Below are 125,439 nucleotides of genomic sequence, written 5' to 3'. Positions count from 1 at the left end.
AGTTTCCTGGAAAGTGGATTGGTCGTCGTGGGCCAGTTGAATGTCCCCAAGGTCTCCCGATCTGACCCCCTTAGACTTTTATCTTTGGGGTCATCTGAAGGCAATTGTCTATGGTGTGAAGATACGAGATGTGCAGCACCTGAAACTACGGATACTGGATGCCTGTGCTGGCATTTCTCCTGCGGTGTTGCTACCAGTGTGTGAAGAGTGGGAGAAGAGGGTTGCATTGACAATCCAACACAATGGGCAGCACATTGAACACATTTTATAAGTGGCCAGAAACTTGTAAATAACTCATGAAAGAATAAAGTTACGTTGAAACTAAGCACACCATTGTTTTTCTTGTGACATTACCAATAAGTTTGATGTGTCACATGGCCCTCTTCCTATTGAAAAAAACAAAAGTTGTATCCAAGATGGCCGACTTCTAAATGGCCACCATGGTCACCACCCATCTTGAGGAGTTTGCCCCTCACATAAACTAATGTGCCACAAACAGGACTTTAATATCACCAACCATTCCCATGTTATTACGGTGTATCCATATAAATGGCCCACAGTGTAGAACATCAATAACTCACTTTACTCTCATTTAAACAGCAGAAATTTTATGTTTCTATTTGTTTCTAACTGGATATGTTTCTGTGAACAGTTCCCAATAAGCCCAATGTGACCCTGCAGCCATCCTGGACTCAAATATACAGAGGAGAGACGATCACTGTCAGATGTGAGATCCATGGAGGAGACACTGAGTGGGATTATGAGTGGGAAACAAACAGCAGGATAAAAGCTCCAAATCAAAATGAATACAGGATTAGATCTGCTTCATCATCCAACAGTGGAAACTATCGCTGTAAGGGCAGAATGAAAAGTTCACAGCATAAAACAACAGAGTGGAGTGATTCAGTCACACTGACAGTTTCTGACAGTAAGTAGAGTCATAGTTCATTTAAGCTGGAAATAGAAACAGTTTGTAAAAATGTGTTTTTATTAGTACATGTTGAGATATTTGACATGTTTAGATAGTCTCACTCTTAAAGTTCATCATAAATATTTGAGAGTCAACATTTTAGTGACATTGAATTCAGAGTTAAGAGACGAAACATTGAGAGAAAATCTTTGTTGAACAGATAAACCCCGTCCTGTCCTCACTGTGTCTCCATCATGGCTGAGTCCTGGAGCCTCAGTAACTCTGAACTGTGAGGTTGAACATCCGTCTGCAGGATGGAGCTTCTACTGGTATAAAGCTGTTCCTGATCTATCAGAGAAATCCTCCAGTTATGAGCTGCTACCTGATGGCAGTGGGACTGCACAGGACTCCTACATCATTCATGGACAGACACACACAGCAGGATATGTGTGCAGAGCTGGAAGAGGAGACCCAGAGTATCACACTGATCACAGTCAACCAAAGTTTGTCTGGTCTGCAGGTCAGTTTGAGGAATTTTAATCTTCATGTTGATGATTTGAAAGTCTGTAAATCTGGCTGCATAACTAGCAGGACTCCTGTGAACCACACAAAAGTCAAACGTATATTTCCACTGTGATATTTTGAATCCTAACATCTGTGATCTTTGTCTCTTCACTGCATGTTGTTTCCAGATGTTCATTCAGCAACGTCTCTCACAGTGAGTCCTGACAGAGTGCAACACTTCACCTCTGACTCTGTCTCACTGACCTGTGAGGGAAACTTCACTGAGTGGAGAGTGAGGAAGTTCTCTGAGGACGGCCGACTGTACTCTGACTGTAGGAGAATGACTGGATCCACATGTAACATCAACACATCAAAGTCAGATACTGCAGTGTACTGGTGTGAGTCTGGATCAGGAGAGTTCAGCAGTGCAGTCAACATCACTGTACAGAGTATGTTATTATACATTTACTTCTTGGATTTGAATGATTTAAATATCACATGAACATTTATCCCAGTTTTGCTGTATGTGAAGTAATTTCATGTGGGAAACATAAAACACATACAGCAGTTTTTAAATACACAAGATCAGATCTTCATGATAAAAAGCATCTGTACAATCTGTTCTTATTATTGTTTGTCAGCTTTTTCTAAAAGTGTGCACCAGCTGATGTGACTGAAACAATTGTGTGTGATTGTGTCACAGATGATGGTAATGGTCCTATCCTGGTGAGTCCTGTTCATCCTGTGACTGAGGGAGCTTCTGTTAGTCTGAGCTGCAGTTTGAGAACACAAAAAATACTTTCCAATGTGTTTTTCTATCACAATGACAAACTTATTCAAAATGATCCCCGAGGGGAGCTGAAGATCTCTGCAGTGTCAAAGTCTGATGAAGGTTTCTACAAGTGTCAGTACTCAGGAAGAGAGTCAGCACAGAGCTGGATGTCAGTTAAAGGTGAGCAGGATCAAAACATGCGATGGATTTAGCTTTTATTTTGAAGTACTTTGCCATTTCATCTTATTTTACTGGGCTAAATAATTTATTAAAAATTAGACTTTCTTCTTTACAGTAGCTGTGTCCACACCTGAGAGCTCTTCCTTTCCTGTTCTGATGATCTTTAGACTAATTATTGGATTCATATTTATTTTCCTTGCACTCCTCTTGTTTCACTACAGACAGTCCAAAGGTGAGAACTTTTGTTCTGTTTATTTATTTTGAACAGAGAGATTACAAATAAAGTGGAAATGGGTTACACTAATCTGAAAGACATGACCACATGAAAACAAACATCAAACATTTTTAATAAAGGTGCTGCTAATGAGCAGACACTCAATGAGGATGAAGATCAGCAGCAAGTGTACTCCTCTCTTATTCATGGTTAGTTTTTCATGTAGTTTTAAATATTCTGATGCTGTTTGCAACAAGACTGTACTTATTACATCTGCTGCAGCTTTTAATATAAATGTTATTTGCAAGAATATTTGTGTTTAAATTAGTATTACAGACATGAGGTGACTGATTTTCTCTGACCTGCAGGTGATCGTTGTGTCTATGAGACAGTCAGAAGATGTGAAAACACTGAAAATGGTAAAGTTTACACTTTCATTAATATAGAGCTTGTGGAAGCTGGATGATTATACAATAACTGTGTTTAACATGAAAGTCAATCAGATTATTATTTCAGGTCCAGCAGAAGGTGATTACACCAATGTCACATCTGTGATTCAGCTCAAAGTCATTAACAAGACAAGTGAGTGCACAAAATGTGAGATTTGAAATGCAAAATATACATTGGTAATTATTCTCACTGATAATAAATGCATTTGTGGACAAAACAGAGGGAGTTTGTTTTGAAATGCTTTCATTTGATCACCTCAACAGGGCAACGTGGTGACCCAGAGGAGAGCTCTGACTACAATGATGTCAATCCAAATTCAGCCACAGCTCTAAAATCTTAACAGCAGCTCTTTAGCTGTTTTTCTCTTTTAAGTCTCTTAAAAACTTGAAGTCACTTTGAGTGAAAAGGAGAAGATTTTGAATTCAAAGCAATGATCCTGACAGCCTGAGTTTATATTGTCTTCAGAAAGAATCGCTCTCTGTGTTTCGCTTGTTTCTCTCCCATTAGAAAATAATTTTTTGGAGACACGTGGTACGCCCGCCCAAGATGGCAGCATAGGTTGGAGTTGCGCTCTCCACTCCCTCTAAATTTTGTTAAAAATAAGTTAGAGCCGGTCATTTGTCTTACTTTGGGTCTGCCCTGGCAAATTCTGTGGAAGGAGTCAGAAGAGTCATTACTTTACACGTAACGACCCGACTATGCCGCGAGGGAAAACACACAACACTCAGGCTACTTCGCTAACTACTATGGCGGAGGCACCTGATGGTGCGGATGCTAGGTGCTCCTCCCAAGATGGTGTGGCGGCCGAGCTGACTTCTATAAGATCTCTGCTTGAGCAGGTAGCGCAAGACATGACGGCGGTGAAAGGTGGAATTGAGTCTCTCAAGGAAGCTGTGAATAGCCTAGGTGTGAGGGTGGACGAAACAGAGACAAGAATCTCTCGGTTGGAGGACGGAGAGGCTAAAGCTAGCTCAATAAGTAAGAACTTGAAGATACAGAACCAGCGGCTGCAGGAAAAAGTAACGGCGCTCGAGGGTTTCTCACGGCGCCAGAATATTAGAATATCGGGTATTCGAGAAGGAACCGAAGGCCGTAATCTGGAGGACTGTGCGAAGAATCTGTTGTCTGAGGCTCTGGACATTGAGATGGGAGATTACTACGAAATAGACAGAATTCATCGGGTGGGGCCAGCACCTCCGATGCCAGCTGCGGATTCCAGACCGAGACACATCATAGTTCGCTTCCTACGGGATAAAGCTAAGATGTCCGTACTGGCGGCCGCCAGAAAAAAGAAGCAGATCATTTGGAAAGGCATGAGAGTCCGTTTTTTCCAGGATTATGCGCAGGAGGTACAAGAAAAACGCCGAAAGTTTGACGAGGTACGTCGTCTGCTGCAACAGCGCAATATTGTCTATTCCCTTCGCTTCCCGGCTGTTATGACTTTTACAGTGGATAACCAGCTTCATCAGTTTTCCAACCCAGCAGAGGCTAAGCACTTTCTGAGCGGCCTGGATTCGGCTAACATTCCGGGTGATGTAGACTAAGAGGATTTCTAAGTTAAGGGTCAGTTTATTTCTGTGGTTTATTCCTGGATCGGGGTTTCGTTACACCTTCCGACCCTGGGGGAGGGGGGAGCGTGAGGGGGGACGCCATTATGGGAATTTTGAGTGCTACGGTCCAACGATTTTGGGTTTTTTTTTCTCTCTCTCTTTCTTCTTTTTTTTCTTTTTTTTTTTCTTCTTTTTTCTTAATTGGGTTTTGTTTTGTTGTTCTTTTTGATGTTATGGTGCCAATTGTACTGTATAGACCTATTCTTTGGACCACTGGGTTGTTTCATGTAACTGGCTTTAAGATTTGTTATATGGGTATATGGGATTTTCTTCTGGATAAATCTGTACAATAACTTGGCTCGTGTGGTGTTATGGAGTTATGTAAAATAGTGTCGTGGAATATAGCAGGTTGTCATAATGTTATTAAAAGGAAGAAAATCCTTACATACCTGAAGCAGAAAAAGACAGACATAGCCCTGATTCAGGAGACCCATCTCGATGAGGCGGAATCATTAAAACTTAAAAGAGATTGGGTGGCTCAAGTTTATTTTAGTGCATTTTCTGCTAGAAAAAGAGGGGTGGTCATATTGATCAGAAGAAACCTGGATTTTCAGGTTTTTAAGCATTATACAGATCAGGAGGGTAGATGGGTGGTTTTGGATGCATGTTTACAGGGGCGGAAAATGACATTAGTCAGCATATATGCTCCCAATTCTCCTCAGCCACAGTTTTTTCATGAAGTCTGTAACATTGTGCGGACTATAGGTAATACAAATATTGTAATTGGGGGAGATTTTAACCGGGTCAGGGATGTATTGTTGGACAAATCCTCCCGTACTGGATTAAATAAGGACCCAGTAAATGCGGCGGTGGACGTGATGTCAGAGGAACTGAGCCTGGTAGATATATGGAGACTTCTTCATCCTCAAGAAAGAGACTATACTTTTTTTTCGCATCCTCACTCAACCTACTCCAGGATAGACTATTTCTTGGTGTCTCGCTCTCTGGTGAGTCAAACTATTGGGTCCTCTATTGGTAATATTGCTATAACGGATCATGCTCCCATTGACCTTGTTCTTTCTGGTAATGATAATATTAAACCGTCACCTAGGTGGCGTCTGAATAACTCATTATTGAAGAATAAAGGTCACTGTGAATGTATAAGGGAAATGATAAAGGAGTTTTGGTTGCACAATGAGGGCTCTATTGACGATGTTGGAATGACCTGGGATGCTTTTAAGGCCTACTTGAGGGGGCGCCTTATCCAATATTGCTCCTTGATTAAAAAAGCTGAGAGGGACAAGCTGATGAAGCTGGAACAGGACATCAAGGAGCTTGAAAAACAACACACGCTGCACCCAGAGAGGGAACTATGGAATAAATTAATTAAATTTAAATTTGAGATGAATAATATTCTGGAGAAAAAAGCGGAATATGCAATGTTTTGTTTAAATCAAAAGTATTTTGAACAAGGGGAAAGAACAGGTAAAATGTTGGCACACAGGGTTAAGCAGATAAAATCTAGCAACCTTATACCATCTATTTTTGTTCCTAGTAATAATAATAAGTTGACCACCAGTAAAAAAGAAATTAATGACGCCTTTACTAAATTTTATCAGGAGCTTTACACCTCCAATGGATTGGTGGAGGAACAGAGGCTGTCAGATTTCTTTTCTTCTATTAAAATTCCCAGCCTGTCTGAAGACCAAAGAACTGTATTAGAAGGTAAGATTACACTAATTGAAGTTAAGCAGGCAATTGGCAGTCTTAGTTTGGGCAAATCTCCAGGCAATGATGGATTTCCATCAGATTTTTATAAGGTGTTTGTGGGTGAATTAGCTCCAAGACTACTGTCGGTATATCAAGATGCATTTCAAAGAGGGAGACTACCATTTAGTATGCGATCGGCAGTGATCACGTTATTACATAAAAAAGGGAAAGACCCACAGTATTGTGGGAATTACCGCCCAATTTCATTAATTAATGTGGACGAAAAGATTATTTCCAAGATATTAGCTTTTAGGCTTGAGAAAGTTCTTCCTTGTTTGGTTCATAGGGATCAGGTCGGTTTTGTGAAAAATAGAAGTTCTGCAGATAATTTACGTAGGTTATTGCACATATTCTGGAAGAGCAGGACTAATTTAGACCCTGTCGTCGCATTTTCCTTAGACGCAGAGAAGGCCTTCGATAAAGTTGAGTACCCCTTTCTGTTTTATACGTTGAAGAGATTTGGTTTTGGTCCCATTTTTAGGCAGTGGATCCAGGTGGTATACACAGATCCAATGGCTACAGTTACTACCAATGGGATAATGTCACCCTCCTTTTCGTTAAGTCGGGGTACTAGACAAGGTTCACCCTTATCACCACTCATTTTCGCCCTGTTTTTGGAGCCTTTGGCTATTGCATTACGTGAATGTAAGCAAATTAGAGGGGTGGATATGGGTCAAGAAGAACATAAAATTTTTTTGTATGCAGATGACATTTTACTGATCTCAAGTAACCCAGAACAGGCCGTTCCTGCAATTTCCTCAATTATTGATTCCTTTTCTGTAATCTCTGGCTACACCATAAATTGGTCTAAGTCGGAAGTTATGCCCATTTCTAAATTGTGTCCTCCAGTTACGAGGAGCTCATGGCAGTTCAAGTGGATGCCCGAGGGTTTGACTTACTTGGGGATTAAACTGACCCCTGGTTTAGACAACATAATGCAAGTAAATATCTCCCCAGTGATTGAAAACATTCGTCCGTTGTTGCAGAATTGGGCTAAAATAAATCTGTCCCTTTTGGGCAGAATTAATTTGGTGAAGATGATTATTGCCCCTAAACTTCAGTACCTTCTTCACATGTTACCGATAGCAGTCCCACATAATTTGTTAAAGCTTTATAATACATGTGTGGAGGGTTTTGTGTGGGCAGGCAAAAAGCCATCTTTTAATCGGTCCAAATTATATGCTCCAAAAGATAATGGCGGGTTGGCATTGTCCAAGATGGTTTGGTATCACTATGCTTTCTCCCTCTCTCAGTTAGTTAAGATATACAATTCCCTTACGGAGAAGCCTTCATGGGTTGCGATTGAGGAAAGTCTTGTGGCTCCTTCGTCTTTAGAGGCCTTCCTCACTCAGAAGGGAAGACCAGTACCGTTTAAAGATCCTGTATTGGCTTTCATGCAAGAGACCTGGTCTAGAGCTCACCAATATATCAATGTTAGCCCTTATCTAACCTCTAGAGCCTCTATCTGGCATAATAAGAAAATATTAATTGGTAAGAAACCAGTCAGGTGGGAGGCTTGGGCTAGGACAGGTATCAATCAGGTGGGGGATTTATTTGGGCAGACTGGCATGAAATCGTTTGCAGAAATCAGACGAGAATTTAATCTGGATCCAAGGGAAATTTGGAGGTTTTTTCAAATAAGACACTGTATTAAAACCATTTTGAATAATAACCCAGACCCTCCATCTAGTATTCAGGAGATGTTTGCAGCTCCTGGCATTAATAGAATCAGGGCATCCAAATTCTATGGGATGTTCAGAGAGGCGCACTCTCCCAATTTGGGGGGATTGAGGCAGTGTTGGGAGAAGGATCTGGGTATCCAGATTTTAGAGGACACTTGGAAGCAGCTGGTTTCATCATGGTATGTTTGCTCACCTGAAACACAGTCTCAACTTATCCAGTACAAGTTGCTTCACAGAAATTACTGGACTCCCAGTAAATTAGTCAGGCTGAAGCTTGTGGATAATGACACCTGTTGGAAATGTCAGGAGGAAGCCGGGACTCTAGTTCATATGTTGTACACATGTCGGAAAAATGATTATTTGTGGGATGGGATCATTAACTTGGTGAATGATATTTTTAAACTTAATCTCTCTAAGTCTCCAGCTGTATGTGTCCTGGGCCTGTTACCTGACAACAGTATTCTTTCAAAAAAACAGAGACTGTGGATGCGTCTGGCTTTCATAACAGGATGCAGGATAATACTGAGGCACTGGAAGTCATCCAGCCCCTGTTCTCTCAGGGAATGGACTGAACAAATGTCTAAGATGGCATCATATGAACGGGTTATGTACAGAATTAAGGGGAGAGAAGATATTTTTGAGCAGGTTTGGGGTCCTTTTTTGTTGTATATCGACAATGTCTCTTAGATATTGTGATAAGTGTTTTTTTTGGGGGGGGGTTCATGTGTCGTTGGTATTCTGGTTGTTGTTCTTTTACTTTGAAAGTCAGCAGAGGGAAGAAATTGTCTAATGTTATCAGTGGTCAAGGTTATGTCTTATTTTTTTTTTGGCACCCGGGGGTTTAGCCCCCATTGATTTTGTTTTTGTTGATGTTTCCCAGGAGGCGGTTTATCTTTTTGTTTCTCCTGGAGTTTTTTTTTTTGTTTTTTTGTTTTTGTTCTTTTTTTGTTTTGTTTTTTTGGTTTTTTGTTTTTTGTTTTTTGTTATTGTTTTGTTTTTGTTTTTTGTTTGTTTGTTTGTCTTTAGTTATTGTTAGTCTTTATTTGTTGGTTGTTGTTAAGAAGCGGACAGAGAACTGACAGTATGATTATTCCTGTTGTATATTTGTTAATGTTTCTGTCCATTTAAAATATGAATAAAAAAAAAAAAAAAAAAAGGAAAAAAAAAAAAAAAAAAAAGAAAATAATTTTAATGAACTTTGATGTTCTGTAGATCTGTTTTTAAGTTTTTAACTATTTTTGATTTTTAATATATTATAATTTTCTTTCTGGGTACGCACTTTGTAACTTTAAGTTAATAATAATAATAATTGTCCTCTAGACAGGACACGCCCACCAGGCCTACCTGAAACCCAGGACTCAGCTACACACACTCACAGACACACCCACTTGCCTATACATACAAGGATGGGGAAATCACAAGAACAGCAGCAGTGCACACAACACACACAACACATCACAAAACAACAGCAATAATTATAACAGTAGTCCACACTGCTCACGGACCCTGAGTCCCTGGAGCTGGGTCCGTGACAGTTGTTGTTGTTGTCAGTGTAAATGTTTAAACACAAACAGTATAGAAACAGTTTCATTCAAACTTTAATGCAATTTTATTTTTACACCTTATTAATGACAGTTTCATGCAAAGCTTGTATCAGTGTATCATTTTAAGTGTTTGTGAATCAAACATGTGCTCATTGGGTTAACTGATGAATGTAAATTGATCTTTGTTCTTCTGAGTGGTCTGACATGTGCATAAAAATGTAGTTTCTAACTTTCTCTTCTGCTTCATGACTTTTTTTATGCACTGAAATTGAAGGAACTCATGATTTCTGGCTGAGCCACATAGAGAAGAGGAAACACAGGCTGTGGTTTGAGCCACAAGTCTTCAGCAGATTTATGACTGATTCATGCTTCATCAAACTTCACACAGCAGAGAGGAAATAAGAAGTTCAGACAAAGAGCAGGGCAGGGCAAAGAGCTGTGACTTGTGCTGCTTCCGTGCTACTTTTGCAGTCCTCATGTGGTCCTGTTACATTTCATGGCAGCACTGCCATCATGTGTCACTGTTCACACTGTTTAGTCACATCAGCGGCAACAAACTCAGCTGAAGAGTGTTTCGTCAGAGCAGTTGCACACCAGAGCAGATTTGTTTTCTGTAGGTGATGTTTGTGTCATGGTACTGGGTCGTGTGACCCAGTGTTTGAGTTTTATTGTAATTTGTTCTCTATTTGTGCTCTAGTTTCAGTTTAGTTTACTTTATACCTAGGCTTCCATTTGTGCTTCAGACCTTGGGTTGTGTGTTTTGTGTTCAGGTCTCCATATCTGGATATGTAAAATAAGGATCATTTTTAAAGTAATAAGACCACTTCTGAGCCGTGTCTTTTTGGCCGTAAAGAATGCAAAGAACTGGGATTTAATAGCTACAATGCCTAGATTGCTGTGTTAGTCCTTTGCTTTGTAGATTCTTTTGTGTCTTCTCCCCTGTTCTAAATCTCCCAGCTTCATGTCTACCTGTCATGCTTTATGTCTCTGTGGTGCTGGTTAAATTTATGTCATGTCTGCGTCTCGTAATGTTTCCTGTTTATTTGGAAGTCTTGTTTCCATGTTCTATGTACTTAGTTTTCACTTCCAATATGGCTTCATTATGTTTATTCCAGTCAGCTGTTTCCTCATGTGTCTCCACTTCCCCTGATCACCTCTTGTGTGTATTTAAGCCCTCCGTCTTCCTGTGTTCAGTGTGGTGTCGTCTGTGTTCCCTTCCCCATGTCTAGTTTTAAACTTCATAGTGTCCCTTCATGTTTCATAGTAGTGATGGCCAAATGAAGCTTTCTGAAGCTTGTATTGAAAAACGGTTCATTACTCGAAGCTTTTCAACACAGTCCTCTCTGGTGACATCTGGTGGCCAAAAATATGAAGAGCAGCTTGAATCCACAAAATAAAACCAACTGCTTCATAATGATTGCCCACTCTACAGAGTGGAATTCTGTCTGATATTGGGCTGCTGTTGTGTTGCTTTGAACGCGTATTTTTTGGTGTTAAAAAAAATGTAGTTTATTTGTTTAATAAATTCTGACCAGTAAACCTTCCTTGTTTAAACATGCACCATGGTTTGGTCTTTCTTTGCTTGTGACTTCTTGATGTTGGTAAATACAATAATTGAAAAATACCACGTTACATATAATATACATATAATAATGCACATTATGCAGTATGCTTCTGCTGTGAGGTCCTGCCTCCATGTACTTATGCAGTTAATCGCCGGAGGGGTATATTTATAAATAATATTATATTAGGGAAATTTTCCTATACACATTTGTGACCTGGGAGTAGAATTGATTGTGAAATGGAAAGGGAAAATGCTTATGAAATTGCAAATTAAAAACATGATGCATTTAAGGAAACCCTTTTTCATTTTTATTTAAGAAGATAATTTGTTCCGATGGCCGAACCTGTTCCTTTTCGTGGAGATAATTTCTCCTGCCTTAAGGAAAATCCCTTCACATGGAACAGAAGAGGCTGGAGTGCAGAGAAACTGGTAGAGATGCAGTTATGGCTCCACAAACTATCAGCTAAAGAGAATAAATAAATAAAATTGCTGCACATTTTGTAGACTAACATTTTAAGATTATTTTTTAAAATAATATATATATCTTTTTATAACATTAGATGTTACGAGTCAAATGGAAAGTTTTCTAAAGTTATTTAATGATAGTTATATTATGAAAAGCAGATTTTTGACATTTTACGTTTTTCCCGTTTTCAGATAAAATAAAGACGCACAAAACAAAAGCAAACACCCAGAACACAAAGCTGGAAAACCCACCGACCAAAATCAACTCAAAATACTCCCACACAACAGAATCAAATCTCTCAGTAGAATGATCAGTGGTTCGCTATCTGCCACCATCAAAACACTCCACAAATCCCACAAATGATTCACTTCCTACCATTTGAATCAGGTACCGAAGCAGTTACGTGCGTAATGAAGCTTCGGACGTCACTGGTCACGTGACTTTTGCCAAACGAAGCAAGCTTCGACACAGTGCTTCTGAACCAGTGTGTTGTTTTTTTCGACACACGCTCCGGAGCGTCAGCTTCAAGCGGGCCATCACTATTTCATAGTATTAACAGCATTTATAGCCTCTCTAGTCTTGTCATAGTTTATTAATAGTGTTCTTATTTGGTCTCAGCCTGTTTGCTTTATTTTTGTATGCTCAAGTGTCAGCCCCGAATAAAGGCCCGTTTTTCGTTAAAGTGAAATCTCCCTGTCTGCCCCTCAGTGTCCGCACTTGGGTCCTCTACTCATTCTCCTTTCGGTCTGCCACCTACAGATCATGACAGTTTGATGTGTGTCAAATAATTGTGGCGCTTTTAAAAATGTAGCATTTTCTTCAAATTAATATCACACAACACTTCTTTGTTCCTCTGAGTGACCTGTGATGCTTATATGTGTATAAAAATGTTGTTTCTAACTGTCTGCAATATGCTGTTTATTAATCAGCTGAAAATGACTGTTTTATGATTATTTATGCTATGTTCATTTATTTGTTCTGTTTTCACTTCATTGCTACCTGACATTTTGCTAACAGAACATTTCTTCATCCCTGAAGAAATCTCCAAATCCACACACCTCTCAAATCAACACGTTCTCACTCCCAACTCGTCAAATGTGTGACGCATGGTCAGGCTCCCTCTGCTTCACTTATGGACGCGCAGGGTACCCCCCTCGCGTCGAGAATTGACGTGCAGGGTCTTCCTATTGAATACTATGCTGCTCCCTAATCGTTGTTTATCGACGAAAAGAGATTTCCGCGCAAGAGCCTGTTGTTCGTATATTTATATATTTCCGAAATCACATTGTAGTGACGTATACTGAACACAATATATTATATAATGTAAACAACTACCTGAGAAACAGCAGATACAGCAGATAAATTAATTATAGGCTATTACTTTTGCATTTATGGAGGGAGTGATGTATGCTGGGTAATGGCACAGCTAGCGACTGGGTGACTTTATTCACCCGCTTCGGCTGTTATCAGTCCATACAATGGGCGTTATTAGCACAAATCAGTCCCATAGATGTGGGCCATCCACCTGCTAGATTGTTCAGAAGCTTGTTCTCATCCATCCAGATGGAGGATCACTGACAGGAGCGTGGGAAGACTCCAGGATCCACTCTGGCTGGAATCCGGTGGATACAGCAGTGTTACAGGTAAGACCATTTAAACGGACGGCATTTATAGAATAACTATTAAAATTCAGCGAGTGTCAATAATGTTAATGTGGTTATGTTAGTAATACAGCGAGTGCTAATATAACAGCTTTAAGATGCATTTGTAGATATTATTACGTGTTTTACCGTCTTTATGGTGCTAGCTTAAAGTTACGGTGTAAACGTTAGCTTATATTGTAGTAAAGCTGTTACTGTTTAAACGATGTTAGCACAGAAATATTAGCTTCTGTCATGACTGATGAAGTTACTAGTTAATAAAGTTTCCAGTAAAGTGATTAATCGCAGCCACAGATTGACAGTAAATATGCTGATTAGCTTCAATGCATCTGTTATAAATATGTGCAAGTTTCAGTGCTTCGTTTAAACTGTATGATACTTAGACTGACCCAGGGTCAGTGTAAAATACAATCCTAGCTGTGTAAACAAAGCCTGGCTCCTTTAATCCTGCATGACAAACCTCAGGATGCAGGTTATTATGACTCTTTCCTGCTGGCACACCTGTCACACCTGAGAGTCAGCTAGAAACTTACAGTGACGTGGACATCATGCAAAGACTGCCAGACTCTGTAATACTGTAAATGATCAGTGACTCAGGTTAACACTAAACTTTAAACAGTACCTCTGTGTCTCTGTGTGTGCTGAACATCTAGGATTGAGTCAGGCTGCATTGACTGTGGGACTTTAATGTGTTAAAAGCAGGTTGAAGACGGCTCAGAAACATTTGACGATTAAAATTTACATTTATTTATTAATTAATTAATTTATGGCTGCTGGTGATTTGTAAAGCCTCTACTCAGCTGTATTTTTGTTACTAATTTATGTTTGTTGTTGTTTAACAAAGATTTCAGAAGAGCAAAGATGAGGACTCCTACTTCATCCTTAATAGTTTAACCTGATTTGAAATCAAAAAAATCCTGATTCTTCTTCCACAGAAGTTTCATTTGTCAGTGTGGGACTGCTGAGTCACCTGAAGAAGTCATTTCATTCATTCTCCACGATGTTGATTTACAGAAATGTTTCACAGGAACTGATTCCTCCCAAAGGGTGAACTAGTGTGTTTCCATAGATTATCTCTGTATGAATGTACTTCTTAAATGAAGGCAAGTGTTTGTCCTGTTTTGTTCCTCAGGTACAGTACGTGATATTAAGGGCAGGCGGTCAACACTGGGGGAAGACAAGAAGCAGACGTACTTCCAAGAGGGAGCTGCAGTGAGGACACAGCCTGGTCACTGAGGTCAGAGGTCAGAATCTGAAACAGCTCAGGTTTATATTCTAGGGGTTATAAAAAAATTCAAATGTATTTATAGAGAAACCTTTAAATAATATTTCAAATAATAGTCATAATTATGATTATTATTAGAAATATCAAACATCTAAGTGGATTTTCTGTTACACGTATTGTCTTAGCCCTGCGATAACTAGCAGCCTGTCTTTGTCCTGTATCAGCTGGGATAGGCTTCATCCTCCCGCAACCCTGAATTGGATACATGAATTGTATTGAATTGTATCCCAATTATGTAATCTGATCTTTTACAAACTCAAGGTATCCAATCAAAATGTAAGTAATAATGATAAAAATGAGAAAGCAGAAATAAGTGTGACATGAATGTAAATGTGTGAGCTGACATAGAAGACAGCTACATGTAGTCTGAAAAACCTTTGTTGTCAAGTTTGCAGGTCTATCACGAGACATTCTTACATAGAAGAGACTGTTAAAGTCTCTAACTCAGTGAAGCATTATTGGTCCCGTCTGTTTGGATAAATATAGTAAGCTGATGTTTGTCCATTTATTGACATATTTTCTTAAGCGCTTATCCAGTTCAGGATCACAGTGGAGCTGCAGCTGGATGTGTTCAGTAAAGAAACCTTACAAAAGTTAACATAAACCTGCATCTCTGTACGTTGTTGTCCACAGGATGAGAAAATCAAACTGGAAGACTGTGGAACATGTTAATAAATGTTTGTGTTTATGCCTGTGTCTTTCACAGGAGGTGCTGAAAGGTTTCCCTAATAGTTCCTGGTGAATCAAAGCAGGACCATAAAGGTTGCTGGACTGCATGATGGCCTTACCCCTGAGTAGTCATCCTGTTAAAGGAGGAACCAGTTAGAAGCTGTTTTCAAAGTAGCTGAGCAGATTTCATCTCAAGTAAGCGATTAACTGTTTGTTCATTTGTTCTGCCACTTAAAGAGCATTTAAGGACGTCTTTTGAGTGTTTAGTTGAATTAATTCTACTGGCTCTCATGGTCATTTGTGATTATGGACATATTTTTCATGTATATCAACCATTTAGTAAATTCTATCTTACAGTCTGAGAAATGACAGTGTTGATATTCAGCACGAAGAGAAAAGCTCACTTGTTTGAATTTATTTACAATCATAGTTTTTATACATTCTGACTCTAAACAGCTTTTACAGCTTTGATATTGTTTGACACTCGATATCAGGTGATGGTATCTAATATAAAGGTTTCTTTGTCCCAATGAGCCATTTACACTGACCAGTTCAGTTTAACTGTAACACATTCATTATTTAGATCCAACGTTTCTAAGAGAAATAACTGAATGTAAAAAATGGCAGCACTCAGACCAGGTTTATAGAGATATATGCTTGCATTATGAAATTTATGTATCCCAGATCATTTTTATTCATCTAGTCCTGGCAGATCCACCCCTTCCTCCCAAGTTAACTGCAACCCAAAAGAACTAGTGGGGGTATTTACACACTCACAACCAGTGTGGGGTAGAAAGAGCCACCAAAAACCTGTCAGCCTGCACAGCTACAGATGTGCTAAAAGCTATAAGACTTAGAAGCTCTGTTTATGGAGAAACCTAAGCCTAACAGGGGACAGGTACTCCTGCCCAATTAACATGATATAACCCCACATACAGCCCAGCCATAAAGTGAACCAAGTCATTTGGTTAAAGACAGCATGGGAGCAAATGCATGTAACCAGCCTGCACCAACCTGACATTTCTTCCTCCTGAATTAAATGAATGAATGCATGAAAGTTAAATGACTATCAACCTAAAGCCACTAGTTCCCACACTGGAGTTCCCTGTGTTAACTGTACTGAGCTTGTATCAACAGTTGCAGCAGGCTAAGCTACGTGAGACACTGCATTGAACGATTGTTTCTATCTTAATGGTTTCAGCTCAGATGTTCTGCTTTTTCCTTTCAGTAGATCAAAGCAGCTCGTGCTCTGTCTGCTTCCATTCTGATGGCAAGAAGAAGAAGAAGGAGAAGAATGCTTCAGCGAAGTGGCGTTCATGGTCTCAGTGGACAGTCATGGTCACACACTGCATGTGGTTTTAAAAGCAACATATCTGTTCACCACAACAATGGAGATGTGTAATATTAGTGCAGCTACAGTTTGTTCTTGAACATCAGTTCTGTTGTCTGCTTTGACCACTTAGACCAAAAAAGTGTTGTTTTCAGATTCTTTCTTTTAAATCTGTAAATCACCTGCTCATTTTTTATTACAATTAGTTTCACATAAATGTTAGTGTTTCCTTTATGGTCTTTTAATGCTTGCACTAGACTGTACACGTCTACATTAGAGACATTTCTGTTACCTATTTATGAGAGTGGGCTGCTTTACTACAATTTGGAAATGGATGCAAAATCGTGCTATTGTTTGTTTTTTAATATGATTCAATTCAATTCAATAAAACTTTATTGATCCTGAAGGTTGACCCCGAGGGAAATTTGGGTTAAGGCCAACACAGGAGGTGTCTGACTAAGCAAAGATTAATCTGATCCCATTTCTACCTGTCGCTACTGTTTCAACTGTAACTGTCAGGATATATATTTATTCCAGCTCTCATAGGGCAAAGGAATGACTCAGACTTGTCAAATGTTCTTTGATTTGATACACAATTTGAAGTTCACAATTTTCTTACAAATAAAACTTTAATGACAAACATGAACAGCTGTGGTTATTTCTGAGACATGATTTTTTTTGAATGTGTTCATATTTAGACAGTGTGCATTTGTATGCTGAAACTGTAATGGTGAACCTGAGGTGATGGTCAGCAGAAGGCAAACATATATAAATAGAAAACAATACTGAAGTAATGTCTTTACCCTGTGCAGCGTGTGGACGCTGTGCACACAATCACCTTATTCACTGTAGTAAACATGCACCGCTAGCTCACGTGACTGACTGTCTCCATGGTTACATCGTATATTGTTAGCTATGTAAACAGCTTCCAAAGATACCGCCATAGCTCTCTGCAGCTGTAACACTTTCATGCTTTACAAATCATTTCACGTTTTTGATAGTTATGAAGACAGAATATGTTTTTAAAGTCATGCTAGGCTGTTGCTATGGTGGTTGCTGTGGACTAGGGTGGACCGCGCGTCCGATTCCTGTTGTTAGCTGTCCGCCGTAGGAAGGCTGCGTTCCGTTTAGAAGTAGCGACAGTCTGCCGTAACTCGAACTCAAACCCCGCTTTGTTCTTTAATTAAAGGGCTTTTACAGCCGTTCATGACCCGCACAAACACATAAAGCACTTTGCCTCACTATGACAATGCAACTTTACTAAAACCTTTAAAGTATCTGATATAGGATAGAAAAATGAAGCAACCAGAGATTTAATGATGAAGACTCTGGGTTCTGTAGTTCACGTTTTACAGTCCTGAATGACTCTCTGCACATCCATATAATTTATTGAAGAGGAGTTTAGAATGCACTTTAAATTTACACTGTTGCTGTTTAATTTTTTACATTGTTACTGTGTTATGTCATGAATAAGGTTCACCTACTGGGGGTTTGATGGATCAGCTGGACAATACAGTCAAAGACAGACTTCATTCATCATATGCAAGAATCCTAGTTGGATTTTTGTTTTCACTCATATTTTAGAACCAAATATTGAAAACAATTCTGACAGACTGGATACCTGGTCAGGGTGTGCATTACCTTTCTCTCAAGCATCCCAGGACAGAGCCCTGCCCCACCATGAGCCTGGGTGGATACGTGGTTATAATATAAAATGACTGATACTGAATATGAATATTTCATGAAAATCAAATTATAATATGAATTCCTAGGTGTTTGTTATATCCAGCAAGAGATTGATTACATATGTCTGAATTCCTAACCCTAGCTCAACAGACCACAATGCACTGGACTGTCAGTATTATTACATGCTGTGAACATAAGTAGCTTTGATCACAGTTTATGTTGTAAAAGGAATATTGAAAAAAAGATCGACATTGTGATATTATTTCTTCCAAATTGACCAGAAACATGCTTATCAGACTCTCACAGCACAGGATCAGACTCACTGTGCATGACGGCTCAGGCCAGTAATGTTTGTTAGATTGTCAGTTGTTTAGTATACTTCTGTACAGTTAGGGTCACCATCTCTGTGTCAGTATAATTAATATGCAGAAAACACTAAAAGCTGATTGTCTTCCAATATTCTAGCATAATTAAAAAACTTTGACTTTGTATGTACATATTGTTACAGTCCTAACGCCAGTATGATTCTTCATAACTCCTGCTTTGAAATACTGAACTTTAAAATTGACCTGATGAAAGATAATTTACAGTGGGAGTCTGTCAGGATAATTCTGACTGTAAAATCACTGTATTAATCTGAATCCTTCTGAAATGTGCTGTGAATGAATGCTGATGCAACTCACTGTGGGAAAGCTGTTAATAAAATGAATCTGTGACACATGCAACACATTCACAGAGGAAGAGGACACAAAGGGAGGACACGCAGAGGCTGTGTTAAAGTCAGAAATCCAAATCTTTTAGTCAAAAACAGGCAGCGGTTACAAACAGGAAGACAAGCAGTCCATTAAACAGTCTACAGGGTCAAACATACAGAGAATTCAAACAGCAGTAAAAAATAACTGAACACTGGAAAAACTTAAAGCAATGTGAGACGCAATTAAAGGAAGCAGCGCAGTATATTCACTGAATTACAAAATAACAAAAGAGAAAAACGACAATTTCTAAGGACTATTTTCTTAATTGCGGGTAGAGTGTGGCTGGTAAAGATGGAAACATACAGAATGTAAACTGTGTGAGTTTGGTGAACTTTGTTAGTAACAAATGAGGTAAAAAAAAACAAAACAGACAAAACACAGAAAGAGGCTCTCAGTATTCATTAATAATTAGAAAGCATCTAAACATTCTGATTTTTACAGTCTTAGTTCCGCTCGCTGTCATCATTAAAATCATCATGATCAATGGCGAGGTCCTGAGGTGGGCGGGGCCGTCTCTGGTGATGTCACCATGAAGGAACAGCGTCTGGCACGTGTTGGTGAAACATCCCAGTACACTGGTGTAGTTTCCTCTCCAGCTGTTGGACATTTGACACCTCAACATTAAGGGGAAGAAGAAGAAACAGTGTTAGGTCAGGTGACCACATGGTTTCTAAAATAACTGACAGGAAGTAACCAGGCTGTTAGAAATGGATGGCATGTTTTTAAAGTTACTGTAGTTAGGTAACTCTACTTACCAAAAGCAGAGCTGCTGAATGTTGCAGGAACTGATCATGTGTGGTGGTCATTCAGTGCTGCTCCGGCAGGTTAGACAGTCTAATAGTGATATCCTGCCCATCTGAGAGTTTGAAAACACACATGCAAAGATTTAATTGTATTACAGCCAAAGTTGGATGTTCGTTTTTGTCCTTTAAAAATGTTTTTGTATTTGAAAGCACTAACATTTAAGGATGACTCTGATCGTCTCTCTCTAAGAGTGTCTCCTTTAAAGGGGAGACAAGTGTATCCACTGATCAACAAGTCAAGGTGGTGAGAAGGACTCGTGCCCTTTGTGACTCTGCTAGTTCTTCTGAGGAAACACCACCGTCTCTCCACACCGTCACCATCTGTGAGCACAAACTGCCGCTCTGCTCTGTCAGCATGTAGGAAATCACATATCACACACACAAGGGTGAAGAAACATTAGAGCTCGAGTTTGGATACATTAGATCAAAACTAGCTCTTAGTTTCAGCAATCAGACAAACAATGATACCAAACTGATTCTGTATGAATACAATATGGTATTTTCAATACAGGTGTCAAATTAATGTATAAAAACTAATACAGATATATGTATATATATTTTTGATAAATTAGTTTGCTAAATTAGAATATTTATTTATTTTTGATTTAACAATTGCAACTAAAAGAAATTAAATACTGAACAAAAATATATTGTCACATTCTGCATTCTCAAATACAAATTTCACAAAGTAAATTTTTGATTAACAGAAAAAATATGAATTACAAAAAATAATTGTATATTATTAAAATATTATGCAACTGTGACCAAAGTCAGAATCATCATTACAGTATTGTGGACTTACTGCTTGCCTAATAGTGATAAACTTCAGGGGAGATCATGATGACAGAAAACTGTAAACAACACTCTGAAGCTGCTTTTCTTGTTTCTGTGACCTCAGCACGCTGACGGACCTGAAGTTGCTACAGATTTTAAAAAGTGATAATTACGGGGAAGAAACTTCTCTTTTTCATCCGTTTAATCAAACATTTGATGCCTCAGTTGTCTCAGTCCTAAAGCATTCTGCAACTACAACTAACCTGAGGAGGCTTGGATTTGGCTGCAGGTGCCCCTGTACATCCTTCTCAGCAGCACACATGTGGGTACCATTTAATCACACTTCTTCCTGAGCTTTGCTTCATCACAAGACTAAAGGTGGCATCCCGTGTCACAGTCTTATCATCATCCAATTGGAGAAGAAACATTTACGGTCATCCTGGTTTTGTTTTCTGATCCTGCAAAAAGACTGAGGACAACAAAGCCCAGAGAACAAGAGATACACAACATCCAGCATTCAGACTCAACAGCCTCCATAAATGAAGAGCACCATGTTGGTTATACTAGATATGAGCATGCTTCACATTACTGTGTATGAATAATAATCAAGAGACAAACTGTGAAGATGCACAGCATGATGTCCCATTATCAGACTGTAAACAAATATCCATCAGGCTTCTTTGTTGGCAGAGGTGATGATTCTCCCATCAGGGATCAGTAGCGTGTATTAACCTGTGGTATAAGCAGCAGTCACTGAAATATTACTGTTTCAGATAAGAAATCTGCCACATAAAAGCCAGGGTGGGAGGGATCTCTACAAACTGACTTACCTCTGCAAGTGTGAGGCTGTTCCTCCAGCCTCAACAAAAATCTGACTCTCCAGTTACAGACAAACAAAAAACTCCAGCTGGGAGATAGAAAACACTGCTTGGGTCTTGCTGAATGTTGCTGGTCAGAGTCTCACATTAGCAGAGTGCTGCTTGGTCCCACTGACCCATGTGGACAGCGACTGTGGCGAACTGTTCTGGAAAACAGAAAAGAGAAGTAAAATGACAAAAAGTCAAACAGGATTTCCACACAGACTCTCTTAGAATCAGCAATCAGAAAATCATTGGTTCATATTACAATTAAATATGACCAGGCTCCTTAAATGTAAGCAGTTAAGATCTGATTTGATTTACATTCTTCACACAGCACATTTCTCCAGGCTGTCAGGTAAACATAGAATTAATCTCAGGTAGCATGACTCAGAGTAAAGATTCAGTTAGAAAGATTGCCAGCTCTAATATTATTACCACACCAACAGCTCAGATTTCTAGAAGTATTTAAACAAATGTCAGTCTATCCATTCATTTTCTTCTGAATATTCAATTCAGGTTCACAGTGGGAGGGTGTTGTGGAATTTTGTAAATAAAGTCTGCAACACAGAAAGAGCTGTGATCAAGCTATTTATTACTGCGCGCAGGAGAGCCAACACACATCAAACATCTAAGTTCACAGTCATGTCAGCTCTGCCACAGAAGTGGTGCTCACACTCCTCTTTGCATTCCAAGAAAGAGGGAGGAAGTTACAAACTGATCATACCACATTTCACGTGCCTTGCTATGAAACCTAACGGATCAATGGTTAAGCTGTTTTGTGCCCTTGGCCTTATCAGCACCTGTAAAGGGAGTTGTTTTCTCAAACTGCTGATGCTGAAGTAAGTTCATCTAGTTTTAGAAACTTTCACTGAACAGTCTATAACAGTGTCACAACTAAGCATATGCATAAGCACTTAAATACTTTAAATGAGAATAATAGAAAATTTCTATTACAGGAGCAAGAGCCTGTCCCAGTAGTCATAGGTAGAGCACACCTGGACAGGTACCAGTCTGTCAGAGGACTAACAGAGAGACAGACATCAGAGTAACAAATCCATTTAAAATTAATGTAAGCTTGCTGCAGCTGTATGTATGAACATGTGTTTCTGTGCTCTCAGTCCACCTCTCAGGAACCTGGAGTTCATTTTTAGTCTACTTTAAACAGACCTCACAAAAGGCTGATGTGGCTGGATCAGTAGTCTGATTTAAGTACGATACCTTTGGCCAGGGATTAATCTGGTACATCGCTTCACTGCAGTCTTACATATTATCCCAACACCTGAATAAAAAATATTGATATTTACAAATAACAGATTCAGCTGATGCAGCCTGACTCAATCTGATTCTAAATGTTCAGCACACACAGAGACACAGAGGTACTGTTTAAAGTTTAGTGTTAACCTGAGTCACTGATCATTTACAGTATTACAGAGTCTGGCAGTCTTTGCATGATGTCCACGTCACTGTAAGTTTCTAGCTGACTCTCAGGTGTGACAGGTGTGCCAGCAGGAAAGAGTAATAATAACCTGCATCCTGAGGTTTGTCATGCAGGATTAAAGGAGCCAGGCTTTGTTCACACAGCTAGGATTGTATTTTACACTGACCCTGGGTCAGTATAAGTGTCATACAGTTTAAACGAAGCACTGAAACTTGCACATATTTATTACAGATACATTGAAGCTAATCGAGATATTTACTGTCAATCTGTGGCTGCGATTAATCACTTTACTGGAAACTTTATTAACTAGTAACTTCATCAGTCATGACAGAAGCTAATATTTCTGTCCCAACATCCTTTAAACCGCGGTCAAGTGAGCCCTCACTTACGAAGTCACAGTCAAGCTAGCCGCCCCGCCAGCCGCACCTAAAATGTGGTTGCACTACTCTTACGTATATTACGGTACGGATGAAGACCTGCTTAGAAACGCAGTCTTTTGTGTCCTAACACTATTTTACTTCAATATCCACTCCCAGTTTTGGTTCATCTCCACTTTTCCCCTTGTGATCCACAGCCAAGATTACTGTACGAATCAGCGAAAATTAACAATAACATTTACCCAATATACAGAACTGTATTTTTAATATCTTCGTCTTTGACCTCAGATTACATAAAAACTGTAAGAGGTGACACAGATATCTCACTGGATTCTGACTCTGGGTGACCCCCACTCTTCACCCTGTGGTCCACAGACAAATTTACTGTACGGTTTTCCTGAAAATTGATAGTAAACTTTGCACAATTTACTCTACTGTACTCTATATATTCCCATCTTTGACCTCAGATTACAGGAAAACTGTAAGAGGTGACACAGATATTTCACTGGATTCTGACTGTGGGTGACCCCCACTCTTCACCCTGTGATCCACAGACAAATTTACTGTACGGTTTTCCTGAAAATTGATAGTAAACTTTGCACATTTTACTCTACTGTACTCTATATATTCCCATCTTTGACCTCAGATTACAGGAAAACTGTAAGAGGTGACGCAGATATTTCACCGGATTCTGACTCTAGGCCATCTCCACTCTTCACCCTGTCATCCACAGACAAATTTACTGTACGGTTTTTGAGAAAAGTGATAGTAAACTTTGCACATTTTACTCTACTGTACTCTATATATTCCCATCTTTGACCTCAGATTACAGGAAAACTGTAAGAGGTGACGCAGATATTTCACCGGATTCTGACTCTAGGCCATCTCCACTCTTCACCCTGTCATCCACAGACAAATTTACTGTACGGTTTTTGAGAAAAGTGATAGTAAACTTTGCTCAATTTACTCTACTGTACTCTATACATTCTCAACTTTGACCTCAGATTACAGGAAAACTGTAAGAGGTGACACAGATATTTCACTGGATTCTGACTCTGGGTGACCCCCACTCTTCACCCTGTTATCCACAGACAAATTTACTGTACGGTTTTCCTGAAAATTGATAGTAAACTTTGCACATTTTACTCTACTGTACTCTATACATTCTCAACTTTGACCTCAGATTACAGGAAAACTGTACGAGGTGACACAGATATTTCACCGGATTCTGACTCTGGGTGACCCCCACTCTTCACCCTGTGATCCACAGACAAATTTACTGTACGGTTTTTGAGATTGCTGTGTTAACAGAGTATGACAGAGGCTAAGAAAATATACGGCCTACAATAATATGAAATTTAAGCAACAAATTAAAAAATTTCCACATTTGCTGTCATTGCCATGTGTTCAGTAGAGCATTAAGTAGTCATAAAAAAAAACCATATCTTTGAAATATCATCAGTAAAAGAAATACTCTCACTATGTAAGACATGTTAGCAAATTCAGTTAATAAATACTGTATCAAATCTATACAGATGTTTAAAGGCATAATGCAAAGCATGTTTGTTTCTTATGGCTCACAAATGTGTTTTCCTTTAACATAATTTACATTTCATTTGTACAGTTTCACAGACGAAACAATAAAATAAGTTTCCTGAACTGTTCTTCATGGCCAAGATTTTGAATCCTTTTGAGGGTGATGCATTATCCATGAAGGTGGGCAATTTGTTCATTGACCTCTGACCCTCGCTGACTCTGATGCCTCCTAATTCTGCTTCCAGCCTTGATGATTAATTTGTTCTTCCTTTTGGCATCCCTGTCACTGATGCTGTCACCAGTTGTCCACCAGTCTAATCTGCAATTCCGGTGAACCCAGAATTACCTGTATCTTTGTAATGTTTCCAAAATATACACTATATGTTGATGGGCATTGTCCCACTTTTTTTTCCTTTACAAGTAATAATCTCTATGGTTTTAATGACAATTCATATACAGATTGTGGAGGACTTTTTATTCAACACTAAAAATAGTTCCTCATCAGCAGACTGTAGTACAATTTCAGCCTACCGTTAAAAAACCCATCCAATGCAGCGTTATCAGAGAAATTATGCAAATGATATGTTTGCATGTACTAGTAATCTATTTATCATTTACCATGATTCCTGCTCTGATGATTACTTTCTTCTCCTTCTGTAATTTTAATAGATAAAGGATGTTGAACATTAAGCTCCAAACAGGATGAATGAGGAAGACCACAGAGGAGAATCATGGATGTAGTGAAAGAATACATGCAGATGGTTTTTTTCATGGTCGAGGAGCAACTTCTGATACTATCTTAAAGAAAAAACATAAAATTGAAGATTAAAAATAATGACAACAATATGTCTAAAATTTTTTATTAATTTCTTAGAGCAAATGCAGTCTTGTCATGGTCTGAGTTGCCCACTCATATTTAACTAATTCAAATACAATTACTCCATTTAAATGCTTATGTTCTAATAAAAGGCATTGTTTAACACTAGAATTACTCCGGTCCGGCTCTGTTCTGCGGGCTTGATGTACCGTGCACTCTCTGATGGTCTGCAGCATTCCCACGTCTAACAGGCAAAGGAAGCTTTGGAGCACACTTGTAATCTTACGCTGTCGGAAGATAAACAAATAGAAAATGGTAAATTTAGTTTATCAACCTAACTCTAAATGGGTTTATATAAATATCATATCTACTATGGCAGTGACAAACCTCAGCAGACTCTGTGGACCCAGCTTGCGCAGTGAAGCACGAACGATTTGCTACTGCAGTGGGCATTCCAATGTCCTCCTCAACCCACACAGTGCCGTCTTTTGCTGTGTGGCTCTGGCTGGGCTTCCCAGTACCACGGGGCCTCTTCCGTGGAGGCATGTTGGGTTCTTGTTCCGTCTCCTTTTCAGCTTCTTCTGAGAAGGCATCAGTGGCCTGCTGGACAAATGAAACCTCTCCTCCATCAGAATCTGCTTCGTCCATTTCCTGAAGTGTTCTCAGAAATGCAAACAAGAAATGATTCTCCCGCCTGGATCAGTCTGCTTTTATGCACAGCACTGTGCTGTAGTCAAGCAATGCCACTCCCTCATATCCACAGTGACAATGGAACAATGGAAGATCTGGGCTAAGAGTAAAGGAAGCTGTGAATGTGTGTCTTTTATATTTGCAGGTCAGCACGGCAGGCATTTCGGAAAGTTGTAACACAGAGGTTTGGCCTGCCTTGGGTCTGAGCAACTCTGAGTGAGCAAATGCAAATGTGCCAGGCCTCGAGGATAATGGGTGGTTTGCACAACAAAAGCTGGAGGAGAAACGAGCTGACGACCTGTGAAAATCTCAGCAGGGGTGCTTAACACCTCAGGACTTGCACCGGAAAATAAAAAACCCAGTAATTCTAGGGGGTGTTGGGTTTAGGGAAGTTACGCAAATTTGCGCAGGTTTAGTAAACCTAGTGTTAAGATAGTATCAGAAGTTGCTCCTCGACCATGAAAAAAACCATCTGCATGTATTCTTTCACTACATCCATGATTCTCCTCTGTGGTCTTCCTCATTCATCCTGTTTGGAGCTTAATGTTCAACATCCTTTATCTATTAAAATTACAGAAGGAGAAGAAAGTAATCATCAGAGCAGGAATCATGGTAAATGATAAATAGATTACTAGTACATGCAAACATATCATTTGCATAATTTCTCTGATAACGCTGCATTGGATGGGTTTTTTAACGGTAGGCTGAAATTGTACTACAGTCTGCTGATGAGGAACTATTTTTAGTGTTGAATAAAAAGTCCTCCACAATCTGTATATGAATTGTCATTAAAACCATAGAGATTATTACTTGTAAAGGAAAAAAAGTGGGACAATGCCCATCAACATATAGTGTATATTTTGGAAACATTACAAAGATACAGGTAATTCTGGGTTCACCGGAATTGCAGATTAGACTGGTGGACAACTGGTGACAGCATCAGTGACAGGGATGCCAAAAGGAAGAACAAATTAATCATCAAGGCTGGAAGCAGAATTAGGAGGCATCAGAGTCAGCGAGGGTCAGAGGTCAATGAACAAATTGCCCACCTTCATGGATAATGCATCACCCTCAAAAGGATTCAAAATCTTGGCCATGAAGAACAGTTCAGGAAACTTATTTTATTGTTTCGTCTGTGAAACTGTACAAATGAAATGTAAATTATGTTAAAGGAAAACACATTTGTGAGCCATAAGAAACAAACATGCTTTGCATTATGCCTTTAAACATCTGTATAGATTTGATACAGTATTTATTAACTGAATTTGCTAACATGTCTTACATAGTGAGAGTATTTCTTTTACTGATGATATTTCAAAGATATGGTTTTTTTTTATGACTACTTAATGCTCTACTGAACACATGGCAATGACAGCAAATGTGGAAATTTTTTAATTTGTTGCTTAAATTTCATATTATTGTAGGCCGTATATTTTCTTAGCCTCTGTCATACTCTGTTAACACAGCAATCTCAAAAACCGTACAGTAAATTTGTCTGTGGATCACAGGGTGAAGAGTGGGGGTCACCCAGAGTCAGAATCCGGTGAAATATCTGCGTCACCTCTTACAGTTTTCCTGTAATCTGAGGTCAAAGATGAGAATATATAGAGTACAGTAGAGTAAATTGAGCAAAGTTTACTATCAATTTTCTCAAAAACCGTACAGTAAATTTGTCTGTGGATCACAGGGTGAAGAGTGGGGGTTGCCTAGAGTCAGAATCCTGTGAAATATCTGCGGCACCTCGTACAGTTTTCCTGTAATCTGAGGTCAAAGTTGAGAATGTATAGAGTACAGTAGAGTAAAATGTGCAAAGTTTACTATCAATTTTCAGGAAAACCGTACAGTAAATTTGTCTGTGGACCACAGGGTGAAGAGTGGGGGTCACCCAGAGTCAGAATCCAGTGAAATATCTGTGTCACCTCTTACAGTTTTCCTGTAATCTGAGGTCAAAGATGAGAATATATAGAGTACAGTAGAGTAAATTGAGCAAAGTTTACTATCAATTTTCTCAAAAACCGTACAGTAAATTTGTCTGTGGATCACAGGGTGAAGAGTGGGGGTCACCCAGAGTCAGAATCCAGTGAAATATCTGCGTCACCTCTTACAGTTTTCCTGTAATCTGAGGTCAAAGATGGGAATATATAGAGTACAGTACAGTAAATAGTGCAAAGTTTGCTATCACTTTTCTCAAAAACCGTACAGTAAATTTGTCTGTGGATCACAGGGTGAAGAGTGGGGGTTGCCTAGAGTCAGAATCCTGTGAAATATCTGCGGCACCTCGTACAGTTTTCCTGTAATCTGAGGTCAAAGATTGGAATATATAGAGTACAGTAGAGTAAATTGTGCAAAGTTTGCTATCACTTTTCTCAAAAACCGTACAGTAAATTTGGGTGTGGATCACAGAGTGAAGAGTGGAGATGGCCTAGAGTCAGAATCCAGTGAAATATCTGCGGCACCTCGTACAGTTTTCCTGTAATCTGAGGTCAAAGTTGAGAATGTATAGAGTACAGTAGAGTAAAATGTGCAAAGTTTACTATCAATTTTCAGGAAAACCGTACAGTAAATTTGTCTGTGGACCACAGGGTGAAGAGTGGGGGTCACCCAGAGTCAGAATCCAGTGAAATATCTGCGTCACCTCTTACAGTTTTCCTGTAATCTGAGGTCAAAGATGGGAATATATAGAGTACAGTACAGTAAATAGTGCAAAGTTTGCTATCACTTTTCTCAAAAACCGTACAGTAAATTTGGGTGTGGATCACAGAGTGAAGAGTGGAGATGGCCTAGAGTCAGAATCCAGTGAAATATCTGCGTCACCTCTTACAGTTTTCCTGTAATCTGAGGTCAAAGATTGGAATATATAGAGTACAGTAGAGTAAATTGAGCAAAGTTTACTATCAATTTTCTCAAAAACCGTACAGTAAATTTGTCTGTGGATCACAGGGTGAAGAGTGGGGGTCACCCAGAGTCAGAATCCAGTGAAATATCTGCGTCACCTCTTACAGTTTTCCTGTAATCTGAGGTCAAAGATGGGAATATATAGAGTACAGTACAGTAAATAGTGCAAAGTTTGCTATCACTTTTCTCAAAAACCGTACAGTAAATTTGTCTGTGGATCACAGGGTGAAGAGTGGGGGTTGCCTAGAGTCAGAATCCGGTGAAATATCTGCGGCACCTCGTACAGTTTTCCTGTAATCTGAGGTCAAAGTTGAGAATGTATAGAGTACAGTAGAGTAAAATGTGCAAAGTTTACTATCAATTTTCAGGAAAACCGTACAGTAAATTTGTCTGTGGACCACAGGGTGAAGAGTGGGGGTCACCCAGAGTCAGAATCCAGTGAAATATCTGCGTCACCTCTTACAGTTTTCCTGTAATCTGAGGTCAAAGATGAGAATATATAGAGTACAGTAGAGTAAATTGAGCAAAGTTTACTATCAATTTTCTCAAAAACCGTACAGTAAATTTGTCTGTGGATCACAGGGTGAAGAGTGGGGGTTGCCTAGAGTCAGAATCCAGTGAAATATCTGTGTCACCTCGTACAGTTTATATGTAATCTGAGGTCAAAGATGAAGATATTAAAAGTACAGTTCTGTATATTGGGCAAATGTTATTGTTAATTTTCTCTGATTCGTACAGTAATCTTGGCTGTGGATCACAAGGGGAAAAGTGGAGATGAACCAAAACGGAGTGGATTGTGAAGTTAAATAGTGTCAGGACACAAAAGATTGCGTTTCTAAGCCAGTCGGCATCCATACCGTAATACGCGTAAGAGTAGTGCAACCACAATTTAGGTGCGGCTGGCGGGGCGGCTAGCTTGACTCTGACTTCGCAAGTGAGGGCTCACTTGACCGCAGTTCCTTTAAACAGTAACAGCTTTACTACAATATAAGCTAACGTTTACACCGTAACTTTAAGCTAGCACCATAAAGACGGTAAAACACGTAATAAATAATATCTACAAATGCATCTTAAAGCTGTTATATTAGCACTCGCTGTATTACTAACATAACCACATTAACATTATTGACACTCGCTGACTTTTAATAGTCATTTTATAAATGCTGTCCGTTTAAATGGTCTTACCTGTAACACTGCTGTATCCACCGGATTCCAGCCAGAGTGGATTCTGGAGTCTTCCACGCTCCTGTTAGTGATCCTCCATCTGGATGGATGAGAACAAGCTTCTGAACAATCTAGCAGGTGGATGGCCCATATCTATGGGACTGATTTGTGCTAATAACGCCCATTGTATGGACTGATAACAGCCGAAGCGGGTGAATAAAGTCACCCAGTCGCTAGCTGTGCCATTACCCAGCATACATCACTCCCTCCATAAATGCAAAAGTAATAGCCTATAATTAATTTATCTGCTGTATCTCAGGTAGTTGCTTACATTATATAATATATTGTGTTCAGTATACGTCACTACAATGTGATTTCGGAAATATATAAATATACGAACAACAGGCTCTTGCGCGGAAATCTCTTTTCGTCGATAAACAACGTTTAGGGAGCAGCATAGTATTCAATAGGAGGACCCTGCACGTCAATTCTCGACGCGAGGGGGTACCCTGCGCGTCGATAAGTGAAGCAGAGGGAGCCTGACCATGCGTCACACATTTGACGAGTTGGGAGTGAGAACGTGTTGCTCAAATATAGTCACAGGGTTGTGTTTAGAGCTGGTAGCCAACAGAGGGCGCAGTTTAGTTATTTATTACGACAAATTCATCTGCTTGGCTGGGTTTTGATTTTTCCCCAGAGATGTTAAGAGTCTATTATTTACATCATGGTGTGTTGCAGAAGGAAAACAGCTCCCTTTGTGTTGTAAATATACCCGTTACTCTGCCTAAACACACACACACACACGCACACGCACACGCACACGCACACGCACACGCAAAAAGGTCTAATGAACAATGGGGTGGTTATGAAGTATATCAAACCGCTCTTACCTGAGGCCTTGGAAACTGCAAAGGAAAGACTCAGTCTTGGAACAATATGAGAATAGAGCCACCAAGGCTCGAGATGGAGTAATACTGGGGGAGCATCTGGGAGAGGATGCAACCCATAACAGCAATGCTCAGTGGCTAGTGGACCTAAGAGCAGACCACAGCAACCTCCCTGAACAGGCTCCAGAAACAGTTAAAATGGCTGACATCCAAGAAAGGGTCTCCAGTATGAAGAGTTGGACAGCACTAGACCCCGACATGATTCACGCCTAATGGTTGAAGAAGCTCCAACTAGACTCCATGAGCATCCTGCAGCACCAATGAACCAGCTGATAGATGAATCGCACCCAGAATGGCTAAATGAAGGCCAGACAGTCCTGAACAGAAATGGGCAGTAATGCGTAATCAGTTACTTTTTTCAAGTAACGATTAAAGTAAAGAATTACTATTGCAAAAAAGTAATTAGATTACTGTTACTCTACCGTAAGCATGCTGCATTACTAAACCATGATTTTGTTTGTGAGAGCGCTACAATGACGTAAGCGCGTGTGATGTTTGTGGTAACAGATGTGTGCAGATCAACAATGGCTATTGTATAGAGTGGGGGAGAGAGTATGACTGCAGTGTTTAAAGCGTGGAAGTACTCAGCTTACTTTGAGTTTGATTCTGTAAAAAGTGACAAAAACATTAGCGTCCGCTGTAAACTGCGTAGGAAAATGTTCTTTTTACAGCAAAAAACCCCCTAAACTTCTGAGCAAGTACCTAGTACGCTGCCACTGGAATGTGAAATTCACAGAGAAACCCCCGGATCTCCTCACTGAGATGACCGCTGTGGTAACAGGCAAACCTCCGCCTGCTCCACTCCTGCTAAATAGGTGAAAATAGATTTAAGAGCAACAGAACTCAGTGCCGCTGAGTCTTTGATTTTATTTATTTTCTGCTGTGTTTTACTTGCACATATTTGAAAGAGTGAGTGTAAACACAAAGAATTATTTCATTTTATATGCTGTAATATGCAGAAAATAGGTTTAAATGTTAAACAAATTTCTTCAAGTCAAAGACTGTTGCACATAATTTAATTTTTGCTTGATGCATAAAGTTAAAAGATTAAAACTAATAAAACAAGTTTTATAAAGAGACTTTTCCATTCAACTACATTTTATATGATGGATTATACAGAAAAAATAGAATTGGGCTGACGTGTCTCTTGCTGTATTACCTGTTCAAGTTATGCATCATGTTTTTAAAAGTAACCGAGTAATTAACTAATTAATTTTGAGTAGTAATCAGTATAGTAACTGGATTACTTTTTTGGAGAAGTAATCAGTAATTAGTTACTAATTACTTTTATCAAGTAACTTGATGAACACTGGTCCTGAACCCCAAGGATCCCCATAACTGTCACGCTGGACGGAGGCCAGCAACTTGAACAGAACCCAAGCGCAGACACACGGAGCGGAGGCAGGAGGGCGTTTTAACACAATTTATTGGTGAATATATAATATGGGTGAAAACACAAGGACGTGGCAAACTGCGGTGTGGAAACGTAGCCGTGGAATTATTAGCGTGGCATGAACGTGAGGAGAACTGGATCTAGGCAGGTAAGTATTGGTCACACTGGGGAGAGCGGAGTTAGAGCTGGGTTGAAGTGGATTACTAAAGAGGGTAAGTATGAGAGTCTTTTCAGCTTACTTGCAGGAGGTGGAGGCGTGGTATCAAGGGGGAGGTGAAACGGCTGACTTGGGGTTCGTTGGATCCAAAGTGGTGGGTGAGCAGGAGGGCAGGCAGGTGAGGTTTGGAGATATTTCCCAGTGAGGTGGAAAGAAGCTGAGATCCAAGTGGTGAGCAGCTGTCGACACTGGAGAATAGGTCCTGAAGCACAAGAAACAGCGCGAGTCAAACAACTTGAGATTAGCAGCATGAACGTGAGAGCCGGTTACTAACATCAGGTAGCGGACGAACTGGCAGGGAGGAGATGACAGCGCAGAGCTTAAATCCCTCTTTGGCCTGATTGCCCCAATTAGCTCCAGATGCGCGAAGCTGAGGAAGTCCTGCCCACGGGCGGAGCCAAGGGTGCTCTGGCACTGATGGAAAATCCCAGCTGCTCACCCAGACCATGACAATAAAGGTCCGGTCCCATCCAACTACAGCCAATAACCTGCGTCAGTACCAAACGGATTCTCCTGTGAGGCATCATAGCAGCTAACATGAACAGAGATATGGCTCAATACATGACTAGTGGTCATAAAGGAATTAGCAGGAATACCAGAGGGGAAAAACACCAGCCACTGGTCGACACAGGAGTTGCTTGAGACTGTAAAATCGGCTGACTAAACTGTGCACCGCCTGGATTGACTACAAGAAAACCTATGTCTCGATGCCCAACACATGGCCTAGAACTGTACAAGATCAAAAGGACCCTAAGAACATTCACCAGGAATTCAGTGGGTATGTGTTGAACAATACTCCATGATCATCTTAGGGGTTGTACAAATGTTTCTCAATTTAAAATCTGCTATAAAAAGAAAATGATAAACCAATATAAAGAAGCTGATAATAACAGAATTAAATTGTAGAAAGACTTATCCTTTTAGTTTGATATTTAGTGATACTGCTCATTGTTGAGTATATTGTTCTGTTTGTTTTGTTTTGTTTTGTTTTGCTGTGTGCAGAATAGTGTCAGAGTGTATTTTTGGTTGTAAGTGCGTACTTGTACTATCACAGATAGGGGGCAGGTGTCAGTAAGAATTTATTCTTCTTCCTGCTCCTTTTCATGCATGGAAACAGTGTTACTTTAATTGAAAGGAAGGTTGTGTATAGGAAATGAATTACTGCTGTACCATGTGTGAAACAAAATAAAAAATGAAATGAAATGTGTTGGACAATACCAGAGGCCAACTTCAAGCCAATTGCACTAGTTGCCATCAAGGGCAGGATCTACCAAAGAGAAGCCCTGTCCCCACTGCTGTTCTGCATAGGCCTGAACCCCCTCTGTGAGATCATTGACAAGACGGATACCACCTACAGAATGGAGCAATTTTAAGCTACATGGATGACATCAAGGTGTATGCCAGGATGTACAGCAGCTAGATCAGAATGTCATTTGGATTGGAGAAGAAGTCAGTAGGTCATATCCGGTCGTTAAGTGATGACGTGACGAATCCTACTTCCGGGCCTAAAGTAGTCTGCGTTTAATATGGCTTTTGTGTTGTTAACATGTTTAATGTTTTGTATTTTCTTCTATTTAATCTCAAAAAGCTCCTAAAAACAGTCAGTGATCACTGTTGACCTCCCTCGGCTTTTATTACCGCTAATCATTTATTTAAGCTCAGTTTTTAAAATCTTATGTAACTACAGCCCAGCCCATGCAGCAGTATATGAATGACTAACCCAGGGGTGGGCAATTCCAGGCCTCGAGGGCCGGTGTCCTGCAGGTTTTAGATCTCACCTTGGGTCAACACACCTGAATCACATGATTAGTTCGTTACCAGGCCTCTGGAGAACTGCAGGACATGTTGAGGACCTAATTTAGTCATTCAAATCAGCTGTGTTGGTTCAAGGACACATCTAAAACCTGCAAGAACACCAGCCCTTGAGGCCTGCAGTTGCCCACCCCTGGACTAACCTCGTATTGTGGATGGATTATCTCAGTTGTTCTCCTGGCTGAAGTTTAGTCCTTTTACAGCATCCTGTCATGCGATTTCATTTGTTCCTGACCACTGAGAACCCTCACGTTAACTTTTATCAAGTGGAAAAAAAGTTAGCTTGTTTATATTATGCTAACATAGCTGTGTCGCTAGCGGTCAGGTAGCACATCATTATATACCAGCTAGCCAAACTTCAGCAACCCTACAAATGTCACTGCTGTTTAGTTTTCTGTCTTCATTTATGTTGGAAGTGATAACAGAGCTGTACGTTTTAATTTGTTTCCAAAACCCCGCAGTCAGGACATGCTATACTGTATTTAGATGGAAGCTAGCGAGCTAACTTGCTGCTAACTTCTAACTCCGTTAAATGTCATAAATTCCGTTTTCATGGATGCCTGGATGTTAAACTCAATTGTTACACCTGGTAGAGAAGAACGCTGATCATTTTATTACAGATGAAAGACTAGACAGTTTTTCAACTCTCAGTAATGCTACAGTGATCATTTTATATATGGACCTGGAGCAGAGTTTAGGCCCAGACACGGCTAGTGACGTCAGACTTAACGACCGGATAGAGAAGGAATGTAGTCAGAACTAAGAGGATTGCAGAAGGCAACATTGTAGACATCAAGGACAGCTGCAAGTACCTACGGCAGTGGGAATCACACTAGGAAAGCCATAACCACCAAATACCTGCAGAGAATAAGGCAAGTCCTGTGGAGTCAGCTGAATGGAAAGAACAAGGTCCAGGAAATCAACACCTATGCCCTGCTGGTGATCAGATAGCCTGTTGAGATAATAAGCTACCCAAAGGAGAACACAGAAACCACTGACATCAAGACAAGGAAGCTCCTGACCATGCATGGAGAGTTTCACCCCAAGTCCAACACCCTGAAACTATAAGCTAAACAAAAAGGAGGCAGAGGACTGCCAAAACCACTGATGAGGCAACAAACCTCCATGAGTACATCAGGAAGATGGCTACAATGGATCACATGCTTAGTGAATACCTCAGGCAGCAGAAACCCAAGAATGGAGTAAGACGAGGAACCATCATGGAACGATAGGTCCCTGCACGGTATGTACCACCGGCAGATAGAGGAAGTGGCTGACATTCAGAAATCCTACCATTGGCTGGACAAAGTTGGACTGAAAGACGGAACAGGGGCACCAATCATGGCAGCACAGGAACAAGCTCTGAGCACAAGATCCATAGAAGCTGGGGTCAAAACGGGAGACACCCCCTAGTGTCATGAAGTGTCACCCCCAGAAGTCCTATTGTATGTCCTATTTGTCTCAGTAGAAGTTCCATTCATTAATAAAGTATTTTGAAATTAATTGAATTATCAAATTCTTAATGGATTGTGAAGAGTTTGTGTGTGTGTGACTCTTGTCCCTTTGCAGCCTTCTTTCTGCCTTTTCTACTTTGCAGCACTATATTTGCAGCACTGCAATCATGTGTGAAGTACATAGTGTATGGTCAAAATCAACAACCTCAACTGCTCACATGAAGAACTTTGGAGCTGTTGAGCACCAGAGCAGACTGTTTTTGACCTCTGGTTGTGTCATTGGACAAATCTCTCAATATAAACTGCAAATACACAATACTGTAGACTTTTTCATTAATGCAAAACTTTTAAAACAATGAAACGAAAACATATTAAATTCAGATCTACAAAAAACCACAGTGATGAGAAGCAATATCAAGCAGTATTAAAAGAGTCTTTGTTCCTCTGAGCAGGCTCCAATGCCTGCATGTGTGTAAAAGTGCAGATTAAGATCTATTCTGCCACAGGCTTATTTTTAATCTACTGAAAAACATCATGGTTTCGAGTCAGGCTACCGAGAAAACAGGAAGTGCCGCTTGTGGTTTCAGCCAAAAGCGGTCTGTTAAAAAGAGCATAGAGCAGCGTGCAGCAAACAACAGAGAGCTGACAAAAGATACAAAAGGCACAGTGGAAGTTTCACTTTGATCTCTGTGTGGATTTTTATATGATGTATCTGTAGTGAAATAATAGTAATAATTATCACTGCTACATTTAAGTATGCATAATATTCTGTGTAAACAGATAAAAAAAACTGTTGTCATGATGACACATGATGGATTACTGAAAAACAAGCTGTGTGGGCATCAAGAGAAACTGTGCAGAGCTTGTTTTCCACACTGAAAAGCAGCTGCCCTCAAGAGTCTCTGCATGGACATGCTGTAAATGCTCATATATCACTCAGTTACATGTGTCTGTGTTCTTGGATCCATCAAGATGAAGTGGTGGGTGAAGCTGTGGGACTCCGGAAAGAAGTAATAGTTACCGACGGGCCAAGTGGTGTAAGGCTCTGGCAGTGGCTGAACAAAAACAATGAGGCTATAGAACAAGACATATGGTCATCCCCATCAGTTAGGTAATACATCACAGCATCTTCTGATGTGGTGTTCTACACATAATTAAATAGTTTGGACAGAGGGCTGGGCTTTGGTTTTGTAGAAGTAATCAATGTCTTTGTAATCAATATCAATGTTTAGTTTTAAGGAGGGTGTAATTCAAAACATTTTGTAAATTAAATACTAGAAATGCATACATCAAATTTACACATAGTTACATAAACTTGATCCACAACATGTAATTTTCAAAATAAACCTTTTTTTTTTAATTGCAGCTTTTAAATAACTTTTCACATCCCCTATTTGGATTTTCTTTCCTTATTTTTGATATTTAGGAAGTTGCTCAGGTCTAATCTGTACATTGATGTCCACGCAAGACAAATAATTGTTCTCAGATCAAATGTGTCAGTGCTTAATGTTACTTTGATATGTCGTCAGATAATAAATGTAACTGTGAATGTAACTGTTGTCTTTAGATTTCGTGTCAAGCCTTAGCTACAGTTCAGCCACACAGTGTGTCATGTCCTGTGTTTGGGGTCACAGCCACATTTAAACAAATTTCCAGCACAAAGTGAGAACATTCACAGATCTATTCTGAGGCTTTTTCACTTTAGTGCTGTATGAGAATATTTAATCTAACAATGGAATACATCATATATGTTTTTATCAAGTATGGAGGAAAAATCTTAACATATTTCTTGTTATAACCAATCAAAAGCAAAAAATACAAAGCTGTAAATTCTACAAAACTGTGATATTTAAACGGTAGAAACCCTGTGACCATTTAAACAACAATAAAAATGCACCTATGTTTTCCATTATCCACTGGACATTAAAATAACTAAATGAATAAATAAATAAATAAATGAAAAGACAGTATAAATGTGAATTCAGAGAGAGAGAGAGAGAGATACATCTGACTGACAGTTACTTTAAAAAAATAAATAAATAAAATTGAGTTCCAGCTCAGACAGCACAAAGGACACTGCATAAGAACAACACATATAATTTCAAAAATAAACTGTTCTATAAAAAAAAAAAAAAGGATTTGGTTGGATGAATGCTGGGAGAACTTTTGTCCGATCAGACCAAGATATTGTGTTCAGATGGAGTCCAGAACAGGACTGTTGCTGTGATTGCAGAGTCGCTAAGGTAGGAGTATGATTTTTTTTTTTTTTTTTTTAGGATTTAAAAATGACACCATGAATATCTGTAGATATAAAAATACTGGCTGATAAGATGACTCCACGTTTCCAGAGAATTGAGAGAAGAGGAACATTGCAACTTAATATGGTTTCACAGGACACTTCAAAAATGTCGTGAGAGTTTTCACAGAAGAAAATAGCAAAAACTATGAAGTGACTTACTGACTTGAAGCAAAAGAACACATCTGTATATTATAGATCTACTATGATGCATGTGAAACACGACATGTGAAAGAAGCCTATATGTGTTTGCCATGGACAGGAAATTTAATCACGTCAAACAACTGCTGTGGTCAAAGCTACAGAAACTGTTTGAGGTAGGTGTAAAAGCGAAGGAAGCACAGAGAGATGATAGACAGAAATAAAAGTCAGAGAAAAGCGGATCATATCTGGTTTTAACTGCAGCTTCTATTTCTACATTTATTATTCATACAAAACACTTTGTGATCATCTGCATCACATCAGAGTGGATCAGAGTGCAGTGATGATGGGGGACACTTTGCTCTGCATGACGGGGTTATTCTGTAAGTACATTTCTGATACTGTTTGAATGGCACCGATCAATGAAAATATTTAATATTTGTTAGAGTTACAGTGTATCACTGGTTTAAATTGTTTAACTGAGAGTTTAAACTGAGAATATTTGCATTTTTTGATGATTTTCAAAGCAAAATGTTGGTTTGTATCTTGGCTCAGTTTAGTGTGCAGCGTTTTGTTGGATACACCTTTGGGTTTTGCACTTGACTCATTTTTATTGTTTGAAATTTGTTACATTAATTTAAAATTTTAGTTTTTTTGTTTCCTTAAATTTTGATGTCCCAAAATTAGTTTATATGCACAGAAACCTTTTGATGAACTTCACCTTTGCAAAATGCCCGAGGTCATCATGAGTATTATTTTCTGTCAGTTTGAGCCTCATCACTTTTTCATCTTTACTTTAGTGCTCATTACAGTCCTCTATGGAAATACTCAAGGTGAGATTTTTTTCTTTTCTTCCTCTTTATAGAATATGTATAATACTAAAGCACTTATGTATCATTTAATTTAACATATCAACATGTTAAATGAGCCAAAGTGTTTAATCACATGAGCAGATGTTCCAGTCATTAATGAAGCAGACTGTGTATTTACTGAAGAGGTTGTTGCTTTCATCTAGAAGTTTCTTTTCTGTGTATGTATCTAATCCAGATGAAGGCACTCATGTGAAGACCAAAACACATATATCACCTAAATTATTTAGGCTCTTTAACCTTGCCACCATGCAGTCAGTCCTTTTTTAATATTTAATATTAATATTTTAATATTACCCTTTAAAATATATATATATATATATATATATATATATATATATATATATATATATATATATATATATATATATATATAACCTTAAACAGTTAATAGTAGTTATAAAACACTATAAATCAGATGTATGGGAACTTAAAGAAAACTGACAAAACTGAGTCCAGTTTAATTTGTAACAGCAAAATAACATCTATCCGTGACAATTTGACTTAAAAATGTAAAACAAGGTTTTGCTTTCATGACACAAATTAAAGCAATAATTCCTTCGATAACATCAAAGTGACTGCAAAATAAACAGATGCACACAAACCAAAGCTGTTTGTAAGACTGACAGTGAGCACATAAACACACAGTCACTATATGTTATGTGCCTTTGTAAGTAGCTTGCAGCAGGAAGTTTTGTAATCAAATGACAGCTATTTACTTTGACCACTTACTTCTGCATTTTCACGTTAACAAGAAGAACTCAGTTCTTCAGAGTTCTTTAACAATAAAAAAATAAATTAATTAATAACTTAACAACTAATATTGTGATGATTTATTTATTGTACTGTCTGACAACTTTTGAATGTTATTTTCTTGGTTATGAGTTTTGTGTTTGAGCTCAGGTCTTCTGTTAATGTTCTATACTCCTAGTTCCTCTGAGCATTATCATCTTTTGTGCTTTTCTATGTTGTTTCCTCAGTCCCAGTGTCAAGTCTACGTGTTGTAGTCTGAGTCTCAGTTTGTGTGTTTTATTTTGAAAATCTCCAGTCTCTTGTGTATTATGTTAAGTTTCCCTTCCCCTGTCTTTTCAGTCTGACTCTGTTTAGCTGTGTTCCCCAGATGTGTCTACATTGCCTTATATAATGTATATATTGTCTGTGTCTCGCTCTGTTCTTTGTTGCTTTGTTGTTCTTTGTTGCATCGTTCCCTCGTGTTGAGAATTCTGTGTTTTTCCTTGTGGTTTCCAAACTTCGTGGTTTCCTGATCCCCCATTTTTTAATTTCTGTGGTTTTTGTATTTTTGAGTTTAGAGCCTACAACAATAATGCTGCCTCTTTCAGCTTACCCCTTCATCTCTGAGTCCTGCAATTGGCTCCTAATTTGCCTACCACACAGCCGGACTTGACACCCCGTAGTTGTGTTTTGTCTTTCTTGTCCTGCAGACTTCTGACTAAAATGTACTTGAGTTGTAGTTTCTTACTTTAGAGATTGTGATCACTATTTGATCCAACAGCTAATCTGTATTTTATTTCTAGATGTTGTCTGTCTGAAACAATCACATACTAAGTCAGCAGAGCTCTTTACAGCACAGCTCAGTGTAAAACTGCCTCCTGCTGGTATGAATGTGCTGTCTGTTGTCAGGGTGGCCTTGGCATTTACTGTAAGTTCAAAAAAAAAAAGAGAGAAAATTGAGTCATCTTGATGTTACCTGCATTCATTTGTTTTATGAAAGCAACACATCTTTTTTTTTTATATTGGCAGTGGGACACAATAGATTTGATTGTCATTAGCAATAGACATAAAAATCCTGATGCCTTTATAATGACTTTGTTCCACTAATCTCCCAATTTTTATGAGAACAGTTCCCATTAAGCCCACTGTGATCCTGCAACCAAACTCGGTTCTGATACACTGGAGTGAAACAGTCACTGTCAGATGTGAGATTCAGGGAGGTGAAGGAGCTCAGTGGACGTATGAATGGAGAGCAGCCAAGTTAAACACACCTCCAACATCCAATGAATACAGAATCATCAGAGCTACTGAGTCTGACAGTGGAGGATACAGCTGCCGGGGCAGAAGGGACTATTTCTTCTCAGAGTGGAGTGATATCATCACACTGACTGTATCATGTAAGTTCAACAATTTATATCCATAGACTCTTTATAAAGCAGCTTTTAAAAAAGAAAAAAATACACTCACAGTGAAACTTCCAGGACAGAACAAACCATATCAGAGCTGCTTTGCAGCTTTAATACATGAAAGATGAAATACAGAACACATGTTGGATCTGCCTCAGCTGCTCCATCACATCCAGTCTGATTGTTAAACTCTGGAAATGTTTTTCTGTGTCCATGTGTGTTGTTGCCCACAGAAGGAATGTTTTATAGTAGATGTCAGGTTTGTTCAGATTTTAGTTATTCTGGTCACAGTGCATACTGCATCTTTTTTCCCCTCACAGCACTAATTTTATTGGAGACTTTATTGTAGTATGTTAGTATCTCCAGTTGTTGACTTTTCTTCTCAGATTTCACTTAAATCCTGTTCTTTTTTTTCTGGCTTCTCTTGTATTTTGTATAAATTGGTCATTCTGCCTGAGCTGGGTACAAATCTGTAGATGGATGATGAAACTCCAATTCAGGTGAAACTGTCAAACAGAGCAGTTTTCAAAATAAAAAGTTTTATTAAAAAGATTCAACTCAAAGAGACAACTACCCTGCTCTATAACCCAGCACAAAGGTATCAGCAAACTGAAATGTGCTGGTAAAAAAAAAAAGAAGTTAAAGTTAACCAGTGGTCCTTATAACAAACTAGGTTGAACAGTTAGACTTTCTTTGGGTTCGCTGGCTCAATAAAATCTCAAAAAACAAACAAAACAATGAAACAAACATTCCTCCCTCATAAAATCCATCCACCTTCTTCTGCTTATCTTTGTCAAAGTTGCAAGCGATGATAAAATTGTGATTTAACACTATCAAGTAAATAAAATGGGAAAATGAAATGCACCATTTGTATAAATAATACAAGTGATCAATGATTACCTGATTAAAAACAGATCAATCTTGCAGAAAGTCATTGATCGAGTGACTTGTTATACAGAGGTGTAAAATAAACATTTTAATTCAAGTTATTTATTTTACTCATTTATTGCTGAGTGCGCTCTCAGTGCTGCAGTTTTTTCTAAAGTGACAGCTCCACATCAGAGCTCTGAAACTTTTATTTCAATACATCATCAAATAATAAACATTAGTTACTGTCCCACCGCTTAATAATCAAAATCACTTTAATGTTCTCTGCAGATCAAAGTGAAATTAAATTGACTGATTGATAAGGTATTCTTGTTCTTGTAGCTGCAGTTCCAGAGTAAAGAGACTCAGCAGCAGATTAAAATCAAGTTTAAAAAAACCAAAACATTTATGCACTTTAAGCCTCAGCAAATGAATAAACATACATTTCAATGACAATGTGCTGTATGCTTTGTGTTGCTGTAACACTGATGTTAGTAAGGTACAGTTTAACAAGTTGTCCAACAGTGAATTTACATTTATGGCATTTATATCATGTTGTAAATAAAAGAATCAGTGAAAACTTCCAGCCAATTTTAAACCACAACTTTGCTAATAACCTGCTCACAACAAGGTTAAGTTCAGCAGTTCAGATAACAAAAAAGACATTTTGTTTTGTAGCTGATAACAAAAATGTCTTTTTTGTTATCAGCTACAAAACAGAGCATTAACTTTACAATTTTTCTATGCCGACCACGATCTCATATTGGATCTAGATTCAAGAAAAATTCTGTTACAATGAAAAGTTGTGGGTTTTGTTTTTAGTAAATAAATAGTAGTCTATGAAAGTTAAGCAGACTAGTTCCAACTTATAAAAAAAAATTGACAATCATAAATATAAATAAAAGCTCAACGACTTAAATGTGATCAAACTATAACCATGAGCATGATTCCAATAGCTATACTAGAATAAGAAAGTCTGAGGATATAACATAAGAAACCCGACCCAGAGGTACCTGCTGAAAACCACAAAACCCCAAAATGCCATAAAAAAACCTGAGAGTCAAACAGAAAATGTTAAATATATGAACCTGATGAATCTGATAGTCCTGACTCAACACAGTAGATCAAAGAACCTAAAAGAGTTTAATATGTGCATCACAGCAGTGATCTGAACACAAGTGACTTCATGTTGGAGCTCTTTACTGTCAGAAGACTTTTTTTACAAGCTGACAAACTCAGAAATGTTCATGTTTCCACAATTCTGCTGACTCATTAGGATTTAAAAGAACTATTTCAAAGTGTTTAACTCTCATGTTCTCATCACTGATCAATAAACTCTCATATATACAGACTGAATTGTAGCAAAGCAAATATAAAATGTTAACGGTTGTGATCAAAATGAGTATTTTGTTTGACAATAGTACAGCGTGTTTTACTCCATCAACAAGGTTTGCTGTAACATTTGCATCTAGTTGTATAAATTGTTCTGATTCAGTCATTTAGTTTTGTTCTTTTTCTAAACTGGGCAGCATATAAACCAAAGGCCAAACTGAGAGCTGATAACACAACTGTTCCAGTAGGGGGCAGTGTGACCCTGACCTGCTCTGTGAACCCATCATCATCATCTGGATGGAAATACTACTGGTACAGGGATAATATCCCAGTGGATGCTGTCTCCCCATCAAATGGACAGATCAGTGTCTCAGAGGGAGGAACCTACTGGTGCAGAGGAGGAAGAGGAAACCCAGTTTACTACACAGAGTACAGCGAGTCAGTTAAGATTAAAAAAATTGGTGAGTCTGGATTTAGCAACCATGCTGAATAGATTAAGCTTTAGGATTGAACATGAATAGTCATGTAAAATGTTGAGTCTAAAGAATCAGTGTCAGGAATGTGATCCAAAGAGGGGAGACTAGGTGGGATTATGACTGTGAAACAACCACTTTCAGCAAATCTCCAAATCAACATAAATTCACAGCTAGTTCTGTAGCAATTCTACAAGTAACACTGCAAGTAGTATAGAACAGGAGTGCACAATATAAACATGACAGATAAATAGAACAAACAGGAAACACATAGAAAGAAGCCTTCAAATAGAAACAACAACTAAAAGAGCAGTGAGAAAACACTGAAACACAACTTCACAAAAATGATTCATTACTTTCCAACAGGATCTGTCCTCACTGTGTCTCCATCATGGCTGAGTCCTGGAGCCTCAGTAACTCTGAACTGTGAGGTTGAACATCCGTCTGCAGGATGGAGCTTCTACTGGTATAAAGCTGTTCCTGATCTATCAGAGAAATCCTCCAGTTATGAGCTGCTACCTGATGGCAGTGGGACTGCACAGGACTCCTACATCATTCATGGACAGACACACACAGCAGGATATGTGTGCAGAGCTGGAAGAGGAGACCCAGAGTATCACACTGATCACAGTCAACCAAAGTTTGTCTGGTCTGCAGGTCAGTTTGTGTTCTATTTATCATTTCATTGAGCTGATATTATGCCATCATTTAATTCACCAACATCTCTCTAACTGTGATAAACCCATTTAAAAACTATTTTGAGAAGAAGAATCAATCTTTTCATTTCTGACTATGATCAAGCCAAACTGAATTTACTTGTTCCTTTTTTGTTACCTTTTCCCTTTTTAATTACAGTGATGGCATAAAAGAGAAAGGGAATAGAAAGCAATGTGTAAACGTCTTGAGCTGCTCGTCATTTTTTATATTTTGCTTCCAAGTAGTCAGACTTCATTGTCATTTTTAACCCTCATGTTGCATTCTAGTCAAATTTAACCGATTTAAAAACTGGAAATACACACACACACCTACACCTTAACACCTGCACACACACACACACACACGCACACACACACCCACACACCCACACACACTCTCTCTCTCTCTCACACACACACCTGTGTTGGCATTTCTCACAGACAGCTGCAACATTGTTTCGACAGCACTGAACTTTTCTCATAGCTTTGGTGTATAATGCTTTGTTGAGGCCTTGCTCAAAGGTCACTGTGGGCAACATCATGGAAGGTTGATGTACCCCGTTGTGAGGCTCTCGATTACATATTTGATCACCACACTAGTGAGGAGGACCCAGGCCAGGAAGCTGACAGTGAGGATGTATTAGATAAGGAAGTGTCAGAAGCTTAAGATGGAACAAAATAAAATCCAGACCAAGAAATGACTGATGAGGAGGAAGAGGATGGCCATTCTGAGTCTGTTGCTACATTCAAGTAAAAGAATGGGAACTTCTCTCCACCTGAGAATTAAGTTAGCATTCAGTTGAAAATGCCATCATGGTGACCACAGCACCTATAAAATGTGTCTTATCCTATTGATGATATCAAATCATGCTTTGAACTGTTCCTGACTGAGTCCATCAAAACATGACCCCTCTATAGGGCATAAAGTGAGGATTTCTTTTTTTGTTTTTTGCTAATATTACTTTTTTAAAATAGAATTTTGAATGCTAACATCTGTGAGCTTTGTCTCTTCACTGCATGTTGTTTCCAGATGTTCATTCAGCAGCGTCTCTCACAGTGAGTCCTGACAGAGTGCAACACTTCACCTCTGACTCTGTCTCACTGACCTGTGAGGGAAACTTCACTGAGTGGAGAGTGAGGAAGTTCTCTGAGGACGGCCGACTGTACTCTGACTGTAGGAGAATGACTGGATCCACATGCAAAATCTACAGATCAGAGTCAGATACTGCAGTGTACTGGTGTGAGTCTGGATCAGGAGAGTTCAGCAGTGCAGTCAACATCACTGTACAGAGTATGTTATTATACATTTACTTCTTGGATTTTATTGACTTGAACGTCATATGTCCATTTGTTTCAGCTTTGCTGTGAATGTGATTCTTGTTTATTTTGTTCTGATTGTTCATCTCATTTCATTCAGTCTTGCCATAAACCAATTTGCAAAAAAGTGCCAAGAGCAATCACCAAAACGCTCAAATCTATCATCAGAGGGTTATTCCTAAAGATTATAATGTAAAAAGGTGCAGTTGTATCAAAGGTTATGCTGTGCAGAGCAAGACAGGGAGATCAGAGCAGCAAACTTGCATTATTTTACTTGCACTATGCTCATCTCCATGAACTACTCTGCTCCATCTCTGCTCCTGCAGCTGTGCTGAAACCACCCCTCACTGCTACAGCAGTCACATATGAACATGAACATAATCATCTAATTTAGTGAAATGCTTGTTTGTTGTTCCTATTGCACCAAAAATAACCCAGACCTTAAGAGATGAAGTTTCACAGATCACAATTCAAAAACAAGTTTTACAGAAATTATTTGGTAAAAATAGGACACATACAGTAGTTTATAAAAAAAGAAATGTCAGCTTTTTCTAAGAGTGTGCACCAGCTGATGTGACTGAAACAGTTGTGTGTGATTGTGTCACAGATGATGGTAATGGTCCTATCCTGGTGAGTCCTGTTCATCCTGTGACTGAGGGAGCTTCTGTTAGTCTGAGCTGCAGTTTGAGAACACAAAAAATACTTTCCAATGTGTTTTTCTATCACAATGACAAACTTATTCAAAATTATACCCGAGGGGAGCTGAAGATCTCTGCAGTGTCAAAGTCTGATGAAGGTTTCTACAAGTGTCAGTACTCAGGAAGAGAGTCAGCACAGAGCTGGATGTCAGTTAAAGGTGAGCAGGATCAAAACATTTGATGGATTTTTGTAAATTAGTTTAATGACTGAGAAGGAACATTAGATTGTCTGAATTAAGTCTCAAAGTCACCTGGCTCTATTTTATAAATGTATTTATTTATAAAATTATAATTTATTAATAATTATTGTTTGTGTCACAGTAACTGTGTCAGGAGCTGACAGCTCTTCATCTCCTGTGTGGTTGATTGTTGGACTGGTTTGTGGAGTCTCTCTCATTATTATTCTCCTGCTCTTGTTGTATCGCTGCAGACAGTCCAAGTGTAAGAGCCTCTTCTTTTTATCCTGTATTAGAGAGTTTATTTACTACATGGACTTTAATTATTCACACATATACATGTATTCTGATCGAACAATTTACAACACAAACATGTGTAATAACATTTGTCTCTTTCACAGATTCCTGCTTCACCAGGTTGGTAAAATACTTTTTATTATTATTTTAAACAAACATCAGTTACTTTTGAGTTTATTGTGTTTATTTCATGTTTTAGGTGGATCCAGTCTGAGAGTCACAGTCCGGGCTCCTCCACAAATCATGGAGTCAACCAGAATGAAACTCATGAATACAACTCTCTTCATCCTGGTCAGCACTTAAACCGATCTTTATTATCATTATTAATATTGACTTTTCATTCAGTCTCCATTAACAGGAACATTTCTTAGGTTCAGTTTGTGCTCAGCAGTTTTTCAAAGAACATTTATCAAAATCCAGTTGGACAAACATCCAAATAACCAACTGACTACATGCACAACAGATCAGAAACAAACAGGATTTTACAACCTGATTGTATCTTTAACTTGACTGAAAGAATCCACAAATGTTGTTTCATATCAGAACAACACAAACAGTAACACCATGATGGGTTCATGCTCTGAAAATATTTGATCACGCATCACCACAGAAAGTTTTTCTGTTTTTGCACTTATTTTTAAATATGCATGTCAGTGCGCCCCAGGGTGGCGCTTTGGGGTCCTTAAGGACTAGTAAAGCGCTATACAAATACAAGCCATTTACTATTTATGATTTTTCTGGTTTGCTAACCTCTATGAATCGAACAGACAAGTAGCAAACACTAAAAATTATAAAATACATTTTTTTTTAAATTTGAAATATACGTAAGAGCTAACAAAGAAACAGATTTTTGATTTGAAGAAAGTAAGTGCATGTTTACAATTCTGTAACTATAGATTTTTACATTTCAGGTGCAGATGAACCCCAAGATGTCACATATGCTCTTATTGAAATCGCAAATGTCAGAAGGAAGGGTTAGTATGCAAACCAATATAGAAAGATAATTAGAAAATTTTTACAATAAAATTTTTTTTTTATTATTTTCATTAATCTGATCATCTTAACAGGGAAGCATCATAAACCAGAGCAGAGTGCTGTTTACTCTGAGGTGCAGACGGGAGCTGCAGGTACAGTCACAACAGTCTCATTCAGTGTTTGTACTTGAATGTGTCATCACATCATTATATTGCAGGTAATTATAGGTCAACATGGAGTTTAGTTATTCACTTACCAAGCTTAGCTACTACATACGACCACTACACATCAGCAGAGTTGAATCTTATACACATCGAGGGCCGTTCAGAGTTTAGTGTAAGTTTGTCTGCTTCATATACAGAATGATATTGTTATTGTACAGTATGGTATTGTCCATCTATATGTCCCCAAACTAAATAGTTTCTCTCATGTTTTTACTCTGTAGTAATGTTCTTGTCATCATATCTGTGCTGAACAAATGTGTCCTGAGCTCTGACGTCTCTTTTAGAGGACAGTCTGATGTATGCTGAGGTCAAACAGCCCAAAAAAGAAAAAGCCAAGAAAAACAAAGGTGAGCAAAGTCTGCCATCATCTCCACTGAATATTGCTCATCATGTTTATCTGCTCTTAAAATGTAAAGCTGTTTATTTTATAGTTTATACTTATGTATTAACAATTCATCAGCTGATTAAAATCTATGATACTCAATTATTGCATTAGTGGAGACATCCAGTTTCCTCCTGGTTAATGATATTATTGTTTTCAATGATCTTCTCTTCATTCACAGGAAAATCAAGTCCTGCAGCTGATGCAGCAGTTTATTCTGAAGTCACATCAGGAAGCTCTCTCAGTAATTCTGCTGCCATGCAGGCTGATTTATTCTTCACATTATTAAATGTCTTCAGCTCATAATATCTTTACATGTTGGAAATCACTTTGTCTTTTTGTGCTTGTCTTACAGGTCAGTGAGGAGAGCTGTAGCAGCAAAGCCAAGAAGAAGCTTTTTATGAAGCCACTCTTGCTCCTCTGCTCCCCAAATATCAGACATGCTCAGCTTTATGTACAGTTACAATATTAAATCATAATATCAGACATATTACTCTCTTTTAGTATAAAACAAATGGAGGTGTGTTCATGTTAATATTCATGCTCTATATTCAGTTATATTTCATAAAGATTTTGTAATAAACCTTGAATGTATCTAACATGTTCCAACAACAGTGAGAACAAAGTGTGAAATATGTGATCTTTAGTATCTGACAGCACAACTTAAAGTCAGTGTTTGCAGTGTTTCACAAGTAAATACTGATATGGGACCAACAAATACTTTAACTGTGTTTGTCTAAAGATCTCATACATTATATAAATAAGAAATATATGATTGGTGGCATATACATTTGAATATATGAATACATGTGTTTTATGTATCTATTTTGTCTCTGATCTTTTTATTCATCTATTGTTAGAAGGGAAAAAGTAAAATCTTTTTAAAGTTAAACTTTAAATTTTTATGTTTGGTTTTTTTTTCTGTATGAGATTATCCACAAACACACAACACAAACACGTAAACAGTTTGCATCAGCGTTGTCATGGAAACCTGAAATAAACAGATGTGAGTATGATTTGCACAGTGGTCACTAACAGTACAGAGCATGACAGCAGTCTGCATGTATCTGACACAGAGGACTGTGAAGCAGAACATTTACAGAGAGAAGCTCTCTGTGTGCTGCTGTCACAGGATGCAGTCAAAGGAAAAGAGAACTTGTACATGTGGTAAATCAGCACGACTCAGAGAAGTCGCAGTATTATAATTTTCCATAACACTCACTTTTGAGCATTAACTGTTCACACAAGAATTTATTAATATGACACAAATATCAGAGCTAAAAATCCAGACAGGTTCAACAGAGAACAATACAGAAACAAAACATCTCTTTGACCCTGCAGAGTCTCATTCTTTAGTCACAGTAAGGTGGGATCCTGTCAGGAGGAGGGCACAGGTCAGGGTCCTGCTCACTCAGGTGTATATTTAACCAGCTGGGTCGAGCTAGCTTGGCATTTTCCTCTGCAAAATCACCATAAACACTGCTGATCATGTGCTCTAATAACTCAACTGTATGTGCTGTAGATGGGTTTCCCTCTTCACTATCAATCATGCCCTTGTCTTATAAAGTGGGAGAGCAACAAGCACACTGGTGACTTTTTATTTTGTCCTGTCACCATTTGTAACTAATTTGTTGACTTTCAGTTATTTTAGTTTCCAATAAAATCTCATTTTTAATCATGTTCTGATGTTATATGGTCTGAATGCAGTCCTGTGTTCCTGTTGATTTAATTAAGCGGTAAATGCAAAAGTAACAGCATGTTTTATGATGTATTTAATCAATTATAAATGCAACAATGGGAGTGATATGTTTTGGGTTTTTTTTGTAACTTTTATTTATCAAATACCAGACAGTTATAAATACAAAGGTACATACAGAAAGGATGATCTCTTCTTTTCTTTTTATAACATTCAGTGACCCCAACCCTCCCCCTCCCCTGGTAATTGGAAAGTAAATATACTACAGAAAGATGTGTTAACCCACACACTTAAAAAAAAAAATAAAAATAAAAAAAACAGCAAGGTGCTAGTGCTAATCCTTGTAAATTAATATTAATATTAATATTAATGGCTACTTGTTCCTCATTCCGAGTAAATACTAGAGTATCTTAAATGTAATCTTTTGAGATGGGACAGCAACAGCCTGTAGAAACAGAAGAGTTTGTGCACAGTCGTATAATAGACTACAAAGAGATTTCTCTAGCTGGTAGTTCTTCTAAGTATTTAAGCAATGGTTTCCAGTGAACAGAGACTCTATCAGACGAGCCTCTGAGGGAAAATTTTATCTTCTCCACTTTTAGGAGTCCTAGAATGTCACGTAAGCAGTTTTTGATTGATGCCAAAATTCAGGAACTTGTGAGTAAGGTTGCAAGGTGTCTGTGAGCATCTATTGCATTTGTCATCAAATTTGTCTGGGTAAAGTTTTTTTTTTCTTTACTGTAGTATAGTCTGTGGAGGACTTCAAATTGTATCAATCAAAGTCCTGCACAACTGGATGACGAATGAATGGCCCCTACAGCTCCCTCCCAGAACGACTCAGAGAAGCTCATGTGGAGTTCTGATTCCCATTTCATCTCAGCCCTATGGAAACAGATTCACTGTGTGGAGAAACTAGTTTGTAAAGGTAAGCGATATGGACCTTTAACAGGGTATTAGCTTTAAGAACCAAGTCTATTCCGCTGGGAGTTGGGATATGTGGGAATGAAGTTGAGTGGTTTTTTGCAAAATGTCGCAGCTGGAAATAGAGAAGAAAATCAGATTTATTGAGATTAAAGCGAGAAACAAATTGATTGAAACTTGCAAAAATACCATTTATGTATAAGTCACGCAGACTACAAAGTCCTTTATCTTCTAAAACAGAGAATCTTGAGTCCATCTTCGCTGGAGCGAATAACTGATTGTTGCAAATGGTGGTTGCTAGAGGGAGTGTGAGCCATCCGAAGTGGCGTCTTATTTGTGACCAAATTTTTAATGTTCCAGCAACAACTGGGTTGGAAGATAAGCTTAATGAGGGTGACTGTAAGGCATCACATGCTAAAGCACGTAACAACGGGGATCAGGAGGCCACTTTGCTCTGGCACCAATTGGTTTGAGAGGACGTGCACCACGATAATATTTTATGCATGTTGGATGCCCAATAATAACTAATTAGATTGGGCAGCACTAATCCTGCTCTATCCCTATAGAGAAGCGAGCGACTAGCCCTTGGACGTTTGCCGGCCCAAATGAAAAATGAAATAGCTTCATTTACAGCTGTAAAAAATGATTTAGGAAGATAAATGGGCAAACACTGAAAAACATTTAGATATCTTGGTAATACGTTCATTTTTATAATTTGAATCCTACCAGCTCGGGACAGCGGTAAGTAGTTCCATCTTTGTAGATCAGACTTAACCTTTGTTGTTAGTAAGATTCTGTTCTCGCATTGTTCGCAGAGATGATGTAATTGCAATGCCGAGACATTTGAACCCCGAGTTGGCTATTTTAAAGGGTATAGTTGATGTAGGTATGTCTGCAGCCATTTGGTTAATAAGGAAGTATTCACTTTTGGAAATGTTAAGCTTGTATCCAGATAGACGTCCAAAGGAGTCTAATACTGCCAAATGCAAGGGATATTTGATAAAGGATCATTAACATAGTGAAGCAAATCATCTGCATAAAGGGACACCTAATGTTTTACACCCCAACTATCAATCCCTCCGAATCCTTCCACCATCTTTAAAGCTGCTGAGAGTGGTTCAATCACTGATGCAAATAGTAACAGGGATAATGGGCACCCCTGTGTTGTTCCCTGAAAGAGTGAGAATGGAGTGAAGCTTTGATTATTTGTGCAGACAGAGGCACACGGAGAGGAGTAGAGGAGTTTGACCCATGAGACAAAATTATTATTAAAACCAAACTGTCTTAGGGAAAAGAGAAGATAGGCCCACTCTACACTATCGAAGGCCTTCTCGGCGTCAAGAGATATTATGGCTTCTGAATGTTAGAAGATGTTGAAGAGAGGATGACACCGAGAAGTCTTCTTATGTTGGAATGTGAGCGTCTTCCCCTTATAAATCCCGTCTGATCCTCTGAAATAATTGAAGGCATGATCGATTCTAGTCGCCGAGCTAAAATGTTTGCGAGAACTTTTACATCCACTGGGAGGAGTGATATTGGTCAATAGGATGTGCAGTTCAGTGGGTCCCAATGGGTTCAATGGGAGTGATATGTTTTAACAATATACAGGAACACATATGTGGAGTTCCAGATTACTTACAGATTTTTACTTAAATCTGACTCCCAATACTCCAAAGGACCTTCACAAATATACACGTGATGAGTGTAAATAAATGTAATGTATAAAAAAGCAAAACATTGTCTCACATGGTTGATTTCATCATTTCATCATTGTGTCAGACATAAAATCTTAGGCTGCTGACACAACACCTTTATTCTGAAAGTGCCATCATAAACAGATGACAAATTAAAGGAAAAGTGTGTCAGTGAGGTGTGTGTGCATCATGTGCCTCCAGAACAGCTTCAGTGTTTCTTTGCATTGATCGTAAAAGTATCTGAAAATCTGATCTAGGGATGAACAGCATTACTTTAGAAAAAAGCCACTTTTACTGACTCACAGGGACTTTTCCCTGATATAAATGGACCCTAACATGGCATCAAAGTCCCACAGCCCAACTACACCCTCAGGGTAGAGGTCAAAGGTCAGGATATACATGCTTGTCATGACACCATTTACATAATTCTCATTCTGCACAAAAAAGCCTGAAGAACAGTTTGTTTTGATTTATTCAGATGCAGTTTAAGTGCTCCTAGCTTATATAGTTACACTTCAAACAGATTTACTCTATGAAGCACTCTTGCTGCATCCTCACCTGCTGGAGACAAAGGACATTAGATTCATCTCCAAACCAGCACATGTGGGTATTAAATGAACTGAAAGAAGAAAAAAACATTAGAAAAATGGACAGTTAAACATTTTTTTTTGCAGGGGTCAATAATGGTGGTGTGAGAGGACTTTAGAGTTTTTAAAGGAAACAGAAATTCTGCAGCGTCTCTGAGGCTGAAAGACAAACAGTATTTGGAGTCTGCTGTTACCATTCCAGCTGTGTAGGTGGCAGTAATACAACTTTATACTGGTTCTCAGCCACTAATGAAAAAGAAGAAGTGAACTTTTTACAGCTCTTCACAGCTTACTGTTATTAGTGTATTTTTATGTCATTTGATCAGCAATAATTCAGTTCATTAAAGTGTTTGAAGTGTTATTAGTATTATTGCTTATTGTAATTATTGCTGTTATTGGTGTAATTGCTTTAGGACCCAGGGGATCAAAGGGAGGGATCAAAAAGGAAGTAGAGGCAGGTAGACCCATTTGTTCGGAAGAATTTGAATATTTTCTTTTCTTTTACTTTATTTATTTATTTGTTTAACTATTTATTTTTGTCATTTCGGTCCACACTCCACACCAGTTGGTGGCGGTAATGCACCATTTTGCTGTTTGCCAACCGCCAATAAACCCTATATAGAAGAAGAAGAAGAAGTAGAGGCAGGTGCTCTTCTTCTCTCCTTTGTTCTGATGTGAGAATGTGGACTCTGGTTGTGGTTTTGGAAGATTTGGATTTACAAATATTTGGAGTGTGAACATATTATGCTGAGAAGATCTGGTTGCATTTAAGTGATCATACTGTCCTTCAGCAGAGATTCAAGGTCTACACTGAATGTTTTTTAAGTTATATATTTAATTAACTTTGAAATGTATTTGATGTTTATTGCATTCTGTTGTTGTTGTTGTTGTTGTTGTTGTTGTTGTTGTTGTTGTTGTTGTTGTTGTTGTTGTTGTTGATTTTCAGTAATGATTAAGAGGACATTAATGATGTTGCACAGCAAGCAAGCAGTTAGCTGAAGGTATTTGGCTGTAGTGTTTCACACTGTCAGGTATGCTAGGCTGCACATGTGATTGTATCACTGTTTTGTTGTCTCACTCTCTAGTTTGTTTTAGAGTAAGGGTCGTATTTTATTTTAAAACTGATTCTTTCTTTATTCAGTTTGTCTTTATGTCAACTGGGCCAGGTGCAATATTAGCCAAGTAATATGCAATCCCTGAGTGGGGACTAACAGATCATAGGAATCGGCCTTGCGTAAGTGTTTATGATGCACTGATCTGCTGTGTCTAGTATTTTGTTCTAATTTGTTTGCAGTGGTCCCAATTATTCCCTTTGGGAAACATTATAGTTAAAAAAAGAACCTGTGAGCTTCCTGCTGGTGAGACTGAGTTATCAGGTGACATTGCTGGCATGTTGCACCATTAAAGGTACTGAGGGGTCATTGGTGGCCTTCCACTGTGATTTTATTGCAAATGCTTTTAATAATAAAACTGTACAAAGATTTGCTGATACAGACCTGCTGTCTCGATTATCCTGGACTTATAACTAACTGAAAGTTTGTATGACTACACTCATACAAACATCCTGCCAGTTAAAATATTATCCTATAGGATCAAGGCTGTGTGTTTTTGATCACTACATTAGTGTATTTTTGTTATTTGATCAGCAATAATTCAGTTCATTAAAGTGTTTGAAATTAGCTGAATGACTGAATCACAGTTGAAAGGTTTTGTTTGTTGACCCTGAGTGTGATTATTGTGCTGCTGTTACAGCCCCATTTCTGTTTTACTTCTCAGCACTGCCATCATGTGTCTGAATGTGATGTAAAACTTTTAAAGCACTGAAAGGAAAGTTTAATAAATTCAGATCTGCAAAGAAATGCATTCATTATGTTTTATTCAAGAGGCAATATCAGAGAGTATTACAAAATTAAACTGCAAACGATAACGTCTTTACTCTTCTGACTGGCCTACATGTGTGTGAAAGACTGTTGGTGGTCACCATCTATTCTCCCACAGGCTTATTTTTATCCACCGACAGGCCTCATGGTTTCTGGTTGAGCCACCATGAACAGAGGAAATGCAGCCTGTGGTTTCAGCCTGAAGTCTTCAGTGTAGCAGATGTTGTGTTTCATGTTATCAGCTCACAGTAGAGAGTTAAGATAAGACTTTATTGATCCCACGGCAGAGAAATGTGTGCGTTACCAAAGCTCAGGTACAGACAGCAGAAGAATACAAAGGATAGAATATAAGAATATAAAGATTATAAAAAATATAAAGTCAAGAAATACAAAATAACTAAGATGATGCACTATATACAACGGTAGCTGAGGTTCTATGTACACACATGCACAGTATGTGTTCTGGATAGAGGGTTGTGGAAATATGCAAGTAATACATTTCAACTATTCTGCTGCTACTATTATTATATAAGTGACAGATATCTATAAGTATCTATAAATATAGACATGTGCATGCAAGCACATGTAAAAATACACACACACACACACACACACACACACACACAGACAAAGAGCACAGTGGAAATTTGACCTGTCTGCATGACACATGTTTATATGATGTGCCTGTACTGGAATAACAGTGATAATTATCAATGCTACATTAAGTATCTCAACACTGTGAAAACAGACAAAAGTAGCATCACTGTGGTGATGACAGAGTATGTGGGCATCAAGAGAAGCTGTGAAAAGTTGTTCTCATGCTGAAAAGCAGAAAAGAGTCTCTGCATGAACATGCTGTAAATATTCATTTATCTATATAAATAGTCTCTCGCTAAAGAAAGAGATTATTTAGTAAATTCAACATCATCGTTCTTCACTGACAAAAAATCTGTAAATAATAATAATGGATTGCATTTATATAGCGCTTTTCGAGGCCCTCAAAGCACTTTACAGTTCCACTATTCATTCACTCTCACATTCATACACTGGTGGAGGCAGCTACAGTTGTAGCCACAGCTGCTCTGGGGCAGACTGACAGAAGCGAGGCTGCCATATCGCAGCATCGGCCCCTCTGGAAACCATTATTTGCACCAATATTAATTAATTCAAAGCTAATAACTGAAAACAAAATTACATTTCTTCATATTTTTGCTGAGTGTTTAAGAAAGGTTTTATGTTCCACACACTGTGGGAAATACTGTGTTAATATTTGTGTGTGGTATAACTGTTAGTGATGACATAGCTGCAGGCTTTTCTCTACCATCTCTGCACTTAGAAAAAACAGTGACTTCATTTTTTCCATCTGCCTGCAGAACTAAAATGAGGAAGAACAATTAAAGCTAGATATGAGCTGCCTTCCAGATCACATGCTTTAGCCCTGATAGCTGACAGCACAGGCAGATGATGAGGAGACTGTGAGACGTTAAACAGGCAGAATACAGAGCTCAGAGTTTTAAAAGATCAGCGTTCTGGTTTGTTGTTCTCAACGCTTCTTAAAACATGAGAAAATATTTACTGACCAATTTTTTCATTGAAGCCCTTCATTTCACTATAAACAACACCTTGGTGTGTAAATTGTGCTTTGATTGCTAATTTACTGTTTATAGTTATTAATGTGAAAAAGAAATGAAAAAGGACGATGAGTCAGTCCTTTTATGTGCAGGTAAATGAGGATGGAGAACAAGTGTGTCACTCTGAGCTGCCTGTACCAGCTGTGTGTGTGTGTGTGTGTGTGTGTGTGTGTGTGTGTGTGTGTGTGTGTGTGTTCCAAACTTAAAGCTCCTTTTTGTAACAATTATATCTGGAGGTACAGAACAACTTTTACAACCACAAGTCAGAACGGTGCTCTTAAGATGAGGCGAATCTATGACACCATGAATATATCAAAATGCTGGCTGAGAAGATGACTCTCAGTCTGCAGAAGAAGAAAACTCCAGCAGGATCCACAGGACACGACAACAAAGACAAAACTATGACCTGCAACGTGTGTCACTAAGCAACAGAGCACCTTTGTATATCACAGAGAAAGGTAGGAACACAAAACAGGAAGAAGCTTAAATGTTTGCAGTGGACAGGAAATGTGAACACGTCACACAACTGCTGTGGTCAAAGCTACAGGAGCTGTTTGAGGTTGGTGTAAAAGGAAGGAAGCACAGAGAGGTGATAGAAGGAGGAGCTGAATATAAACTCTGGTCAGCTTCTCTTTGTCCTGCATTTATTATCAATGCAAAGTCGAACACTTTGAGATTAGATGCAGATCAGCGTGCAGGGCTGGACGTGAGGATGGGGCACTCTTTGCTCTGTTTGCTGGGGTTATTCTGTGAGTACAATACACACCTTTACTGTTTGAATGGCAGCGATGAAGGAAAATGTTTCTCACTGGTGACAATTACAGTGTATCACTGCTTTAACCTGTTTACCTGACAGCTTCAACACAGCAGACTAGTGACTGTTTAAACTGTTGCATACATTATATTTACTGTTCACACTATTTAAACATTGTTTGACTTTTAATGTTTTTTTAAAGATTTCTTCATGTTTCCAGCCTGTTTGACAGCTGATTGAAACACATAAATTCGGTGATGAGTAATAACTGTGCAATCTGAAGATTTACCTTTAAAAAACAACCTCATTTTATATATTTATTGTGATTTTGTCAGTTGTATAATGTCTGATGATGCTTCATTCATTATTTTAGTGCTCAGTACAGTCATCCATGGAAACACTGAAGGTGAGAAATGTTTTTTCTTCCATTTATATCATACGTGTTGATCTTAACTAGTATTTAGCTTCTCCTGTGTTTCTCTAAATGACGTCCTCTGTGATATATTTTGTATCATAAACCAAACATTTCATTGAGATTATTGGTTAAAATGTTAATATAACCATGTTAAGTGTGTGAGCACTCAAACTGTGAGCACGATACAAACTGTATGTTTACTGAAGAGCTGTGGCTTCATACATGTGGATTTTCTTTTCATGTTTATCTGATCTGAAAATATCAACAGTGTGTGTAGTGCAGATTATCTCACTGAGTTATGTTGTTGGCATGTTTGCTGGATTATATAGTGGGATTTTTTTGATTACCTCTTGGAGTTATAAAACACTGATGACACATTAAAGGAAAATCCAATATCAAACATGGTAACCAAATGCTGCTCTGAGCTCAGCATAGAGTTTGTTACCTTCATCCCTCATTTGGTGTTTTGATTGGAAGCTGTCTAACACGTCACTCCAAAGTCTGTGTAGATGTTCAGTGTGTTGAATTGTGTGGCTGCAACTCCAACTCCAACAGATGACTCATATTATTTAAAATTTGCATCAAACATTCAGAGCATCAATTTTATACTTTTGATCTTTTTCTAAATGACAGAACTTGGAGTGAAGCCCACTCTGACAGCAGACAGATTAACCATACCAGCAGGGGGCAGTGTGACACTGACCTGTGATGTAAAACACTCTGCTGACTTTGAATATGAGTGGTTCAGAGAACCCAGTTTAAACACTGAGAAGACCGCAGTAGTTGGTGAATCAAAGAGAGAACTTGTGACCTCTGAAGGCGGCATCTACAACTGCAGAGGACGTATAAAAGGGACAAATTCAATCACAGTAGAAAGTGATCCAGTCATCATTCAGGAAACTGGTGAGTTTAACATTTTAATCTGGATTAAAACAGTTTGGGTTCTTCAAAGTTTGAGAAAACTCTCTCTAAAAAACTGGTAATGTAAAACGTGAATGATGTGACCTCATCTTTTCTCTACAACGAATAATTATTTTTAAATATGTGAAATCTCTTAATGCAGCGTTTGTGACCTTTAAATTGTTTCAGAAAAATTTGTTCTATGTTTTGTATTTAATTAGTGGATAAATCATTGAACCTAATACAGCTGATTAAAGTTATTGATCTGAACTGTGCAGAAAAGAAAACATCAAACTTCTTCATCCTGTAATGTGATGAAAGATGAGGACACACACACACACACACACACACACACACACACACACACACACACACACACTGTAGCATCTAGTGTTCTGCTTTATTTGTGATTTGTGTTTCAGCTTCATCTGTAATCTGTTTGTTTGTTTTAAATATTGAGTGAGATTATAAACCTGTCTTCAGATGAGTGTTAGTGTTTTTCTTTGATATGCCATCAAAAACATTTTCACTGTAGAACTGTGTGATAATATTTCAGCTAAAGGTGTGGAGGAAGAATTTCAACAAAGTTACTCTGAATACAACAGATTCATAACGATGGAGAAGATCTGTGGTGAAATAAAATTAAAGGAGGATGTTTGGAGGAACAGAACAACTTAAACTACCACAAGTCAGAATGATGCTCTTAGGATGAGGTGAATCTATGGCACCATGAATAGTCCTGAATATGTTAAAACACCAGCGAGAGGGAAGTAAAACTCAACATAAGACACAAGAAACAAATGACTACCTAAATAAAATGTTACATTAAAATTACCACAATAAAACAGGAAGTGTAGATTAATAACTAAACAGGGAAACAGACACAGTAATAAAGTTAACAAATGGGAACTGACACAGGAGGATGAGACAGGAAACACTGATGGAACAAATGAAACTCTGAGACTAAATTATAAGAAGAAGTAAAGGCTCTAAAAATGCTCAAAAATAAATAGAGATCTTTAAAAAAAACTGCAAACATGAACAAACAACGAATTCAACCTCAAAAAACTCAGAAACACAAAGTCAGAACCAGGATCACGACACACTCCAGACTTATATCCTCTTTAGATTCATCAAATATTCTCACAATTAATGTTTTTATGGTAAAACTTGAAATTAGAAGCTCTCTAATATGTAACTCCACTAACTTTTAGTTGTGTTGTGATATTTTTTTACTTTAATTTACATCAAATGTTTTTTGTTTTGTTTTTGTTTTTGTATTTTTTAATTACAGGACATGGAGTGAATATCACTGTAACAGCAGACAGCACAACCATACCAGCAGGGGGCAGTGTGACACTGACCTGTGATGTGAAACACTCTGCTGACTTAAAATATGAGTGGGTCAGAGAAACCTCATCTGCAGTGAAGTCCACAGAAACTGTTGGATCAGATAAAGTGATCAAGATCTCTAAAGGAGGAAAATACCAATGCAGAGGATGGAGAACAGACATAACTTCACTCATAGCACAAAGTGATCCAGTCATCATTCAGGAAACTGGTGAGTTTAAACATTTAATCTGAAAGTAATTTATGGACCTGTCAAGCATCTAATAAGGGCTAATAAAACTGTTGTAGTTTTGTCAAAATTTCAACAGCTGTCGAATTTCTCATAATAATAATAATAACAACAATAACATCTTGTAGCTAATCAGTTAGAAATTTAATGTATGGTTCAGTGATTCATAAACACGTTTTTATGTAAATACAAAAAAAATCCTGTGATAAACTGATGGCATGAGCTGTAGCTGACCAATGAGAAACAGCTGGATTAATCACCTAATAATGACATTGTTCAGGCAGAGGGATACAATAAATATATATGAGATTCTATAAGAAAGAAAAATATCTGAGAAAATATGTTAAAAACAAACATTACTGTGGTTAATCAGCCAACACTGATCAGCCAGACACACATTACAAGCTGAGGCAGGACCAAAGAAACGGGTGATGCATTAATGCAGCGTCCAAACACCTCCCATCCCCTGGAGGAGCAGCTGGCCCAACAATCAGGAGGTTTCTGGGGATCTGCTTTTAATTATAGAGCCAACAAGCAAACACAATATTAGCTATTACAATATTTATTCCTCATGACGAGGCACAAACACTATTTATGGGGGTACCGGCAATCTACGGTTGTGGGTTAGTACCAGTTTTCTTAAAGTTATTCAGATTTGTTGCCCACTTTGCAAAAAGAGGGATTAGGGTAGCATGACCACACCTGAAGACGACCATGAAGAGTTAAGTGTCAGATGTTATGACCCACACTGTCAGTCAACCTGAGCCGACAGAGCAGGAGGGGTCCAGCAAACTGTATCAGCAGAAAAGGACAAAACTCACAGAAGGACCACAAAGAGGCCCCGGGGCCCATGATGATCACGTAATTATTAACGGGCCCAACCAGGGATTAGTAAAGCGCTCTAAATACAGCCAGGTGTGTAAAGACTTTCATATCCTGAATGCAGACATTTTTATCTGTGACGGCCGAATAATAATAATAATAATAACAATAATAATAATAATAATAATAATAATAATAATAATAGTAATAACAATGACTGACACGTGTGTGGTTTGCTATTTTCAGGTATGCACTACAGATGTGAGCAGCACGTGTGTTTTCTGTATATTTTGCAGTTACTGGGTGATCAGACCTCTGTACTGGTGTTAGTGACTCAGTCCTGGTAGAAAACTGGTCACAGGTTTCACTGACTGCACACAGACACTCAGACATGGCAAAGCTCCTGATAAGCTAAGACATGGTCACAACCTGTGAAGCAATGAATTCTTTAAACATTTCATTGATACAATAATGGTGCAAATAATGTGTGAAATTCACATGTATAAATCACCAATCTTAGCCAAGGTAATGAAAGTTTTACTTTAACTTTCTTTCTGAAAATAATTCATATTTATTTACCGTATCCCTCCACCTGAACAATGTCATCATAAGGTGATAAACACAGCTATGTTTCAGGGGAGGGGCACCAGGTCAGGGCTTGGCCTTTCCTGTCAGTAGATTTAGAGTCAGTCAGGTGAAAACATCCAGTTTCCCACTCCGACATCTCCGTTCTGGGTATCAGGCTCCCAGCCTTCACCACTGCATGATTGTGATTTGGTATAAAACTATGTTACTTTTATTATCCCCCATAAATGACCTGACAGGTGGGGCCATAAATGACTTTTTCATATAAATGATCATCACCTTGAGCTCCATTCTGAAAATAAATATGGAAATAATAGTGAATGTTTTCATTAATGCAGTGTTTGCTCACCTTTCCTTGTTACTGGAAACCACTTCATCCTCTTTTATGTATTTGAATCAGTGGATAAATGCTTGAAATGAGTTCAGCTGTTTTAAAGTTATTGATCTGAACAGAAAGGTGAACATAAAACATTCATTTCAGATTTCTGCATCTGTTTTTGTTCTGTTAGGATTTCAAGCTGCAAACTTCTGACTCTTGTTAATCGGACTTTTTATAGAAAATATTTTTCTTTTCAGTTTTCAATCAGCCAGCAGGAGGAGATTCAGCTACAGGGATGATCAAAATGTTCATTCCCTTTGTGTCCTAACTGAGAAATTTTGCTGTGGAAAGTTTCCAACAGGATCGATGTCACGCTGCAGCACAGCTGGTCTCAGATATTCACTGGTGAGACAATCACTCTCAGATGTGAGATTCAGGGAGGTGAAGGAAAGGTGTGGAAATATGAATGGACAGCACCCAACACAAACAGCCCTCCAACATCCAGTGAATACAGGATCAGCAGAGTTTCAGTGTCCCACATTGGAGACTACAGATGTCGGGGTAGCAGTGACTATCTCTTAACAGGATGGAGTGATGCCTTCAGACTGACAGTTTCATGTAAGCTGCTCTACAATTCAAACTGAAGTTTTCTGTTTTCATTTCTACGTCTGTTTAAACTCAACATCAAGAAACAATTCAGACCCTCCAAGAAACTCACTGTGCAAACAGACAAACAGCTGAGTGCACTGTGACTCTGAAATAACTCATTTAAAGGGGAATGAAACGAGATGACAGTTTTAATGAACAAATAATAAATCAGGTGCATCTGTAGTGTAGTTTTCAAGTAAGACAGATCACCTGTGTCACAGAGCCACAGTGAGAGCAGAGAGGACAAACACAGCAGTGATACCAGCAGTTCTTCAGTCTGTCTTTCAGTGAGGATACAAATACCAAGACACCGTTTATGAAATTTGGTGGAGCCAAAGAAAGAAGCCGTTTAATTTTACTGTGGATGCAGATTCGTTTTTAAAAACTCTGCTGACAAATGTTTTTACTAAAGAAAAGCTTTTATCACTCATGTTTAGATTTTCATCCTGTTCCTTGCATTAAGGCTTTGTGTTTCCCTGCATGAATTAAACATCTCTTTATAAAAGTAGACCAGTGTTGCATTCTGGGAAACCCAGCAGAATTTGCAGCTCATGAGCATCATATGCTGCATTTTTATTCACCTTTATTCGGCTTTTTCACCTCATATAAGCTAAACCAAATCCTCCAACATGGCCTCATTTCATTTATCTTATTTTAATGTTGTAGCCAAATCCCAAAGATAAAGATTGACATTAATGAACACTGATGTGGGTGAATAGGCTCGGTGTAAATATGATGCAACTCCCTTGAATTCCCACAGGAATAACAGACACCATTCAGTGTAGTGTCACTTTAGAGTATTAAAGGGAAATGTAGAGAGGACACAAAACATCTAAAAGTAATTTGTATGTCCAACATTTGTCTTTGAATAGATGAAGAATAAATCAGAGAGAATCTGTAGTGTAGTTTTGTATGAAGACAGTCTAATGTGTCACATGCAGGTAAATATTTTGTGTTTGTTGCTAGAAGCTAAATGACTGAGTGAATGTGTAAAGTTTGATCATTTCTATCACAAAGTTCTTCCTGAAGCAAGTGACAATCTGATGAACTTTTTGCTGTAAACTCCACAGCAAGTAAACCCAGAGCCACACTGACAGCACAAAGTTCAGTCATACCAGCAGGGGGCAGTGTGACACTGAGCTGCTCTGTGGAGGGCTCTGCTGGCTGGAAGTTTGACTGGTTCAGACGTGATTCAGTCTCTTCTAAAGCTCAGCTCATGAGAGGAAATGAAGCAAACAGAGTTATTAGTGTCTCACAAGGAGGTCTGTACCACTGCAGAGGAGGGAGAGGAGATCCAGTTTACTACACAGAGGACAGTGCTCCAGTTATGATTGGTGAGTGTTAAGTTTTGTTCTGAATTGAAACAAATTCATGATTAATGTAAAAGTAGTACCTGATAAAAATGGAAGTTTTGTTTCCTGATATTCTTTTATTATCTATTTTTTTTTTATTTGTTTGTTGGGGAACAGTTCAGGCTGTTGTGAAAGTGCAGCAGAGTTGGTCTCAAATGTTCACTGATGAGACAATAACCTTAAAATGTGAAATAAAGGAAGGTGAAAACAGGGAGATGAAATATGAATGGAAGTTACCTCGGAAAAACACCCCCAACACAAACAGCCCTCCAACATCCAGTGAATACAGGATCAGCAGAGTTTCACTGTCCCACAGTGGAGACTACAGATGTCGGGGTAGCAGTGACTATCTCTTAACAGGATGGAGTGATGCCTTCAGACTGACAGTTTCATGTAAGCTGCTCTACAATTCAAACTGAAGTTTTCTGTTTTCATGTTTACATCTGTCTTAACAGGAAAACTGTTACTGCAAACTGAAAGCAAGAGTTCAAGAACCGATAAGTGGGATCGATAAGCAGGCAGAGACTAATGATTCCCAGGACTTAGACTACTGGGAACCAGTTCTCTACTCCCATCACTGCATGCAGGATTACTAATTACTGTTTGTGTTTTTAGATAAATTAATCAGTGTTTAAAGTGTGATCAGTACTGTAACAAGTTTATTCTTTATTATGTTTTAATGTTTTCTTATTTTGTATCTTCAGCAGCAAGTAAACCCAGAGCCACACTGACAGCACAAAGTTCAATCATACCAGCAGGGGGCAGTGTGACACTGAGCTGCTCTGTGGAGGGCTCTGCTGGCTGGAAGTTTGACTGGTTCAGACGTGATTCAGTCTCTTCTAAAGCTCAGCTCATGAGAGGAAATGAAGCAAACAGAGTTATTAGTGTCTCACAAGGAGGTCTGTACCACTGCAGAGGAGGGAGAGGAGATCCAGTTTACTACACAGAGGACAGCAGTGACGTCACAGTTAAAGAAACTCGTGAGATTAATTATTTTATTTCTGCCAAAGTGAGAGATCATTATGTGTTCTGTGCTAACAACTTTATTCAACAACTGTGAGTTTATTAACCCTGAGATGAGAGACAACTCTTGACAAATAGAAGAATTTATTCAGTCTTATTTTTGATCTTTATGTTTCTATTTGTCTCTAACTGGATATTTTCTGTGAACAGTTCCCAGTAAGCCCACTGTGACCCTGCAGCCATCCTGGACTCAGATATACAGCGGTGAGACAGTCACTGTCAGATGTGAGATTCAGGGAGGTGAAGGAGCTCAGTGGACGTATGAATGGAGAGCAGCCAAGTTAAACACACCTCCAACATCCAATGAACACAGAATCATCAGAGCTACTGAGTCTGACAGTGGAGGATACAGCTGCCGGGGCAGAAGGGACTATTTCTTCTCAGAGTGGAGTGATATCATCACACTGACTGTGTCATGTAAGATCTTTCATCCAGAGTATCTAAATAAGGAAAAAGCACTTCTTCTTTCTTACAGCTTTATAACTGTCTTTCATGTTGGTCAGTAAAATGTTTAGTTTTTATTCCAACAACAAAAACCTGAACAGCAGCTTTTTATTCACAGTGAAGAGAACAAAACATATGAGAGTAACTTCTCTGCTGTGCAGCTCTAATACATGAAAGATGAAATGCAGAACAAATGCTGAATCTGTCTCAGCTGCTCCACCACATCCACTAAGAAACATTAAATACTGTGATTGCTTTTCTGTATTTTGCTGCACATATGGAGGTTTGAGGTTTGTGACCAAAGAGTCTGGTCTCATGAGCAACACATGCCGTCTTTTTTCACTGAATGAAAACTGAACTGCAGACTGAAATATGGCCTCATTTTATTGGACGCTGGTCTGTGCTGGTATGTTATTCATTCAGATTATTGAGTTTTATTCTCAGGTATCACTCACACATATTACACTGAAGGATTTTAATTTGTGTATGCATGTGTATCACAACGATAAACTAAACCTAATGACTTCATGTTGGAGCGCATCAGTGTCAGAAGATTTATTTACAAATTTTGAAATTCAGAAATTTTAATGTTCCCACAATTCTGCTGACTTGATTGGAAGTTTTCAACTTCAAATTGAATTCTAATTAACCATCAGATTTAAAATGTTATCTTTTTTAATGCAGCAAAGTATAAATAAATGTTTTTTAGTGAAAATGAGTATTTTGCATTAGTATAGTGCAACATGTTGTATCTGCATCACATTTTGGTGATGTACATCATTTCCATCTAAGTATTTCAAAATTGTTCTGATTCAGTCATTGACTTTTGTTCTTTTTGTAAACTGAACTGCAGATAAACCAAAGGCCAAACTGAGAGCTGATAACACAACTGTTCCAGTAGGGGGCAGTGTGACCCTGACCTGCTCTGTGAACCCATCATCATCATCATCTGGATGGAAATACTACTGGTACAGAGATGATACCACAGTGGATGTTGTCTCCCCATCAAATGGACAAATCAGTGTCTCACTGGAAGGACTCTACAGGTGCAGAGGAGGAAGAGGAAACCCAGTTTACTACACAGAGGACAGCCAAGAAGTTCAGATTAACACAACTGGTGAGTTTGTATTCAGCAACAATGTTGAATAGATTGATGATTGAGGATTACTATGAAGGTCAAACACAATTATATCTCATGGTAACCTCTTTGGCATTGTAATAATATTCTTATTGGAAATGGTTGAATATTAATAGTCATGTAAAATGTGGAGTCCAGAGAATCAGTGTCAGGAATGTGATCCAAGGAGGGGAGACTAGGTGGGATTATGAATGTGAAACAACCACTTTCAGCAAATCTCCAAATCAACATAAATTCACAATTAGTTCTGTATCAACTCTACAAGTAACACTGCAAGTAGTGTAGAACAGGAGTCACAACATCAAACCACAGAGCAGAGTCATGCTCACAGTTTCTGACAGGAAACAGAAAATCTCAATGTAAACATCAGTTTTTGTTTCTTTATATTAAGATTTGACTGTTTGACATGTTTATATAGTAAAAGTTTGTAAAGCAGATTTACTGAAGTCAACATTTAAGGAAATTTTAAGGACTCTTGTCGATTTGTTCATTGTGGGGAGTCAACACATTTTAAGTTTCTTAATAATGAATTCTTGTTTGTGTTACAGTAACTGTGTCAGGAGCTGACAGCTCTTCATCTCCTGTGTGGTTGATTGTTCGACTGGTTTGTGGAGTCTCTCTCATTATTATTCTCCTGCTCTTGTTGTATCGCTGCAGAAGAACCAACAGTGAGACCTTTTTTCTTTACTTACTACAAACACTTTATCATTAAAAGACACAAATACATCACGAGGTCCATGTAAATGCAAAAGTCTTATTTTACATTTTAATAAAGGTGCTGCTAATGAGCAGACGCTCAATCAGGATGAAGATCAGCAGCAAGTGTACTCCTCTCTTCTTCATGGTTAGTTTTTAATCTACATTCACATATTGTGATGCGATTTGCAACAAGACTGTTCTTATTACATCTGCTGCAGCTTGTAATATAAATGTTATTTGCAAGAATATTTGTGTTTAAATTAGTATCACAGACATGAGGTGACTGATTTTCTCTGACCTGCAGGTGATCGTTGTGTCTATGAGACAGTCAGAAGATGTGAAAACACTGAAAATGGTAAAGTTTAACTTTCATTAATATAGAGCTTGTGGAAGCTGGATGATTATACAATAACTGTGTTTAACATGAAAGTCAATCAGATTATTATTTCAGGTCCAGCAGAAGGTGATTACACCAATGTCACATCTGTGATTCAGCTCAAAGTCATTAACAAGACAAGTGAGTGCACAAAATGTGAGATTTGAAATGCAAAATATACATTGGTAATTATTCTCACTGATAATAAATGCATTTGTGGACAAAACAGAGGGAGTTTGTTTTGAAATGCTTTCATTTGATCACCTCAACAGGGCAACATGGTGACCCAGAGGAGAGCTCTGACTACAATGATGTCAATGCAAATTCAGCCACAGCTCTAAAATCTTAACAGCAGCTCTTTAGCTGTTTTTCTCTTTTTCCTTGTAACGTCTCTTTGAACTTGAAGTGACTTTGAGTGAAAAGGTGAAGATTTTGAATTCAAAGCAATGATCCTGATAGCCTGAGTTTATATTTCCTTTAGAAAAAATCACTCAGTGTGTTTCACTTGTTTCTCTCCCATTAGAAAATAATTTTAATGAACTTTAATGTGCTGTAGATCAGTTTATTTTTGTTTTTAACTATTTCTTTATTTTTTTTATATATTACAATTTTCTTTCTGGGAAGCACTTTGTAACTTTGCTAATAAAAGTGTGATATAAGTAAAGTGTGTTGTTGTGTGTCAGACTGAGCGTACATGTTACAGCTGTTCAGTGTTGTGCATGAATCCACTGAAAGAGAGGTTTCATTTAAAGACACTCATTATCATTTAAAACAACTTAACACGTGTGATGATCAGAAGCTGTTAGCTTCCTGCTAGCTAAGAGTGACTAATAAAAGCATGTAGCAGATCATAACAGGACTCATTCTTCATAAATAAGAAGACAAACAAAACATGGTACTAGGAGTAAATCTAAGCTGAGGTGCATCGTGGACGACAAGAATGGATTCTGTCAAACTGCCAGAGAGTTTGAAGCTGAGGGGAAACGTCGCCATCTTTCTGCAAGAAATGTGGCATTACTGTATACGATGAGCCAGGTGATAAAGTTTGACGTTGTCAATGAAAAGTTTCATGCCCTTTGCTCTCCTAAGAAGAATGAGACATACTAGAGATACATTTTTCGCTTGAGGATTCAGCAGTTACGCGAGTCATTTTCCCAGCAAATTGTTTTCAAACCCACCGCCGTCTTTCTCTATGACCAACAAAATCCAACCCAGAAAATTTTGACAACGTTTAGAGACCTGCCAGCATCCAGATCAACAGCAATTATATTAAACAATGACATGCTCTTGGTTTAATATCAGCACCGGAAGACTGATCATATGGTTCATCTTTGTATTAAAATCTTACTGTGTTTATTTTAAATTGGTACAAAACAGTTTTTGAGCCTATTCCACTCAGTTTTTCATAAATTCTCCCTTTTATATTACAAATTTCCAGGCATGTTCTCCACACCCGCCTCTCTGCTCCTTGTGTCATCAATTCTTCCCTGTGATTGGACCGTTTTTACACATGCATTCTAATGATGCAGTGTAAAGTTTTGTAAAGCTCGTCTTCTCATCTTTCAGTAACCATCTGAAATGTCTCTGTAGCCCAACTGCTCAAGGAGATACGGTACTGCGAATCACCCATGGTAAATAAAGGTACGTGTCAGTTGAATATTCGTTGTCCCATATTTCCAATGTCAAACTCTGAACACAGCTTCCAAGTACAATCACTGGACTGTGTTTACAGCTGTTGGCCAACAGAGGGAGACATTAATCCATTTATAATTTGTTGTATCTCTCATGGTCTCTCAGTCCTCCTGGTCAACCAACACATTCTCTCTCCTTGCGAGTATAATGAACTTAAAACTTTACTTTCTGTTTCCGTTCTGTGTCTCCTGTACACACTGCTGCAGTTTCATCAGAGAGGCAACCTGACTGTCTTAAAGATGATTTAAATTCATTCAGAATGAACAACTCTGATGATCATAGCTGGACTGGCCATCGGGCATACCGGGCATTTTCCCGGTGGGCCGATGGTGATTTTTCGTTTTTATGGGCCGATGGGTGTTTTTTTGTAACGGTATAAACAATGAAAGGTGGTGGATTGGCCAGATGCTGGCCGATGTGTAAAAATAACTCAGTTACTTGGTGGTGGCTATGGCGGAGCTCCCACAGAGGCCAGCAGGTGGCTGAGGAGGAGAGACCCGAGGCGGCTGCCGGTCCGAGTGTCAGGTGAACTGGATTTCAGGTAAGAAGTTATGACCTGCAGTCTATCTGGGTCAGATATAAACCAAGTTTAGGTGTAGTTTATTTTCGTTGTGCTGACTTTTTACAGTCAGTTACAGTAACACATACTGCGTACTAGCTAGCATGACGGAGTTTCTATACAGCTGGGTGGGTGCTATGATGTTACTGATAGTGAACTTTACTTTATTCATAAGGTTAGTTAGTAGAGTTGCAAACCGCGTTTCGTATTGAGCTGAAAAGGAACGGTCTGTCCCGGACTTCAGCTAGAATGAAAAAGACAAAGCTGGAGTTATTCTGTCTTTGCTGCACAGCTGCCTCTTCTTCTCTCCCCCCTCCCTCTCCTGTTGCTACTTCAGTCATGAAACTGATCAATGATCAGCTGATCGGCTTTTCTGTCGCAAATCCCGTCTCTTTTGCTTGTTTATCGCCCACTTTGTGCCAGAAAGAGGAAACCAGTGGATGTCGCACTAAAACGTTTAAGCGTGATCAGCTGTTGTTAGAATTTATTTAATATTAATTTCTAGTATCAGCTGATGTTTGCTGGAGCCACAGCTGTAAAGCTGCTGGTCATGATATCGGTTTGGATATGTGGTGAGAGGGAAACATGAAGATGAAACCAGGAGATGTCCTTACTGAATCATCAGAGCTGAACAGGTGATGGAGAAACAGGTTTACCTTTTAGGTGACATGAATGAGTTGAAGTTATGAACTGTTTCTGAGAGACAAATAACACCAGGATCCTTTTCTATGTAGCTGACAGCTGGTAACTGTGCAGGGACGGGTCTAGCAAAGTTTTGCCAGGTGGGCAGGGAGAGCATTAACAGGGAAAAGGGGGCACAAAGAAATACTTTCTTATTTTCATTTAAAATGTCTGGCTTTTAATAAATAATTATCAGAATCTTACAACCAAAGTTTTTATCTGATGTAAAATGTATAGAAATCATACATATACAAACAAGACAGTGTACAGTGTTGTTTTCATTCAAAGGCTTTATGGCTTTAATACCTGGTGGGCCGATTTTGACCTCTAGTCAAAATGCCCGGGCCGATTTTTTGTCCCAGTCCAAGCCTGCTGATGATGTATATTAATTATTAAAAAGTATTGGTACCAGTATCAGTATCATCGATACAGGCCCTGTATTTACTTGGTATCAGAGCGATACCAAATCTTGGAGTATTGCACACGACTAACAAACAGTGAAATATTAAATTCATTATACTGTTATTATTTCAGCACCATGGACAGCACACAAGGTTTTCACTGCATGAGCTGTGCTCTCGAACATGTGACTGCAGTGTATAGATCTCTCGCTCTCTCTCAAAAAAACCCACTGTTGTACTGTTTCTAGGGTCCCTGTCCCTGGGTGTATGTGTACTCTGAAGAGCACATAATGTGGCTGCAAATGTTTATGTATATTTGAATTAAGAAATCATAAGAGAATCTGTCCCTCTCTCTGCCCACAAACCACATATAAATGTATTTTTCTTTGTGTAACTTCAGATTGTCAGATCATTGTCTTTCTCCACCTTTCCAATACAGAAAGACCTGTGAAATATAAACACTGGGTTGTGTTTACAGCTGGTATTCAACATAGGGCACAATTTATTTAATTATCACAATGGATTAATCTGCTTGGCTGAGTATTAAATATTTCCCAGAACTGTGATGATAAAGACTTTGACTTCAAAGTCTATAATTTACATCACAGCAGTTGCAGAATAATAATATCCCCCCCCCCCCAAAAAAACAAAAACAAAAACATGTGTGTTGTAAATGTAGCTGTAACTGTTTCCAAAGAACAAGTTTAGATAAAATAAAAGTTATTTCTTAGAAAGGATGAAACATTTCTTATGGATTACTGGCTGAAAGTGATTAAAATGTTTAATGTTGTGACACAGAGGGCCCACACTCTGAAAGGGAGGGGAACATCCAAAGAGGCATATGCCTGCTGAATGGCCTCCACAACCCTGTGGGACAATCGGGACTTAGACAGGAGTCTGCCCAGAATTCCAGAGTGGAAGCTGACAAACGGCTGTCTTTCTTCCTGAACGGCCGGGTAAGCAAGACATGCTGTGCCAAAGCACGGAGATAGCACAGGGCAACCTGGCTCCAAGCTGCCTCTTTGTCCAGGTCCCCAGTGGGAGATATTTGTAACTCAACCAATTTTGACTCAGAAAACTCCTGCAGCATTCTCACTTTTAGATCAGGCAGCCCTAAAGCATGGAGCCTCTCCCTCTCAGGGTACAGGCTCTCCCCCTGACCGCTACTGGAAAAAGGTGGAACAGTGACCCCCTCACCTGGAATCGGAGGTCCCTCAGAACAGGGAACTCCTGGGGTGTCCTGGCCATGAGTGGCAGGATAACTGAAAGCTAGCATGTGGGGCCAAAGAGAAGCCACCAAGATCAACCTTAACTCCTTAACTCCTCCTTTTGACCCGGTGAAGGAATAAATGGAAGAGGGAGTATGGAGGGAAGCCCCAGAGAAAAGCCTGTGGCGAGGGGTGCACCAGGTCGTCTGCAGGGAGAAGAACAGATAACAATGTGTGTCAAGTCCCTGGGATAAAAAAAGGTCTACTGAAGCGGTTCCAGATCTGGTGGACCACCTCTGGATTGAGTCTCCACTCCTCTTGGATTGGGCTCCCCCTCGACATATTGTAATGCCCACTGTCACGTTTAATGGTCCTGGCACAAAAACTGCTTTCAGTGAGTAGAAGAGGGGGTGACTCCACTGCCACAGTCTGGTAGCTATCATGCAGAGGAGGGGAGACCCTCGGCCCCCTTACCTGTAGATGTAAGCTACTGCGACCATTCTATCTATCTTGATAATAACATGGTACCATAACAGTCATGACAGAAACTGCTTGAGTGCCAGGATGACAGCTTGCAGCTCCAGCATATTTAAGTAGGAGACGCCCAATGACTGATATAACAGCTATTGACCGTAGAGCCCTCAGCCTCAGGAGCTGACCCGCGAGTGAAGCCCAAATGGATCTAGGCACACCCCCAAGGTCTGCTGTCAATTCGGGGTGAGGGACATGGAGGCTCTGATGGACTCCAGGGTCATGCCCAGAAATTATGTGATGTGGGAAGGCTGCACGTGACATGAGCAGAGCTACATGGCTGCAGCACTGTTATTTAGTACAGCAGAAGGATACAGCCCGATGCAGCGGGAGAAACTCTCACTCACTGGGTTAACAGCCAGTCGGCCACAGAGAGGACCCACTAGCCATGTGAACCCACAAGACTGTGGGCAAGATGCCAGAGGGGCTCTGACTTTCAAGCATGTTTCTCACACAGCATGCTGGTGTTCTTGGCTTCTTGGTCTTACGGGGTGCAGATGCTCTCAGCACAATTTACCACACTGCTGGGTGTTATCTACACTAGTGTATTCAGCTTTTCTTGAATGTTTTGATTCTGGGTCTCATCATGATGCACTTTGCTGGTGTTTCCGGGGGTTTTATATAACGAAGATTAAGGATACAACTTCACAAATCTGCATACAAACACACACACAAAGAAAAGAAGGAGGGGTGATAATGCTTCAGATTAATATTAATTGACAGATGCCTCAGCGTGTAGACAAGACTACATATGACATGTGAGTCTAGTGGTTCAGTTCACTCTTTACTTATTTTCTGACCCCCCTTTGTTCTTGTGAGCAGACGGTGATGACTGCATGTGTGTAAAAGACTGTTGTTGTTGTGTTTTTTTATCTGCTGAAAATCAGACACCACAAAATTTCTGTCTGGGCCTCCAAGAAAAGAGGAAATGCAGCCTGTGGTTTCAGCCTGAAGTCTAACGTTTGTCTTCTTTAAAGTCAACACAGCACAGTGGAAATGTGCAGGTATGACAATGTGTGAAAACAGGTTAAAAGTAGCTTTATTGTGGTGATGACACATGCTGGACTAAAGAATAAATAAAGCATGTGGGCATCAAGAGAAACGGTGAAAAGCTTGTTTCTCACGCTCATGTCTTTAAGAGTCTCTGCATGGACGTGCTGTAAATGTTCATTTATCTCTGAAATAAATAAAATCATCCATCACTCTCTCTGTCCACAAAATCATATACAGATATGTTTTTCTTCTTACTGCAACTTCCAAACAGGCCAGTTCCTCACAGTATAACACAAAACTCTAAAGTATAATCACTGCTTTGTAACCAGCAGAGGAGCCAGTAAATCATCTATACCTACTGATACTAATGTGTCTGTTTGGCTGGTGTTACAGAAATGGTTCCTACACCTGTGATGATGACGTCAGTGTTTGACTCCAAACTGTCTGCTGGACTCTGCAGTATCACAGAGTCCACAAGTTTTTAGGCCTTTTTAGACTGTATATCTTGAAGCATTATGAACTCTTGAAATATTGATGTGTACTGAAACTTTTGCACTTATGTTAACATATAAGCTGCAAATAAGGTAAAAACAGGAAGTTACATTTTAATGTATTTTACCTTTGCCACAGAAAAGTGGGGGGATGGAGAAACACACCTGCTGTTAAACAATCTAAAACACTTGGATATCAACATGTTTGTGAGTGTGTGTAGATGATACTGCAACAAACCTTAATCATAACCTTTGTAAGAAAGTGTTTGACAGAATGAAGGATGGAGTTTAGCACTACTCAGTGCCAAAATACTTACAAGGCCCTGAAACGAGACCCAGGTTTTGGTTACGCAAAGAAGCTGATCGATTGTCTGAAGCAGTTATAATAGCACAAAGCTACTGACCTGACCTCATTCCACAGTCTATACCCAGGGAAAGCCATACCAAGTCTGTATGGTTTAATGAAGGGTGCACCTTTAACACCAGTTGTCTGTATGATCCACTTGGTCACCTATAACATCTCAAAGTTTCTGGCTTCGATCCTCAACCCGTTGGTAGGCAGCTCTAAACACCACATCCAGAACATCTTGGATTTTGTTGAGAAGGTTAAAAATAACATTAATGAGGTAGATGAAACAATTGTCTTGTACAATGTTACATCTCTTCTGTTGTCTTCCAGTCACTAAAGAAGGTTCTTCATTAAAGATTACAAAATGACCCCAACCTCAGCATCAGGACCACTCTCAGCACCGACCAAGTGTGTTTGCTCTTGGAACTGTGTCTTCATTCCACCTACTTCACATACAAGGGTCAGTACTTTTATGTGAACCCTTATAAACAGCACTGTTTATAATGTTGAGGAAACCTGCAGTCAGCTGAGACTGAAGAAGTCACTTGGATGAGTGAAGAAAAGTTTTTCTCACTGAAAACTCTACATCCAGATGATCAGAATCAACTTTTTGGGAATGAAGGATGGAGGCTGTGTTTGTGAGCTTTACCTGTGATTGATACTATAGACTGTATATTGACAATGGCCATTGTTATGTGTTTTGATTGAGTGAAAAACTGAGGTACACTGTAGGCTTAGTATCATATAAGTACTCACATGTGACACTGTTGCTAATACAGCTGCACTGGCTCCCCATTGAATTCAGAGTTCATTTCAAGATTCTGGTACTGACCTACATCATTAAACTTCTACAGCCCAATGTGCCTAGCAGGTCTCTTAGGTCATATAATCAGGGTCTACTTGTCATTCATCATACAAGGCTGAGAACTAAAGGGAGACAGAGCTTTTGCCACTGTGGCTCCCAGACTGTGGAACTCTCTCCCACTGAGCTTAAGATCTGTGGACTCAGTAGCTTCTTTCAAAAAACAACTAAAAACACGTTTTTAGAATTGTATTTTGTTAACTGCTGTCTTTTTGTGTGTTTGAAGAACTTTGTGGTTTTTTTTTTATCTAGAAAGGTGCTGTATAAATAAAGTTTTATTTGACTTACTAGACTCATATAGAGAGGACTAACAGAGTAGCCAGAGTACCTGGAGAGAACCCAGACAGGTAGAGGGAGAACATGCAAACTCCAGACAAAAAGTCCCAGCTGGTGGATTCAAACCCACAAACTTCCTCCTGTGAGGTAACAGTACACACCACTGTACCTCTGTGCCACTCATTTGTCTTATTATTTAATATCTGTGTAGGTTCTCAGTCATCCAGGTCATGGTAGTCTAAGGAGTTTGGAAAAAAAGTCACTAAACTTCCTTAAGTTTCTTGAAGACGTCTCACCTCTCATCTAAGAGGCTTCTTCACTTCTAAAAGCAAATGGTGGAGAGTCCTGAGTGTTTAACCTTAGTGAGGATTGTCCATTAAGAGGAACATACACCCGTTTTTAACCATATGTGTAATCAAGGGATCTCAAAACTGCATTGTAGGTGACTGACAGCTGATGCCATAAGTCACCACCTCTGGTCAATGATGGTCATCCACAGTGGACATAGATGGCCTCTTTCACTCACAGTATTTTCAGCTCAAACTGTGAACACGTGCACCTTCAAACGAGTGATATTTCACATGATATTGGGAACAGATGAAAATAAATCAAATATTTGGAGATCATTGTCTGTGCATAATCCTGGAGAGTGAGTGAGTGTGGTGGCCTGAAACTGAGAACAACACATTTTGAGAAGACAGCATTCATGTATGGCACAATAGATGTTTGTGGATGTTCAGAAACATTGGTTGATAAGATAAGATAAAATATTCCAACATTATGATGATCCACAGCACACTGCACAAATCACATAAAAGTCAAAACATAATTATGAGCTGGTAAAATATGTCACCTGACCTGAACCAACAGAAGGTAAGAAGAAAACACAAGAAGCAAGCCTGCATGTTTGCAGTGGACAGGAAATGTGAACACGTCACACAACTGCTGTGGTCAAAGCTACAGGAGCTGTTTGAGGTTTGTATAAAAGGAAAGGAAGCACAGAGAGGCCACAGTCAGAAGAAACACTCTGGTCTTATCTGTATTAAATGCAGCTTCTCTTTTTATTATTGATGTAAAGTCAAAGTGTTTGAGATCAGCTGAGGATCAGAGTGCAGCAGGGCTGGATGTGAGGATGGGGCACTCTTTGCTCTGCATGACGGGCTTATTGTGTAAGTACATTTGTGACATTGTTTGAATGGCACTGATTAATGAAAGTGTTTCTCATGTGTGAGAATTAGAGTGTATCACTGGTTTGAAGTGTTTATCTGAGAGTTTGAACAAAGCATATTTGTGATGTTTATGATAGTTACAGACAAATGTTGGCTGGTTCCTTGGTTCAGTTTAGTCTGGAGTATCGTGTTGGATACATCGCTGCTTGTTGCACTTGATTCAATGTTATTGTGTTTTATGCTATCAATAATTTTTAAATATTTTGTTTATGTTTCAAACTTGTTACTAAATTAAAGTTTATGTGCACAGAAACATTTTGATGAGCAGTAACTGTGTCATGTGAAAATTAATCTTTAAAAAACACTTTTGTTCATTTTGAGTTTGATTTTCTGTTTGATCCTGGTGATGTTTAATCTTTACTTTAGTGCTCGGTACTCTCTTCTACGTTAATGCTGAAGGTGAGAAATGTTTCTTTTTCTTTTTTTTATCACATTTATAAAATATGTATAATTTTGCTCTGATATTTCATATTTCATGCACAATTTGAAATCACATCCTGTTTCTCTGTTTGTGCATCGTTTTATTTAAGATACTAAATGGGTTTATAAACAATGAAGTCAGTTAAATCCTGCAGCTCTGTGCAGTCTCTCTTTTGTTTTATTCAGAATATTAATTAACTGCTTTAATTTGTTTCATGAAAACACATCTTATTATTTTCAAGTCCAAATGTCACCAGGATGCAGTAAATCTTTTGACTCTTAACAGCAGCAATAAAAATCAGGACAGCTTCAAAATGACTTTATGCTTCCATCAATCTCTAACTTGATGTTTTATGTGAACAGTTCCCAATAAGCCCACCGTGATCCTCGAACCATCCTGGCCTCAGATCTACAGCAGTGAGACAGTCACTGTCAGATGTGAAGGAAGTCAGTCGCTGTTTGTATGGAGAGAAGACGAGTTAATCAGACCTCGGACACCTGAATACAGAATCAGCAGAGCTACTGAGTCTGACAGTGGAGGATACAGCTGCTGCACCATGAGTCTTTCAGTGTGCAGTGACATCATCACACTGACTGTATCATGTAAGTTGGACACATTTCATTCAGTCATATTGTTTTCGTTTAGTAACAAAATCAGTGACAAACCGTTTTAAATGTGGTGATAAAAGTACACAGTAATCACAACAGTGAAACATCTGGAATGAAAAAAATGAAAAAAACAAAAACAAAACAACTTTATAACATAAACTACAAGTCAAAAGTTTGGACACACCTTCTTATTTAATGTTTTTTCTTTATTTTTACTACTTTTTACATCGTAGATTGAAACTGAAGACATCAAATATATGAAGCCAGATATATGCAATTATGTAGCAAAGGGAAAATAAGTCTAAAAAAGTTTTATATTTTAGATTCCTGAAGGAAGCCTTTGCTTATTGACAGTGCTGCAAACCCTTGGCCTTCTGTCAGTGAGCTTCATGATGTATCACCTGAAATTAGTGATGTTACGTCTGACACTGAAGCACTGAGGTCTGTGTCAGTAAAGTGGGCGTGTCCAAACGAAGCCTGTGTGGAGGCCTGTATCAGTTTTTTCAGAATATCACGTGAACGAGGCCTCATTTCTCTGATATGATGTCACTGCCTTGTTATGCGATTCGAGCAGTTGAAAAGACACAGACATGATGTTTTTTACATGAACTGGATCTGAGCTGATTCTGAGGATGATCACAGCTTGCAAGGAGATTATTAGCACATTAAGAGCCACCAAAAAAGAAAAAAATATTAGCAGTTAGGGAGCATTGTGACATGCTATTGCCCAATAATAACATGAGTCCTAAATCAATCTCAGAGAGAGTGGTTAGTTAGGTGTGTGTGTGTCTATATTTATATTATCTAGGGCCCCATGCAGGTATTCTACAAGTGACACATCATTACGTCTATATATCCACTGGTATGTAGCCCGTGCGTATTGTCACAGCAGGGCTGCTGTACATTTAATGACCAGCAGATGTCAGTCCTTCCAAATGAGCTGTTAAACGGGGCTTCGTGTGATCTGCCGTTTAATGAAGCAAGTGGCCAGAAAGATTTGACACATTCACCGAGCTTCATCACACCATCACTACCTGAAATGGTTTTCACTTCACAGCTGTGCCTTGTCAGGGTTCAGCTGTGGAATTGGGACCATCAGCTGTGCAGAAGTCAGGTTGGTACACAGCTGACAGATCTATTTGACAACTGCTAGAATTCATTTAATGACAAGAACCAATCAGTTAAGTAAAGAGAAACAACCGTCCATCATTACTTTAAGAGCTGAAGGTCAGTCAGTCCAGCAAACTGCAAAAACTTTGAATGTGTCACAAGTGCATCTGCAAAACCCATCAAACGCTACAATGAAACTGGCTCACATGAGGACCGCCCCAGGAAAGGAAGACCAAGAGTCACCTCTGCTGCTGAGGATAAATTCATCCGAGTCACCAGCCTCAGAAATCACAAGTTAACAGCACCTCAGATTAGAGCCCAGATAAATGTCACACAGAGTTCCAGTAGCAGACACGTCTCTACATCAACTGTTCAGAGGAGACTGTGTGAATCAGGCCTTTATGGTCAAACAGCTGCTAAGAAACCACGACTGAGGAAAAGCAACAAGCAGAAGAGATTAGACAAACATTTACACTGTGTTTATTTACAGATCTGCAACCTGAATTACTGCAGCTCTGTCAACATGTTGAGACAGAAATCAGTAAAAATGTGAAGCATTTTAAACTACAGAGAAAAAAATTATTAAAATGAGGAAATTTGTAGATTTTAATTTGTTGGAATTTGAATGAAGTTAAAACCTGTTTATATCTTTGTAATGCATCAGGTGTACATTTTGTTTCCTTGTTTTTCATAACAGCAGATAAACCCAGGGCCACACTGACAGCAGGAACAACAATCATACCAGTAGGGGGCAGTGTGACACTGACCTGCTCTGTGCAGAGCTCTGATGGATGGAAATATGAGTGGTTCAGACGAACCCAAAGAACCTCTGAAGGTCAAATCAGAGATCAACAAAACAGAGATATCAGAGTATCTCAAGGAGGAATCTACAGCTGCAGAGGAACAAGAGGAAACCCAGTTTACTACACTGATATAAGTGATGATGTCACCATTGAGATAACCTGTGAGTTCAGTCATTTAGTTTGAAATATACATTCACTCATGATTATCAAACATACAATGTTAAGTTTTCTGTGTTGATTTCATGTTTCTATTTGTATCTCAACTGTTAATATGTGAAAACAGTTTCCAATAAAGTTGTTGTAAAACAACAACCCAACTGGCCTCAGATATTCAGAGGTGAGACGATCACTCTGACATGTGAGGTGCAGGAAGGAGGTGAAACCACTGAGTGGGAGTATGAATGGAGAGGACCCAGGACACCCACACAGTGGACACACAATAATGATGTGACATTCAGAGTTTCTGAGTCCAGCAGTGGAGACTACATGTGTAAGAGTCGACGCAGAGATGACTCATATTCTTCAACAGAGTGGAGTGAAGCCTTCACATTGTCAGGATCAAGTAAGTCATGTTTGTTGTGTGATCTCCATTTGACAAATGTCATAATGGTCAGCACAGGATGAATTCAATGGTCTACAAAGCATGTTCCATTGTTAGTCAGACAAAGAGCTGCAGCTGATAGTAGCCTCATTGTAGACAGTTTGTCACCACTTTGTGTCATCAACTTTCAGCTGGTATAGAGACGCCAATGCTGACCTGCTGCTCCATCACCTGAGGACAATAATGATATAAAGATACAGGATGAAAAGATATATTATTCTTCAAACTCCCTCAACAACAAACAACAAATCCACAGTTTTTATTAAAAAAGGGAATAAAAATCATTCTTATGATCTCATCAAATACTGCTGTTTGTTACAATTAATATAAACACACACACATGACTGGGTTTAATACAAGAAAGGAAAAAAAAATGGCTTTTACAATCTAGTTTTTGAATATATTCCTAATAAAATCATTGATTTGCTTGTTTGCCACAAAGTCAGTTTACAAAAGAAAATCAGACTCATTCAGACTTATTTCTGAAAATGTCTCGTTTGTAGGAAATAAAAGTATAAAATTAATGAAACAACATAAATGCTAGAAGATTTTAGTGAAAGCTGTCATTTTAAGTTCTTTATATTGTATTATGACTTTGAGGGTAAATATGTGTTGACATTCATTCTTCTTAACAGTTTCTGTCTTTGAATCAGCTGTTTTTCACTCACTTTATTTAAAAACAATAACAAACAAACAAACAAACAAACACAGGTAAACAGTGGAAGCTCAGATGTCCCAGTTTTACAGCTGGTCTCAGATCAGTTAACAGTGTATAGTTCACCTGTCTCTGCATTTAGGAGTACAGTTTGGTGACAGAGCATAAAAACAGTCTCACCTGATTCATGATTCACTCTGATAAAGTTTTCATCATGTTATATACATCCAGTGTTAGCTCCTGGCTCTCTAGCTGGCTAACAGTTAGCTGAGATACCTGTGCTGTCCTCATGTGCTGCTGCCAGTTGTTGATTCTCATCTAATTTGCTTTGAAGTCACTTTTTTTTCTTGTGCTGTTGATGCCTGTTTGCATCAAGTGTGATGATCACACTGAGATCAGGGACCGACCTACCTGAGAAACCTAAGATCTATTATTGAACTCCATCCATCTTCTTAACTCATTATCCAGGGTTGTGACCTATTAAGCATGTACTGGATTTTTAGAAAAAATACAAATTGATTGTTATAATTGTTATAAAACAAAGTTTGTTTCCGAAGCTGATGTTTGTCTTTCCTGTATCTTCAACAGCAAGTAAACCCAGAGCCACACTGACAGCACACAGTTCAGTCATACCAGCAGGGGGCAGTGTGACACTGAGCTGCTCTGTGGAGGGCTCTGCTGGCTGGAAGTTTGACTGGTTCAGACGTGATTCAGTCTCTTCTAAAGCTCAGCTCATGAGAGGAAATGAAGCAAACAGAGTTATTAGTGTCTCACAAGGAGGTCTGTACCACTGCAGAGGAGGGAGAGGAGATCCAGTTTACTACACAGAGGACAGCAGTGACGTCACAGTTGTGGAGACTTGTGAGTTTTAAACTTTCTGTTATTTAAGTTTCTCATGTGTTTCATACAAATGTAAAAATAAACATTGTGGCATCAACTCCAGAAAAGACTAGAAAAACTGCATATTTATCGCTCATTAGCTGCTGTTAGTCTTTAAAATATTTGTGTTAAATATTTTTGGCCTCTCTCTTTCTAAATGCTTCTTCACATTAAACTGACTTTACGTGGACATGAAAGACTACATGTATGAAGCCATAGAGCCCTAAAAACAAACAAACAAACAAAAATAAAGGTTAATCCTGAACATGTTGCCATCCGAGGTCATCACCAAGCTAACAGCTCAGCTAACATCAGGTCAGATCAGGGTCGGTAACCCGCGGCTCTTCCGCCCCTCAGCTGTGGCTCCCGCAAACTTTGGGTGAAAAAATAAAAGTCCAACCTTGCTTTAAGAAGGTGGCCTGATGGGTAATGTATTCCGTGCCACAGGTTGAATGTTGTGGTGAAGACAGGGAGCGCCTCTCTCTGCGGTGTGTGCGAAGCAGCGAGTGAGAGTAACATCTGCAGGAGGAAGTTTACAGAGTGAGAAAAAGCAAAGTGTGTTTATAGCAGCAGCTACTGCAGCCAGAGAGAGTCTGACAGGCCCAGCTGTGAGCCAGATGTTAGTATCCAGCTGTTCACTGTGTTCACCGCCTCCAGAGGAAGAAAGTGTGCTGCTGTAACCTTCCCACGCCTCTCTCCATCTCTGCACTTTGCCATAAGTTGACCCAGAGCAGAAAGCTAGTTAGCAGCTACGAGCCAAACTCAGAACACTGAGCATCAGCCAGAGGTCTCCGTGGGTCAGAGCTGTGGATCTGGAGATAAACCTGCCATTCTGACACTCATGTCAACATGACACAGTCTGCTTTCATAAGGAGACAAATTTGTCTTGAAAGTGTTACAAATGTGCACGATATGATCAACAAGCAATGATTTGTGACTTGAAAGCAGCTCACATTTGTGGATCTGTGTGAAGCTGGCAGTTAAATTAGACTCAAAACCCCACGTGGGCACGAGACGTGATCTGTGCGTGTCAGGTGATTCGTCCACATGTATTTAAGGTATTGTGACCTTTATATTATCACCAGATATGCTGTTATTGTGCAATAAATATCTTTATATTTTCGACCCTGAGCTGATGTAATTGTATTTTATACTCAGAGCTGCCCGTGGCTGCATGACAAAAACACAGAAGATGATCGCTCATTGAAATGGACTGAAGACATAATTACATACAAATAGTTTTCATGATTATTCTTCTTATTTTACAATTATTGGACCACAGCTACGTTTTATTTACTTATTGTGAACTCAAACAGACCTGCAAAATGATGCTTTATTTAAAGTAGGCCTGTACAGGCCTGTGCTGTTTTTCTCCTCTTTAATGTTTTTGTTAAAAAGTTCTTAAAAGGTAAAAAACCTCTTCTTCTACATCTTGTATTGTATTAAGTATATTTATTATCATCTCTGAATTATGGACGATGAATTTTAAAGAAAGAAATCTGAAAAAACAATCCGGACCTTAAAATTTGTGCCTCAATGATCAGCAGTTACTCAGGTTTGTGTCGACACATTTGTAAAATAGTTTGTGTGAACTGGAGACCTGAAAAGTTGCACACAAATCACTGCACACGTTTGTAAATATTACTTAATGATTGTGAATCATATTATACACAGTTGTACCACTTTCAAGGTAAATGTGTTGCCATAAAAACAAGGATATACTGTCCACCTTCACTCCCTGTCTCTGTAGCAGTCAGTGGTTCTTCAAAGGGAAAATGCAGCTGTTAGCTGTAATGTTAGGATTTGTAGAGCACTTTATAAATGTGGAGTGTGTGGAGAACAGGCTGTGTGAGTCAGATACACCAGTGGGCCACCACACACGTGTACCACACATTAAATAAATGTAAACACTGATTTTTCAATCCAGCTTCATTTACAGTCAAAATGTCACCAGGATGCAGTAAATCTTTCTCCTCTGAACAACAGCAAAATAAAATCAGGCTTCAAAATGACTTCATGTTTCTATTTGTCTCTAACTGGATATTTTCTGTGAACAGTTCCCAGTAAGCCCACTGTGACCCTGCAGCCATCCTGGACTCAGATATACAGCGGTGAGACAGTCACTGTCAGATGTGAGATTCAGGGAGGTGAAGGAGCTCAGTGGACGTATGAATGGAGAGCAGCCAAGTTAAACACACCTCCAACATCCAATGAACACAGAATCATCAGAGCTACTGAGTCTGACAGTGGAGGATACAGCTGCCGGGGCAGAAGGGACTATTTCTTCTCAGAGTGGAGTGATATCATCACACTGACTGTATCATGTAAGATCTTTCATCCAGATTATTTCAAATTACTTATTGTGTTAATCTAACCTTTAATTGGGAAAATTAGTCATCTGCCTATTAAATAAAATCACAAATCAGATGTTAATTTATTTATTTTTTTCTAGTAAACTTTCAAACATGATAACAGACAGTTTGTGTTTATATTACAAAACTGATCATTTAACCATTTGTGGACAGGCTGCAGTCTTCAGTGTCCATGAACAGCATCAACATGCTGGTTCAGACGTTTCTTCTCAGGGTGGAAATTCTTTCTTTTCTACTTGTATAAAAATATTTTTAATGTTAGTTTTAATTCAAAATTAATGGTTAAAAACATGTAACACATATGAGCATCATAGAAAAACCAAGTGAATGTTTCAGTTCAACATGCGCTCCAGTCAGACATTAAACTTCAGTAACACTGTGCAGTTATGAAACTTTAATCTGAGTCAAACTGATTTAATCAGCATTAAATAAATCAATGAAATAAACATCACCCCACAGATAAAACCTCAGTGAATTATGTCCAGTGTTCACTCAGTGTGGGTGTTAAACTGTGTGACTGGAGTCGTGCTTTGTGGCATCGAGAGCTCAGAACAGTCCGTCAGCTAACAGTTAGCAAAGCTAACATCGAAGCGCTTATGCAAATAGACTCAAACAAACTGACCATGGATTAAAAAAGTACACTTGGTGACAGACAAACAGGGTATTTTAAAACTTTACTTATACTCGATAGCACTATAATTGCTGCTTGTGAATTGAAATGCATTCTGGGATACCTGGCTGCCCCACGTCCACAGTACCACCAGTTCATCGCAGTCAATTTTCTAGTATTGATCTGTGCTGACTTACTCTACATGGTAACCAATCAGATGTTAGACAAGCTGCAGTGGCAGCGTTAAACAAGACCCTCCACAGGTTGTTCACATTTTGGCAAGTTTGGTCTCATGAGGTACACAGACTCCATCTTTAGCTGAATTAAACTCAAAGGACTCCTGTGTGGTTTTATTTTATTGGAGACTTCATTGGAGTCTGTCAGCCTCTCTGATTGTTGAGTTTTTCTCTGTAAATAAGGTGTTTACATTATTCAAAATTAAATTTAAGATCATAGAAAACTACCTGAACTTGATGTTGGAACCATGTCAGCGATGGTCACGGTGCTCGAACAATAACAGACACCATTCAGTGTAGTGTGACTTTAGACTATTGTTAAAGAGAAATGTAGCGAGGACACAAACAGACTGACCATGGATTAAACATGGATAAAGTACTTTGTATTTGTAACATTTGTCTTTGAATAGATGAAGAATAAATCAGAGGGAATCTGTAGTGTAGTTGTGCATGAAGACAGTCTAATGTGTCACATGCAGGTAAATATTTTCTGTTTGGTGCTAGAAGCTAAATGACTGAGTGAATGTGTGAAGTTTGATCATTACTATTAAGCACTTACTGAAAAAAACAACCAATTGCATATTTCTAAAATGATTCTTGAATTTTTTACTTTCTCTTTAAAATCTTTATTTATTGTAACAAATTTTTTCCTGAAGCAACTGACAGTCTGATGTTTGTCTTTCCTGTAACATCAACAGCAAGTAAACCCAGAGCCACACTGACAGCACACAGTTCAATCATACCAGCAGGGGGCAGTGTGACACTGAGCTGCTCTGTGGAGGGCTCTGCTGGCTGGAAGTTTGACTGGTTCAGACGTGATTCACAGTTTTCTGGAGCTCAGAAAATAGGAGCTGGAACATCAGAGCACACTATCAGTATTTCAGAAGGAGGCATCTATTACTGCAGAGGAGGGAGAGGAGATCCAGTTTTCTCCACAGAGGACAGTGCTCCAGTTACAATTCAGAAACAAGGTGAGGGTGAAATTTTGTTGTGAAATAAAATGAAAAATCATGATTAAACTGAAGTAACAATTTATAAATATGATTTATGATTTTTTCAGTTTAATATTTGTGTTTATTTGTTTGTTGAACAGTTTTGGCTGCTGTGAAACTGCAGCACAGCTGGTCTCAGATATTCACTGGTGAGACAATCACTCTCAGATGTGAGATTCAGGGAGGTGAAGGAAAGGTGTGGAAATATGAATGGACAGCACCCAACACAAACAGCCCTCCAACATCCAGTGAATACAGGATCAGCAGAGTTTCAGTGTCCCACAGTGGAGACTACAGATGTCGGGGTAGCAGTGACTATCTCTTAACAGGATGGAGTGATGCCTTCAGACTGACAGTTTCATGTGAGTTGGACCATGATTCATGCTGACATTTAATGTTTTCATGTTTACATCTGTCTTAACAGGAAAACTCCAACAATGATCCAGCTGTCTGCAGGCAGCTCAGGACAACAGTTTTTCTCACTGTGCAAACAGAAAGGAGAGACACCATGGAGGCTCTTAAAATATCAGCAATTTAAGGAGGAATGTACAGAGATGACAGTTTGATAAGAGAATGATAAATGAGTGAAATCTTTAGTTTGTTAAACAGTCTAATGTGTCACATGCAGGTAGGGATGATAATTGATAAGAATTTATTGATTCTCATTGGCTCCACTTTGAGAGTCGTCACCGTCTCTAAGCAGAATATCAAAGACATTCATGCAGATTAATTAGAGGCTGTGAGGTCAAATGTTTGTGCATGTTGAAGGTATTTCCCCTCTTTGTTGTGATCAGTGTTGGGATCATTACTCAAAAAAGTAAAGCAAAAAAGTTCTTACACAAAACCAGCACACAGAGACTTTAAATCGGTCGTCATGGTGATTCTAATGTAGAAACATGAACAGGTAGAAACGGAGATGCAGCCTGACTGCTCATCAGTTTGTTACCTGTTGAAGTTCAGCAGCAGCTTTACTGTAAATCACAGCTCATTTCTCGCAGTGCTGGTCTGGGGTCAGCATTCACTCAGCTTTAACATCACTCTGGGTTCTTGGCTAGCTTAGCATTAGCATGCTGTCTGTGCAGGTGCTTTAAAGAGCCGAGGTTGTGTTAACAGATGATTATTTGAATGCAGTTGTTTCTGTCCTGCAGCAGTCTCCACTTTACCATCACTCTCATCCTTTGTGCAATAACAATAAAAGTAATGTCCACATCCACGCTGGAGACTGCGCCACTATTTTCCTCCTCCGAAAGCCAGAGTTCATAAGTCGGATCGATAAGCAGGCAGACTAACAATTCCCAGGACTTGGACAACTGTAATCCGGTTCTCTACTCCCATCCCTACATGCAGGATTACTAATTACTGTTTGTGTTTGTAGATAAATTAATCAGTGAATGGTTAAAGTGTGATCAGTACTGTAGCAAGTTTATTCTTGATTATGTTTTACTTATTGTGTGTCTTCAACAGCAAGTAAACCCAGAGCCACACTGACAGCACAAAGTTCAATCCTACCAGCAGGGGGCAGTGTGACACTGAGCTGCTCTGTGGAGGGCTCTGCTGGCTGGAAGTTTGACTGGTTCAGACGTGATTCAGTCTCTTCTAAAGCTCAGCTCATGAGAGGAAATGAAGCAAACAGAGTTATTAGTGTCTCACAAGGAGGTCTGTACCACTGCAGAGGAGGGAGAGGAGATCCAGTTTACTCCACAGAGGACAGCAGTGACGTCACAGTTACAGAAACTCGTGAGTTTAATTATTTTATTTCTACCAGACTAAGAGGTCATTATGTAATGTGTGCTAACAACTTTATCTAATAGCTGTGAGTTTATTAACCCTTAAATAAGTTTTCTGCTCATTAAGATTACTTGGAGAGGTGGGAAAATACAAACATTTATTCAACTTTGTTTTTGATTTAAGTCCAAAATGGTGAGATTAAGGACTCACCCTTACAGAGAATGTCTCCAAAAAACATCAACAAAACGATTCACACCTTTAAAAAATGTGTTTTAGCTACAAAAGTTCAAATTCCAAAGAAAAATGAGACCTTGCAGTGAAAAGTTTCAGATTTTGTTTTAATAACAAACAACAAAACAAATGTTTCTGTGTTACAGTGTTGATGTAAATACCAGCCGTACCTGCAGGTGTAAACATGAGACTGTGCTGTAACTATGTAAACACTGTATATGAGAGTTGTGTTGGATCTGATTGTTCAGCGTTCAGCATGGTGATGGCTGAGGGATAAAAGCTGTTCCTTAGTTTGTTAGTTCTTGTCTTTATGGCTCTGAAATGTCTGCCTGAAGGTAGACGTTCAAACAGTGCATGACCTGGGTGAGATGGATCCTGAAGGATTTTCTTCATGTTCCTGAGACTGCGGGAGCTGTGCAGTTCTTCAAGTGAGGGCAAAGGATGGCCGACTATCCTCTGGGTGACCTGTATAACCCTGTGGAGCTCTTTCCTCTGTGCTACTGTGCAGCTGTGCTATACAGTTCTTCATGTAGCACAGTATGCTATCAAAAACCAGCTACAGGTCAGGGTGTTGGAAAATATCTCAGTGCATCCTGATGAAGCAGTCCTGCCTCTGGCCTGGTTTTGACTGTCTTTGTGCTGTTTTTAGCTATTTTGCAAAGTGGGATGTGGCCGTGATCAAAAACAGTTATCTGTGGTCAGACTTCCTGAGGTGGTTGGAGGTTGATTTTTCTTTTTTTCACTCACGTTACTCTCATGTTTTAAACAGCAGAATTTTCATGTTTCTATTTGTCTCTAACTGGATATTTTCTGTGAACAGTTCCCAGTAAGCCCACTGTGACCCTGCAGCCATCCTGGACTCAGATATACAGCGGTGAGACAGTCACTGTCAGATGTGAGATTCAGGGAGGTGAAGGAGCTCAGTGGACGTATGAATGGAGAGCAGCCAAGTTAAACACACCTCCAACATCCAATGAACACAGAATCATCAGAGCTACTGAGTCTGACAGTGGAGGATACAGCTGCCGGGGCAGAAGGGACTATTTCTTCTCAGAGTGGAGTGATATCATCACACTGACTGTATCATGTAAGATCTTTCATCCAGAGTATCTAAATAAGGAAAAAGCACTTCTTCTTTCTTACAGCTTTATAACTGTCTTTCATGTTGGTCAGTAAAATGTTTAGTTTTTATTCCAACAACAAAAACCTGAACAGCAGCTTTTTATTCACAGTGAAGAGAACAAAACATATGAGAGTAACTTCTCTGCTGTGCAGCTCTAATACATGAAAGATGAAATGCAGAACAAATGCTGAATCTGTCTCAGCTGCTCCACCACATCCACTAAGAAACATTAAATCCACTGATTGTTCCTCATGTGTGTTTTTAACTTAATGCAGCAAATTAAATATGAAAGATTAGTGTTGTATTTGTGTGATAGTTGTACAGTTTGTTGTAGCTTCACCATTAAAGTTATGTGATATTTATTATTTCCATATTTCCACCAAGTTATTTCAACTGGTTTGATTCAGTCATTGACTTTTGTTCTTTTTCTAAACTGAACTGCAGATAAACCAAAGGCCAAACTGAGAGCTGATAACACAACTGTTCCAGTAGGGGGCAGTGTGACCCTGACCTGCTCTGTGAACCCATCATCATCATCTGGATGGAAATACTACTGGTACAGAGATGAGAAATCCTCTGAAGCCCTGACCACACAAGATGCAGTTTTCCACTCAAATGGACAAATCAGTGTCTCACAGGAAGGACTCTACAGGTGCAGAGGAGGAAGAGGAAACCCAGTTTACTACACAGAGGACAGCCAGTCAGTCAGGATTGGGAAAACTGGTGAGTTTAACATAAAGTCAGATAAATTCCTGATTAAGGAGGAAGATGAAGAACAAAAGGCATTAACATTTTTGACATTCATGTGTTTTTATTGTACTTTCTTGAACAGTAACAGCCTCAAACAGGCCTGTTGTGACTCTGTATCCAAACTGGTCTGAGATATACAGAGGAGAGACGATCACTGTCAGATGTGAGATCCATGGAGGAGACACTGAGTGGGATTATGAGTGGGAAACAAACAGCAGGATAAAAGCTCCAAATCAAAATGAATACAGGATTAGATCTGCTTCATCATCCAACAGTGGAAACTATCGCTGTAAGGGCAGAATGAAAAGTTCACAGCATAAAACAACAGAGTGGAGTGATTCAGTCACACTGACAGTTTCTGACAGTAAGTAGAGTCATAGTTCATTTAACCTGGAAATAGAAACAGTTTGTAAAAATGTGTTTTTATTAGTACATGTTGAGATATTTGACATGTTTAGATAGTCTCACTCTTAAAGTTCATCATAAATATTTGTGAGTCAACATTTTAGTGACATTGAATTCAGAGTTAAGAGACGAAACATTGAGAGAAAATCTTTGTTGAACAGATAAACCCCGTCCTGTCCTCACTGTGTCTCCATCATGGCTGAGTCCTGGAGCCTCAGTAACTCTGAACTGTGAGGTTGAACATCCGTCTGCAGGATGGAGCTTCTACTGGTATAAAGCTGTTCCTGATCTATCAGAGAAATCCTCCAGTTATGAGCTGCTACCTGATGGCAGTGGGACTGCACAGGACTCCTACATCATTCATGGACAGACACACACAGCAGGATATGTGTGCAGAGCTGGAAGAGGAGACCCAGAGTATCACACTGATCACAGTCAACCAAAGTTTGTCTGGTCTGCAGGTCAGTTTGATTCTCTTTAATAAGTTGTGTCATCACTGTAAACCACTAAGATTCAGCTCGTTATTTTTTTTTCTAATAGTAATTTGACATTTTGAATCCTAACATCTGTGATCTTTGTCTCTTCACTGCATGTTGTTTCCAGATGTTCATTCAGCAGCGTCTCTCACAGTGAGTCCTGACAGAGTGCAACACTTCACCTCTGACTCTGTCTCACTGACCTGTGAGGGAAACTTCACTGAGTGGAGAGTGAGGAAGTTCTCTGAGGACGGCCGACTGTACTCTGACTGTAGGAGAATGACTGGATCCACATGTAACATCAACACATCAAAGTCAGATACTGCAGTGTACTGGTGTGAGTCTGGATCAGGAGAGTTCAGCAGTGCAGTCAACATCACTGTACAGAGTATGTTATTATACATTTACTTCTTGGATTTGAATGATTTAGACGTCACATGAACATTTGTCCCAGCTTTGCTGTATGTGAAGTAATTTCATGTGGGAAAAATAAAACACACAGTTTTTAAATACGCAAGATCAGATCTTCATGACGAAAAGCATTTGTACAATCTGTTCTTATTATTGTTTGTCAGTTTTTTTCTAAAAGTGTGCACCAGCTGATGTGACTGAAACAATTGTGTGTGATTGTGTCACAGATGATGGTAATGGTCCTATCCTGGTGAGTCCTGTTCATCCTGTGACTGAGGGAGCTTCTGTTAGTCTGAGCTGCAGTTTGAGAACACAAAAAATACTTTCCAATGTGTTTTTCTATCACAATGACAAACTTATTCAAAATGATACCCGAGGGGAGCTGAAGATCTCTGCAGTGTCAAAGTCTGATGAAGGTTTCTACAAGTGTCAGTACTCAGGAAGAGAGTCAGCACAGAGCTGGATGTCAGTTAAAGGTGAGCAGGACATTAGATTGTCTGATTTAAGTCTCAAAGTCACCTGGCTCCATTTCATAAAAGTGTTTATTTATAAATTTATAATTTATTAATAATTAATTTTTGTTTGTTGTAACTGTATCAGGAGCTGACAGCTCTTCATCTCCTGTGTGGTTGATTGTTGGACTGGTTTGTGGAGTCTCTCTCATTATTATTCTCCTGCTCTTGTTGTATCGCTGCAGACAGTCCAAGTGTAAGAGCCTAGAGCCTTTTCTATTTTTATTTTTATTCATATATTTTATTAGGAATCTTTCAGGGTTAGTAAACTAAATGACAACTTTACTGTAGAAATTAAACTCAGTACAAATCCAAATCTTTTAAAAAGTTGGAAACCACATTTCTACAAATCTTAGGAAAACAAACTATGAGGAAAGATGTGACAAAAATCAAAGGAAAATTGATGCAGTTTATAAAACACATGATAATGAGATGATGAGTAACAGGTGTGAACTCAGCTGGTGATAACCAACACCTCTTTTCCATTAGTAATTACTCAGATCGACTGGTTTTCCATCATGCTCAAGTACCACCCAATGTGCGCGTCGTTATCTTCATACTGACGTGGCCGACCATCCCATGACCTAATTAGTATGTGTCACAAATGATACAACAAAGGTGAACATCACGGCGATGATATACCTGCTGCTCGGTCTGTGGCTTTCTGTAGACTCGGGGACCACTGTGTTGCTTGTGTAACCATTTCTGGGTTGCCAGGTTTCAAAAATTGCTTTTTTGTTTTTTATCAAGAAGACGCTCTCATAACTCATCCAGTGACACCACTGACCAGTCAATCGGTGGCATGTACTCTATTGACGTCACATTTTGGGATCACCTCCGATCACTTGGAACTCGGGCTGAGTAAATACTAAAATAGTGCTATGATCTGATGGAAAACACTGAAAACCGTGTTTTAGTTACTAATGGAAAATAGGTTAACAGAATGACACAAGATACAGGGGAGAATAAAACAGGAAATGACTCACACTGAGACCTGGACTAAGACACATGAGACCGTAGACAAATCATGGAAAGAGATAAAGAACAGAGTGAGAATACACAAGGGGATAAACAACCTCTCATTAACTAAAAAATAAAAAGATAACCATAATGTAAACACAACATTATAAGAGAAAGCCCTAATGTCAACAATAAAAAAAAAAAAACAATACAATGAAACCAAGAATGATCAAAAATATTAAACCAGATAAACCAAAACACCAAAACCCGGGTCAACCATTCAGGGACCTTAAAGGAAGCACATGCAGGAAGACACCTGCTACACACTGTTGCCTGTCTCCCTTCTGTCCCTGCAGCTGATCCTAGGACGCTTGTCTTCCCCACATCTGGTCTTTCCAGATCTCCATTAACCTTCACATGTCTTAGATTCAATTTGTGCTCAGTTTTTTATTAAAATCCAGTTGGACAAACATCAAAATAACCAACTGACTACATGCACAAAAGATCAGAAACAAACAGGATTTTACAACCTGATTGTTTCTTTAACTCAACTGAAAGAATCCACAAATGTTATTGTTTCATATCAGAACAACACAAACAGTAACACCATGATGGGTTCATGGTCTGAAAATATCTGATAGTCCTGGATTTGACTTAAACACCACTAATTAAAACTCTCTAAAAGGTTTTTCTGTTTTTTCATTTATCTTTGAAAAATCTGTCATGTTGGTTTTTATGTGTGAGCCACTGAAACACTGGTGCAGTATATCATGTGAAAAGCACAGAGCAGCTAGAGATGAAACTGTCTTTGAATTTAAGGAAACTGGCACCATGTCATTGGTTTACAATTGTGTAACTAAAATATGAACATTTCAGGTGCAGATAAACCCCCAGATGTCATTTACTCTAATATTGAACTTGAAAACTTTGTTAATAAGTGTGAGTACACAAAACATATACAATGTAGAAGAAAAGTTTTTGAAATGTTTAAAAATGTATTAATTATTTTTCTTTTGTGGATTCGATCATCTTAACAGGGAAGCATCATAAACCAGAGCAGAGTGCTGTTTACACTAATGTGAAGACGGGAGCTGCAGGTACAGTCACAACAGTCTCATTCAGTGTTTGTACTTGAATGTGTCATCACATCATTATATTGCAGGTAATTATAGGTCAACATGGAGTTTAGTTATTCACTTACTAATCAGTGTTTCAGCTTTACTGAATCACAGCATCCACAGATTCTGACCCAGACCTCAATCACAAAACACACACATGCAAAGCTGAAGTGTCACAGACAACAAATGATTTTTACTTTAAATTATTTCACTGTAGTTTAAAAAGTTTAAAGTCCATATGTATCCAACATGTTTGTATGATATCATTGCTGAACAAATGTGTCCTGAGCTCTGACGTCTCTTTTAGAGGACAGTCTGATGTATGCTGAGGTCAAACAGCCCAAAAAACAAAAAGCCAAGAAAAACAAAGGTGAGCAAAGTCTGCCATCATCTCCACTGAATATTGTTCAACATGTTTATCTGCTCTTAAAATGTAAATCTGTTTATATTTAGGTCTTCACAAGTATTCATTACATGGTTAATAAAATCCATCTTACTTTGCATTAGTGGAGACATCCAGTAATGTGCTTGTCTTACAGGTCAGTGAGGAGAGCTGTAGCAGCAAAGCCAAGAAGAAGCTTTTTATGAAGCCACTCTTGCTCCTCTGCTCCCCAAATATCAGACATGCTCAGATTTATGTACAGTTACAATATTAAATCATAATATCATATAGACTCAGTACTCTCTTATAGCATAAATCATATTCCTATTTGAAATCTATGCTCTATATAGTCAGCAGTTTTTATATTCATTCTTAAAGCTTTCTTTATATAAAACCTTGAATGTTTCCTGTTTCAACATCAGTGAGAACAAAGTGTGAAATATGTGATCTTTAGTAGCTGATAGCTCGAGTTAAAGTCAGCAGTGTTACATTAGGAAGTACTGGTATGAGCACCAACACATACTTTTACTGTATTTGTTTAAAGATCTACATTATATAAAACTGATCTGATCAGTACTGTGTGAATTTGAATGTAATGAATGTATTTCTTGTTTTCTTTTTTGTTTTTTGCTTTATTTTAAACATTTTTAACCATTTCATACATTTATAGTTAGAAGTTTGTCCCTGCCAAATGAACTAAATGAATAAATAACAACGGAATTGGTGGTGTGTCATTTACCTGTAACCTTTCCATCGTGTTTATCATAAAATAAAGAAGTCAACATATTTTTGTACGTTTTTCCACATGGTGCAAAACTTAATTCAGACAGAGTAGCAATCTACAAAATTATGAAGATCAGATTTATGTTAATAAATCAAATTAATCCACAAAAAGACACGTTGCCTTTGTTTAGCTGTTTTTAGGCAATTGTAGTCATTAATAACTTTAGTACTGACATGTTTGTTCTAATGAACAACATGTGAAGCAAACTCAACCTCCCAGTGTCTTCTGCAGAGATGAGCTGCTGTGATAACCACTGTTACTGTGGGGCAGTATGTTTGAGGTCAGTTAAATTACACACCTTCCTGCTATGTGATGTTACACCATCCTCACCACCTCACTGAGCCTCATCCTCACATCCAGCTCTGTGATGCCAAAACAGCAGCAAATGATCAGAAACAGTCAGTCATCAGCAATGTCCTATATATGAAGCACAACATGGTTTATTAACAACTGAACGATAGTGAACAATGAACAGACACAAGGAAAAATTTCTACTGTGTCAAAGCTGACTCATCACTCAGTGGAGATTTTATTTAATAACAAACCAATCAGAGATGTTAGAGTTGTAAAAACGAGTGAAAATCTTCTTCATGTGACTTACTTAACTGTGAAGCTGTGGTCTGTTTTCTGCTGAGCTGCTCATGTGCAGTTTCCCGCCTGTTACAATCGGTCTTTTGGATCAACAGCACCAGAGCGCCTTCTACTGACTCAATAAGACATTACCTGATTACTGTTTTGTTTTGTTTTTTGTTTTTTTTGTTAACCATGTCAAACTTATTTTACATCACAGGTCACATACAACCCACTTTGAGTTTATGTGGATGGGACCAGTGAAACTAATGTTTCAATTACACATTTAATCCTGATATAGTTTATATTAAAAGTAAATAAATGAAGTGCTAGTCTTTGTGTTTCAAATTTTAAAAAGTAATTTTGTAATATTACAGAAATCTATTATTTGATTACTCAGGTGCTTGAAGGGCCAAGAAAATCTTCATCAGTTGGAAAATTTTTAAAAGTTATGAAAAAACAACTAAAAGTTCAACATTTCTGTTCTTCACATTTTCCTTCTAATAGTGCCATCTAGTAAGGTGGACTGGAGTCTGGCCCCCGGGCCTTATGTTTGACATCCCTGACGTAACCTGCCACATTGTCACATTTACATTATCACGTTGTATCATGTATGAGAGGTAGATTCATATAAACCACAGCCTAGATCCTTTCTATCTGGAATAGCTGGTTTTGGCTTTGTTGCACTGCTAGTTTTGTTATGATCAGATAGAAAAAAAATATTCAAATTATTTTAATTAAAACAGGTGGCCGAAACTTAGATAAAATCAGTTAAGGGTAAGACTTTAAACTGAATAGAGACATGACCGGTTTGTATATCAAAACCAACCTTTAACCACTGTTCACCAGCCCTCCTTTGTTGGGTATAACATTGCTTTACTGAAGCTCAATCATGATGATCAGAATTTTTCAGTGTCAGTTAAATTATAATTTATGGCAAAGCCAATAACAGCAGAAAGATGCACAACACTTTTTTAGTTTCAGAACCACATAAAGACTGTCCATTTTAATTTAAGTAATTAAAACAGCGTAATTCATTACAGATGTGAAAATAAAAAAAATCACTGTCCCTGCATACACCTTGTTCTTGTGCAGAATCAACATATCAGGTACTTAAATCCAAGAGTGGAGAACAGTTTGTAGTGTGTCACATCAATGTAGTATGATCCATCCAGCTGAAGCCATGTTTACACTGATATGAATCCTGTTAAATGTCACCACTCATATCAATATGTTCTATTTATAATGTTAAACCATCGTCAGTGAATCTGGGTCACACAGAAGCAATCTGGGCTTTATAAGTTTTATTGACTTTGACTACATGTCCACTCTCACCTGTTTCTTTTTGCTGTCTTTGAAAATAATAGACACGTTGGGAAAATATAACATTAGAAGATGCTGTCAAAGCATAATACTAAAATACATTATTATTATTATTACTGTTACTATAGTTATTTCTGGGGGTGCTAAGTGCTTGGCAGCACAAAAAGGGTCTAAACCAATGGTGTCAAACATACAGCCTGTGGGTAGGATACAGTTATATCCAGCCCACAAGATAATTTCATGTGTCGTTAATGGCCTGTCGATATGTTTGACTTTATTTTGATGGTCATAGAATGGGATAACACCATCATGTAAAAGAAGGAAGGGGGGCAGACTTTCTGAAGACAGCAAGTGTTACAACTCAGGTACGCAGAGAGACAGGAGCTGAATTTAAATAGAAGCATGTTGGGGAAAAGTGAAGAAACAAGCGAAACGTAAAATAAGCAGCATCTGGCTGCTTTTATATGATATTAGTTGTCTAATTGTGTCTCACAGCCGTTAATGTGCACTTGAAGTCATTCGTAATTCTCAAATTGTTTGATCTGCTGGTGAACACAAACAAGCACAAGCAGAAATTCTGCACTTCTAAGTGTATTTTCATAATTTTTAAATCTTTTCCTAATAAAAACAAACAAACAAAAAACATATGGCCAGTCATACTACACAAAATAATTAAGCAATAAACACTTAACATGCTGAACCTCAATGCCCCGGGTACACACACAGATAATTAATATTCAGTGGTATGTTGCTGTTTTGAGAACACTCAACCACACGCGTACATGGAAAAACTGAAGTAGCAGCAACACCACAAACATCACTGACAACAGCTACGACATCAGCAAGGTCAGAACTAGATCCAAACTTAGAGATGTGGAGGTGTGTGAAGAGGTGTGAAAAAAGGTGTGAACTGCTGTTGACAGGCTAAAGTAGCTTAAATAGCACATGAGGTTTTCCATTTAGATATGAAGTTAGTATTGCTGCCTGTCGAATGAACGCTGTACTTATTTTTTATTTTAGCTTTTACAACTGAAAACAGTTTATCTATGGACAGCTACAAGTACCTGTGTATCCCACAGGCTAACGCGAACCATGATAAAGATGCACAAACGTCAGCCACAGCCAAATACCTCCAGAAGGTAAGACAGATACTAAGAAGCCAGCTGAGTGATAGGAATAAAATCCAAGCCATCAATGCAGATACCCTACAGGTCAGCAAATACGCAGTTGGAATAATAGGCTGGCCACAGGAGGAGATAGCTGCCACTGATGTCAAAATACAAAAACTCCTCACAATACATGACGGTCACCAACTGAAGTCCTGCACCCTGAGGCTCGATGAGCAGTGGAAAGAGGGAGAGTGAATAATAATGAGTCGCAGAGCTACAATTCAGGATGAAACAAGGAGCATCCTTAAATACATCAGGAAGCTTTGGCCCCACTGGTAACAGGAGCATTAAGAGCTGTAACCCTTAAACTGAAAGAGTTGCTCCAGCTAATTCCAGATGCAACATTGGGTCTTCGTCCAGAAGAGTGCCGTCCATATATATCATGTCAGAATACACAGTGTATGATTCTGTGTTTGACTTTGAATAAATCTCTCTAAATAAACTGCAAATGGAGAAGACTGTTAAGCTTTTGATAAATGCAAAACTTTTAAATTAAAAATAAATACATATAAATCTACAAAGAACTACAGTTATATGTTGTATTCATGAAGCAGTTCAAACAGTAATAAAAAATTAAAAAAGTTCAAACTGAAAACATGGCATTAGAGAATAGCATTTATGTTCTTCTGAGCAGCGTGCAATGCCTATATATGTGAAAGACTGTATAGTTGGTTACTATCTTTTCTGCCACAGGCTTATTTTTATCTACTGAAAAACCTCATGATTTGTGGCTGAACCACCTAGAAAAGAGGAAATAGAGCCTGTGGTTTCAACCATTAGTCGTCCGTTTAGAAAAGCGTGAGTACAGCACAAAGCAGAGTGTTAGGAGGACAAAGAGTAAAGTGGAAAATTCACTTTGATCTCTGTGTGCATGATATGTGTTTATATGACTGTAGAACTGCTGGTGAGTCACAATCACTATCATGATGGCGTAGCATAAATGTATTCTAAGGCAGAAGTTCAGTAGTGTAATATGCAGTATATCTAGTAAACAACATTTATTGGACATTTATTTATTGAGCCACAAAAATAATCAAAAATAATAACAAAATCTGAATTTTTATTACATTTATTTACATTTATGTTATTAAAAACACTCCAAGGTTTGTGTGTCCAAGTAGGATTGCTTGGGGTTCACTATGGGGCCAGGCCTGGGAGGGATGTCAATGGAGAGGGCCCGGTAGCCAGGCCATGAGGCCTAGCCGGGTGCAGCCCTAAGAGGAGACGGAGGATCTTTCCTCCTGTGGGCCCATCACATGAAGGTAATGTAGTGGTCAGTGTCAGATCATACACTCAAAGTCCAAGTGATAATCACCTCTGGATTCAGCCTTTCAGAGCCAATAAAAAGTAAAACAACTCAAAAAAAAAATCTTCTAAGAATGAACAGACCTCATTGAAACAGAGTCACAACAAACAGCAAAGCAAAATTACACATAGCAAAGTAACCTTGGGCTGTAGAGAATTTAACATATGCGCAAGTAGCAGACAAAAACAGACAAAGTTATAGCGAGAAAGAGCAGAAGAAAGAAAGTAAAGAAAAATGACAAAAAGGGAGAAAAAAATTAAACAGAAAAGGTGGAATCAGAAGCAAAAAATAGAGTGAAAAAGTATTGAGAAAGAAAGAGAGAAGAAAAGAGCCCTCCTGGACGCTCACCCTCTATCCATTTGGGGGACAGAGGTTAGACAGGTCATTCAACGCACTATAATAGCATCTGCACCTGGACCAAATTACCTACCCTACAAGGTGTTCAAAAATTCACCTTCAGCTCAGTTCCCCACCAGCCTATTACATTTGCTCTGGAGTTTTTCTATGTACCACCAAGCATCCGGAGGCTGGTAGCAATCTATTTTAACAGCATATCTTTGCTACACAACCAGGGAAATCATAATTACCTGGCACTGGTTGGAGAAGGGGATGTTCAGCAATGGGATGTTCCATCTCCCACCCTCTTCATGGCTGCATTCAAGATCACTTGATAGGTGGGAGACAGATGGTCCGAGTGGTCAAGTACCAAACAGGGCAAAGACTCCCCGTACAGGCCTACATGGATGCTACATACAGGCTACATTCAGACCGCAGCCTGCTCAGTGAAACTTCTCAACAGGCTGGAGGAAGTCCTAGCATGGGTTCACGTGAAAATCAAGCCCATCAAGTCTCACAACTTTTCAATACAGTCCTCCCGGCATGCTCCCTGTAGAATAGGGCTTTTTCCAGTGATCAAGAGGGTTGCTTCCCTGAGTCTTTTTGACTGTTGTCAAAACTGTGAGAGTACCCAGCCTTCTTGTCACTGTGTGCAGGGCTGGATGGTGTCCCACCTGCCAACTCTATTGTCCTACTGGGAGATTTCAACACTCACATGAGCAGTGATATTGAGAGTTGCAGGAACATGACTGGAATGAAGGACCTGTCTGGTGAACTGAAGTGATGTTCTGCTATTAGAGTTTTATGCAAATCACAGTTTGTAAATAATGAACATCATGTTTGAACACAAAGAGGAACAGGAACATCAAAGGTGGCTTCCTAAAAGGTAGCCACCTAAAAGGTGGCTGGCCTCTCACTTAGAGATAGAGGGAGGAGTTCAGTGATTTGGGAGGGACTGGGAATAGAGCGGCTGCTCCTTGATATTGAGAGAAGTCAGCTGAGGTGGTTCAGTCATCTGATCTGGTCAGAGAGCGAGGAGAAAAAGATAAGGAAGAAAACTACACAAACTGAACAGTTTGGTTTTTGCCATGTAATGTTGATGCACCTGGAGCTTATCCCGGCCCCATAGGGTGAGGGGCAGGGTATGTCGTACGGCTAACAGAAAGACAGACAACCATTCACACTCACATTCACACCTATGTGCAATTTGGAATCACCAATTACACTAACCACAGTATAACTGCATGTCTTTGGACTGCGGGAAAAAGAGAACTCCAGGAATATGCAGAGCCCTCACAGGAAGGGCCCAACCAGATGATAGATTTGAACCAAGGACATTCTTGCTTTTGTATCAGTTCAGCCACAAAACGTCCTGTGTTCGGGTAACTAAACTTGAAAGCAGAACTCAACCACAAGGTGAGAAATTTCACAGTTCTATAGAGGAGCCTTTTTCACTATAATGCTGCAGGAGAATATTTAATCTAAGAATAATAAAAAAAAACTGTATATGTTATTATGAATTATGAAAGAAGCATTTTTAACATATTTCCTATAATAAAGGATCAAAACACTTATGATACCTGCCTAATACCTAATATTACATTTGTTTGATGATCTGAAGCAAAGCTTGACAAACATAGAAAAAATATGAAATCAAGAAGACGGCAAGCGTTTTTCATACCACTGACATCAGACTTAGCTGTTACTGACAAAAAAAAGGAAAAAAGTTGGTGAGATGATTTATGGATGGCACCATAAATTTGTAAGGATATATATATATCCTTATATATATATATATATATATATATATATATATATATATATATATATATAGTCTTATGACCCAGTGTTTTGAGTTTTAGTTCTTTTGATCTTTATAGTGTATGTTTAAGCTCTAGGTTTCCTATGTTCATTTGCTTATTAGTTTTCCCTTGTCTTCCAACCCCTGTGAAGTCTCCCCTGCCCTTCATGTGTTTCATGTCTGTGTCTTATGTTGCCAAGTTCTGGTTGTCATGTCTGCGTCTCATGTTTCCTGTTTTATTTTGAAGAGATCTTGTGTTCCTGTGTTCATCGTGTTTAGTTTTACTCTTCCACTGTGAGGTCGTTATGTTCATGTGTGTCAGCTGTTCCCCCATGTGTTCCCACTTCCCTCATTAACCTCCTGTGTGTATTTAGTCTGTGCCTTCTCATTCAGTCTTTGTTGGATTGTCTGTGTTATTCCCATGCCATGTCTTGCATTCAGGTTTTCATATATCCTCCTCATCATTGCCATGTTTAGAGTTTTGTTTGTGTTTCTGTTTGCCAGGGTTTTCATAGTTTGTGCTTCCTTTCTAGTTTACCCAGTTTAGGTTATTGCTTAGTTTGCATTGTTTTTGCCCTTTTATTTTGTACTGTTCAGTCTGCCTTAATAAACAGCTCATCAGTTAAGTTTGAGTTTTAGAATGTCTGCACCTGGGTCCACTCTTCATACTCCACGCTGTTTGCCTCGGCAAACTGTGACAGCTAGCTTCCTAAGACCCAGCAGAAGAACAATATTACAACATGATATTGATAAAAAATTTTAAAGAAGAAAAAAGCAAAAACATGATATGGCAAAATATGTCATCTGACTTTTAGCTTTAGATAACAACATAACATGTGAAAGAAGCCTATATATCTTTGCCATCGACAGGAAATGAGAACACGTCAAACAGCTGCTGTGGTCAAAGCTACAGGAGCTGTTTGAGGTTGGTGTAAAAGGGAAGGAAACTCAGAGGCTGCAGACAGAAGAAGAAATCAGAAACAAACTATGGTCTTATTTGTATTAAATGCAGCTTCTCTTTTTCTGTATTTATTGTTTATTTAAAGTAAAACTTTGAGATTAGCTGATGATGAGTGCATTAGGGCTGGTGGTGAGGATGGGTCGGTCTTTGTTCTGCATAACGGGATTAGTCTGTAAGTACATTTCTTATATGATGTTGGACACACTGCTATTTCTTGCATTTAACTAATTGTTACATTCTTAGTTTTTTAAAACTATTATTATTATTATTGTTATTATCATCAACAACAACAACAATTATAACAATATATTATACTAACTACTTTCTTTGATAATAAACTAATTTCGGAGACAGTTCAAAGCACAAACTTTTTGATGTGCAGTAAGTGTTATGTGAAAATTAATCTTTATAAAATACTTTACTTCATAAAGACAAGTTTGATTTTCTGCCAGCTTGATACTGATGTTTTAATCTTCATCTTAGTGCTCAGTTCACGATTCTGTGGGAATGCTGAAGGTAAGAAATGTTTCTTTTTCATCTTAATTCTTTATAAAATATGTATAATATTGCTCTGTTGTTTGACATCTCACCTACCACTATAAATTACTTCCCTTGTCTTTGTTTAGATGTTATACAATTTACATATCTTTTGAACTTTAAAGAGTACAAATTTTAAAATTTAAGAATACGAAAGGGGTGTTTTTGTATAGCTTATCTATGTAGCCAATGTTATTAAAATTTTCTTTAAAAATTGTAATTACCAAACACTATGTATGAAACAGAAAAGAAATTAAACAAAACACTAATGTCAGTATTTGGACTCTAAAACAAGTAAAATTTTCTTTGAAAATCCTCTCGGGTTAGAAAATCTTAAAAAATAACAGCTTAGTTCATAAGAGTAAAATTGCACAGTGACCTTTTGCGGGCAGTGTTGTATTGATGTTTTTGTGGGAATACCAAATATTGCATTGAGCTTACAGGAGAGTTTTTATTGCAGAGTTTTTATTTCCAGGACCACAGAATGGAAAAGAGGGCAGAGGAATGGATAAATTTTCCAGGCCTCAATTTTGTATTACAGTGACAATTTTGCAAATAAAAGCAAAATGCTTTCATACAAATTATAGCAGGTAATTTATTCTGTTGTAAAGGCCAGGCAGCCAGTGTGCTGAGCTGAACTGAATGGCAGACTCAAAACACAGTTTCTTAACTTTCCACAAAAACACAGGGATCACTAAAGTCATTAAAACAGGGCAGGGGGGAAACTGCACAAGAATGGGGTTCACTGCAACAGAGGGAGAACTGTATTAATTAAGAGCTTTGGATGAAGGTGAGCACAAATGTTGAAAGGAACGAGGAAATTTTGCATACTTTGTATGTGGCTAGCCGAGGTCATAGAGGTTATTGGTTAGCTAAAAAATTGGCAAAAAATGATTTAAACATAAAAAATACAAAAAAGAACATAGTATCCACAACTGCACAGAAGAGTAAAACAGTGGATTACTAAACATTAGGTGTCTCTCTTACCTGTTAGCACATGAATTAATAATTGATAAACAAATCAATTTACTCTGCCTTACAGAAACCTGGTCACAGCAGGATGATTATCTTAATTTAAATGAATCAACACCCCTGAGTCATACTATCAGCACAGGCTGAATGTGTGTTTCTGTCTGATTTCTTTTTTTATCTGATTTAGTGCTCAGCTCAGATAAAATAATTATTATGGGTAATTTTGACATCCATGTAATATTCTAATAATAATAATAATAATAATAATAATAATAATAATAATAATAATAATAATAATACATTTTATTTATAGGCGCCTTTAAGACCCTCAAGGTCTCCTTACAATAACACAATAAAATATAATGAACATGGCAAAATTAAATTTACACATAAGATTAAAAAAAACACAAAGCAAAACAAAACAAAACACAAGCATAAAAATATAAAAGCTGAGCAAGCTAGAAATGGACTAAGATCAGGTGTATGCAGTTCTGAATAGATGGGTTTTGAGACGTGATTTAAAAGTGGTGAGATAATTTGTGGTCCAGAGATCTGGTGGAAGTGCATTCCAAAGTCTCGGGGCAGAACAACTAAAGGCTCTCAGTCCCATTGTAGTCAGGCGAGCAGGTGAAACAGACAGAAGGAAAGCTGAAGAAGAGTGGAGTGTACGATGGGGTGAGTATATATGGAGAAGATCGGATAGATATGGAGGAGCGAGGTTATGAAGCACTTTGAAAGTGAGAAGCAGGATCTAGAAATTAACTCGGAGGTGAACTGGAAGGATTCAGTTGGAGGGATTCATGAGGTAGACGATAGAGAAGAGAATTACAGTAATCTAAACAAGATGTGACAAGAGCATTGACAAGTATGATGGTACTGTTTGAAATGAGTAAAGGATGTAGGTGGTTAATATTACAGAGATGAAAGTAGGAAGACCGAGTGATATTATTTATATGTGCTGTGAAGGACAGAGAGCTATCGAAGATAACACCAAGACTCTTAACCTGAGTGGAGGTTGTGACAACAGAGTTATCAATGGACAGTGAAAGACTTCTGGTTGGGACTTTAGTCAGTTTTGATCTGGTGCCTATTAAAATGAATTCTGTTTTATTGCCATTAAGTTTAAGAAAGTTGCGAGTAGATACCAATAATGACAGCATCAGCATTTAATCTGTTATTAGACTCAATTGGCTTCTCACAAAATGTAGAAGAACTCACCCACCACTTTAATCACCCTCTAGATCTTGTTTTAACATATGGCATAAAAACTGAACATTTAACAGTGTTTCATTAAAACCCTGACTTGATTTCATCAAAGTAGATGTCTCTCTGAAAGTGCTGTAACTAGGTTAAGAATACAGTATGATCAACAGTAGTTAAACTGTTACTTAAAAAGCCATCACTTTACCCAGCTGTCAATCTCAAACCCTCCTTTAGCGCCAACATTCTTGTAAAACAGCTAACTAATCTTCCGCAGAGCAATGGCTAATTTGAAAAGTTTCAGTCACATTTCAGAGCTCATTACAGTACAGAATCTGCTTTAGTGAAGGTTAAAAATGATCTTCTTATGACCTCTGACAGTGGACTAATCTCTGTGCTTGTCCTTCTAGACCTCACTGTTCAATACTGTATTATTTTATTATAGTGATTAGAACATGCTGTGGGTATTACAGGTACTGTGCTACAGTGGGTTGTATCATCTAATAGACTCCAGTTTGTTCATGTAAATGGAGAGTCCTCTTTACACGCTAAAGTCAATTATGGAGTTCCACAGGGTTCAGTGCTAGGACCAATTCTGTTTACATTATACATGCTTCCTCTAGGCAGTATCATCAGAAGACATAGCATAAATTTTCACTGCTATGCAGATGATACCCAGCTTTATCTATCCATGAAGCCAGGTAACACACACCAATTAGTTAAACTGCAGGAATGTCTTAAAGACATAAAGACCTGGATGGCCGCTAACTTTCTGCTTCTAAATTCAGATAAAACTGAGGTTATTGTACTTGGTCCTACAATTCTCAGAAATATGATATCTAACCAGATTCTTATTCTGGATGTCATTACCTTGGCCTCCAGTAACACTGTGAGGAACCTTGGAGTCATTTTTGACTGGGATATGTCCTGGTCCAGTGCACATATTAAACAAATGTGTTAACTAATATGGACTGCTTTCTTCCATTTGCGCAATATGTGTACAATTAGAAACATCCTGTCTCAGAGTGATGCTGAAAAACAAGTTTGTGCATTTATTACTTCTAGGCTGGACTGCTGTTATTCATAATCATAAGGATGTCCTAAACATTCCCTGAAAAGTCTTCAGCTAATCCAAAATGCTGCAGCAAATGTACTGACATGGACTAGAAAGAGAGAGCATATTTCTCATATATTGGATTCTGTTCATTGACTAACTGTTAAATCATGAATCAAATTCAAAATCCTGCTCCTCACTTACAAGGTCTTGAATAATCAGGCCCCTTCTTCTCTTAATGACCTTATAGTACCATATCACTATATGGCTACAGGCTTACTTGTTGTTCCTACAGTATTTAAAAGTAGAATGGGAGGCAGAGCCTTCAGTTTTCAGGCCCCTCTTCTGTGGAACCAGCTTCCAGTTTGGATTTGGGAGATGACACTATCTCTACTTTTAAGATTGGGCTTAAAACTTTCCTTTTTGGTAAAGCATATAGTTAGGGCTGGACCAGGTGACCCTGAATCCTCCCTTAGTTATGTTGCAATAGGTGTAGGCTGCTGGGGAATTCCCATGGTGCACTGAGTATTTCTCTTTTATTCACCTTTTCCACTCACCATGTCTTTGTAGACTTCCTCCAATGTGCCCCATTAGAAGTAACACCTGAGAAGAGAGACAGTTCTACTCATTCTGAGGTGGCAGCTATAGCGGGCCATGTGATCCCAGTGGATTGCAGCAGAAAGGTTAGAACATAGCAGTGGCTGGGGGACTGAGCCTGGGTCAGATTTATCACACAGGGTTCATCAAATTGCTTCCTCCAAGTCCCAAGTTAACTATCCAGTAGTATATGATGTGCGTAGAATCTGCTCGGCCTCTGGCTTGCTGGCATTTTCAGAGTACTGAAGAGAGTGTGTATCTGGCTTAACATTCCTGAAACCTGGAAAATAGCATTAAAACTAAAACGCCCCAAAACCAGACCAGAGCGAGCCTGAGGGGCATTTAACCTTTTGGCCATTCTAAGGTAAGTGAGGTTTTTGTGATCTGACCAGCTAACAAAACGCTGCTCGCCCCCCTCCAGCCAATGAAGTCAATCCTTCAGTGCCAAACACCCCGTTCATATTGGTGGAAAAAATGTACCATGTCGACTAATCAAAAAATGATATGGCAACATGGCATTTGGTTGTTTAGGAAGAGTTTTAGGCAAGTTTTAAGATTGACATTAATGAAAGAAAGAGAGAGGGAGTGAGTTTTGAGATGTGAGAGGTTTGGGAAGTTTAGCGTGTTTGGAGTGTATAGTTAGTGTGTTATGTAGTTGATAGTGTTGTTGTGTGTGTCAGGTGACTACTGAATGTCACAGTTGTTACCAAAAAGCCACCAAAGGCAGACTGCAGTGTAAAAGCTGTCACCAGGTGGAAAACAGCAGGTCGAGTGATACACCGTTCAGACCTGCAGGTATCGGGTTTTTATGTTCTCCTTTATCTTATAGTTGACAGAAATTATTTTTTGGAGTGGCACAAATAATTTTTTGTGGGATCTTATTTGATCTGATTGTTCTGTAAATAGTTTGAAAGGTTTATAAAAAACACCTTGGCTGCATTTTTAGTTAAATAGCTGCATTTAACTTTGTTGTCTGCATAGGTTTTTAAAATTTACAATTTATATTTGCATTTCAATTTATGAATATGATTTGTTAATCTTTGTATTTGGTACAATAAAAAATATAACTTTTTTCTACTATGATTTTATGTTTTTTATCTGATTTTAGATCAGTTGTGTTAATACAGTATGTCAAAATGAAAAATTAACTGTAAATTCAGACCTGTGAGGTTGTCCTGAAAAGAATGATACCAAACAAGGCAAAATAAACAGTTTTTAAAGTTGAAACTTAGCGATAAAATCAAAAGTAGTCAAAAGCGGCCAACTTTACCCTGGACCCCAGAGGGTTAAACTTTGTTTTTTGTTGTTGTTGTATTTTTTTAAGTAACGCAATAGTTAGTTTTCCTAGTAATTAGCTACTTTTATAATATTGTAAGTCAGTTAACAACGCAATTTTACTTTTCCTGGCCTACTTCATATAGTGAATCATATAAGGCTTATGTGATTTACTCATGAAAGTGGCCACTTTCTCATTGCTTTCATATATTGTTTTAGTAAGTATCCAAAACATACAAGTTTCATTTATAGAATTTTTCAAGGGATCTTATATCTGTTTTCACTCTTGTATGCTTTTCTTACAAGTTTCACACAAGACAGATACAAACTTTATAAGATTTATATATATCTTTTCCATATGGGATTATACAGTCTTACTGATTTCCAACTGAAAACACACTTGATCGACTTAATAGTTATAGTTAGTGAATGGTGCACAAATAAAGACAAGTTGCTGCATTTTTAAAAAATAAAATTGAACAAAATAAGAATCTGATTCAGTACAAGGACTAGATGTTACAATCATGTTACAATAATGCATTGCTTGAAATAGAGAAAGTCTTGAGGGATGGCTGTTATGAGGAAAGGCAGCCCAGAAACTTCACCAGCGGGACACCTTGTTGTGTGCCTCAACTTTGCAAGGGGGTTTCAGTCTTTTATCACAAGCTAATTAACATTTTTTACCTTCCTTAGTTAGGTTTAGGGATTAGAGATCTGATCTAGATTATAATATTAAAATTTTGGGACACTTCATCAGTAGTGGACCTTGGATTCATTGGGTGTTTCGGCCATTATCACTGGACACCCTCATCCAAAGAGGCTCTGCCAGGATTGATCAGGCCCTGGAGTGTGTCACTGGTTTATGTTAAATTGTTATTTCTCTTCTTCTTTCTTCTGTTTAGTTTTCTACAATTTATTTTCTTCTATCAATTCACTGCAACTGAGAAGTAATACTTACCACTTTAGTATTTATGGAGCCTCACTTCTTTAAAGGGATAGAAAAGGTGAGAGGGAAGTAAGACAAAAGAGAGAAAACAGGAGAGATGAGAGCCGGAAGGGGGGCACCTGATCTGGCATCCCACACCTCCCCACTGGATCGGGCTGTGCACTCTTCTCCCCACTGCCTCCCAGAAAAGGGAAAAAGGGCAGAGGGGAGAAGAGCGGAAGATATATACATTCCTCCATTAGGTTTCACTACCATGAGGTTAGCTGCACAGCCCCCAGGGGGCCCTGAGACAGCTGTATCAGTCAACCAGCAAAATTGCTAGTGTTAGGTTTTCTACCCTTTTGAAGCCCTCTACTGAGGCAGGCCCACCACGGGTTGATCAATCCAGGGCATGTGTCTCTCAGTGAGCTTACTGCCTTAGCTGCCCAAGTGATATCAGCCCTCTTTAGCCACAGCCAGTGACTGGTCCTCTCGTCAGTGTTAGCTAATTCTCTTATAGCCTGCTGCTGCACCTGTCCTCTGATTCCAATCCCTCTAAGCAGTTTTGCTGTTGAACTGGCAACAAAGCTCCTGCACCCCACTACCACCGGTTACAATCACCTTGATCTTCCAGCCTCAGTCCTCTCGGGCAAATGCTGATGGATACTGATGCTCCTCTTGGTTCGTGAAAGGTTGAGCGTTGATGGATTTCCTCTTGCACTCAACTTTCTTGGCTATACACCTGAGGACCTGGTTGAGTCTCCATGTGTATCTGCCCTGAGTAAGGCTAGTCCTATAACCAACCAAGATGTGCTTGAGTGTTGCTGGGACTTTTCACAGGGGACAGGATGGGCCCTTTCTAGAAAACACTATTTTCTTCTCCTCAGTGTAGATTTACATGGTTTTGTTTTTTTCTTGTGTTTGTTTGTTTGTTTTTATTCCCCAAACTCACCAGTTTTCTGAATTGTGACTGAATCACTTGTTCTGAGTGAGTTATTGAATCATCTCTGCATGAGTTGTAGAGTCTTGCTTTAGAGATCAGATCTCTCTGTCCAACAGCTACTGTGGATTTATCTTTAGATGTGGTAAACCAATGTCCTGAACCAATCACATACTAAGTAGGTAAACTGCTTCACAGGATATTTCAGGGTACCACTGCCCCCTGCTGGTAAGATTGTTCTGTCTTCTGTCAGGGTGGCCTTGTCATTTACTGTAACATCAAAAAAACATGAAAAATGGAGTCACTCTAATATTATAAGTGACATCCTTGTTTGATTGTTTTATGAAACAACACATGTTTCAGTCAAATTGTCTAAGGGATACAATAAATATGATTTCTATTAGCAATAGCCATACAAAAATCTGAAAAAAATCTGGATGTTTTTATAATGTCTTTCTGCTCCCATCAGTCACTTTTTTTTTCTTTTGTGAACAGCTGCCATTAAGCCCACTGTGACCCTGCAGCCATCCTGGACTCAGATATACAGCGGTGAGACAGTCACTGTCAGATGTGAGATTCAGGGAGGTGAAGGAGCTCAGTGGACGTATGAATGGAGACAACCTAACAAAAACAAACAACCAGCATCCAGTAATTATAGCATATGGAGCGCTACTCTGTCTGACAGTGGAAAATACAGCTGCCGGGGCAAAAGGGGATATTTCCACACAGAATGGAGTTATACCAGGAAATTGACTGTATTAAGTAAGTTTCACAGTTTCTATCTATACAATCTGTTTTTTGGGTTTCAGGTTTGTGAAAAGCAGGGCTGGACTGCTAATCTGTCATACAGGGCATTTTCCCATTGGGCCAACAACACTTTTGGGCTGATGGGCTGACCTGAAGAAGTGCTTTGCCCTGGCCAGACAAGCACTGGCAGCAGCCCATTGGTTCATCTTCATTACTGACACTGGATTTCCCAATCAAACCTCTTAAGTATCTTTGCTTTGTGTTGCTGATTTTGTGTTCATACCTAAATACTGAGAGAAAGTGTCAAGTGAAGTCAAAGTTTATTTATATAGCACATTTAAAAGACTAGTGTACATCACAGTGCTTCACAACAAAACTGCAGTGCGGGCAGAAAAAAGAACAAATAGTACAATTATACTTAAAATTCCATTTACATGGTCAAATGTCAAACTAAAATCAAACTAATTTCTTTCAAAAGCTAAGTTAAACAAGTGTGTTTTTAAACAGGATTTGAACGATTAAATTGATTCCGATGTACAGATCTCTACTGGGAGATTATTCCATAGTCTATGGGCGCCAACCTTGGTTGATTAAGGAGCAGTTGGCTGGAGGATCTTGGTGCTATCTTTGGCTTGTACGGATCAAGGAGATCAGTTAAGTAGCTAGGGGCCAGGTTATTTAGAATTTTAAAAGCAAGCAGGAGGATTTTGAAATCAATGCGATATTTGACAGGAAGCCAGCGAGGACAGGAGTGATGTGCTCATGCCTTCTGGTGCCGATTAAGAGGTGTGCTGCCGCATTTTGGACTAATTGCAGGCGCTGAAGGAGGGAGAGTTGCAATAGTCCAATCTAGAAGTGATGAAGGCATGGATACGTTTTTTGAGTTCTTTATGTGGTAAATAGGGCTTAGCTTTGGAAATTTGAGGTAATTGATAAAAGCTGGTTTTTAGCACAGTGGATACTTGCTTGTTTAATTTAAAATAACTATCCATGAGCACTCCGAGGTCTCTGGCAGAATGAGAAATGTGGTTGGCGAAAGACCCCATTGTATCAGTTAGCTGGCCCAGGGGAACGTGGCTATCAAAAACAATAATTTCTGCGTCCTCATTAGGATAGGCATTTGTGTTGGTGTGTGGGGGTGCAGCCTAAAGATCATTTTGTTAAATGATAATTATGAGACCATGTGTTTCAGGTCGTTTTGTGGAGAAAGACAAAAGTAAATGTAATGAGTAGTATAATTAATTTTCTAATGTCACCTACTGTAGTTGAGTGACAACCCCAACACTGATCACAGCAAAGAGTGGAAATACCTTTAACCTGCTCAAACATTTAACCACACAACAAATCTGCATGAATGTAATGTCTTTAATATGCTGCTTAGAGTGATTTTTAAAGCGGAACCAATGAAAATCTTGAGAAATTGTGTTGGAGCACATTAGTGTCAGAAGACTTTTTAAAAGAAAATTTTACCAGCTGTCAAATACAGAAATGTTCATGTTTTCACGATTCGTCTGTCTCTTCTGGATAAACCCAGTCATACTTTAAATTAATCACAGCTTATGAAACACTTAATTATTTTTTAAATACAGCAAAGTACATATGAAGAGTTAAAAGTGCTGATTAAAATGAGTATTTTGTGTGACAATTGTACAGTGTGTTGCATCTCCATCTTCAAGGTATATCCTTTATCCTTTTTGTTCTTTTTCTAAACTGAACAGCAGATAAACCAAAGGCCAAACTGAGAGCTGATAACACAGCTGTTCCAGTAGGGGGCAGTGTGACCCTGACCTGCTCTGTGAACCCATCATCATCACCTGGATGGAAATACTACTGGTACAGAGATAATACCCGAGTGGATGTTGTCTCCCGATCAAACGGACAAATCAGTGTCTTACAGGGAGGAAACTACTGGTGCAGAGGAGGAAGAGGAAACCCAGTTTACTACACAGAGTACAGTGAATCAATTAAGATTAAAAAAATTGGTGAGTTTTGTAATCAGCATGTTGAAGAGATTGATAATTGAGAATTACTATGAAGGCTAAACAGCATTGTATCTCATGGTAACCTCTTTGGCATTGTAATAATGCTCTTATTGGAAATGATGAACATGAATAGTCATGTAAAATATGGAGTCAAGAGAATCAGTGTCAGGAATGTGATCCAAGTAGGGGAGACTAGGTGGGATTATGAATGTGAAACAACCACTTCTCAACCACACAAATCTCCAAATAAACATAGATTCACAATTAGTTTTGTAGCAATTCTACAAGTAACACTGCAAGTAGTATAGAACAGGAGTCACAACATGAAACCACAGAGCAGAGTCATGCTGACAGTTTCTGACAGGAAACAGAAAATCTCAATGTCAACATCAGTTTTGTTTCTTTATATTAAGATTTGACATGTTTGACATATTTATATAGTAAATGTTTGTAAAGCAGATTTACTGAAGTCAACATTTAAGAGGAAATTTTAAGAGACTGGACTTGTGTTGATTGTGGGGAATCAAGTCATTTAAACACAGCAGGAGCTGATTCAAAGTGATTTCTAGTCAAAGAAAATAGATTAACTTTCCACAAAAACACACAAAAATGTAAATAAATATAAATCCCACATAAGCATGACAGATAAAAAGATCAATCAACAGGAAAACATGTAAGAAAAAGGTCTTCAAATAGAAACAGCATACAACTAAAAAAGCAGTGAGAAAACACTGACACACAACTTAAAAAAAGATTCATTACTTTCCAACAGGATCTGTCCTCACTGTGTCTCCATCATGGCTGAGTCCTGGAGCCTCAGTAACTCTGAACTGTGAGGTTGAACATCCGTCTGCAGGATGGAGCTTCTACTGGTATAAAGCTGTTCCTGATCTATCAGAGAAATCCTCCAGTTATGAGCTGCTACCTGATGGCAGTGGGACTGCACAGGACTCCTACATCATTCATGGACAGACACACACAGCAGGATATGTGTGCAGAGCTGGAAGAGGAGACCCAGAGTATCACACTGATCACAGTCAACCAAAGTTTGTCTGGTCTGCAGGTCAGTTTGATTCTGTTTATCTTCTCAATAAACCAATTTATGTCATAACCTTTGTTCACCAATATCTCTCTTACTGACTGAGATAAACCCATTTAAAAACTAATTGGATAAAACAGGGTTTGCAAGGGTGCTTGAAATCCTTGAAAATTGTTGAATTTTAATATTGTCTTTTCAAGGTTTGAAAAATGCTTGAATTTCAGATGTGGTGCATGAAACTGTAGCTGTATTTCATTCACCACAAATAACTATTGGACTGAATAGGTTTCTTATGAGATAGAGAAATAAAAGTCCTAGTAAATAATCTTCGAGTATGTGTAGATAACATATATGGTACTCTATTATCATTATTATTATTATTATTATTATTATTATTATTATCATTATTATCACTATTATTATAATTATTATTTTGCTATCTATCAAACTCGCTGGAGAAATTATTGAAATGCACTGAATGTGATGCAGTACAGCAGCACTGTTATGGCTTAGTTATGACATGGTAATATTTGGAATATGCCGTGAACTTGGCTAACACTACGAGTTACCTTCCTCAAGTGAAAGCTTTAAACATTAGCCTGATACATAACTAGCCAACTGAAGACTTTCTGATTAAAGTTGTCACCAAGTAAATAGAATAGAATAGAATAGAATAGCTTTTTATTGTCACTGTTACAAGAACAGTGAAAGGCAGTTTGACATCTCTCCATGTGTGTGAAGTACACAATAGCGTAAGTATTTACACAATAACAGACAAGTTTACATTTACACAAGAAAGATATGTACAAGTTATACATACACCTGCAAACATACACGCACATACATACATATATGTATATATACATATTTGCATCTATACATGCATACACACACATATTTCCACATACACGCTTACATCTATATACATACACATACATGCCATCTAACTAGCAGGTGCATTGAGAGGTGCAGTGTGATCAGTGATATTGCACACTGAGTGTGTGTGTGGGGGGGGGATGATATTGCACATTGAGTGGGGGGGTGCTGTTGGAACTATACTGAATAATGTTATAATAAATACAGTTTAAAGAGGTAAGGGTGTTGGTTGCATTGAAGTATAAACAGAAATACGATTTATAAATACGGTGTAATGTCCATGAGTGTTGGCAGTGCAGTTATCCTCCAATCAGGGTGGAGGTAGGGCATGTTTGACAGCCTGTGGGTAAAAACTTCTGTTGAATCTGTTCGTCTTTGACCTGATGGACCTGTAGCGTTTACCAGAGGGAAGGGGGGAAAAAAGTGAGTGTCCAGGGTGTGAGGGGTCTTTGATGATGAAGCTGGCTTTCTGCTGAAGTCTGCCAGTATAGATGTCTCTGAGGGGAGTTAGTGAAGTGCCGATTGCCCGCTCTGCTGCCCTCACCACCCGCTGCAGTTTCCTCTTGTCCTCCGCAGTGCAGCAGTTGAACCAGAGTGTGCAGCAGTAAGTCAGAAGGCTCTCAATGGTGGAGCGGTAGAAGTTTACTAGCAGTCTTTGGGGTAATTGGGCCTGACGTAGTTTCCTGAGGAAGTACAGCCTTTGTTGTGCTTTCCCTACCTGGTGGGAGATGTTTGTGGACCAGGTAAGGTCGGCCGAGATGTGGACTCCGAGGAACTTAAAGCTTTCTACCCTTTCTGCCTCCTCCCCATCAATGTAGAGGGTAGAGTGCTCAGATCGCTTTGTTCTTCTGAAGTCAATTACCATCTCCTTGGTCTTGGCTGTGTTCAGATGCAGGTTGTTGTCGTCACACCATTTGTTGCTCAGGAAGTCCAGTATCCAGCTGCACAGTGAGCTGCTGAGTCCTAAGTTGCTTAGTTTATTAACCAGTTTGTGGGGTTGAACTGTATTGAACCAGAGCTGAAGTCCACAAATAGCATTCTCACATAGGTGTTACTACAGTCCAGGTGTGTGAGGGCTGTGTGAAGAGCTGTTATTATGGCATCCTCTGTCGACCTGTTTGCCCTGTATGCAAACTGGTATGGATCGAGGTTTGCAGGGATGGCAGCTTTAATGTGGGACATGATGAGCTGTTCGAAACATTTGGCAATTATGGGTGTTAAAGCAACTGGACAATAGTCATTCAAGACAAATAGAATATTGTTTATTGTTTTGTGTATTGCTGCAGGTTTTTCAAGTATTAACTTGGTGCCTTTGGCAACACCTTAGGGCAGGGGTCTCGAACTCCAGGCCTCGAGGGCCGGTGTCCTGCAGGTTTTAGATGTGTCCTTGATCCAACACAGCTGATTCAAATGATTAAATTACCTCCTCAACATGTCTTGAAGTTCTCCAGAGGCCTGGTAATGAACTAATCATTTGATTCAGGTGTGTTGACCCAGGGTGATATCTAAAACCTGCAGGACACCGGCCCTCGAGGCCTGGAGTTCAAGACCCCTGCTTTTGGGGGGAAATAGCTGTGGGACTGATCCATATGAGCACAAAGAATAGACACGTTTTTGTGCTGCCGATGTTCTCCGACTTTCATTCAAAATGTATTTATTATGAGGACATAAACATTAAACAACTTCACACAGCTCATGTTGAGGTCTATGGAGCACCTTTAGCCACTGAGACAATAGAAATATATATGTGTATTGTTACGTCCCTCTGCAGCCTCTAATCTGCTCAGTGTGTTCAGCTGGTGCTAATTGGCCACACCTAGTCAGGTGTGGATAAAACCATACCTGAGGCAAGCTTCCAGAGAGATCACTTGTCTTTGCCTTGGTGGCACCAGTCATTTTAGCTAACCTGGTATTCCATTTTAAGATTAAACCTCTTCTCACCCACAATCTGGTGTTCATCTCCTTTTATGTTGCGGCTTTTGAGCCGGGTCGTAACAGTATATATATACATATATGTGTGTGTTTTCGTATATGAATATTTCATACTTTAAGGCTGCCTGTTTATTTAAGGGAGATGAACAATACATTATAATTGTACATAATAATATCACCATTGATAGATTAGATAAATAGATTTTAGATAGATGCTTGTGCATTCTTAAAGTCTTTAAGGTTGAATTGAACGGAGTGTGTCATCTATTCAAAGCCTCTCCCTGTCAGTGCTGTTCTCCATGCCTGTCTTACTGTGCATGATGTTAATAGCACAAACACTTTAATGGTGATAATTATGACTTCACCAAGAATACTGACAGCAATGTAGTTAAACATCTTATAGTTTTATTGGGAATTAACTTTAAAAAAACAAACAAATATCTGTCTCCTATTTTTTGTGTCATATAATAAAGAAGCATCAATATCTGATGAGACTTATTCATTTGGCCTTGCTGTGTATTATTTTGTGGTGTTTGGTGCAGTTTTCTTGTTTTGCTGGGTTGTTTTTTTTCTCAAGAGGACATGAATATCTCTAACAAGTTGATTTGTTAACATTTGTACACCTTAATTTTTAAGTTTATGTGTGTTTTGAGTTTATACACTATATGCATATAAGGCAACCTTTTTCTTGTGCAGTGTTTTTTGGGGTGTGTTTTTCTATGTTTTAACAAAAGAGATACAAAGGCGTTTAAATCAACCTTGGATGATTTGTTTTTATTTTCACATGGTCTTACTGAAGTGATGCGAAGGGAAACTGTCTCGGTTCACTGAGGACTCGCACGCAGGACTCTTCGGTTTAAGGAGACACAGTGGGATTTATTTCACAATCACCAGGTGTATTTACAGACAATGCAGGGAATTGTGCTATATACAAGTGTGACAGGGGTCCAGGCTCCAGGGAATCCAAGGTGGGGAGGACAGGGGCAAACACTTGCTCTTCTTTTCCCACTCACTGCTCGCTGCCAGCCACTCTCCAATCATCGACTAGGGATCTTCACCCAGAAAACAGGGACGGGTCCAGGGGATGCAAGTCATGAAACCATCCAGCGATGATTGGCCGCCATCCCTCTGCTTAAATGCTGGACGCATCAGTGAGACTTAGATGTTTCCACTTCACAGGTGCTTGGGCCGAGGGCGTGAACCCGCAATGAGTTCTGGCCCACCAAGAGAGAGAGAGAGAGAGAGGCAACAACGCATCTGATCAGCTACCTGCTGATCCATCAGGCTGTGACGGAAACATGCATTTTTGGGGGGAGAAACGTGCTGGAAAAGCTTGAAAATGGACCTTGAAAGTGATTAAAAATTTGATCCTGAAAACGGCGTGTGAACCCTGAAAGAAGAATCAATCTTTTCATTTCTGACTATGATCAAGTCAAACTGAATTTACTTTTTCACCTTTTGTTACCTTTACCCCTTTTAATTTCACTGATAGCATAAAAGAGAAATGGAATATAAAGCAATGTGCAATAGTCTTGACCTACTCCTCATTTTTTATATTTTGCTTCCAAGTAGTAAGACTTTATCATTTTTAGCCCTCATTTTTTTCTGGTTAAATTAAACCAATTTAAAAATGGAATGCACACATATACACACACACACACACACACACACACACACACACACACACACACACACACACACACACACACACACACACACACACACACACACACACACACACACACACACACACACAAACATCTTGCTCTTCACTAGAGCCTTTCATGCACAGAAACTACTCCTGTGTTGCCATTTCTCACAGACAGCTGCAACATTGTTTCAAAAGGATTGAACTTTTCTCATTGCTTTGATGTATAACGCTTTGTTGAGGCCTTGTTCAAAGGTCACTCATGGTAGGTCGATGTACCCTATGTGGGGCTTTTTAATCCATATTTGATCACCACACTAGTGATGAGGAGCAAGACCAGAAAACTGACAGTGAGGATGGATTTGATACGGAAGTGTCAGAAGATGGAATAAAATATAATCCAGACCAAGAAATGACTGATGAGGAGGATTCCGGTGATGAAGAGGATGGCCATACTGAGTCTGCTGCCACATTCAAGTAAAAGAATGGGAACTTATCCCCACCTGAGAATTAAGTTAGCATTCAGTGGAAAATGTCATCAGGGTGACAACCGCTTGCCTTTTTCAGGCGTACGCTCCGGGATGCCGAACGCAAGTACAGTGTTATTGACAGGGAATTGCTGGCCCTGCACCTCGCGACACAACAGTTCAAAACAAAATGCTGTTTTGAACTGTTCCTGACTGAGTCCATCAAAACATGACCCCTCTATAGGGCATAAAGTGAGCTTATGTCACGTTATGCTCTATATGTTATGTTATGTGAGCTTTTTTTTTTTTTCAAAAAAATCAAGCTCATCAAAATCTTTTTTTGTTTTTGCTAATTTTATTTTTTTTAAATAGAATTTTGAATCCTAACATCTGTGAGCTTTGTCTCTTCACTGCATGTTGTTTTCAGATGTTCATTCAGCAGCGTCTCTCACAGTGAGTCCTGACAGAGTGCAACACTTCACCTCTGACTCTGTCTTACTGACCTGTGAGGGAAACTTCACTGAGTGGAGAGTGAGGAAGTTCTCTGAGGACGGCCGACTGTACTCTGACTGTAGGAGAATGACTGGATCCACATGTGGCATCTTTACATCAAAGTCAGATACTGCAGTGTACTGGTGTGAGTCTGGATCAGGAGAGTTCAGCAGTGCAGTCAACATCACTGTACAGAGTATGTTATTATACATTTACTTCTTGGATTTGAATGATTTGAACATCACGTGTCAATTTATTTCTTGTTTTGTTTTGCTGTGAATGTGATTCTTGTTTATCTTGTTCTGATTGTTCATCTCATTTCATTCAGTCTTGCCATAAACCAATTTGCAAAAAAGTGCCAAGAGCAATCACTAAAAAGCTCAAATCTATCATCGGAGGGTTATTCCTAAAGATTATAATGTAAAAAGGTGTAGTTGTATCAAAGGTTATGCTGTATGTAGGTTCTCAGTGCAAAGCTCGACAGGGAGTTCAGAGCAGCAAACTTTCTTTATTTTACTTGCACTGTGTTCATCTCCATGAACTACTCTGCTCCACCTCTCCTCCTGCAGCTGTGCTGAAACCACACCTCACTGCTACAACAATAATTTATATAACTTGAACATAATCATCTAATTTAGTCAGATGCTTGTTTGCTGTTCCTGTTGCTGCAAAAAATATGCCAGACCTTAAGAGATGAAGTTTCACAGATCACGATTCAGAAATTATTTTGTAAAAACAGGACACATACAGTATTTTATAAATAGGAGATCAGATCTTGATGATGAAAAACATTTGTACAATCTGTTCTTATTATTGTTTGTCAGCTTTTTCTAAAAGTGTGCACCAGCTGATGTGACTGAAACAATTGTGTGTGATTGTGTCACAGATGATGGTAATGGTCCTATCCTGGTGAGTCCTGTTCATCCTGTGACTGAGGGAGCTTCTGTTAGTCTGAGCTGCAGTTTGAGAACACAAAAAATACTTTCCAATGTGTTTTTCTATCACAATGACAAACTTATTCAAAATGATACCCGAGGGGAGCTGAAGATCTCTGCAGTGTCAAAGTCTGATGAAGGTTTCTACAAGTGTCAGTACTCAGGAAGAGAGTCAGCACAGAGCTGGATGTCAGTTAAAGGTGAGCAGGATCAAAACATTTGATTAATCTTTATACATGGTTTGCATGACTTTATAAAATTATGTTTTGAAATATTCAAATAATTATAGTTTATTAATAATTAATTATTATTTGTTGTTACAGTAACTGTGTCAGGAGCTGACAGCTCTTCATCTCCTGTGTGGTTGATTGTTGGACTGGTTTGTGGAGTCTCTCTCATTATTATTCTCCTGCTCTTGTTGTATCGCTGCAGACAGTCCAAGTGTAAGAGCCTCTTCTTTTCATTCTGTGTTAGAGAGTTTATTTACTGCATACACTTTAATTATTCACACATATACATGTATTCTGATCTCATGACACAAAATAAAAGTGGAACAATTTATATCACAAACATGTGTAATAACATTTGTCTCTTTCACAGATTCCTGCTTCACCAGGTTGGTAAAATACTTTTTATTATTATTTTAAACAAACATCAGTTACTTTTGAGTTTATTGTGTTTATTTCATGTTGTAGGTGGATCCAGTCTGAGAGTCACAGTCCGGGCTCCTCCACAAATCATGGAGTCAACCAGAATGAAACTCATGAATACAACTCTCTTCATCCTGGTCAGCACTTAAACCGATCTTTATTATCATTATTAATATTGACTTTTCATTCAGTCTCCACTAACAGGAACATTTCTTAGGTTCAGTTTGTGCTCAGCAGTTTTTCAAAGAACATTTATCAAACTCCAGTTGGACAAACATCGAAATAACCAACTGACTACATGCACAAAAGATCAGAAACAAACAGGATTTTATAACCTGATTGTTTCTTTAACTCGACTGAAAGAATCCACAAATGTTATTATTTCATATCAGAACAACACAAACAGTAACAACTAAGTGCAACATGTTTACAATCCTCTAAATACCATTTTTTATATTTCAGGTGCAGATGAACCCCAAGATGTCACATACGCTGTAATTGAAATTACAAGCATCAGAAAAAAGAGTGACTACACAAGACATTATATAAAAAAGTATTTAGAAAGTTTTTACAATGTTTAAAAATAATAAATTATTTTCATTAATCTGATCATCTTAACAGGGAAGCATCATAGATCAGAGTTTATGCAGAGTGCTGTTTACACTGAGGTGAAGACGGGAGCTGCAGGTACAGTCACAACAGTCTCATTCAGTGTTTGTACTTGAATGTGTCATCACATCATTATATTGCAGGTAATTATAGGTCAACATGGAGTTTAGTTATTCACTGACCAAGCTTAGCTACTACATACGACCACTACACATCAGCAGAGTTGAATCTTATACACATCGAGGGCCGTTCAGAGTTTAGTGTAAGTTTGTCTGCTTCATATACAGAATGATATTGTTATTGTACAGTATGGTATTGTCCATCTATATGTCCCCAAACTAAATAGTTTCTCTCATGTTTTTACTCTGTAGTAATGTTCTTGTCATCATATCTGTGCTGAACAAATGTGTCCTGAGCTCTGACGTCTCTTTTAGAGGACAGTCTGATGTATGCTGAGGTCAAACAGCCCAAAAAACAAAAAGCCAAGAAAAACAAAGGTGAGCAAAGTCTGCCATCATCTCCACTGAATATTGTTCAACATGTTTATCTGCTCTTAAAATGTAAATCTGTTTATTTTACATTTTATATTTATGTATTCACAATTCATCAGCTGATTAAAATCTATCATACGCTTATCTTTGCATTAGTGGAGACATCAAGTTTCCTCCTGGTTAATGATATTATTGTTTTCAATGATCTTCTCTTCATTCACAGGAAAATCAAGTCCTGCAGCTGATGCAGCAGTTTATTCTGAAGTCACATCAGGAAGCTCTCTCAGTAATTCTGCTGCCATGCAGGCTGATTTATTCTTCACATTATTAAATGTCTTCAGCTCATAATATCTTTACATGTTGGAAATCACTTTGTCTTTTTGTGCTTGTCTTACAGGTCAGTGAGGAGAGCTGTAGCAGCAAAGCCAAGAAGAAGCTTTTTATGAAGCCACTCTTGCTCCTCTGCTCCCCAAATATCAGACATGCTCAGCTTTATGTACAGTTACAATATTAAACCATAACATCATATAGACATATTGCTCCCTTTTAGTATAAAACAAATGGAGGTGTGTTCATATTGATATTCATGCTCTTTATATTCAGTTATTTTTATAAAGATTTTGTAATAAACCTTTAATGTATCTAACATGTTCCAACAGCAGTGAGAACAAAATGTGAAATATGTGATCTTTAGTATCTGACAGCACAACTTAAAGTCAGTGTTTGCAGTGTTTCACAAGTAAATACTGATATGGGACCAACAAATACTTTAACTGTGTTTGTCTAAAGATCTCCTACATTATATAAATAAGAAATATATCATAGGCAGTGAATACATCTGAAAGTAGTTCAAAGGATTTGAAAGTATTTGTGTTTCTGATCATTTTATCCTTTTGTAGTTAGAAGGTAGAAATAAAATCTTTTTACATTTGAACATTTCATATTTATGTTTGATTTTAGTTTCCTGTATGAGATTATCCACAAACTAACAAAACAACCACTGAAATATTTTGTAAAAGTGTTGTCGTGGAAACCTGAAATAAACAGACATGAGTATTATTTGCAAAGTGGTCACTAACAGTTCAGAGCACAACAGCAGTCTGCATGTATCTGACACAGAGGACTGTGAAGTAGAACACAGAAGTAGCTCTCTGTGTGCTGCTGTCACAGAACAGTCGAAGGAAAAGATATCTTGTACATGTGGTAAATCTCATATGAAAGATTGCATGGAGACAGAATATCACAGTCTTATAATTAAGGTGAGCAACTACAACTACACTGGCGAGTGTGTGTGTGTGTCTGTTTCTTTTTGTCTGAAAGAGGAAATACTGAGGTCAGCGGTTCAGGCTTGTATGTATGTGGGTATTTGTGTTCGTAGTAACTTTAACTGTCAATTTGCAAATTATTTCTAAAAAACAGTAAAATGTACTTTTCACCTGAAACGCACAGCTTAGTTGAAACCTTTCAATAACAGTTACCAGGCTGCCACCTAGTGGCACTACCTGAATAGGACACCCACTTACTGTTTTGTTTAAGTATAGCATCTCTGTGCTTCATTCCCTTTAAAATTCAGCTGTGACAGCTACAAACTACTGTCAGCTGCCCACTGCAAATATATAAACTTGCTATCTGCTCTTGAATCCACAGTTCTTGTTCTATGTTGTCTGGGTATGCACATAAATATAGTATGAAGGCTTGCACAATACAGTTCATTGTTTATATCTGTATATAACCAACTATTTTATGAATGCATAGATATATATTTTCAGATGAAATATATTTTGCTATGTAGGCTGAGGACAGCATTTTGTTAACTGCTTATGAAAAAAGTTAATTTCAGTGAGTACTCATCACAAGACTGAGTCACACTTCTCACAGGAGCAAAGGATGGAGGCCCTAAATCAGACACACACAATAACAGTGATATGTTGCTGTGATATCATTTACAACCAGTGGGACATCGGCTGAGTCAGTATCAGTGTGCAAACTCAGAGATGGGTAAAGGGTTGCTGAAACCTCTCAAACAGCACATGAGCTTTAATATTCAGATATGTACAGCAGGAGACTTTCCGGTCTGCTGTCTGCAAATGTGGGCTGACATTGAGATTAGTTACAGGAGGCCTGAGGTTAGCTTTGTGGGCTGTCTGATCAGCACTTATCTTAGGTTTTTAACTGAAAGCACATTTGTTTCTTCTATCACTGAACTGGTTTGAAGACATTTATTATTTATTCTTGTTCTGATGCTGTGTTGCTACACAGAGTGAAAAGATGAGACCTGGTGTTGTTTCATAACATATTTGATAATCTGAGCACAAAACAATGGAATAATTTTAACTTCTTCTACTTTTGTTTTTTTTTTTTTAACAGAGCCATGATTTAGCACTTTGGTACAACACTCATACTTTATTTTGGACCTTAAACCACACTTTGCATGTTCCTTATTAAACTGACAGTATTTCCTTTTATGTTTCATGTAATCATAATCAAGGCGCTGCTAGAGTCATCCACAGTGGATCACGTTCATCCAAAATCTGTTAAAGCTGGTTATGACATAATTTCATCAAAAAATAGCAAAAAACAATAATTTCAGACCTGCAAAGAAATACAGAGATATATTTTCATAAAGAAGGAATAATCATTTCTATATTTGTCTA

At 38.6% G+C, this 125,439-nt stretch overlaps 2 protein-coding genes and 2 long non-coding RNA genes across 11 annotated transcripts; 3 read left to right on the top strand and 1 right to left on the bottom strand.

Moving 5' to 3' along the window:
* The first annotated feature begins 14,157 nt into the window (after positions 1 to 14,157).
* LOC112844592 (uncharacterized) lies at positions 14,158 to 16,631 on the top strand. Of its 3 annotated transcripts, none has more exons than XR_003217329.1 (3): positions 14,158 to 14,504; positions 15,259 to 15,416; positions 16,450 to 16,631. It is a non-coding gene; the product is annotated as an uncharacterized LOC112844592 (long non-coding RNA). The 3 variants fall into 3 exon arrangements; XR_003217330.1 differs by having other exon boundaries at positions 14,158 to 14,511; positions 16,453 to 16,631; XR_003217328.1 differs by having other exon boundaries at positions 14,158 to 14,511.
* Positions 16,632 to 19,073: 2,442 nt separating this feature from the next.
* Positions 19,074 to 30,422, bottom strand: LOC109200075 (uncharacterized). 2 transcript variants are annotated; one of them, XR_002060282.2, is made up of 6 exons: positions 30,368 to 30,422; positions 21,400 to 21,593; positions 20,833 to 21,301; positions 19,953 to 20,142; positions 19,748 to 19,848; positions 19,074 to 19,606 (listed from the first exon to the last, which is right to left on the bottom strand). It is a non-coding gene; the product is annotated as an uncharacterized LOC109200075 (long non-coding RNA). The 2 variants fall into 2 exon arrangements; XR_003217326.1 differs by lacking the exon at positions 30,368 to 30,422 and having other exon boundaries at positions 19,076 to 19,606; positions 21,400 to 21,748.
* Positions 30,423 to 44,922: 14,500 nt separating this feature from the next.
* Positions 44,923 to 49,483, top strand: LOC112844594 (uncharacterized). The gene is made up of 11 exons (XM_025904222.1): positions 44,923 to 44,942; positions 46,011 to 46,271; positions 46,905 to 47,153; positions 47,317 to 47,436; positions 47,573 to 47,588; positions 47,668 to 47,759; positions 48,380 to 48,442; positions 48,536 to 48,595; positions 48,952 to 49,014; positions 49,231 to 49,293; positions 49,405 to 49,483. Exons 2-11 carry the CDS (start codon positions 46,163 to 46,165, stop codon positions 49,410 to 49,412), a joined length of 843 nt encoding a protein of 280 aa, XP_025760007.1. The 5' UTR covers positions 44,923 to 44,942; positions 46,011 to 46,162; the 3' UTR covers positions 49,413 to 49,483.
* Positions 49,484 to 58,104: 8,621 nt separating this feature from the next.
* Positions 58,105 to 123,325, top strand: LOC109194598 (Fc receptor-like protein 5). Of its 5 annotated transcripts, XM_025904217.1 has the most exons (17): positions 58,105 to 58,207; positions 58,586 to 58,618; positions 59,261 to 59,530; positions 60,822 to 61,088; positions 63,184 to 63,346; positions 65,122 to 65,225; positions 66,006 to 66,078; positions 78,641 to 78,807; positions 80,621 to 80,887; positions 81,010 to 81,288; positions 90,598 to 90,876; positions 92,784 to 92,903; positions 94,544 to 94,606; positions 94,705 to 94,764; positions 95,093 to 95,155; positions 123,009 to 123,071; positions 123,183 to 123,261. In XM_025904217.1, the coding sequence occupies exons 1-17, from the start codon at positions 58,171 to 58,173 to the stop codon at positions 123,188 to 123,190; spliced, it is 2,316 nt and encodes a 771-aa protein (XP_025760002.1). In that variant the 5' UTR covers positions 58,105 to 58,170; the 3' UTR covers positions 123,191 to 123,261. The 5 variants fall into 5 exon arrangements, 4 of the variants coding, with proteins under 4 accessions (XP_025760002.1, XP_025760003.1, XP_025760004.1 ...); XR_003217331.1 differs by lacking the exons at positions 66,006 to 66,078; positions 78,641 to 78,807; positions 80,621 to 80,887; ... (6 more) ...; positions 123,009 to 123,071; positions 123,183 to 123,261 and adding exons at positions 67,153 to 67,416; positions 67,986 to 68,105; positions 68,213 to 68,281; ... (1 more) ...; positions 68,575 to 68,653; positions 68,785 to 68,874; XM_025904218.1 differs by lacking the exons at positions 66,006 to 66,078; positions 78,641 to 78,807; positions 80,621 to 80,887; ... (6 more) ...; positions 123,009 to 123,071; positions 123,183 to 123,261 and adding exons at positions 67,153 to 67,416; positions 67,986 to 68,105; positions 68,213 to 68,281; ... (1 more) ...; positions 68,588 to 68,653; positions 68,785 to 69,055.
* Positions 123,326 to 125,439: the final 2,114 nt, after the last annotated feature.

This window comes from Oreochromis niloticus, unplaced genomic scaffold, assembly GCF_001858045.2.
Source record: "Oreochromis niloticus isolate F11D_XX unplaced genomic scaffold, O_niloticus_UMD_NMBU tig00000402_pilon, whole genome shotgun sequence".
NCBI lineage: Eukaryota > Metazoa > Chordata > Actinopteri > Cichliformes > Cichlidae > Oreochromis > Oreochromis niloticus.
The sequence above is the reverse complement of the archived record's forward strand: the minus strand, read 5'-3'. Positions and strand labels throughout refer to the sequence as shown.

Coding starts and splice junctions, on each gene's coding strand:
- LOC109194598 (XM_025904217.1), top strand. CDS start 58,171: ATGGGGCACTCTTTGCTCTGTTTGCTGGGGTTATTCT. Junction 63,347..65,121: donor CCAACATCCAGTGAATACAG/GATCAGCAGAGT, acceptor CAGTGAATACAG/GATCAGCAGAGTTTCACTGT. Junction 80,888..81,009: donor TGTCACCATTGAGATAACCT/GTGAGTTCAGTC, acceptor ATGTGAAAACAG/TTTCCAATAAAGTTGTTGTA.
- LOC112844594 (XM_025904222.1), top strand. CDS start 46,163: ATGACTGGATCCACATGCAAAATCTACAGATCAGAGTCAGATACTGCA. Junction 47,154..47,316: donor GAGCTGGATGTCAGTTAAAG/GTGAGCAGGATC, acceptor TTTGTGTCACAG/TAACTGTGTCAGGAGCTGAC. Junction 47,760..48,379: donor ATACAACTCTCTTCATCCTG/GTCAGCACTTAA, acceptor TTTACATTTCAG/GTGCAGATGAACCCCAAGAT.